The 112,961-nt window shown below is 42.0% G+C and overlaps 2 protein-coding genes and 1 pseudogene across 7 annotated transcripts; 1 reads left to right on the top strand and 2 right to left on the bottom strand.

Moving 5' to 3' along the window:
• Window positions 1-43,324: 43,324 nt before the first annotated feature.
• On the bottom strand, window positions 43,325-68,784 carry LOC131501973 (carbonic anhydrase 5B, mitochondrial-like). Of its 5 annotated transcripts, none has more exons than XM_058712549.1 (8): window positions 68,561-68,784; window positions 62,744-62,938; window positions 54,403-54,600; window positions 50,310-50,406; window positions 49,324-49,448; window positions 48,124-48,182; window positions 47,052-47,207; window positions 43,325-44,642 (listed from the first exon to the last, which is right to left on the bottom strand). In XM_058712549.1, the coding sequence occupies exons 1-4, from the start codon at window positions 68,625-68,627 to the stop codon at window positions 50,363-50,365; spliced, it is 504 nt and encodes a 167-aa protein (XP_058568532.1). In that variant the 5' UTR covers window positions 68,628-68,784; the 3' UTR covers window positions 43,325-44,642; window positions 47,052-47,207; window positions 48,124-48,182; window positions 49,324-49,448; window positions 50,310-50,362. The 5 variants fall into 5 exon arrangements, with proteins under 5 accessions (XP_058568532.1, XP_058568533.1, XP_058568535.1 ...); XM_058712550.1 differs by having other exon boundaries at window positions 43,325-44,271; XM_058712552.1 differs by having other exon boundaries at window positions 43,325-47,207; window positions 49,270-49,448.
• Window positions 68,785-77,433: 8,649 nt separating this feature from the next.
• On the top strand, window positions 77,434-111,920 carry CLTRN (collectrin, amino acid transport regulator). 2 transcript variants are annotated; one of them, XM_058713108.1, is made up of 6 exons: window positions 77,434-77,896; window positions 80,503-80,561; window positions 84,350-84,435; window positions 96,875-96,988; window positions 101,272-101,466; window positions 111,093-111,920. In XM_058713108.1, the coding sequence occupies exons 1-6, from the start codon at window positions 77,839-77,841 to the stop codon at window positions 111,247-111,249; spliced, it is 669 nt and encodes a 222-aa protein (XP_058569091.1). In that variant the 5' UTR covers window positions 77,434-77,838; the 3' UTR covers window positions 111,250-111,920. The 2 variants fall into 2 exon arrangements, with proteins under 2 accessions (XP_058569091.1, XP_058569090.1); XM_058713107.1 differs by lacking the exon at window positions 77,434-77,896 and adding an exon at window positions 79,897-80,201.
• LOC131503370 (U4 spliceosomal RNA) lies at window positions 83,289-83,372 on the bottom strand (annotated as a pseudogene).
• Window positions 111,921-112,961: the final 1,041 nt, after the last annotated feature.

The raw sequence follows: 112,961 nt of genomic DNA, 5'->3' as shown, positions 1-112,961 counted from the left end.
AACTCACAGAATATGGTCCAAATACAGCCTGTATAAATCACTGAGTTGATTTTTATAATGACTTCTGCCTTACCTTCTTCCATGGGCAATTTGAGGCGGCTTACTAAAATATTGACATTACTGGATAAAACAAATAGCTTAAGGAGCCAGGGAAAGGGGAACTTGATGTAAGAGATAAAGAGAATAAAGCAGCCAATGATAAGATTAGCATTTAAGTATGCAGGCCACCAGATCCAGAACAGTTGTTAACTTGGGACAAAGATTTGCCCCTAAGCTTTTGAACAGCAATAGAAAAGAGGAAATAGCAATCATTTTAAGGTTTTCCTGTTTTCTTAAGATAAAAATCAACCTTTTGGTGTTTTTTTTTTTTTTAGAAACACAGTTTTTCTTGCATTTTAGTCCTGAGAAAAATCCTGTTTCCTCATATAGATGATGTAGTAAGTGGGAAATGGGAGTCGTGAGGAGTTAAACACAGATTCCCTCAATGTAAGCTATTGGCACAATCACAAAGCACAGTGCATTAAATCAATTCTGTGAACCATCAAAATTTTCTGTTCATTCAAGTACACAGGCCCTCCAGGGTAGCATTTTCATAATCTTTCCTAGGATGGCAAATAGGTTTCAACTCATCTGTCAACTTAAAGCTGTTTGTAGTGGCTACCTGAATAACTATGCTGAGTTTTGTGTATTTGTCTAGGCTCAGAAGGAAAAAGTTCTGTGACTGATTAATGTCTGTCATGGGTCCAGGATGGGTGAATGGCTACATACAAAAAACCTATTTGGTAGCTCTGATTTGTAGAAATAGAGGTCTTTGCATGCAGAGTTTTTGTGTAGTCGCTCCAAATCAACAATTCTCATTATAGGGCTTTTTAAAAAAGTTTTCTTTATTTTGAGAGAGAGACAGACAGAGGGAGACAGAGAGAATCCCTACGCTGTCACCACAGAGCCTGATGCCAGGCTGGAACTCATGAACCATGAGATCATGACCTGAGCCAAAACCAAGAGCTGGACGCTTAACTGACTGAGCCACCTGGGTGCCCTTATAGGGCTTTTTCTAAATATCTAACAGCGGAGTTCAAGTTCCCTCTCTCATTCTGTCCCACCCACACTAGTCTTCCCCTCTTCATTCCTTTTTTTAAAAATGTTCATTTATTTATTTACTTAGAGACAGAGAGTGAGCAGGGAGGGGCAGAGAGCAAGACAGAGAATCTGAAGCAGGCTCTATGTTCTTAGCGCAGAGCTTGACACAGGGCTCGAACTCACAAACCGATCCGTGAGATCATGACCTGGGCCAAAGTCAGATACTTAACTGACTGAGCCACCCAGGCGCCTCTTCCCCTGTTCATTCCTATCTCAGAACATTTCCTTTGCTGTTCCTATTGTTTGGACCACTCTTTGCCGAGATTTACATGACTGGGTTTTTCTCATCATTTAGTTCTCAGTTTAAATGTTGTCTCTTTATTTATTTATTTACCTATCTATCTATTTATTTATTTTGATAGAGTGGGAGAGGAGTAGAGAGCAAGAGCGAGAGCGAGAGCGAGAGAGAGAGAGAGAGAGAGAGCATCCCAAGCAGGCTCCGCACTATCAGCACAGAGCCCAACTCAGGGCTTGAACTCACAAACCGCGAGATCATGCCCCGAGTTGAAATCAAGAATCACTGCTTAACGGACTTAGCCACCCAGCTGCCCCAAATGTTGTCTCTTTAGAGCTGTCTTTCCTGATGACCATATGTGAAGTTGCATCCAGAGTCTCTCCATCTACACTGGGCATAGGGATCACCTGGAGATCATGTTACAATGCATACTCTGACTTAGTGATTTTGGAGTGTGACCCAAGATCCTGCATTTCAAGCAAGGTCTCAGGAGATGCAAACCTGATGTTCCACAAAAGACACTTTGAGTAGCAGCCCTACTTCTCTATCTCTATCATATTATCTGTTTCATTTTCCTCATGCTGTGTCTTACAACTTGAAATTATTTACTCGTTTGTATTTTGGATTGTTGGTTGGTTGGTTGGTTACTAGAATGTGAATTCCATAAGAGCAGGGACTTTGACTACTTTGTTCAACTTTGTATTCCCAGCACTTATCATAGCACCTGACACACCGGCAGGTGCTTTATAAATATTAGTGAATAAGTCATGTTCAAGACTCATCGATTCCTTCATCTCTTCGGTTCCTGCTGACTGAATACCTCAGTAACTGCTCATTTATATACCAGGGAATAGGCTATAAATGAAAAATGGCAGTGCTACCCAAGTACTAGCTCAGGAATGGCTAGTTACTAGTCCAGGCTGAGATAAGAAGCTTGAACTGGAATGTAAATCTGATATGTCATGAAACACAGTATTTAGTTAGGATTACTTTTTTTCATAGCAAGGCTTTCTTGATGACAGAAGCAGTGAGGTGTTTTTCCTTCTGGGACAAGAAACTCTGGGGAGAATGAAAGATTTGGGGCAATAACAGAGAATTGTGGGAGAGGAGAGGAGTTTGGTGAGACAAGGTGTGATGGTTAATTTTATGCGTCAACTTGGTTGGGTCGTAATGTTTCGATACTCTGTCAACACTATTCTGGATGTTTCCATGAAGGTTTTTTTTTTAGGTCCTTTTGGATGAGATTAACATTTGAATTGGTGGACTTTGAGTAAAGCAGATTATTCTCTACAATGTGAGTGAGCCCCATCCAATCAACTGAAAGCCTTCATAGAACAAAGACTGACCTCCTCTAGAAGAATTCTGCCAGCCAACTGTTTGGACTCAACTTAACTCTATCCTGAGTCCCAGCCTGCAAGCCTACCCTGCAGATTTTGGACTTAACAACTCCATAATCATTTGGAGTATCATTGATACTTTAATCATAATCATTGATTCCTTAAAATCAATCTCTCTCTCTCTCAATATATATATGTATGTATATATATGTATGTATATATATGTATATATGTATGTATATGTATACATATATATGTATGTGTATGTATATATGTGTATGTATATATATACATATATATGTATACATATGTATGTATATATATATATATATTTTTTTTTTTTCCTCTGCAGAACCCTAATACACAAGGTATTATAGAAGAGACCAAAAATGGGTCCCTTCACCTTGGCCTTGGCACCTGAGCTCAGTCTTAGTCCTTGGAATATTCCCTTGGATGCTCCTATGCTCCTTCATGGCCATTCTCATCTTTCTTGAGTCATGCCCCTGTACTCTGGCTGACCGAGCTTTTCTTATCTGAGTCACTACCCATTCCTTCTCCTTGCCACACTCCTCCTTTTCCTAATCAACCCTTGTGCTCCACCTTGGCCACCACAGCCTGGGCAAGCTCCTAACATTCCATCAGGCCATGTCCTTTTCCTTCTTATTGCCACAAGCTAAGCCCTCTGATCAATGTGGTGACCACACAGCTACTGCCAGAGCCATGCCGCCTGCACATCTGAATAGAATGCCCACTACCAAGGCATCACCAAGAACCCTGGGAAACACACAATTAAAACAGAAAATACATAAAACAGAGACTTGTTGGTGAGAAGAGAAATATGTGAAAGTCAAGGAATTCTGGGAGAGAAAAGGAATGGTGGGAAAAACAAGGTCCTGTGGGAGATACTGAAAATTCACCCTTTGTGCTTGCCCTGCCTCTTCTGCTTTGTCAACTTCATGACCACCATGCCTCCCCACCCAGCTGCCAACCTGCCTTTCCCACTATGGCTATGGAGGAAAGAGAATTCATTCCTTGTTCTTCTATCCACCTTTCCTGCAGGGCCCATCCTTTCATCTTGTGGCCATGCCCTGTCATATCCCTCCCTCTGAGGTCACACTATTTCCTGCACCACAATACCTTTCTTGCTGGGGCCATATGCATTCGTTCTCCATAACCACACCCCTGTGCCATCTAGCTATGCCTCTTACCTGCCTGCTGCTAAGAATTGCAGGAGAGAACAACCAATGAATGAGTCAATGAAGAAATTTAAAAAGAAATAAAAAATACTTTAAGGCAAGTGAGAATAGAAATACAACATACCAAAATTTACGGGCTGCAGCAAAAGCAGTTCTAAGAGGGAAGTTCATAGTGATAAATGCCCACATCAGAAAATAAGATAAATAACCCAATAAACAACCCAACTTTATACCTCAAATAACTAGAAGAAGAAGAAAAAAAATTAAGCCCAAATTTAATAGAAGGAAGGAATACAAATATCAGAGCAGAAATAAATGAAGTAGACACTAACAAGACAACAGAAAAGATCAAAACTAAGAGCTGGTTCACTGAAATGATAAACAAATTGACAACTGAGGTAGACTCACCAAGAAAAGAAGAGAGAGGGCTCAAGTAAATAAAATCAGAAATGAGAGAGGAGATTACAACTGATACAACAGAAATCAAAGGATCATAAGAAACTACTATGAACAAATACATGCCAACAAATTGGGACAACTTAGAATAAATGGATGAATTCCCAGAAACATCCAATCTTCCAAGAGTGGTGAATAAATAGAAAATCTGAATAGATGGACTACTTACTAGTAAGAGATTAAATCAGTAAACAAAACCACCTAAAAGACAAAAGTCCACGACCAGATGGCTTCACTGATGGATACTACCAAATAATCAAAAAAGAATTAGTATCTGTCCTTCTTAAACTCTTCTAAAACACTGAAGAGGAGGGAACACTTCTGAACTCGTTTTACAAAGCCAGCATTACCCTGATACCAAAACCAAACAAGGACACCACAAGAAAAGAAAATTACAGGCCAATATTCCTGATGAACATAGATGTAAAAATTCTCAACAAACTTTATCAAACTAAATTCAATGATACATTTAAAAAATATACACCATGATCAAGTAGAATCTATTCCAGTGATGCAAAAATGATCCAACATCCACAAATCAACAATGTGTTATACCACATTAACAAAATGAAGAATTAAAATCACACAATCATCTCAATTAAGGCAGAAAAAGCATTTGACAAAATTCAGCATCCATTTATGATAAAACCTCTCAACAAAGTGTGTATAAAAGGAACATACCTCAACATAATAAGAACCATATTTGACAAGCCCATAGCTAACTTCATACTTAATGGTGAAAGCTGAAAGCTTTTCCTCTAATATCAGGAACAAGACAAGGATGCCCACTGCCACCACTTTTATTCAACATACTATTGGAGATCCTAGCCAGAACTGTTAGACAAGAAAAAGAAATAAAAGGCATCCAAATTGGAAAGGAAGAAGTAGAATTATCACTGTCTGCAGAAGACATGATATTATATATAGAAAGCCATAAAGACTCCACTAAGAAACTGTTAGAACTAATCAATGAATTCGGTAAAGTTGCAGGATACAAAATCAGTATACAAAAATCTGTTGTATTTTTATACACTAATAATGAGCTATCAGAAAGAGAAATTAAAAAACAATCCAATTTACAATTGTATCGAAAAGAATAAAATACCTAGGAATAAATTTAACCCAAGAAATGAAACACCTATACACAGAAAACTATAAGACATCGATGAAAGCAACTGAAGAAAAAACAAATAAATAGAAAGATATTCCAGGTTCATGAACTGGAAGAATTAATATTGTTAAAATGTCCACACTACCCAAAGCAATCTACAGATTTAATGCAATCCCTATCAAAATTCCAATGGCATTTTTTTTCTGGAAATGGAATAGTCCTAAAATTTGTATGAAATCACAAAAACAAACCCAAATAGCCAATGCAAACATGAGAAAGAAAAACAAAGCTGAAGGCATCACACTTGCTGATTTCAAACTATATTACAAAGCTATAATAATTAAAACAGTATGGTACTGGCATAAAAACAGACACATAGATCAATGGATCAAAATAGCCCAGAAATAAACACACATATATGGCCAAGTAATTTATGACAAAGGAGCCAAGAATATACAGTGGGGAAAGGACAGTCTCTTTAATAAGTGGTGCTGGGAAAACTTGACAGTTACATGCAAAAGAATGAAACGGGACTACTATCTTACACCATACTGAAACATTCAAAATGATTTAAAGACTTGAATGTAAGACCTGAAACCATAAAAGTTCTAGAAGAAAACATAGGTGGTAAGCTCCTTGACACTGGTCTTGGCAATGCCTTTTTGATCTGACTCCAAAAGCAAAGGCAACAAAAGCAAAAATAAACAAGTGGGACTATATTAAACTAAAAAGCTTCTGCACAGCAAAGGAAACCATCAATAAAATGAAAAGGCAACCAACTGAATAGGAGAAAATAGTTGCAAATCATATATCTGTTAAGCAGTTAATATCCAAAATATATGAAGAACTACTACAACTCAATAGAAAAAAAAAAAACGTGATTTAAAAATCAGAGACTCTGAATAGATATTTTCCCAAATAAGACATACAGATGGTCAACAGGTACATGAAAAGATGCTCAACATCACTAATCATCAGGTAAATGTAAATGATAACCACAATGAGTTATCACCTCATGCCTGTCAGAATGGCAATTCTCAAAAAGATATGAAATAACAAGTATTGGCTAGGATGTGGAGAAAAGGGAACCCTCATGCGCTGTTGGTAGGAATGTAAGTTGGTGTAACCACTATGGAAAACAGTATAGAATTCCCCCCGAAATTAGAAATAGAACCACCATACAATCCAGCAATTCCATTTCTGCGTGTTTATCCAACGGAAATAAAAATACTACCTTTTAAAAAGATAAATGTACCCCTATGTTCATTGTAGCATTATTTACAATAGCCAAGATATGGAAACAACCCATGTGTCTATTAATGGGATGAATGGATAAAGAAATTGTGGAATACATATATACATACATACATACATACATACATACAAACATACACAGTGGAATACTAGTCAGCCATTAAAAAAAATGAAATCCTGGGGCACCTGGGTGACTCAGTTGATTAAGCGTCCGACTTGAGCTCAGGTCATGGTCTCACAGTTTGTGAATTCGAGCCCCATGTCGGGTTCTGTGCTGACAGCCCAGAGCCTGGAGCCTGCTTTGGATTCTGTGCCTCCCTCTCTCTCTGCTCCTCCCCTGCTCATGCTCACTCTTTCTCTCGCTCTCTCTCAAAAAGAAATAAACATTAAGACAGTTTCTCTTTTTTTAAAACATTTTTTTTAACGTTTATTTATTTTTGAGACAGAGAGAGACAGAGCTTGAACGGGGGAGGGTCAGAGAGAGAGGGAGACACAGAATCTGAAACAGGCTCCGGGCTCTGAGCTGTCAGCACAGAGCCCGATGTGGAGCTCGAACTCATGGACCACAAGAGATCATGACCTGAGCCAAAGTCGGACGCTTAACCGACTGACCCACCCAGGCACCCCTAAGATGGTTTCTCTTAAAAAAAAAAGAAGAAAGAAATGAAATCCTGCCATTTGCACTTATGGACTTTGAGGGCATTATGCTAAGTCATATAGAGAAAGATAAATACTCTATGACCCCACTTATATGTGGAATCTAAAAAAAAGACAAATAAGCTCATAGATATAGAAAACAGATTGTTGTTTGAGGGGAGGGAATGTGGTCAAAGGGTACAGGCTTCTAATTATAAAACAAGTAAGTCATGGGGATGTAATGAACAGCATGACTATAGTTAATAATACTGTATTGCATACATGAAAGTTGCTGAGAGTAGATCTTAAAAGTCCTTATCCTAAGGGGAAAAAATGTATAACTATGTATGGGGACAAATGTTAACTACTTATTGTGATGATCATTTTGCAATATGTATAAATACTAAATCATTATGCTGTGCACCTGAAACTAATATGTTATATGTCAATTATGCCTCAATAAAAAAAAAGATGGTTAAAAAAAAGAATTGCAGGAGAGACATGGAATTAATTATGTGTGTAAACGGAAATGTGGGAGAAAAGTATTAAGAGGGAAAAAGAAGCAGCATGGCAAAGAACAAAGCATTGTAGGGGAGAAGATTGTGGGTTACAGTAGAGAACTGTGAGTGAGAACAAGGAATTCTGGGAGATGTAGAGACTTTGGGGACAGACAAGGAATTATGGGAAAGACAAGGTATTGTGAGATGTATAGATAAATGGTCTCCTGCGCTTCTCCTGACCTTTCTGCATGAGTAATAGCCCTCCCATTATGGCTACGTTCTTGTGGTCCATCTGGGCCACCCTTCATCATGCCCCCTTCATGTCTCTCTGGTCTCTGGCTGTTGCCCCAACACCCTTCTGTAATTCTTTACATCCATGCCCATCATTTCAAAGCCATGCCACTGGGCTCCACCTGGCCATGTACTTCCTGTTCAGGTCACACCCCTATCACTACCAACTGGCAGTTCCTTTCATTCACTCCTAGCCACTTCCTACCTCCCAATACACTTCTTTTGGCGAAGCTAAGTACTCCAAGTTCAGCTGTGAGCACACCTCTACCTGTAGGGCCTTGCTCCCTATTATCTGTCATAAATAAGCCCCCTCCCAATCTGCCAGACACCTTCACTAAAGGCCATGCTCTTGCGGTCCACCTGCCCCATGCCACTACTGGCTGGGCCATGGCAAATGAGCTCAGTCTTAACTATATTCCCTTCTGTATCCAACACTCCTCTCCCTCTGAGGCCATTCCCCTGGCTGGCCTGTGTGCTAGTCAATGTTCACTCCCCTCCCATCATAGCTATACCCCATTCACACCCAGTGGTCATGCCCCTCTTATTCAGCCATGCCCTTCCCAATTGGGCTATCTCTTTGTTCTCTGCCCATGCCACATCCTTGCAACCTTCTATGGCCTCGCCCATCCAGTACCAGGAAAGCTAGGTGCACTCTGTCTCAACCTCAATCTATTGTATGTGCCGCAACCTTTTTGTTTCCCCACTGGCCAGTCCTGGTCCCTGACACCTCAGGGAGTGCCTGTGGGGGTCGCTCAGGTTCTGAGAATCCTATTCAGGCCCCAGAGCTTGGTTCCAGTGGCATGTGTATAATGAAAGGAAGCTGTGGACCCATGGTCCATGTCTAAAATATGACTTTCCTAGGGCACCTGGGTGGCTCAGTCAGTTAAGCATGTGACTATTGATTTCGGCTCAGGTCATGATCTCACAGTTTGTGAGTTTGAGCCCAGAGCCAGGCTCTGCTCTGACAGTGAGGAGCCTGCTTGGGATACTCTCTCTCTCTGCCCCTCCCTTGTTTGTGCACACACATGCATATGCACGCTCTCTCTCAAAATAAATAAATAAACTTTTACATAAATTTAAACAAGAAAATCAATAAAATGTGACTTTCCTCAGATTCCTCCTGGCTCCAAACGCCACGACTTGATGAGAAGCAACATAGTCGTTTAGTGGGTAAACACAACTGGCAGATGGGTCACAGAACCATGTTCCTCCTGGCCAGTTTCCATGTCCATTAAACCTATGTTCCTTCTAGCCAAGTTTCATGCCCTATAACGTGACCTGGAAAACCTCGCTCCTTCCAGCTCCTCAGCTGACCTTACGTGCTAGACAGATGCTTTGGAGTAATCAGCAACCCCGTATTTCCTGATGTCTCCTCCCAAGGACCCTTCCTGGGTACCTACTGTGCTCTGGCTGTCTAGGGCCAGACCTGACATCACCCCCGCTTAGAATGAAACTCTGGCTGTAGCCCTGGACTCTGAGATTACTCCGCTATCCTTGCTTCCTCCATTTACAACTCTGAGTCCCGAAGGAAAACGATGAAGAGGTTATATATAACCAACTTTCTTTCCCATCCAAAAATCTCAGAATGAGCACTCCTGGGGCCAGGGCTCTCTGCAGTAGCCATTCAGTCTCACTCATTCATTCAAACCATATTTATTAAGTACCATAGTCCAGTGACAAATGAGCCTCAAGGATCTTACAGCCTGAAGTTGTCCCCACTTCAGTTCCGAAGAGCAAGAAATGACTGGAGAGTTAAGAAAGGTGCGTCAAGGGGGTTGACCGGTGGAAAAAGGACTTGGTAATGATAAAGTTAATTTGTATACTGGGGTCCACAAACTGGAGGCTGCTCCAGTGGCCCTGCCCACATCCCAGTTCTAAACCCAAGTCAGCCAGCACTTACGGCAAACGCTTGTCAGGAAAACCTAACGTACACCAGGTACACCAGGTACCTCCAGCTTTGCTTTAGCTGGCCTACCTTACCGTGGAAAATAGGACCTCCTAGCCTCGTAAGAAAGTTCTTGGCTTCCTACCCAATCATGCTCTGTTTCTGGGCTGCCTCTTCTAATGCTCTCTGAAACTCACTCTTGCCCCACATCCATCAGGAACAGTGCGGCCCTGCTTGTGAGGCACTGTCCCCCACAATCCATGCATTGTTTTCCCTTGAATAAAGGACATCAAATTTGTCACTAAACTGTATTATTTTTGTCATCTGATAATAACCACAGGCCTTCTTGATCTGATTAGTAGGAATATTGGGGGCAGAAAATATAGTACTTACTATGGCCCCTTACACAATAAATTCTCAATAAATCTTCATTGAATGTACATCCCTTTAACTCATGTAGAGAGAGCTATCTTTTTCCCTCCATAGTAGCTAGATTTGCTACATGTAACTCTTCATATGCCAGCAATAATGATTTTAGGATAACATATTAGTTACTTTTCCTTCCCATCCTCCTCCATTCCATTTCTGCCCTGAAGATGGTGGGAACATTCACAATGTTGAGCTAGAAGGTACACAGAGAAAAGAACAATTCTCAACGGAGCACTTTTATTCAGCTAACTCTGACCTTGAGAACTCTGCTTTATTTACATAAAATGTTTCAAGTGTCATTGATTTCTTGCCTTAAAAATAACAGGAAATGAGACCGAATACAGACTGAGTTACTGAGTTACCTTTTATGTAGTTAGCAATAGCTTACTTCTTCCCCAAATGATTTGAGGCAACTTAAGAAAATATAGACAATGCTGGATAAACGAAATAACTGAAAGAATCAAGGAAAGGAGAGCTTAAAAGAAAGAGAGTAATGTAGCCAATGATAAGATAGACAAGTAGACAAGCCATTAGATCCTGAACTTTCCCCTTGTGAGCACAGAGGAAAATGTCCTTGTGAAAGGCAGGCCAGAGATTTGACTGTAAACCTCTGGATGCCCATCAAAAGAGAGAATGATAATCATTTTAAGGTTTTCCAGTGTTCATAACACAAAAGCTGATTGATTTGGGGAAGTAAAGCTTTCTCGATTTTTAGTACTAAGAGAAATCCTGCTTTCTCACAAAGACGGTGTCGTGAGCTAAGTGGAATATAAATGTCATATAAATCATTGCCATAAGCACAAAGCACAGTGTGTTAAGCCATGTCCAAACGTTCCTGTCTAACTAAGTAAAGCATACAGGTCCTGAATGGTCTTACCTAACCCAGGGTAGCATTTAGATTATTGTTCCCCAGGATGGCAAGTAGGTTTCAACTAGCATTTCAACTCTGATCCATTCATAGTAGCTGACTGGGCAACCATACTGGGAAGTTTGGGGGCTGAAGGAAGGAAAATGGAAGGAAAAAGTTGTGTGATTGATCAACACTACAGAATGAGGGAGTGACTGCAAACAACAACCTGTCCAGTATGTCTGAGTTGTAGGAGTAGAGGTCCTTACAGTCTTTCAGAAACCACATTTCTCATTAAAGGGCTGCTGCTAACTCTCAGGCAGAAGAGAGTACAAGGCCATTGTCGCTGGCCAAAACTTAAGGGCAGAAGCTTTGAGGAATTAATTCATATGCTTTTATATCAGCTAGGAGGAGGACAGTTTAAGGTTCTGTTATGAAAATGAGAGCTTCTAACCCAAGTGGTACATGCCCTGATGCCCCTCCTACCTCTTTATAAAGGCTGGCAAAGGAAGTACATATGGGCAGGGTAAGTATCTCTGGTTAAACTCCACCAGGTGGCCTGATAGGCAATCAAAGACAGAAAATGCTATTCCATGTATGGTTGCAAGAATTTTCGCCTGGAAAAGCAGCAAGCATTGTATGCCAAGACCATGAAAAACTTTCAGCGTAACATCTAAGAAGCAGTGTAAATAATTAAACCTCTAGGAGAAAATATCAGAACACTCCGTAGTCATACTTTTACTACTTAAAACTCATGATTTATTGGTCTTCATTCACAGGATGGAACACACAGGCACATATGTTCTTTAAAAAAGAAAAGAAAAGAAAAGAAAAGAAAAGAAAAGAAAAGAAAAGAAAAGAAAAGAAAAGAAAAGAAAAGGAGAAACTGTTGTTTAAAGTCCCACTTTAGGAATACGATGTTGGCACAACTACAGTTAGTTTTTGTTTCCAAGCAGTAATGATTCACTTTCATTGAAGTAAGGCAATGTTAGCCTGTGCAAAATACATCAAAGATCATCATGATTATGGCTGTAAAATTAACCTACAAAACCTGATGAGCCTTTTCAATATCACAGTTTTGTAAGATTTTCTTGTCCTAAAATAGGGCATAAAATATCAGCATGGAGACAAAAATATTCCAAAGCCTTGTTTATGATAGATCCTGGAAATTGGTTGTTTGTTTTTTTTTTTTCTGTCTAGGAATGAGAAAAAAATGTATTGGGCTTCATAGAAATCAACTTTATGATTAGAATTAGTCAATTCAATTATATTCAACAAATATTCATGAGCCATAAAAAATGCAAAAATGAACCAAATACAGCAGGCCCCTGCCCTCCAGGAAGTTTCAATTTTGTAGAACACAAGAGCAAATCATGTTGGCAACACTTGCATGTACGAATGTGAAAAAAAAAATACTATGAGAACACAAGAAAAGGAGAGAATAAAAGTTAGGGGATTGAGGGGCGCCTGGGTGGCTCAGTCAGTTAAGTGTCCGACTCTTGGTTTCGGCTCAGGTCATGGTCTCACACTTTGTGAGTTCGAGCCCATGTCTGGCTCTGCGCTGGCAGCGTGGAGCCTGCTTGGGATTCATTCATTCTCTCTCTCTCTCTCTCTCTCTCTCTCTCTCTCTCTCTCTCTCTCTCTCCAGCCCACAGTGCTTGAGGCAACAAGGGGAGTGCCAGGGAGGCTCTGGAGGCAGGAAGGAAAGGGGAGAAGAGTTTGTAGAGTAAGTGAATGAAGCAGGAGAGGTGGAGTCTGGAAATAATAGGTGACGTAGACTTTATGCCACTTTTTCTGGGCCTCAGCTATTGTTTACACTTGGAAAGTGACACCTGCACTAAAGGATATATTAGATTGGATTCGGGTTTACTAATTCTGCACTGTTCCATTGTGTTTCAGATTGTGAACAGACGTGAGGAAAGAAGCAAGGGGGCTGAGGTGGGTGCTAGCTAATCTGAAAAGCAGGTCCCGACGTAACAGAGCTGGGAGAAAAAAATAAAACTTCACGGGTGTGGTGACTGCAGGAGCACCGAGAGGGAAAACTGTTGGGACAGCAGTGGTGGGGTGGGGGTAGGTGGTGGAGCTGCTGGGAGATCAGACCCATGGGGGTCAGCCAGGGGGACCCCGGAACAAGATTTGGCTTGGAGCAGATGAGGGGGTTCCAGCTGCCTCGAGCCTCGCTGTCCTGAGGGTCTCTCCAACGGACCTCATCACATTCCTTCCCCCCGTCCCTTGTTCTGTACCCCATGAACACAGTAGGAGTGTTTCTTCCACTCAGTTTTCCCAGCTAGAAATCTCTGTGGTCCTTGACTGCTTTGCCTTCCTCCCCTGCCATAATCAATGGCTGGGAAGTCCTGTCGATTCTGTCTCTTCTGTCTTGAGTCTGTCCCTTCTCCTCACCGACTGGCATTATCATCAAGGAAGCCCTACCATGTCCTCCCTGATTCATTAGAACTGGCTTATGGCTGGTGTCTTGGCACCTGTTTCTCGCACACCCGTGTGCTGTGCTGTTCCTACGAGCAAATCTGAGTGTGCCTCTATTAATTTAAAAACTCTAACTGGCCTTTCACTGGACATCAAACGAAGTCTACACTCCCTGGTAGTCTGTAAAACGCCTATCGCCTGGTCCTGATCTGCCTCTCCAGCTTCCTACACCCCTTCCACACCATCCCATGCTATGTCCATCTCCAACCCACATATAGGCCTCCTCTGTGTCTCGACACAAGCGGGGTTGTCTTTGTCCTCTCCCAGGGCTGGTCTGTTGTGCAAGACTCAGCCTGAACATCTCACCTCCCCCAGAAACTTTCACCAATGCTCCAAAAGTCCATTTAGTCACTGCATTTCTTAACGTTCCTTTGTCAGTTGACAGATTTTTTAAAAAAATAAAAAATAATGGGGCGCCTGGGTGGCTCAGTCAGTTGAGCGGCCGACTTCGCTCAGGTCGTGATCTTGCGGTCCGTGAGTTCGAGCCCCGCACCGGGCTCTGTGCTGACAGCTCAGGGCCTGGAGCCTGCTTCGGATTCTGTGTCTCCCTCTCTCTCTGCCCCTCCCCCGCTCATGCTCTGTCTCTCTCTGTCTCAAAAATAAGTAAACATTAAAAAAAATTTTTTGTTAACTAAAAAATAGTACCGTCCTTACTTGTCAGTGTCATACTTTTGCTTCTCAACAACATTCACCCTCCCTGAGTGCTCTGGTGCTGACAAATGCTCAAAGATTATTTGCTTAAGACCAAATTCAGGGAACTTTTGTAAAGTGCCCAGTAAGGGCCCGACACCACATCAGATAGCTAATAACAGAAGCTCACTGAGAACCTATTTGCTTTGTAGTGAATCCTAAAGTAGTAGACGCTTAAGGATATGCTAAGTCAAGCTTCATCAACATATTTGCTGTCCTTGGTTCATAACTCTGGACTTCGCTCTCCCCCCACATGTAGCAAAGTAGTTCTTGCATTATGAATCACTCCTGCCTTTACTGAAGAGACCGAAGTTGAAGTAGCTGGAAAGAAGGAGAAAGAAGACAACCCAAAACTTCCCCACATCTTGGTCCCAAGTTTACTATTTCAGAAAAGAAGGCTGCCCATTTCTTTGGGTTCTAGCAGCAACACATTACCTGTGGTGAAATAACAGGCGTCTGCTGTTTGGGGGTCATGCCCTGGGCTACTTTCCTTACATGTATGCAAATGGTTAGCCCAGATTACTCTGCCTTGACATTTTAGATATTGACTGGAAATTTTCACTCGACTGCTTTGCCTTTGATTTCTACTCCTCACCAACATTTTGCTCCATTTTTTCTCAATCTGTGAACATGTTATATCATTTATTATTAATAGCATTTAGCATTTATTGGATGAATACTACATGCCAGGAACTATTTAAGCATAAAGCATACAGATCTCATTTGATACTCACAAAATCTTATGTGGTAGCTACTGTTAAGCAACACTAAGTGAGATTTGCAAGAAGGGCTTGTCTTCAGCTTACTGGGATGAGGGCAAGATGAAGAGTCATGTGCTCAAAAGCGACTAACCCTTGAGATTATTTATCATGGTGACTCTTGCAGGGCAAGTCCATCCATTATATATATATTTTTAAATTTTTTTTAACGTTTATTTATTATTGAGAGACAGAGTGTGAACAGGGGAGGGGCAGAGAGAGAGGGAGACACAGAATTGGAAGCAGGCTCCAGGCTCCGAGCTGTCAGCACAGAGCCTGACACAGGGCTCGAACTCACGAACTGCAAGATCATGACCTGGAGCTGAAGTCGGACGCTTAACCGACTGAACCACCCAGGCGCCCCATCCATCCATTATATTTAGATCATATGTCACCTAGCCTTTAATACATTTAAGCAAATCTTGCTTAAGATAAAAAAGTGATTAAGAATATCCCAACTCTTATATTATTAGTGGTTTTTTAAGTCCCACACTCCATTATTCTTATTTTCCACCTAGATCTTTTGGAACCACGCAATACACCCAAAGCTACTTTTTCCCCCCTTCCCCTATGTTCATATGTTTTGTTTCTTAAACTCCACATTTGATTGAAATCATATGGTATTTGTCTTTCTCTGACTTATTTTGCTGAGCATAATACTCTCTAGCTCCATTCACATCATTGTAAATGGCAAGATTTCATTCCTTTTCATAAATAATATTCCATTGTGTGTGTGTGTGTGTGTGTGTGTGTGTACCACATCTTCTTTATCCATTCATCAGTCGATGGACATTTGAGGTTTGGGCTCTTTCCAATGTTTAGCTATTGTTGATAATGCTCCTATAAACATCAGGGTGTGTGTACCCTTTCCAATCAGATTTTTGTAGCCTTTGGGTGCAATTGCTGGGTCATAGGGTATTTCTATTTTTAACTTTTTGAGGAAACTCCACACTGTTTTCCAGAGTGGTTGCACCAGTTTGCATCCCCACCACCAGTGCAAGAGGGTTCCCCTTTCTCTGCATCCTCACCAACACCTGTTGTTTCCTGTGTTGTTAATTTTAGCCATTCTGACAGGTGTGAAGTGATATCTCCTCGTGGGTTTGATTCCTATTTCCCTGATAATGAGTGATGTGGAGCATCTTTTCATGTGTCCATTAGCCATCTGGATGTCTTCTTTGGAAAAATGTCTATTCATGTCTTCAGCCCATTTCTTCACTGGATTATTTGTTTTTTGTATCCCCATATGATGCAACCTATCATAACCTAATGATAGCTTAAAGAGGGTAGAATCATTTTGTTACCTCTCTAAGTACTCTGAAAATATTAGGGCAATTATTATAAACCTCTCGAAATTGTTTACTATATAGATATGTTAATTGCATTCCAATCAAACTATGAAGGATCACATTTTATTAAAAATCTATAACTTCAGGCGCCTGGCTGGCTCAGTTGGTAAAGTATACAACTCTTGATTTCAGGGTTGTAAGTTTGAGCCCTATTCTAGGTGTGGAGATTACTTAAAAATAAAATCTTAAAAAAACATCTACAACTTCTATTCAAGAAAATTAGTGAGTGCTGCTAATTGAGATGCTAGTTTTAAAAGTACAGGTTTTTATTTTATAAAAGGTCTATATTCAATGATTAAAGGTTTTATTTGATTTCTTTTAGTGTCAGATACATTTTCCAAAGCCAATAAAAATTTACAGGGTAATATCATATTTTAAACGGTTTCACAGTTTACTGTAGTAGATTTAGGTGCTACAGGTTTAGTAAATTTCTGTTTGTGATAATGAAATGGAATAATCAGGGTCAAAATTCAAAAGGGACATTGGCCTCTACCATCTCTTGTTTGACTGCAAGTAAATGGATATACATATGCCCACATGCTTTTACAACACTATGAACCTTATTTTTTTTAACATTTATTTATTTTTGAGAGAAAGACAGACAGAGTCTAGTGGGGGAGGGGCAGAGAGAGGGAGACACAGAAACCGAAGCAGGCTCCAGGCTCTGAGCCATCAGCACAGAGCCTGATGCAGGGCTTGAATTCACGAACTGTGAGATCATGACCTGAGCCGAAGTCAGACACTTAACCGACTGAGCCACCCAGGTGTCCCACAGTACTATGAACTTTAAGAGGCATCTTGCATGAATTAAAGGAATGACACATGTGTCTTCTTTCCATGTGATCTCATATTTAATTTATCCTCCAGGGCAGCAGATCAACAGTTATGTATGAGTAACTACTTTTCAATAGGGTTGTGGAGTATGAAAAAAACATGGAGAAATCCACTTCTCTTTCCTGTCTCAGGAGACTTGGTGCCTTTTGTATTGCACAGGGCAACAGTAATCTGAACTTTTTATCTTCATTCTCTAAACTCTGAAGCTTGGAAGTAAATAGTAACATATTCAGGATGAGTGAAACTGCTTTACTTGACATCGTTACCACTGTTACTGATTGGTTATTGGGCTCCTATATGTGGAAATGCTGAAATAAGCATTGTATGAAGCAAGTTACATACAGGTGAATCCTCTGCAAGTTCACTACTTAAAACTTGTACATACTAAATTTGTGCAAGATACTAAAAAGTATAAGAAAGTAAAGACAGTATATTGATAGATAAGAACCCTAGGATTCAGTTTACTTTTCCATCTATTTTATTGAGATCTCCATAAAGCTATTTAACAATTAATTTATATTTAGTGCTCTCTATGTAATATGTAACTTGTGGTGTCTTCGGGTTTGAAGTCAAATTATTAACAGTGTCTCATATTTGTCACTTGAGCTTCTGTCTTTCTAACCCCCTGGCAGGACATAAAAGTTGCTATTTTGAATGATGACATTCTGGGCTGCACATCTGACAATTTGTTTTGCTGTTGTCAAACAAATCCAAGCATATGAGTGCATCAACCCATAGTAAGGAATTTGCTTTATTCTGATATAAAGATCTTATTACCTTAGAAATTATATATATCATACCTCTTTAATATTCTGATAAATCTGCTTTAAAACAACATAAACAGTCACCTATAATGCTTTTATTGTAAAAAAGGAAATTTACTCTAACAGCACAGTATTCATTCATGATTCCTTTGAAAAGAATATTGTTAGATACTTACTTGAAGTTATGAATGAAATATCTTTGTATATTAGTGGGTAAATTGTACATACTTCTTATAAATTCTAAGATTAAAAATGCATTAGATTAATAAAAATGTATTTCAGATTAATATGAATGCTATTTAAAATAAGATATACACATATACAATAAAACCTTGGTTTGTGAGCATAATTCATTCCGGAAACATGCTTGTAATCCAAAGCACTTGTTTATCAAAGCGAATTTCAAGAACCATTGGCTCAGTTGTGATCATGGGACATGTGACATCACGAACACTACTTGTATTGCAAGACTGTTCATTTATCAAGTTAAAATTTATTAGAAATGTTTGCTAATCTTGCGGAACACTAGCAGAACAAGTTACTTGCAATCCAAGGTTTAACTGTGTATGTTTAGTTAAACTTGAAAGGGATTCAGAAATTTATAAAACACTTTTCTAAGTAATTACTGAGTTATAGAAAAAATTAAAACTGTGTATTTTGAAAATGAATGATAATGAGATCACTGTGCATCTACACCTCTTATGTCATGTGGCCAAAGCAGTAGTCAGAGGAAAATACATAGTCACAGATGTTTTCATTATCAACTATGACTAGAAATAAATGAGCTTATTAGTCAATTCAAGAGTTACAGGGACACCTGGGTGGCTCAGTTGATTAAGCATCCAAATTTGGCTCAGGTCATGATCTCACAGTCCATGGGTTTGAGCCCCGCAACGGGCTCTGTGCTGACAGCTCAGAGCCTGGAGCCTGCTTTGGATTCTGTCTTCCTCTTACACTGCCCCTCCCCTTCTCACACTCTATCTCTCTCAAAAATAAACATTAAAAAAGTTTTTTTGAAAGAAAGAAAGAAAGAGAGAGAGAGAAAGAAAGAAAGAAAGAAAGAAAGAAAGAAAGAAAGAAAGAAAGAAAGAAAGAAAGAAGGAAAGAAAGAGAAAGAAAGAAAAGAGTAGCTTGATTCGTTATAACATTTTTTGAGATTGAAACGTTGATTTTGAGGGCACCTGGGTGGCTCAGTCTGTTAAGCATCTGACTTCCGCTCAGGTCATGATCTCACAGTTTGGGAGTTCCAGCCCTGCGTCGGGCTCTGTGTTGACAGCTCAGAGCCTGGACCCTGCTTCAGATTCTGTGTCTCCCTTGTCTCTCTCTGCCCCTTCCCTACTCATGCTCTGACTCTCTCTGTCTCTCAAAAATAAATAAACATTAACAAATTTTCTAAAAAGTAAAAAAAATACTAAAATGACTCACAAGATCCTGTGGAAGAGCAGCATCCCCATTAAGGTGAGGAAGAAGACAAGGGTCCATGTCATTCCCACCATTACAACACCCAGTTCTGATAGTGCCACTGAAATGAGACAGAAGAGGAACAACATCATCATCAGATAGGTATTACTGTTGAAGAGTAAAAGAAAAAGTTTAAACCATGTGCAGATAACATGAAATATAGGACTGCTTTCCAGGAAAATGCAAGGGGATAATCTCGTATCAAATTGAAAGGGGAACTGATATCTGACAAAGAATGTGCAACACAGAAAATTTCAGAAAAATAAACACTCTGGCCCCCCAAAAGGACAAAGGATCAAATAAGCAATTTACAAAAAGGAAATACAAATGGTCATTCAACATGTAAGATGTTCAGCTTTAGGTGAAACAAAGCATTGCAAATCAAAGCAGTATTTATATACTGCTGTTCCATTTGTACTGCCAAAAGGGTTTTGAGGACAATGATGCAGGATACTGGAAAATGAACATGCCTATGCTGCAGAAAATATGTACATTGACTTAATACTTTTGAAAGGACATTAACATATATCAAAATCTTACATTTTTGCATAACTTTTGACCCCAAAATTTAAATGTTAAGAATTTATACCAAAGATATTATTACAAATGAGCAAAAAATTGTTAGCTTCCAGAATATTTATCACAGCATTTTTTATTATAGTAAAAAAGAAAGTAAATTAGATTTAAAAGCATATGATATAGGCAGAACAGCATGGAAGCTTTTTGTGTGTCTTGCGTCTATGAAATACAGCCAGACCAACACTAAACCATCCTACACACCTAGAAAACCGATTGGAAGATTAACACAACAATCTGCACAACCTGAACCACAGAATTCAGCAGGTACATGACACAAAGAGCTGAACTTAGGGAGCAAGAAGCCCCAAAAGGTAGGGAACCCCTTTTGCGGGCGGAGAGAGGATGGAGACTGGGGAGGAGGCGAGCATACGGGAAAAGCACCCCTCCCCAAAAGCAGCTGGAGAGAAAGTGGAAAATTGGAAACAGCCGCAGGGACTAAACTAAAAAGGGAGAAAGGAGAAAGGAGAGGCTTTAAATTCCATTAAGACTGTAAACAAGGGGAACGCAAAGGCTGCAACTCCGTAGCTCGATACATGGCGGTGCTCTGGTGGGAAAGGTGAATCCTCAGGAACAGAGTGGGGTCCGGGAGGTTCCCAGGCCACACGGGGAAAAGCGGTTCCACTGCTGGAAGGACATTTGGTAGAGACTGTTGAAGCCACCTGGTCCCAGCAGACCCTGGAAGGCAGCCACATTCGCTGGTGCTGGGGCAAAGTTGTTGAGGATGAAGCCTGGTGCCAGATGTATGTTGCGATTTTCCATGGTCCCTGAAACGCTGAGGCTATACTGTCTCACGATCTTTTTTGGGGGCGGGCTGGAACCTGACTGCGGTCTCGGGGCACCGGCAACAGCAGGGTTCAGCAGGCATACCTGGGTGCAGCCGATATTCAGACATTGCTCATTCGGCCATTGCTCAGTGAGACCCTCCCCCAGAGGGGCAGAACGGGTCAAAGCCGCAGTCCTTCAGAAGGGGCCAGGGAAAACAGCCGCATCTGAGACAAAACTTGGGAGAGAGGTACTGCCTGGGGCCTGGTCACAGAGAGTGGAAAAGCGGGGAGTGAACGAAAGCTGAAGACAGAGGACCGGTGCACGATTGCTGATCCAGGAGAACAGACTAGGTGGCTGGGTGACACCATTTTTCGCCGCTCCCGCGCATGCACACCGACAAGCACCACAACAATCCACCCCAGTAGGCTAGCAGCGCCATCTAGGGGAGAGCGGAGCTGTTACACCGAGCCCTGCCCAACTGGGCCAACTTCGCTCCTCAAGAACACAAACCTCATGACCGGCTTAATTTATGGACTATAAAGAGCTACATGGACTGACCTCTAGGGGCAAACAAAGCAATTTCAGTCCTACTTCAATCTGTTAGCAGGTTTATCTATTCAATTTTTTCTCTCTTTTTCCTTTTTCTCTTTTACAATTCTTTTTCTTGAATACAGAAAGAGAAAAAACTCATTTTTATTTTTAATTTTTATTAAAAATATCTGTCTTTAATTTTTATTACTATATTTTTTACTTTTGTGTAAATTTTTTCAAATTCTACTTTACTTCCATCATTTTATTTTAGTCTACTTCAGTGTACTCACATTTTCAAATTTTCAAACAATTTCCTTTTTTTCTTTTTTCTCTATTTCATTTATTTTCTTTTTTTTAAATGCAGAAAGAGGAAAACAATTTTTACTTTCAATTTCTTTTAAAAATATTTTTATTTAATTTTTATTACTATATTTTTTGCTTTTATGTAAATTTTTTTCAAATTCTATCTTACTGCCATCATTTTATTTCAGTCTACTACAGTGTATTCACTTTTTCCAATTTTCAAACGATTTTTTTCTTTTCTTTTTTCTTTTTTTATCTTTTTTCTCTTTCATTTCTTTTCTTTTTTCTTAAATACAGAAAATGAAAATATTCATATTTTTTTAACTTTTATTAAAAATATTTTTCTAGGGGCGCCTGGGTGGCGCAGTCGGTTAAGCGTCCGACTTCAGCCAGGTCACGATCTCGCGGTCCGTGAGTTCGAGCCCCGCGTCAGGCTCTGGGCTGATGGCTCGGAGCCTGGAGCCTGTTTCCGATTCTGTGTCTCCCTCTCTCTCTGCCCCTCCCCCGTTCATGCTCTGTCTCTCTCTGTCCCAAAAATAAATAAAAAATAAAAAAAAACGTTTTAAAAAAAATATTTTTCTATAACTTTTTTCTACTATATTCTCTACTTTTGTGTATTTTAGTTTACTTTAGTGTATTCATTTTTTCAAATTCTCAAACGATTTCCTTTTTTTTCTCTCCCCCCCCCTTTTTTTTTGTTTGTTTCTCTAATCTGTCAAACCACTTTCTACACCCAGACCAAAACACACCTAGGATCTAGCATCATCTATTTGATTTTTGTGTGTGTGTGTTTAATTTTTAATTTTAATTTTTTTTAATTTTAATTTTAATTTTTTCAATTTCAATCCTTCTACCTCATTAATTCCTTTTCTCCCTTCAAAATGACAAAATGAAGGAATTCACCCCAAAAGAAAGAGCACGAAGAAACGACAGCCAGGGATTTCACCAACACAGACACAAGCAAGATGTCTGAACCAGAATTTAGAATCACCATAATAAGAATACTATCTGGAGTTGAAAATAGATTAGAATCCCTTTATGCAGAGATAAAAGAAGTAAAAAATAGCCAGAATGAAATTAAAAATGCTATAACTGAGCTGTAATCACGGATGGATGCAGCAGCGGCAAGGATGGATGAGACAGAACAGAGAATCAGGGATATAGAGGACAAACTTATAGAGAATAACGAAGCAGAAAAAAAGAGGGAGATTAAAGCAAAAGAGCACGATTTAAGAATTAGAGAAATCAGTGACTCATTAAAAAGGAACAACATCAGAATCACAGGGGTCCCAGAAGAGGAAGAGAGAGAAATAGGGGTAGAATAGGGGTATGTGAGCAAATCATAACGGAAAACTTTCCTAATGTGGGGAAAGACACAGACATCAAAATCCAGGAAGCACAGAGGACCCCCATTAGATTCAACAACATCAACAAGGCATATCATAGTCAAATTCACAAAATACTCAGGCAAGGAGAGAATCATGAAAGCAGCAAGGGAAAAAAAGTCCCTAACCTACAAGGGAAGACAGATGAGGTTTGCAGCAGACCTATCCACAGAAACTTGGCAGGCCAGAAAGGAGTGGAAGGATATATTCCATGTGCTGAATCAGAAAAATATGCAGCCAAGAATTCTTTATCCAGCAAGGCTGTCATTCAAAATAGAAGGAGAGATAAAATGTTTCCCAAACAAAAATTAAAGGAGTTTGTGACCACTAAACCAGCCCTGCAAGAAATTTTAAGGGGGACTCTCTGAGGGGAGAAAAGATGAAAATATATATATATATATATGTGTGTGTGTGTGTGTGTGTGTGTATATGTATATATATATGTGTGTGTATATATATGTATATATGTATATATATATGTATATATGTATGTATATGTATATATATGTATATATGTATATATGTATATTTATATATATATATATAAACACCAAAGCAACGAAAGATTAGAAAGGACCAGAGAACACCACCAGAAACTCCAACTCTACAAGCATCATAATGGCAATAATTTCACATCTTTCAGTACTCACTCTAAACGTCAATGGACTCAATGCTCCAATCAAAAGACATAGGGTAACAGAATGGATAAGAAAACAAGACCCATCTATATGCTGTTTACAAGAGACCCACTTTAGACCTAAAGACACCTACATATTGAAAATAAGAGGATGGAGAACCATCTATCATGCTAATGGTCAACAAAAGAAAGCCGGAGTGGCCATACTTATATCAGACAATCTAGACTATAAAATAAAGACTGTATCAAGAGATGCAGAAGGGCATTATATCATAATCAAAGGGTCTACAGACCAAGAAGACCTAACAGTTGTAAACATTTATGTGCCAAATGTGAATGCACCCAAATATATAAATCAATTACTTACAAACACAAAGAAGCTCATCAATAGTAATACCATAATAGTAGGAGACTTCAACACCCCACTCACAGCAATGGACAAATGATCTAATCAAAAAATCAACAAGGAAACAATGGCTTTGAATGACACATTGGACCAGATGGACTTAACAGATATATTCAGAACATTTCATCCTAAAGCAGCAGAATATACATTCTTCTCCAGTGCACATGGAATATTCTCCAGAATAGACCATATACTGGGACACAAATCAGACCTAAGTAAGTACAAAAAATCGAGGTCATACCGTGCATATTTTCAGACTACAACCCTATGAAACTCGAAATCAACCACAAGGAAAAATGTGGAAAGGTAACAAATACTTGGAGACTGAAGAACATCCTACTAAAGAATGAATGGGCTAACCAAGCAGTTAAAGAAGAAATTAAAAAGTATATGGAAGTCAATGAAAATGATAGCACCACAATCCAAAACCTCTGTGACACAGCAAAGGCACTCATAAGAGGAAAGTATATAGGAATCCAGGCCTTCCTAAAGAAGGCAGAAAGATCTCAGATACACGACCTAACCTTATGCCTTAAGGAGCTGGAAAAAGAACAGCAAATAAAACCCCAAACCAACAGAAGACAGGAAATAATAAAGATAAGAGCAGAAATTAATGCTATTGGAACCAAAAAAAACAGTAGAACAGATCAATGAAACCAGAAGCTGGTTCTTTGAAAGAATTAACAAAGTTGATAAACCACTAGCCAGTTTGATCAAGAAGAAAAAGGAAAGGACCCAAATAAGTAAAATCAAGAATGAAAGAGGAGAAATCACAACCAACACAACAGAAATAAAAACAATAACAAGAGAATACTATGAGCAATTATATGCCAATAAAATGGGCAATCTGGAAGAAATGGACAAATTCCTAGAAACATATACACTACCAAAACTGAAACAGGAAGAAATAGAAAATTTGAACAGACCCATAACCAGTAAGGAAATCGAATTAGTAATAAAAAATCTGCCAAAACAGATGGCTTTCCAGGGCCAGATGGCTTTCCAGGGGAATTCTACCAAACATTTAAGGAAGAGTTAACACCTATTCTCTTGAAACTGTTCCAAAAAATAGAAATGGAAGGAAAACTTCCAAACTCTTTCTATGAAGCCAGCATTACCCTGATTCCAAAACCAGAGATCCCACTAAAAAGGAGAACTATAGACCAATTTCCCTGATGAACATGGATGCAAAAATCCTCAACAAGATATTAGCCAACCGGATCCAACAATACATTAAAAAAATTATTCACCACGACCAAGTGGGATTTATACCTGGGATGCAGGGCTGGTTCAATATCCGCAAAACAATCAATGTGATTAATCACATTAATAAAAGAAAGGACAAGAACCATACGATCCTCTCAATAGATGCAGAGAAAGCATTTGACAAAATACAGCATCATTTCTTGATAAAAACCCTCAAGAAAGTAGGGATAGAAGGCTCATACCTCGAGATGATAAAAGCCATATATAAGCGACCCAACGCTAATATCATCCTCAATGGGGAAAAACTGAGAGCTTTCCCCCTAAAGTCAGGAACAAGACAGGGATGTCCACTCTCACCGCTGTTATTCAACATAGTATTGGAAGTCTTAGCCTCTGCAATCAGACAACACAAAGAAATAAAAGGCATCCAAATCGGCCAGGAGGAGGTCAAACTTTCACTCTTCACAGATGACATGATACTCTATATGGAAAATCCAAAAGATTCCACCAAAAAACTGCTGGAACTGATTCATGAATTCAGCAAAGGTGCAGGATATAAAATCAATGCACAGAAATCGGTTGCATTCCTATACACCAACAATGAAGCGACAGAAAGAGAAATCAAGGAATTGATCCCATTTACAGTTGCACCAAAAACCTAGGAATAAATCTAACCAAAGACGTGAAAAATCTATACACTGAAAACTATAGAAAGCTTATGAAAGAAATTGAAGAAGACACAAATAAATGGAAAAAGATTCCATGCTCCTGGATAGGAAGAACAAATATTGTGAAAATGTCGATACTACCCAAAGCAATCTACATATTCAATGCGATCCCTATCACAGTAACACCAGCATTCTTCACAGAGCTAGAACAAATAATCCTAAAATTTGTATGGAACCAGGAAAGACCCCCGAATAGCCAAAACGATCTTAAAAAAGAAAACCAAAGCAGGAGGCATCACAATCCCAGACTTCAAGCTGTAATCATCAAGACAGTATGGTACTGGAACAAGAACAGACACTCAGATCAATGGAATGGAATAGAGAACCCAGAAATGGACCCACAAACATATGGCCAACTAATCTTTGACAAAGCAGGAAAGAATATCCAATGGAATAAAGACAGTCTCTTCAGCAAGTGGTGCTGGGAAAACTGGACAGCGACATGCAGAAGAATGAACCTGGACCACTTTCTTACACCATACACAAAAATAAACTCAAAATGGATGAAAGACCTAAACGTAAGACAGGAAGCCATCAAAATCCTCGAGGAGAAAGCAGGCAAAAACCTCTTTGATCTTGCCCACAGCAACTTCTTACTCAACATGTCTCCGGAGGCAAGGGAAACAAAAGCAAAAATGAACTACTGGGTCCTCATCAAAATAAAAGCTTCTGCACAGTGAAGGAAACAATCAGCAAAACTAAAAGGCAACCGACAGAATGGGAGAAAATATTTGCAAATGACATATCAGATAAAGGGTTAGTATCCAAAATCTACAAAGAACTTATCAAACTCAACACCCAAAAAACAAATAATCCAGTGAAGAAATGAGCAAAAGACATGAATAGACACTTCTCCAAAAAAGACATCCAGATGGCCAACCGACACATGAAAAAATGCTCAACATCACTCATCATCAGGGAAATACAAATGAAAACCACAATGAGATACCACCTTACACCTGTCAGAATGGCTAACATTAACAACTCAGGCAACAACAGATGTTGGCAAGGATGCAGAGAAAGAGAATCTCTTTTGCATTGTTGGTGGGAATGCAAGCTGGTGCAGCCACTCTGGAAAACAGTATGGAGGTTTCTCAAAAAACTAATAGAACTACCCTATGACCCAGCAATTGCACTGCTGGGCATTTATACAAGGGATACAGGTGTGCTGTTTCAAAGGGACACATGCACCCCCATGTTTATAGCAGCATTATCCACAATAGCCAAAGTATGGAAAGAGCCCAAATGGCCATCGATGGACGAATGGATAAAGAAGATGTGGTATATATATATATATACAATGGAGTATTACTCAGCAATCAAAAAGAATGAAATCTTTCCATTTGCAACTATGTGGATGGAACTGGAGGGTATTATGCTAAGTGAAATGAGTCAGTCAGAGAAAGACAAAAATCATATGACTTCACTCATATGAGGACTTTAAGAGACAAAACAGATGAACATAAGGGAAGGGAAACAAAAATAATATAAAAACAGGGAGGGGGACAAAACAAAACAGACTCATGAATATGGAGAACAAACTGAGGGTTGCTGGAGGGGTTGTGGGGGGGGGATGGGCTAAATGGGTAAGGGGTATTAAGGAATCTACTCCTGAAATCATCGCTTCACTATATACTAATTTGGATGTAAATTTTAAAAAATAAAAAATAAATTATAAAATATAAAAATAAAAAAATAAAAGCATGTGATACAGCCATAAAATGAATGCAACATTAGACAATCATTAAAAATTATATCATAGAGGAATATTTAATGATGTGGAAATACATTCAAAACACACTGTTAAGTTCAAGGGAGAAGGTGACAAAGTTTCATAATAATATAATCCCAGTGTTTTACTGAGAGTTAATCGACATATAACTGAGTGTAAATTTAAGGTGTAAAATGTGTTGATTTGATACACTGATGCATTGCAATATGGTTACCACTATAGCATTAGCTAAAACCTCTATCACATCACATAATTATCATTTCTTTTCTATGGTGAAAACAATTAAGATCTAGTCTCTTAGCAACTTTGAAGTTTACAATATAGTATTGTTGACTATAATCACTACACTGTGCATTAGATCTCCAGAACTTATTTATGTTCTACTTGTATGTTTGTACCATTAAACGATATCTCCCCATTCCCTCAATTATTCTATCCCCCAGCCCGTTAGCTGCCAATCTACTTCCAGTTATTTTTTAAGAAGAAATCTGTGTCTACATACATGCCTGTATTTACACACATATGTGCATGCACGCGTATGTGCGCACACACATACAGACCCAAGGCTAAGAAAAATATATTCCAAATATTTAGAAAACATAAATGATGGTCATTGATGTTGGTGGAATTACAGGTGATTTCTACCTTTCTCTTTTGGCTTCTCTGTTATTTTCTATAAAGAACTTGCATTGCTTTTTTTCACTACTTTTAAAAAATGATACAACAAACAATGGGAAATCATAATGCAAAGGGGAAGAGATTTTCTTCTTTTTAAATGAATGGTTTCCACTACAATACAGCATTTTACTGTCCTCAATTCTGGTCACATAAGTGATTAAGTACAGCGAAAGAAAGACATTTGCTACTTTTAGGAAGTTTAAGGCTGAAGCTGAATCATATCTGTCTCCAAAATGGCTTTGTTCCCTGATGCAAATAATTAGCTTTGTTAGAATCTCCACATACTGGCTTTTCTATTCTCCTGATGATTTTATCCAGTCTAACATTTCCCAAGATAACTTCATCTAGTCTGACTTTGTTTTCAGGGGTAAGTTACGTGAGCTCTTCCTTCTAGGAAATTTCCATTTCACTTAATAGTGAAATTGCTAGAATGGCTCTAATATTGGCTGTCTCTCCCTCTAATACAACTTTTCCTGGCCCTGTGCCCTTGCAACCAAGGTAAGGAGAGGCTCCTCCAGGTGGCGTCACCAAACAGAAATGGGTCATCTATGATACAATATCACCCTATCCAGGAGGGGGAAGTGGTAGGACTCTCAAAGTGTTGCAGAAGTGTGGCTGTTGATCTTTTTCTCATTGTTGCTTTGAAAGTCCACATTTTCATCAGGGTCACCCGATCCAATTTTCCCACTCATGCTTTTCAAGCAACGAGGTGGAACTTGGGGGCTGAATTCATGAAGAGGCAGCATGGTAGAGAGGAAAGCCCAGGGCACTTCTGTTGGCAGCATCTATAGAATGCCCACTAGGGGAGACTCTCTTCCACTCATTGTGGCAATCCTCAGAGCATCTCTGCGGCTTTGCTGCAATTTCAGTTTTGACCGATGATGACCAATGCAGACACAGTGCAGTTCAGTGTGGTGGAGATAGGGTTCCAGTGACACCCATTCCTCTTCCCCCATTGCCACCAGTGCCTTAAACACCAGCTCCTCAGTTCCCTCACGTGTGAGATGATTCGAACAACAGCAACTGTGAGGTGCTACTTTGAGGGTGACAGAAAGAATCCAGCACACCCAGTTCATGGCAGGGGGCTCCTAATGACAGTTCTACAGATGCACTGACCAATGTAGTTGCTAGTCACACGTTCTACATAAATTAAGAGAAAATTTGGTTTCTCAGCAGCAGTAGTTCCATTTCAAGTGGTCAACAGCCAGCTATGTCTGGTGGCTACCATATTGGATAGTACAGATACAGAACATTCCCATCATCACAGAATGTTCCATTGGACAGCGCCGCTCTCTATCATTAACTTGGAATTTACACAACCAGCAGAACTCAGGGCTGACCAAAATGGTTCCCTTTGAAGTGGAAGTTCTCTCGGGATGTTTATCTGTGGAGGTGAGAGTCAGGTGAGACCATTCTTGGAAGGGCGTCCTTTGTTCACCAGAGATAGAAAGGAGTGCTGTTTGTTTTCTAAATTAGGATAGCCTATCTATGAGCCAGCTACTTCAGCCCTGACAAGATAGAAAGTTGAGGCCAAGGAAAATGTCCACCGTGCACTTAGCCAGACAACGACAGAAAGGGCAGGGGAGGATTCTGACTTTGAGTCAGCAGAGGAAACCCAGAGTTCAGAAAAGACAGCTAATCTGTTTTCCAAACAGATTTTCGTAAATATCTGACAGGAGATGGGCTGCTTCTATCTAAGTATTAACCCAAATAATGCGGTTTAATCATTAAATCTTGTAGGTGGTGGCTTGATTGTTTCTCTAATATTCTAATCCGGGTCACAGAATGGCTAAGGCAGCTTTAAGTGGAGGGTGGATATTTATCCCTGCGTTTGCCTTGTGTTTTCCACTCTGAAAGAATGTTGTGCCTGCTCTTTTTTCTGGTGACTGCTATTCATGCTGAACTCTGTCAACCAGGTATGTAGCCCTGAAACTTAAAATTAGATTAAATTTTCAGTTGTCTGATTGGCAAGCCTTGGACTTGAAGAACGTGGTAACTTTCTAAATTTGCGGAAGTGTCATGGCTTCAAAGTTGGGCCCCTGACTGTTTCCTGAGTTTCAAAAAACCACTATTAAATCATCTATGATGATTGACATTAAACTTTCCAGAGTATTTGGGACTGAATATTTCTAGTTCTGTTTTCTGGTTACTGAAGTTGCATTAAGTATTAGCACCTAATCAGCACTGCCTGGCACATTTTATCATCACATGCTGCTCTCTCGGGTGCTCAATAGCCCCCTATGTCTAGTGTCTGCCATCCTAAACAGCACAGATATAGAAGGTTTCCATAATTGTAGAAAGTTCCATTAGATGGCACTGCTCTTTATTATTAACGTTGATTTTATAAAACTACCAGACATTAAGGCTGAGCAAAACCATTCGCTATGCAAGAAAATGCTTTTAAAGTGAGTGTGGTATCAGACCAGCTTAAGGAGCTGAAGTGTAGAAGGATTTCATGTCTATAAACTTACGTTACAAGACCACTGTTGATCAGGGATCAAACACAGACACTGTTTAGACGGGAAAGGCGGTTAACAGTGCAGATATGGGGAGGGGCCCGCTCGTGCAGATGAGAATCGCAAACTCAGCGCAGCAGATGAAAATGAAGATGGGAGCCAGCTCTCCTGGAGCGTGAATTTAAGTTGTTTTTCAGATGTTGGGGATAATTTGACCTGATATCCTGTCTTTTCATTGCTTCCTCTTAAATTCCAGAGTGTGAGCTGGCTGGTGATGAGTAGGAGCTGAATTTGGGTCACAGAACAAAGCCTCAAGCTATTTAGATCAGAACGGGATTGACATGGTTCTAGATTACATATACTGCTAATGGAACCACTTATCTTGGGTAAATGTTAACGGCTCGAAAGCTGGTGCCGTGCATAAAAGGAATCAAAATGTACAACATAAGAGAGGATAAGGAAGGAGTTACTAAGGCTAAACATACATATATGCTATGACCTGCAATTTCACTCCTGGGTAAACAGGCAAGAAAAAGAAAGCATATGTAAATACATGGACAAGAATGTTCGTAGCAGCTTAGATGCCTGCCGCGCAGATACTCGACACATTCTAGGTCCTCAATAAATGTGAAACTGGATTCAATCTTTACATCTCATGTGTGGCTTCACAGACGAGGAGACACATACTAGCTGTATACATTTATATTCATCAGTTTGGATTTCTCGCCCATACTATGGATTAAATACTTTAAGCAAAGGCCTTTTATTAACAATTTCCATTTGAATCCATTATTACTTTAATAAAATACCAGATTGAGGTCTTTGGAATAATTTTTTTTTCTTTTCCAAGTTTTTATTTAAATTCCAGTTAGTTAACATACAGTGTAATATTAGTTTCAAGTGCAGAATTTAGTGATTCATCACTTACATACAACACCTGGTGCTCATCACAAGAAATGTCCTCCTTAATACCCATCACGCATTTAACCCATCCACCCATCCACCTCTCCTCCAGCAACCCTCAGTTTGTTTTCTATAGTTAAGAGTCTGTTTTCTAGTTTGCCCCTCTTTTTTTTCCTCCACTGATTTTGTTTCTTAAATTCCATATGAGTGAAATCATATGGTATTTGTCTTTCTCTGACTGACTTATTTCGCTTAGCATAATACTCTCTAGCTCCATCCACATCACTGCAAATGGCAAGATTTCATTCCTTTTTATAATTAATATTCCATTGTATGTATCTCTGTGTGTTTGTGGGTATGTACATATATGTTCATGTATACACACACACATATATATACACCATATACCTACCATATCTTCTTTATCCATTCATCAGTCAATGGACATTTGGGCTCTTTACATAGTTTGGCTATTGTTGATAGTGCTACTATAAACATCACCGTGCACGTACCCCTTTGAATCCGTATTTTTGTATCCTTAGGGTAAATACCTAGTAGTGCAATTGCTGGATGGTAGGGTAGTTCTACTTTTAATGTGTATTTAATGTGTATTTGAGCATCTTTTCATGTGTCTGTCAGCCATCTGGATGTTTTTGGAAAAATGTCTGTTCACATCTTCTGCCCATTTCTTAACTGGATTATTTGTTGTTGTTGTTGTTTTTGGTGTTGAGTTTTATAAGCTCTTTATATATTTTGGATAGTAGCCCTTTATCAAATATGTCATTTGCAAATAAATTCTCCCATTCCAAAGGTTGCCTTTTAGTTTTATTGATTGTTTCCTTCACTGTGCAGAAGCTTTTTATATCGATGAGGTCCCAATACTTCATGTTTGCTTTTGTTTCCCTTGTCTCAGGAGACATATCTACTAAGAAGTTGCTATGGTTGACGTCAAAGAGGTTACTGCCTATATTCTCCTCCAGGATTTTGATGGTTTCCTGTCTCACATTTAGGTCTTTCATCCATTTTGAATGTGTTTTTGTGTATGGTGTTAAGAAAGTGGTCCAGTTTCATTCTTCTGCATGTTACTGTCTAGTTTTCCCAACACCATTTGTTGAAGGAACTGTCATTTTTCCATTGGATATTCTTTCCTGCTTTGTCAAAGATTAGTTGACCATATAGTTGTGGATCCATTTCTGGGTTTTCTCTTCTGTTCCACTGATCTGCGTGTCTGTTTTTGTCTTGACCACAACAGCTTTGTAATATAACTTGAAGTCTGGAATTGTGATGCCTCTTGCTTTGTTTTGCTTTTTCGAGATTCCTTTGGCTATCTGGGGTCTTTTGTGATTCCACACAAATTTTAGGATTGTTGGTTCTAGCTCTGTGAAAAATGCTGTTGTTATTATGATAGAGATTACATTAAATGTGTAGACTGCTTTGGGCAGTATAGACATTTTAACAATATTTGTTCTTCTAATGCGAATGGAATATTTTTTCCATTTCCTTCTGTCATCTTCAGTTTCTTCCGCAAGTGTTTTATAGTTCTGACTACAGATTTTTTACCTTTTTGGTTAGGTTTATTACTAGTTATCTTATGGTTTTTAGTGCAATTGTAAATAGGATCGATTCCTTGATTTCTTTTTTTTTTCTGCTTCATTATTGCTGTATAGAAATGCAACAGATTTCTGTACATTGCTTTTGTATCCACTGACTATTGAATTCATGTATCAGTTCTGGCAATTTTTTGGTGGAGTCTTTCAGGTTTTCCATGTAGAGTATCATATCTGAAAAGAGTGAAAGTTTGACTTCTTCCTTGCCAATTTGGATGCCTTTTATTTCTTTTTGTTGTCTGTTGAGGCTAGGACTTCTAATACAATGTTAAATGACAGTGGTTATGGTGGACATCCCTGTCTTGTTCCTGATTGTGAAGGAAAAGCTCTCAGTTTTTCCCCATTGAGGGTGATATTAGCTGTGGGTTTTTCATATATGGCCTTTATGATGTTGAGGTCTGTCCTTCTATCCCTACTTTGTTGAGGGTTTTTTATCACGAATCGATACTGTACTTTATCAAATGCTTTTTCTGCATCTATTGAGAGGATCAAGTAGATCTTATGCTTTTATTAATGTGGTGTATCATGTTGATTTGCAAATATTGAACCACCCTTGCAACCCAGGAATAAATACTACTTGATTCTGGTGGATGATTCTTTTAATGTACTGTTGGATTTGATTTGCTAGTATTTTGCTGAGAATTTTTGCATCCATATTCATCATGGATATTGGCCTGTACTTCTCCTTTTTAGTGGAATCTTTGGTTTTGGAATCAGGGTAATGCTGGCCTCAGGGAATGAGCTTAGAAATTTTTCTTCTATTTTTATTTTTTTGGAATCATGGGAGAAGGATAGGTATTAACTCTTCTTTAAATTTTTGGTATTTTTCCCCTGGGAAGCCATCTGGCCCTCAAATTTGTTTGTTGGGGGATTTTTAATTACTGATTGAATTTCGTTGCTGGTTATTGGTCTGTTCAAGTTTTTTCTTCCTGTTTTAGTTGTGGTAGTTTATATGTTTCTAGGAATTTATCCATTTCTTCCAGATTATCCAATTTGTTGGAATATAATTTTTCATAATATTCTCTTATAATTGTTTGCATTTCTGTGGTGTTGGTTGATATTTCTCCTCTCTCATTTGTGGTTTTATTTATTTTTATCATTTCTATTTTCTTTTTGAGAAGCCCGGCTAGGGGGTTATCAATTTTATTAATTGTTTCAAAGAACCAGCTACCTCCTGGTTTCATTCATGTGTTCTACTGATTTTCTGTTTCTGCATCTGTATCACTAACTTATGCTCTAATATGTATTATTTCCATTACCAAACAAAGCACAGTCATATTAGACAATTTTTTTTTTTAATGGACATGCAGATGTTGGAGCAAAATAGCCATTACTGGCATAGGAGACATTCCCTCTGGTTTTCAATGAGGATGTCTCAGTGTTGACTTCAGATTTTGTCTACAGATGGGTGGGGAGGCCATAAGGGACTTCTGTTGAAGTGACATTTTGACAGCAACCTCCCTTCTCATTCAGTTCACACAAGTGCATAGAGTGACAAAGGTGCTGATGGAAAGAGCCACAGGCCACACCCTCCCACCCTCAAATCATCCCAGGGGGTTACTACCGCCTACATAGTCACACCTATACTTATGTAAAGTGGCAAGAACAAGCAGCAATAAACTGTACATCACAACTGACAGAGAAGACACCAGTTGCAAGGCCTATCATGCAAATGGACGACATGGTTGACTATGGTGAATGTCCTTAGGAAATGCTATTCATGCTGTCTGCAGACCAATGGAGACATTGGTGGTAAACATATGTTAGAAGGAAAGGAACCCACTACCTTGAAAACTATATAGCCTGGGGTGGAGACTTCTTTATGTTGAGTAATCAAGGGAAGCCCTCTCTAAAGAAATGCCATTTAGTTGAAGCTGGATTAGCAAAAAGGAGCCTTCAAGGCAAAAATGTTCCAGGCAGGAGGAATCAGCTTTTGGCGGGATGCCTTCAGTAGAGGGAAGGGCCAATCTTGCTGCCAGGAGGTATGAATGCCAGCAATACTGTCAGGAGGCTGAGGGATGAGGGCTGCTTAATGAACCAGGAGGTGTTTAAGATGCAATTCAGTAGCTGAGCCCCATTCTACATGCACTGCCGTAAAGAAGGCTGCATCCTTACGTGAACGGGCTGCCGCTGTGGGAAAGGGCAGCACAAAATGCAAGACGGGATTGAAAACAACTTTGCAGAGAGGCTGCCTCTCGCGAGTGTGGTGGCTGGATGGAAGACACCAGTAGCCTGGCTACCGGGTCAGGTTTTAACTCTTCTGCCTTAGAGAGGCCTTTTGGTGCCAGCGAGGGACAAAATAAATTCTGCAGGGGAGCTGCTACGGGATGAATTGTGTCCCCCTCCCCCCCCTCCCAAAAAAAATTCATGCGTTCAAGTCCTAACCCCTCATAGCTCAGAATGTGATTGTTGTATTTGGAGATAGGGTCCTTAAAGAGGTAATTAACGTAAGATGAGGTCCTGTAGGTGGGCTTTAATCCACCACGAATGGTGTCCTTATAAGAAGAAGAGATTAGGACACAGGTGTGCACAGAGGAAAGCCCAGGTAAGACGGGAGAGGGCAGCCATCCACAAGCCAAAGAAAGAAGCCCCAGAAGAAATCAACCCTGACCACACCCTGATCTGAGACTTCTAGCGTCCAGAATTGTAAGAAAATACATTTCTGTGGCTTAAGCCACACAGTCTATAGTATTTGTTACAGCCGCCCTAGCAAACCCCTCCAGTGGCAAATACCCATTTCCGGGATGGCTTCAGGGATCCGGATCTGCGACATTCACTATTTCTTTACTTATTTTTCCTCGTTGCTTATTTTATGAATATTGCAGAAAACTTGAAGATACTGAGATGTACAGAATTGAAAATGTACAAAGTAGCTCACTAAAGATAATCAAATGATAATCAGAATAATGGATACCCTCATTTTCATTCCACCTGTTATCCGGTCCTGGCTACGATATCTCTTGTATCAAGCTTGACCGCCTCCTGTGACACAGAGCTCAGTATGTCCTGAGGATGCTTTTGCATATTTGGAAACCTACGATTGATATATCCTTGATCCAGTATGACCTTGACTGACTATGCAAGAGGAGGTTTTTCCTAGAGAGAGGTCCTGGCGGCGTTCACACAGGACTGGTAGGACACTGAACGGGTCCAGTCACCCTCACCCAACCCCAGCAGGCAGTGGGAGAGAAGGCTAGAGGGTCAGAGAGGCAGGGGGTGCGGGCCTGCAGAGAGGCTGTGACATTTCCACTCCCTCCCGCATAGGACAGGAACAGGCAGGAGTGAGTTCCAGCACGTACACACCATGCAGCCACGTGGGGTGCTGACAACTGGACCCATTCAGATGAGGTGGTGCCCATGCCACACTAGCGAGTATGTGCTTTGAGTGTCACCCTTGCTTGTGTCCCTGTCTGCCTCGAGTCAGGTAGAGAATTGCTCACCGAGAGTGGAGCTGTCTGGAGAGGAGAGACTGGCATATGATTTCCTGTCAGATGCTCCCCCACGTGCATGATGGTGAAGCCAGTCACTGAGGCCTGCCTTGTAGCTGGAGAAGTCTCAAGGTGGAAGGCGGGCTGGAGCTCCTGTCATTGGGTGGGGGAGGACGGCTCTGCAAGGGGTCTGCCCTTGAATGGATTCCCGGGAGCAAGCAGAGGCTGCGGGAGGGAGCTGGATGGAGTCCCTGGCTTTGGGGCTGAGAACCAACCTCAGGGCAGGAGGAGGCAGGGGGTCAAGGCTGGCAGTGCACCACTGGAGGCCGAGCAGAGGGGGGGATGGAGGAAGTTGATCAGAGTGCGTCGCCCGCGTCAGGGGAAGATGCGGTGCAAAGGTCTCCAGACAGGTCCCCGGACGGCTCCCCAGGGGCCCCACAAGGCGCTCTGAATGGAGAACGCGAGGAAGCCACCTCAACGGAGGACCCCGAACGGTGAACAGCCAGAGGGACCCATAGAGAGCCCTAAGGACAGAGAACTCTGCTGTTTCCGTCCCTCGTGCCCGCAGCCCTCTCCCGTCTCCCTTTCCATCCCTAAATGAGCGGGATGAAGCAGGTGGGGGGCGGAAGGGACACGTGCGGGGGGTGGGGTGGGGAGGTAAGTGTGCACAGAGACTACATCAGTGGTGCACTCCACTCAGGTCAGCACTGCTGGACGGAGAGAAGCTGTGTGTCAGGCAGGAAGACCGTTTTGGTCCGAGTTTTGATTCACCTCCCCCGATCTTTTTAATAAGGAGAAGTGACTGGAAAGCTACACCATTTGCTTCAGATGCTGTCAAGGAAGAAGGAGGCAGAGCTGACAGGGCAGGGAAAGGCAGAGGGGTGAGAAACAGAGACCTGTTTCTGCCCCGAGGTCTACTGAGGCCAGCCTGTGGACTGCATGGCTGTGCTGGAATCCGTAGAGTTGAGGAAGCTCTACTCAAGTCTACTGGGTGCTCGGCCCTGACATTAAGTTGATGGATAAAACCAGGTCCCACGCAGCATAGCGCCCACATTGAGGAAGCAGGGCGTGGGAGAAGTGGTAGGCAGGTGGACTGAATGTGACCAAAACAAGACAGTTCCTTCAAAGTCATTACTTAAATCTTGACATCTTGCTTTTCTTGCTACTTCCTGGATTTTCTTCAAGGCAGAATAGAAGATGTATGGAGAAATTTCAAAGATAGAAAGTTCTGGGTTCATTAGATCAGACTGTGTGAAGATTTCTTGTGAATTTGAAGAAGATGGCAGCTGGATGTTTTCAAGTGATTACAGTAAGGTTTAGGCCAGCTTTACTAAAATAGTTTCACAGAAAAACTTAAATGTTTGAAGGCATTTTCTGGAGAAATATAATCTAAGGTTAAACTCTAGTCTAATTCCCAAGTCAGCTGGGACATTTACCTGCCCAGTTTGCTTAAGTATTTATTGGCTTTTAGGATAATGTATCATTTTGAGCAACAGAGGGAGAAGTCTGCCTCAGGCATGCCGTTTTCTTTCCGATTTTCACGGTGGAGAGCATGGAATGAATTTCTCCCTCTGCCTAGTTATTCAAGGACAAGTCTTGTGATCTAAAAAGGAACAACGTGCTGTTGTGTCCACGGTAAGGGGATTAGTGGTCTTGTGCTTATAAAACAGCAGCCCAGCTCCTATTTAGGCCTTTGGTTTCCAGCAACAAGAGGCCTGATTCTTACCACCCCTTGGATGCAGGTGGCCCTGTCTGGCGCCCTTGAGGAGAAATGGCAGTGGAGCCAAACCGTAGAGGATTAGTATAAAACCAAGGCTTTCCACACTTGAGGAAAGGGAGTGCACATTTTTACCTTTTCAGGATTTGCTTGAGAAGCCATTAGGGTATATGTAAATGTTATTACTTCGTAAGAGAGTTGGGCAAAGTGATTATTGAGGCAAATTCCAATAATTCCGGCAAACCCATCTATATTTACAATTTCAAAAATGTAGCATTTCCCTTTAGTTGTGCTCCTGGCATTTGGGTTTAGTAATTCGTTTTTAAATTGAAGTATAACGGACCTACCACATTGGATTAGTTATTGGCAGACAACATAACGATGCAAATTTGTGTATGTCGCAAAACGATCGCCACAAGAAATCTAGTTAACATCCGGGGCGCCTGGGTGGCGCAGTCGGTTAAGCGTCCGACTTCAGCCAGGTCACGATCTCGCGGTCCGTGAGTTCGAGCCCCGCGTCGGGCTCTGGGCTGATGGCTCGGAGCCTGGAGCCTGTTTCCGATTCTGTGTCTCCCTCTCTCTCTGCCCCTCCCCCGTTCATGCTATGTCTCTCTCTGTCCCAAAAATAAATTTAAAAAAGTTGGAAAAAAAAAATTAGAAATCTAGTTAACATCCGTCATTATACATAGTTTCAGAATTTGTTTCTTGTGACGAGAACTCTTAAGACGTAGGCATTTCAGTTTACTTCATACATCAAAATAAACTTTACAAAGACGTGCTTAGCTCACTAGGTGCTTGTTGTTTGATTAGGGTTTCATTTTGTGTAAATCTTCGAGGACGTTCCATGTGGTCACATTTGGAGAAAGGCCAGGGAGAAGCCACACCAGTGGTACATAAGCCAGAATGGGAGGAATTTGTATCCTTTGGTCGCTAAGGACATTACTACTAAAGTCTGCAGGACCAGTCTTCAGTTACTTCCATTTTACTACCAGCTTCCCTCACAGTTACACTTCCTCTCCGCTACCCCTATCTACACCGTGTATCAGGAGTCTTCTTATGCGAGAGAGCTCGGCTACTATTGTGTTGTCTGAGTATCTGTGGTTGTGTAAACAAAGTTTTGGGGAAGTAACCTCCCTCCTTTCATTCCCCCCTTTCCATTTGGTCTTGGCCCAATTTACGTTCCCAGTTTGTCTCTCAGAATATCATAGAAACAATGGAGTTCATTTCTCCATTCCATTAATTCATCCACCCATTTCTCACTCACTCACTGAGTGCCTACTCGGGCCACACCGCAGGAACACAGGGGCTCGCAGCACAGCACAGACCTGGGCCTTGCCCTCCTGTCCCAGGGCCCAGAGAAGGTTTGTGCTGCAGACAAACTGAGTATTTTAGACAGTGTCCCAGGTGACCCCGCAGCTGATAAAATTAAAGAGGGTGTTCTTTGCCTGGACACAAGGAAGTTCATATCAGGACAGGGATTAGAGAACCTCCTGACACAGACTGTGGACAAACCACATGAAATCTAGAAGCCCTTTGCCCTCCCGGCCGTCCTGGGTCCATTCTTAGATGGGGTATGGAATCTTCGGAGTCAACTCAGACATCTCGGGAAGTATTGGCCTCTACTTTGGTTTTTAATCTTCTCACTGGTTCAAGACACCGTGACCTTGGTGTTCAAGGGTCTCGCCACTAAACTCCTGCACCTGGCACTTATGAGAAGGGTCATGGAATCTAAGAGCCCTTGCAGCAGGAACTCTTTTCCTCACCATCCCTGACCGTATTGGCTAATGTACGCCTGTTTTCGGTACACATTTGTGAGTGAGTGAAGCATGCTTACCATCCAGGCCTAAGCCACAGGCCTGTCTCTTAGGGTACAGTGGACACAGGAAACCAGTGCTCAGCCACCCATTTCTGCTCTTCGTCCATCCTCGTGGAGACTCCCCTGATGGCCATGGTGTCAATGGCCACAGTGGCAGTAGCTGTGCACTGCCTGGGTTTTCTCTTCTTGGGCCTCACTTTCTTACTCTTGGGGGAACCAAGACATCACAGTTCATTTCTGCAAGCATCATCCAAATAAGGAGGCCACCCCAGCCCACGGGTGTTTCTCTGCCTTCTTCTACAGCCTTCTCCAGAAGCAGGGCATGCTTTTCCCTGGCCTTTGCCCACAACCTTGCTAACTTAGGGCGTGCCCTTACTCGTTCCCGCTTCACTGCCTGGATCTGAACAAAAATATCAATACTTCTCAGCAATTATATTTCTGTGGTTGGTATCTGTTGAGCACAGGGTCACTTTTGCTTGCTAAAAACCCTAGACTTCTTTTACTGGAGGAACCACCATGTGGGTGGGATACTTAATGTTCTTTAGTTGAGGACCCTCAGTAGCCAAAATGATTCCCCTTTGCGCTCACACCCAAATTGGAGAAGTGATGGAAACGGTGCTTCTTAGGACTCCAGCACACTTGGAGGCCCCCCGATAAATCCTTGATACGTGTGAACACGTAACGGAACTCACGCCCAGACATTTTACATAATTAAGACCACCCTTATGCCGATGGATGCCAGTGTCTTGCATTTGAATGTGACTCTTTTCATTTTCAAAGTACATTTGCATCTATTAGCTCTTCATCAATGAAAATAGTAAAAACTATTATTGATCCACTGCCTTGTCTTATTCTTATAGATCATTTTACTGCGCCCTGGCAACTTTAAAATAACGGCTTTGTTCCTGTATTTGTGTACGTAAATAGAAAAAATATATGTATTTACAAAAGACTTGCAGAGAAAATCTAGACAGATCCTATGTATCAGTGGTCCTCAACCTGGGGGGATTTCATCCCTCCACTGTGCCCAAGGATATTTAGAAGTGCCTGGAGGTATTTTGCTTTTCACAACTGGATATGCTACTGGCCTCGAACATGTAGAGGCCAAGGATGTGCCATACGTCCTCCAGAAGAATCGACAGCCTCCCACAAGCAACACTGGCCTTGAACGTGTAGAGGCTGAGGATGTGCTATACATCCTCCAGAATACACAGCCTCCCATAAGCAAGACTCATCCAGCCTAAAATGTTAATAGTTCCGACTTTGAGAAACTCTGCTCTAGACTCTTCCCCCGTTTCCCTGATACTATCATGTTAAATAACTGTGATAGATATATCAAAATTAAGAAACTATCATTGGTTCAATGTCACTAAAGTATGGAACTTTTCAGACCCTCTTCCCTTTTCGACTAATGTCCTTCTTATGTTCCAGAATCTATGCCTCTGTAGTGACCACTGTAGTGATGAAGACAGTTTCTGTATCTTCCTTCCTTTGGTTTTCATGACCTTGGTCAGCCTTGCTTTTCAAGACCGTGACACTTTGGAGGATTTTTATAAGTGCTTCCTATGTGGGTAGGGTACTGACCCCATTTAGGTAGCACAGGAGAAGGGACTTTGCCTTGTTTGCAGCGCATTCTCTGACTCTCTGAAGGGGGAATGCCATGAAATTCATGTTTGAACAGTAATTAAAGAGGCTTTAGATGGAAAGAAAAATGTAGGCAAAGTGTCCAGGTGACCTCTTATCCGCTTTTTGGCCTCCCCTATGTTTCCAGCAATATTCCTTTGCATTTGTTTAAATTATATCAATGGCATGTGCTACACAGAATATCCCACTCCCCATCTTTTCATTCACCAGTGTATTTCTGCAATGCAACGTGTTGTAAGACATGTAGCTCTAGTTCAGTGATTTCCAGCTGGGGGTGATGTTTGTCCCTCGGGGGATATTTGGCAATGCCTGGAGGCGATTTTGATTGTCACCACCGGAGGCGGGCCTGTTGATCTGTGGGCGATCGGGGTTGGGTGTGCTGCTAAACACCCTGCCCTGCACAGAATTATGTGGCCTGGTAGTCCAGGAGTGGAGAATCCTTGGGTTGTTTCTTTCCTTGAGTTCGTGGAACAGTCTTCCCTTGGCAGAATGTAGTGCATTTACTTTATCATCCCCTACTGGTGGGCATTTAGGTTATCCAGTTGTCTGCTCTGACAAAGAGTGCTGGGGAGAACATCCTCGCCAATCTGTGTGTGTGTGTGTGTGTGTGGTTTGTGTGTGCAAGAGAGTTTCTGGGAGGCACACTATGCTCCAGGGCACACTCTCAAGTGCCACCGCAGAGTGGCTGGATGCGTTCACACCCACAGCACTGCCTCGGATGCCGATTCTCTGCGTCTTTACCGGCATTTCGTATTATTTAGCATTTTCATTTTTGCCAACCTGAGGCACTTAAATGAGTAGCTTATTTTTTTTAATTTGCATTTTTGATGATTCACGGGCCCAGTCTTTGAATCATTCACACCACAGCATGCTACGAAATTGGGGGACGTCTGTTCCAAGCATGTACCACTTCAGTCTGTTGTCTCTGTCTTTGCTGTTTTAAGCGATGAGACGCAAAAAAAACCTTCCATGCTCCTCCGCCATCTTGCTCTTTGCTGTGTTTTAAAATATCACATACTAGGAGACCAAACTTGGCTGTTTCTGCCAGAGTGGCCACTGTCCCTCAGATGTTCTCCACCAGTGGTTTTGTTTTTTTGCTTCTGAGTGATTCCCCCATCCCCTGCCCCGCCCTGGAATATTTGGCAAGGATTGGAGACAGTTTTTTATTTTCACAATGTGTGTATGAAACAAAGAACAAAGAATTATTTGGTCCCAGATGCTACAAGGCCAGGGTGAATTCACAGTGTAGACGCAATCCTAACATATGTACATCTGAAAGAAAGACAATGACATTCTCTGTGATCATAAAGCTGTCTATTATTTTTATCTAAAACAAGAACGCCATTTTCACTTCACAAAGTGGGGAAGTAGGGGAGAAGCATGCCTTCCCGATGAGTGTGGGAACAGGTGGGAGGACTGGGTGGGCACAAGGAAGGCAGAGGTTTGGGTAGCTGGAGAGCTTCTTCAGTGTGGGCTCTGCAGGGTCAAGGGAGTGGGTCTGGGGGCTTGGTGGAGCCGCCAGCTGCGGGGGAGAGGGCTGACCGGGGGTGTCAGGGGCCCATGTGGGGGTAGGGCAGAGTGAAACAACTGTGGGTTTGAGTCTCAGGAGGTGGAGGTGGCAGGGCTCTGACTCAGGATACGGGGGAGACATCAGGCCGCAGGAGGCCCAGGCCCTGGGGAGTACTGATCTGCTCGGCAGCCTAGGCCACGGCGCTGTGTCCTTGAGGCAGGTAGGCCCAGGTCACCAGGAGCAGAGGCCTCACCTCGGAGGCCCAGGCCCGGGCACAAAGGAAGGGACCATTCTGTCTCTCCATACAGGCCTGAAGGAGGATGGCCTGGCCCGGGCTCTGCCTCTTTCTCTTGGCCTGGGAGGTTTGAAGCAGACAGGTCTGAGGATTCTCTGTTTTCCTTTCTTGCATCTGCTAGGGGCCCTCAGCGAGGCCTCCTTGGCATAGGGCCCCGGGGGCTCGTGGATAGGCAGGCACCTGTAGCATTTCCCTCTGCGCTCTGCAGGAGTGAGTTCGATTGTCACCAGGCTCCAGGTGTGTGCAGGGTATTGAGCACTTCACAGCCACTTCATCAAATTCTTGTGATCACTGTAAAAATCCAACCCCATGAAGATTTGGAGGGGTGGCTTGCAGTGAAAGCTCTCCAGGCCTTGGGGACCATCACCCTCCAGACTCTGGCATGGTCCCAGCAGGGTGGCATGTTGGGGGTGGGCTGGCTGCGGACCCAGGAGAGGCTATGGCTCCCATCCGGGCCCGGGTGGCAGTGGGTGGGCCTGGGCCAGAGGGAACCTCGCTTCTGGGCCAGGCGTGGCAGCGTGGCCATGGGTGTGCCCAGGTAGCGGCCCATGATCGCAGTGCAGCGGGGTCGGGGCCTCTGAAGGGGAAATTCAGTTTCTGGAGGTTCCCGAAGACTGTTTTGTAGCTAAAGAATCCTCCAACAAACCAGTTCTCTGGGTGAGCTACAGGCAGTAATAAATGAATCATTCCTACGCCTTTACTGGTAAACCAATGCACTGATTAATTAAGCCTTTTTTTACACACTAAGCAATAAAGGATTTCACTTATTAGTTGTTATTAGAGGTTAGCACATACGAGTGGTGCTCAACCAGGGGTGAGTTTGCAACAGACACACAGAATGTATGGAGACATTTTTGGTTGTCACTCCTTGGGGAACTACTGGCATCCTGTGGGTAGAGGCCAGGGATACTGCTAAACATCTTAAAATACACAGGACAGCACCCCACAATGTAAATATTGATATCTTTCTTGGGACATCAAATGCATGGAGAATATTCATGGAAAATTGCAACTTAAGAATTGACATCAAGGGTGTCTTTATGAAATCTTTCTATTCAATAACATGGTATGAATTTTATTTGAAAGAGTTTTTTGTGTCCTTTAGGAACGCTTGAGTTTTCTTGGTAACATTTTAAGTTCATTCCAAGGTATTTTAGTTTTTGAGTTTCCATTTAAGTACAGACCTTTCTTCCATTGTATCTTCTGTGACTTACATATATCCAAGGAATTGATGTCTATAAATTAATATGGTACTCTGCTAATTGCTTTTCTCATTTCCTTTATCTTTTTTTGGTCTAACTACATTGGCTGCTACCAGAATTTAACCAATTTAAAATTTCATATGCTAATTATAGTGGAGTTAGTAGATATCCTTTCCATACTAGGCATACTATTTACTTCTGAGCTGACATTAATCTACTTTATCAACTTAGGGAATTCTCATTTCAATAAAAATTTTTACAAAAAATACATGATCAATTTTGTCAAATGAGCTTTAGGAATTTATGAAAATGAAATATGAGTCTTCCCTTTAGCTTTGCTGACAGGATGAAGTCTATTAATCATAATATATCATTCCTAATACTGACATTTCAGAAAAAAATCTTATGTGGACAAAGTGTATATTTCTTCTGATGTACTGGTAGATTCTGTTTCTAATAATTAAGCTTTCTTTTTTTCTAAATATTCTTGAGAGATACTGGCCTAGTATTTACTTTTTGGGAGGTATCCAATCTTTGGTGGGTTTTGGTTTCACTGTTATCTTGGCTTCACAAAAAAGAACTTGGAAGCTTTTGTCCTTGTAAAAAGTTTTTAATTAATTAAATTCCAAAACAAACAAATAAAAGCAATTATTATTACTGTTTCATTCACTTATAAATTAAACAACATTTTGCGTGTTCATGTAGTACCCACCACTTAAACTTAGATTCTAAACGAAAACAAATACCAAGTCAAAATTTTTGACTGAGTAAAATTTCTGTATAGACATTGTCGGGTTCTATCTTTACCTTGAAATTCCACAGGAAGCTTCTCTTAAGAAAATTAAGGGTTTTTGCACAAATACAGAGAACAAACTATGTATGAAGGTTGCCAGAGGGGAGGGGAGTATTGGGGGGAATGGGAAAAATGGGTCAAAGGGAGAGGGAGGTATAGGATTCTAGTAATGTCATGGGGAAAATTAGTAATTAAGGAAATTAGTTAAGCCATGGGGATTGAAAGGTAAAAAAAAAAAAAAACACACAGGGAAAACAGTCAATGGTAGTGTAATAGAGTTGTATGACAGATGGTGACTACACTTGTGGTGAGCACAGCATAACATATGGAGTTGTCAAATCACCATGCTGTACGCCTGAAACTAATGTAACATTGCGTGTCCACTACAATAATAAAGAAAAGAAAATCAAAGGGTTTTGAACACAGTCATTTCCAGCCTTCATTTTTCCATTCATTTAGTTTTTAAAATTTATTTCTTTAAATTCAAGTTAGTTAACATACAGTATAGTATTGGTTTCAGGAGTAGAACCAAGTGACTCAGCACTTACGTATGACACCCAGTGCTCATCCCAACGAGTGCCCTCCTTAATGCCCATCACCCATTCGGCCCATCCCTCCACCCACCATCCCTCCAGCAATCCTCAGTTTGTTCTCTGTCTTTAGAAGTCTCTTATGGTTTGCTCCCTCTCTCTTTTTATCTTTTTTCCTTCCCTTCCCCTATGTTCATCTGTTGTGTTTTGTAAATTTCACATAGGAGTGAAATCATATGGTATTTGCCTTCCATTTAAAAGTCTTAAGTTTTACAGAGATTCTACACAATGTATATATGGTAAAAGACAGGATATTGTCCAAAATGAAAGCAAAAAGCTTATGCTCTTCTATGTTTTAACTCCTCTCTCCAGTTAATTTGAAGTATCTCCAAATTCATGTCCAAACTGAGACAAGATGTTAGCAAATTTTAATAAAAATGTAGAAGCGTTACAAGATGTTCAAAACCGATGCCAAAGTTTGAGCCCAGCCTTGTGTTAAAGGGGCAGACTAGCATGTCCTCATACAGAAAGGTGGAAAGAACATACCTGATCGTGATCAATCTCTACGGGCTGCTTCTTAATGATCCAGGTGACAGACTCGGAGAGGGGCGGGGTAGTCAGGGACCCTGAGTAGGTCCAGTAATCTGGGCAGGCGGGCATCAGGCAGGAAGGATCAAATGACCCAAATTCCACAAGGGTGTCCTGGCAAAGAGAAGGGGACACCGAGTCATCATTTTGTGATGAAAACCACTCAGAAATCAGATGATGAGGCGATGATTCGAGGGGAATCTGGGGACCAGCAGTGGTCTAGAGTATCTCTGGGCACCTTCGGACAGAATCACACCCGCGCACTGCTCCTGTAATTAACTATGTATTTCTGATCATCCTCCATGGGAACACCGCCAAAAGCACTTTCCCCCTCCATTGTCGTGAGTTTGCTGCAGGTGCCAGTCTCCTCTGAACTCTTCGGGAGGCGGGAGGCGGGAGGCGTCAGGTGGTAGCTGGTGCATGAACAAGGAAGCTTGTCTTTCTCAAGAGAAACGAACAGAATTCTCCTTTCTAAAACACAACGCAAAGTAGAGGCAGCCAGGCTCCTGCATCAAAAGGGGAGAAAGAGACAGGCAAGGCAAAAGAGGGAGAGTGAGAGGGAGGGAGAGGGAAAGAGGCAGTGGGGAGGGACTGAGGTGGGGAGAAGAGGGGGAGACAGGGAAGAGGAGGACTTCCAGGGAACAGCCCCTTTGGGATCCTCAAGAGGCAACAGTTAATCCTGGGGCCTGGACAGAGGCGTCCATGCGGACGGGCCGGACGGAACGGGTAACTGTTCTTCACAGCTAGCCAAGCCAAGTGTCCGTCCCACTCTTCCCTGCTCCCCGCCTGCGGGATGGGAGGTCTAGCCAAGAGGGCTGGTCTAAGTGTTCCCACGGGGACTTCGAAGACGCAGGTGTGCAGGTGTCGGAGCAGAGGAGGGGACGGCACCGTGTTCCCGAGTGCCGAGCGCTCAGTGGCATGGCGGCAGAACCAAGGCAGTGGCGAGTTGTGCTCCAGGGCGCCTTGTCAGCGTCTCCACTCGGAGATTAAACATAAAATGTATTTCAAGTGATTTAGGGGGGGAAATTACCTTATGCTTGATTGATGGCAAAGTATCCACCAATTTCTGCAGCTCTTTGTGATGTGTAGCTGAAGAACAATAAATGAGAAAATATTTTTAAAAACTGACATCTCACTCTGGAATTGTTATAGAATGTGAATTTAAATAGGACTCTTGGTGATTATCGAAGAAGAATCTATAGTATCGAAATGAAACTGACAATCTAGGATGTTATAAATACCAGTGAATGAAAGCATACACAGAACACACGGATAGGCTCAAAACCACAGTCTGCAGGGAAAGGTGCCCCTGCTCCATTAGCCTCAGCCCCCGGGAGCCTCACTCATACTTGGCCTACAGGGGCGCTGGTGGCTGAAGCTCTCCAGCCAGGCAGAGTGTAGTAAGGCCCAGCTTTCAGCTCATGCCCACGTCCTCAAGCCTCAGTGTAATAACTATGTGTTCCAGTTTCTGTATTTGATGCTTTGATATGTGAGGACTTGCTGACGCTAAGGGGGCGGCCCCTCTCAGGGTTAGCTAATTCCTAGAGAGAACAAACACCCTGGGACAGTGCCTTTCATGAGGAAACAACCACCTCCTTTATAGGGCTCTTACATGCTTGGCCACTATTCCTGTGCCCTCACCACCCCAGGACGAGACACCAGACAACTAGGGACAGCCTCTATACAGTAGAGCCTACTGAAACTATTTGAAGAGGCCAATCTTTCTGTTTATACTACCTTATGCCTTCCTTCCCCCAGAAACCACAATAGGCTATCACCCAGGATTTCTCCTCCTTCCCTCTGCCTCCTGGCCATCCCTGTGTGCTTCCCTGTGTGGCCCTGCCTTCCTGTTTCAAGGACTGTAGGATAAAATTAGTTTTTCATCTCCTCAGCTCTCAAAATAAATACATCAACTTAAAAAAAAAAGGGAGGGGGGGCACCTGGGTAAACATCTGTCTGATTCTTGATTTTGGCTCAGGTCATGATTTCATGGTTGGTAAGATCGAGGCCAGCGTCGGGTCCTGCACTAACAGTGCAGGACCTGCTTGGGATTCTCTCTCCCCCACAACCTTTCTGGTCCTTCCCGGCTCTCTCTCTCTCTCTCTCTCTCTCTCTCTCAAAATAGATACATAACTTTTAAAAAAATTCTTCTTTCACGACAGTCATTTAACCACACCTGATTCAAACAAATCCTGGTACCCTGAAAACAGCCTCCAGGGAAGGTCTGCACCTGCTGAAGCTACAGGAGCTGACAGGCGCCACAGAGTGTGGTCCACAGCTTTGCCGTTGACTTCTCCAGCGGATAACTGCATGACGTGGCAGGAGAGCACTTAACTTCATCGAGCTTCACTTCATCTGAAAAATGGAGAGGACAGCGTTGCCATCAGAGACCTCTGGGGAAGATAAATGATGCACTTAGCTAACATACAGTCACAGAGCACTCATAAATATCAGTTCCTTTCCAGATCATTTCCCATAGCTGTTCGCCTTTATCTTTTTATGCCATTTAGAATATATTAACTCATTTCACATTTTAACCAGTATTTATTTAGCATTATTTACCTTCATCCTTTTACACCAATGCCTAAAAGTAGAAATGTAATACAAACCACAAAGGTAATTTTAAAGTTTCTAGGAGCCACATTTAAAAAGTTAAAGGTGAAATTGCTTTTGATAACATATTTTTGCCAAATACACTGAAAAGACTGTCATTTCAACATGTAATCAATATGAACAATTGAGTTTCCATTTTTTCCATACTAAGCTTTAAAAATCTGTTGTGTATTTTACACGTAGAGTACATATCAAATTAGATGCAAAATTTTCATCAGAAATACTTGATTCCGATTTTACTTGAAAATGTAGATACACATACCCACGTCGCTCCAAACATTCTTAAAAGTTTTCCAATAACTGAATTGAGTATCAGTTCTTATATTTAAATCAAACTTATTAAAATAAAATAAAAAATCCATTTCCTCAATTACACTAGCCTCATTTCAAGTGTTCAATAGCCACACATGGGCTTATGGATACCTTATTGGACAGCACAATTTTATACCATCTGGAATATATTTGTAACAGTCTTTTATTTTAAGCATTGCTTATCTTACCGATGAACTGATGCCAATACTCTTAAATAACAATACTGTAACATTTGATCTTTCCATTCTAGAATACAACACATCATTTAAAGTTGGTAAGAATTTTTTTTACCTTTAAAAATATTCCTATCGTAATGAAACCACCTTCCTCCAGTTGCTGCATCCTCAAAGCTTTGAAATATGACTGCATTCTGATGCTCCGAGTGCAGCTGAAACACCATTAAAAGGAGGATTAATGCCTGACCATACAGGATTGCTCCAAAATAAATCAACAGTCTTATTCAACCTACAATACTGAAACATGTTTCCTCACCCAAAATAAAGCTACTGGGAAAAGCATATGACAATCTGATGCAAGATGAGACAGAAATAAAGAGGAGGAAGAAATTTACGCAGGATCAGCAATTAACATTACTTTGAAATAAAAGGGTTTATTTGAGGAGAAAAAAAATTTGTACAGCAAAGTGGATAATCTTTCAGTGAGGGATCAACATTTGTTCATTCCCATCTTGATCCGCAGGAAACCCGAAAATCCACAATCCATTTGCATCAAAGGCAGCAAAGATGCTTATCTTGAGAGAAACAGATCCTCCCCATGGAAATTAAACAGGAGTTGAAGACATTTTTTTCTTTGATGGATAACCACTCAAAATGTGTTTCCTTCTATTTTTAATGTAACGTTTAAAATCAAATTAGGGGGAAAGTTGTTTATTTCCTTATGTGCTCCCTATACTTCCCTACACATTATTCCTCATCCATCATTCATAACCTTTCTGCCATCACCATCCCCCAGCCTCCCAAGCAGGACAACTGAACGATGTGGTTAACTCTGCTTTTTCCTCACTTGAAGAGGAGTCCATCTCCAAGTCCTATTGCCTTTTGTAGAGAGCAAGATGGAATCACTCCTGTCCAGCAGGGGCCTGCGTCGAGCAATGATATAAGCGGCTGAGGGTACTAACAACGATGAGCTCTCCCCGAGACTGGCACCGGCTGACGACACCCCAGAACCGATCAGCAGCAGAAGCAGGGGAGGGGTGCAGGTGCCCAGGACTGACCAAATCCCTTTAAAAGGGGGAGGGCTTTTGCAGTGGTCGGGCCCCACAGACGTGACCCTCTGCGTCTGAGAGCCTGAAAAGGCAGCTGCCGCCGAAGGCTCCGGGCCGAAGAGAACGGAGAGCCTTCACTGCTTGAACAGAAGGAGCGGGAGGGCCGAGCGCGGACCGGGCCCGGGGCCTCCTCTCAGCTGCGCGCCCACACACGGACTTGGTGGCGGCCTCGTTCACTTCCTACCGCCTGTGTTATCTCGATCGTCGTGTGCCTCCTCTTAGGTCCTGCGCCGTGTGCGGGGAAGAGGCCAAGTTAATCACAGCTCCAATGTCACTGGGTTTGGAATCCCGAACCCGCTTTCTCATTACGTTCACCTTGCTTTAGGACTGAGCACAGCTGGCGCTGCATAAAGACCCAACTCGTGTGTGTGCCTTCATAGTCTCCTTGTGACAATTTTTAGAAGTGCTTTTTCAAAACTTGCTCTTTCTCTCTACTTCAACTGCTACAGCCTTCATTTAAGTTCCCACCATCTCATACTTGGATTAATCTGACTTTGTGGACCTGCACTACTAACTGGGTTAGTCTCAAAAAATAAAGCAATTGACTAATTAATTAAATGAAACCATGCTGTGCCATTCTGTTGTGTAAAAATAACCAGTATCTGGGGGCGCCTGGGTGGCTCAGTCAGTTAAGCATCAGACTCATGATTTTGGCTCAGATCATCATCTCATGGCTTGTGGGTTTGAGCCCCGCATTGGGCTCCATGCTGACCGCGTGGGGCCTGCTTGGCATGCTCTCTCTCCCTCTTTCTCTGTCCCTCCCCTGCTCTCTCTCTCTCTCAAAATAAATAAGCTTTAAAAATAAAATAATAATAAAAAAATAACTCGTATCTGATGAACCGGTCTTCCACCTACCCTCCTAAGCTTCAATGATCATCATTCTCTTGCCTCCCCTCAAAATGCACATTCGGCATTCTGCCCACTTTGTTTTTGGCCATTTTCTGAACATCTGCTTTTGCACATGATTTTCCCTCAGTCTCCAATGCCCTTCTAATACTCTTGACAAACTCCAATTCATCCTTCAATACCCAAGATAAATGTCCCCCAATAAAGGAAATTTTCAACTTTTAGTATTTGTGGGCCCTGCTCCTGGGCTCCCAGGAAAGCTATACTGTAACATTTACCAAGGTCAAAATGACTCAGCAAAACCTCAAAGCCTGGGCTCTGTTTCTGCCCCGAGTACACACTGTACAACGCCTTTTGTCAAAGAAAATAACCAAAGAGGTACATTCTGAACACAAAAGATAAGAAAAAGTAAGAAACCTCCCTGGGTCCCAGGAGATTAACGTCTTATAGCCCTGCGTATACTAGAAGTTAAGATAAGGCCTGAAACTTCCTGAAAAGTTCTTTGTCTAATAATCTCTAACTTTTAAAAAAAATTTATAACTTTTTATGAATATAAAATGTACAGAAGTCTACACCAAATGATCCCTTACTGGAAACGCTCCCTTCTTTTGAAGACTGTGTATCCCAGGCAGCTTTCCTCACTTGGACTCGAATAAAATTCTTTTTTTTTTAAAGAAATTCTAAAAGGTTTGTTCCTTTTGCACTGACACCCCTCCTTGGTGAAAGCATTGTAGCCTCCTCTGAGCAGTCTCCATCACACCCTCTTCTGTGGTCCCAAAGCACTTTTAAAAAACCCTTTCTCAAATCACACTTGCTTTGTAATTCTAATTTCATGTGTGCTTTTCTCACTAGACTTTGAACACTGCCAGGTCAAGAATCTAGTTAGTATTCCCAGCACTTGGTGCCATGGCTGGCACACGATTGGCACTCAGTAAATAAGGCACAAATAAATAAATCAGTGGGTGACAAAATACACACGTTATTAGGAGACTAAAAATATAAAATGTCTTTTCCCTGCCTATCCTTTTGCTCTGCACTACAATCTTATTTGAAACCTGGCTAAATACTATTACTATTTAATACAGAAGCTATCTGTAAAGTCAGCAAGCGGAGGTAGGTTGGCATATATTCAACACACACAAATTGCAAATTTCAAATAAAAAATGTACAATATATGTAATTTCAAATAAAAACAAATTCAAATATATAATTTTAATTTTTTTATGTTTATTTTTGAGAGAGAGAGAGAGAGAAAGAGAGAGAGAGAGAGTGAGTCAGAGTGTGAGCATGGTAAAGGCAGAGAGGGAGTCACAGATTCTGAAGCAGGCTGTAGGCTCTGAGCTGTCAGCACAGAACCCAACACGGGGCTTGAACCCATGAACCGGGAGATCATGACCTGAGCCAAAGTCAGACGCTTAACTGAGTGAGCCACCCAGGTGCCCCCCAAATATATCATTTTAAATAAAATTTCAAATATAAAATCTATCTATCTACCTATCATACCAGTAGAAGGAAACATGCATAAGAATGAAAATAGACACTGTTCATACACTCAAAAACCTCTAATGATGATCGAGCAATTCCACCTTTGGGTTTATACCCAAAAGAACTGAAAAGGACATCTCAAAAGGTATCTGCACACCCATGTTCATGGCAGCACTATTCACAACAGGCAAAAGGTGGCTACAAGTCAAGTGTCCACAGACAGGTGAATGGATACACAAAGTGTGGTCTATATGAACGATGGAATACTATTCAGTCTTAAAAAGAAGGAAATTCTGACACATGCTGCAATATGAGTGAACCTTGACATCACTACGCTAATTGAAATCAGCCAGTCATAAAAAAGACAAATAACTGCATGATTCCACTTATATGAGGTACCCAGTAGTCAAATGCATAGAGACAAAGTAAAATGGTCCTAGCCAGGAGCTGAAGGGGAAAATGGGGAGCTACTGTTTAAGTGGTGTAGTTTCAGTTTTGCAAAATGAAAAGTTAGAGATGAATGGTAGCACTGGCGACACAACACTATGAGTACACTTAACACTAGTGAGCTGTACACTTAAAAATGGTTAAGATGACAAATTTCACATTACATGTTTTTTACCACATTAAAAAAAAAAAGAAAAGTGCAAGGAGTCCCAGTCCACTGCTCATAGAGGTCCATGGTCCCAAGGAGGCAGTGTGGTGTGGCCTGTGCTCGCATCAAACTGTCCCTTTAACTCCAGACAAGACCACCAGTCTGACCCTCACCGGACTTATCTGTAGAATCTTCAAATTCCACGAGGAAGGAGTACCCGTTATTCCAGACGTGGAGGCAGGTGGTCAGGTCGTAAGAGATGGTGAGCGGTTTTAAGCCAGGATCATACACACTGTCCCTCCACCGGATGTTGATGGGCGACTGGCGCTCGCCCGCCGGGACCAGGTCCACGCTCTCCCAGAGCGGGTGCACTAGGAGAAAAAGCACAGCGGGGCCATCATCAAGACGTCTGCTATGTGGGATCACACACGAGGCAATTCTAGTTGTGGGGAGTGTGTCCAGGCCCATGGAGTCTACATCTTAGGAATTAGCCACCTGGGGGCTAAACGGACTGATTAAGGCAGAGGACAAAGGCAGCTCAGAGAGCACCTTGCACGGGCACAGACGTCTGCTGCTTTGTCAGACACAAGCGGCTCAGTCCACCCTCTGATTTCACCCGAACCAAGTGCCACCCACTCTTGTGGTAACAGTAAGACGCGTGCAGATTAGCACCGTGTGGAAGGAGGGTATCCTTAAATGAGCTTCTTTTCTTTAGTGATAATTTTCTGAGCCCCACTTGCCAAACCAGATATACCTACAAGTATAAATCAATGAAATTTTCAATAATGAGTTATTTCCAACAAAGGAAATGGGGGAAGAAGAGGAAGAATTTTTGCAAAGCAAATGTTGAACCAGGCATTCTAAGTGTTTAACCACTTGGCTGGTAGAAATAGACTTGTGTGGCATGCACCTGTAACTTAGCTTGCAGTTTTGAAGATCCCTGGATGATTTATTTACACAATGCAATATCACAGGCTTCCAACGGAGATGGGGGCAAGAGTCTAGGGTTTTGGTACTGATGAGTCTGATGACTACAGAAGGCATTGATGAAACTGGGGTGGAAAAGGAGTAATTTCTTCTTACTTTGAGATATGCTAACTTTAGGAATAACACTGCTGGTCATTTTACCAGCGAAAAAAATGGTGTGTGTTTTTTTTTTGTTGTTTTTTTTGTTTTTGAGAAGAGCAGAGACTTACAATCTGGGGCAAGCTATGACTAAAACCATAAACAAGTCCAGCAACAAAGGAGGGGGATCCTCTTTTATAGTGGAAAGTAAGTTGGGAAGGTTGTTATAAACAAGTCCACTGGAGTAGAATGGGAGCTAGAAGTCTAGTGGCTTCTCATTGGCTGAGTTATGAGTGTTTCTCAATGGCTGGGCTGTTGCTAGGGCAGAAGAGAAATCGTCCTTCCTCAGGCTGGGATAGCAAAATAGGAGTTAAAGTAGTATCCCTGTACAAGGTTTACCTCTTCCAGTTGGGTCTGCAACTGGTAAGGAGAGCTCCTCTTGCCAGTCTCCCGACCCCATTCTATATAAAGGTGTCCATACACAATCTGTCCCACACAGACACAACACGTCGCTGACAATTATTCTTCTACAAAGAGTCAAGTACCAGGTCTTTCTGGTAAAGTCTCTGATAAATCTCAGTGGACTTCCTGTCACACAGAGCTGCTGAGACATCCATGCATGATGGATAGAACTAAGCCTAATTTGGGGTGCTCCAGTTCTCTGCCCTTTAGAAGCACTATGGATGGGTGGAACCAAGACTAATAGGAAAATGAGAAGAAATATGAATCAAGATAAATCATTACCAAGGAACCTCTGAGCCTCACCCCACCACTAAGGACGAGCCTAAGGATCTCAGAAAGTGGTCAGGTAGCTGCTACTCAGTCAACCCACTGTATGTATAGCAGGTTCACAGACATATCTTTCTTCATTTAAAAAAACAAAACAAAACAAAACAAAACACAAACCAGAAACTTGCTCCTAGTTTACCTTTACAAAGAAGACATTTGTTTTGTGTGGATAGCTGTTAAAATCTATAAATTCAAAATCCTAGCCTTATGGGGTTTTGAGGGTTTTTTGGTGGTGGTAGGGGGCACAAAAAAGATATAGAGAGCTCTCCTGAGAGTAGACCAGTGGTTGTCCACAGAGGGAACGATGCTGTCTCTAGAAGACACTTGGCAATGTCTGGAGACAGTTTCGGTTGTCACAATTGGAAGAGTGCTACTGACATCTAGTGGATAAAGGCCAGGTATGCAGCGAAACAGCTTACAATGCACAGAATTATATGACCCCCAATGTCAATCAAGTTGAGAAACCGTGGTCTATGCAAACTCAGGGTATTCTTGTTTTTACTATTTCTTCCTATAAAACAGCACCATCTTATCTCTGGAGAGATCCAAACCCAATGTTCTCATTTACTTTCTGAGTATAAAAGAAATTGTTCCATTAGGAACAAGAATTTTGTTTCAAAAACCTAAAATGAAAAATGCATTTGCCTGGTAAAATATTTCATATAATAATCTAATTAGAATGCGAATTAGAAAGCAACTTGTAGGAGTGCTGACAATACTGACTCCATCTTTGGCCCTCCATCTTGCTCGCTGACCACTCCTGGGGATACGTGTTATGGGCCCCTTAGAGATTAATGTTCATACTTTAGACATGCCAGACTGTTAGAGATAACATAGTCTCTCCTCTCTTCCTGACTCACAGATGGTGCCACCAGGTCTGTTAGATGTCAGCTGCCAATTAGGTGCACGCAAACGCTTTGAAATGCATGTGAACCCTCCGACCTCTGACCACTACAGTGGCCCCCAAGAGTTCCCTCACTCTATAAAATCTGTGGACCAAGGTCCAGACTTTGCAGAGAATAGCTGCGCCTTGTCTGGACTGTCATCCACCTGATACCCTGCAGTAAGTTACTCTGAACAGAACTCTGTAAACTGTACAGAATGGCCTGCTTCATTTTCTGGTCTCAAAGTGCCTTCTCAGTTTGGGGGAAACTTTACTATCCCTCCCCCACCTGGTAACACCACTAAACAGCCCTGATTCAGTTATAGGATGCCTGGCACCAAGAGACTTTGCAGCACCTTCCCCTCTGAGATACTCAGACTGTGGCCCAGGAGTTGAGAATTCACTCTTCAAAACCAATTGGTGAGGGTCTCCTGTAAAGACCAGGCAAGAAGGGGACTAACAAGCAGATCCCCAAGACGATCCCTCCTTTCACCCTGACTCGTCCCCCACCCCATTCAGGAAATGACCAGAATCTATTCTCACCCATGCAAAAGCCAGCCCCCAAATCCCAGGCCTATTCCTTCATTGCTCTTTTATGACCTTGATGTTCCTATCATTTGATGCCCTTCAGGTCACAAGTTCAGCTTCTGGAAGGTTCTGTCCTCCACAACCTCCTCCTTTGGGAATCCAGACCATCCCCCCAATAGGGGCCCTTGGTTATTGTTGCTTTAGTGAAGCCAGCTTTTCCCAAGGGTTTGTTTTGCAAGATAAATGGTTGTGAAAGGTAAATTCACATTACTTCTTCCTGTGGGGGCCAAGGGCAGGTCACCCAAAATGTGCCACTTTAGCATATTATTTCAAATTAAAGTTACCTAAGAAATAGCCAGGGCAAGAACACTTGGAACCCCCACTGCCTCCAGAAAACTGGAAATAAATCTCCCATTGGAAAGGTACGCTTCCTGCACCAGGAGATAAAGAGACATCCTTATCACCAGAGACAGAAACTCAGTCATGAAGGCTGTATAAGCAACCCTGGTTACTTTTACTGATTTACTACTTCAGCCCAAATTCTCTGTAGAATTCCTAATTGAAGTTCCTGAATAAAACATTTTCTTGGTCCTGCCAATTCTCCACAGACTTATTCTTTGTCTAAATAGTATAAATGCTGCCCGCTTTGGTCATTTCTTTGGGTGACAACTGTATTGCCATCATGAAGGTGTCACGAATATATCGCTGACGAGCAACAAAGTCCCTTTAGATTCCATGGAGAAAATGTGCTCGGTTTTAGTTCTTATTAATAGGACTAGTCCCGGCTTTGATTTCTTTTGTGCCTGTACCACCCTATGTGTCCAGCCTCAGGAATGTCCCTCTTTCAACTCCTGAAACACAGGAAGCACGTTCCTGCCTTGGCCCCTCAGTTCCTGCTCCTCCCTCTCCTCAGAAAACACTTTGCCCTCATTCAGCTCAGGGCTAGCTCCTGCTATTGGCTTGTCACCTCTCCAAAAAAACCGTCACCGCCTCACCTCTCTATCCTATTATATGACCCCCCTTTTTTTTAAATCATAGCATTCTTATCTTTCCCTTCAAAACACTTATTACACACATGTAATAGTCATTATATGCATATGTGCTTAATTATCTGCCTCTTTCAGTGTTGTACAAACTCCAAGAAGAACTAAAGTCGCATTTAATCACTGCTTGTTCACTGAACACAGAAGATAAAGAGTACTGTTGGGAAGGTTCCAGTCTTCTTTTACCTTTATCCCTATTACTCTACTGATCACATTTTTTTTCCTTTAAGGATCTTTCAGGTGTATCTTTTCCTTGCCTTGCCCGTGACCAACAGCTGAGTTCAGGCCTCTACACCCTGCACTTCATACATGTCTCTTGGTCTCAACACCCTCTACCATGTTTTGCCATCTACTAGTTTCCCTAAATTTCCACCTTCAACATGTCATTCCTGTGTTAAAGACTGTATGTCAAGTCCTCATTTCTGTGTCCAGTGCCAAGGTTTTCGTATTAGGAACCCACCTCAGCCACCTAATTTCCTTTCTCTTCATTCTTCCCAAACTCTGCTCTTGCCATGCTATTCCAGAACCTTGCCAGGCTACTCCCCTTGGTCATTCAAAGGGAGACACACTATAAATGTAAAACACCCACTCAGCTTTGATGATTTAGTACAAAATAGAGAATGCAAACTATCTCAATGATTTTTATATCGATTACAGGTTAGAATGATAATATTTTGGATATAGTGGGTTAAATATTTTAGTAAAATCCATTTCGTCTGTATACTATATTTCATCTATTTCCTGTATAGAATTTCACAAATGAACAAATTTATTTTTCTTTCAGTTTTACTAAGATGTAATTGACATGCTATTTGTTCTCCTTTAAATGTGATTATTATAAAGCATAGAATTCCTTGGAATTACATGGCTCATGTTTGTGGCTCTTGTCATTTATCTACTGGAAGTCGTTATTCTACACCCTCGTTGGTTTTTTCTCATGTGCCTTGCCCTGTTACCGGCCTTTTTCTTGAGCTGTGTGATTTTCTCATGTGATTGAAGAGCATCCTAGTAAGCCGAGGGCATAACACAGTGACAGGATACACAGGGACAGCCCCCTCCCATATGATATTGTTATGGATGATCACAGAATCACAAATTGTCTACTCAAGCACAAGGGCTGTAAAAGGCACTTTGATGCTGAGCCCAGGTAACCACAGCAGACACATGCAATTATCACCACAGGAGACTAAAGCCCACAGTTCCTGGGGGTCAGTTCAAGGCTATTTGTTAGCTTCTTAGAGCTGCCGATACCTCTGAGGCCACTGAAATAATTTCAAGGGGCACCTCACCAGTCCACTGTTACTCAAGATTATTCAAAAGTTAATGGAAGACCACATAGTCTAGGTATCCCAGCTTGTATTATCTAGGGATGAATAGAATTCTTGGTGAAGACATTGCAAAAAAGGCTTTTTAATACTATTGTTGTCCAGGCTTTGTATTCATCAGAGTTAACAGGAGAAATAACAATTTACCAACACAGTTCAGTTATAATATAGACCAGTCCTATCAAACAGAACTTTCTCTGATGATGGAAATTTTCAATATGGTAAGTGCTAGCACTGGCCACAAAGTTACAATAAATTTATATTTACAGAAAAATACACAAATGGGTACAGTGGCTAGATTTTATACAGTGCCATTCTATTCCATGCTGTCCTAAAAAAATGTTTTCCTTCTAAAAGTAGGGAAATTAAGAATCATTGGAATAATAACAAATCTGTACCATTTCCATGCTAGAGGACAGTCTTTATATTTCATTAAATTTAAAATTAACATTATTAGATTTATTTTCCTATGGTCTAAGATCTCATGTCTACTATTTTTTTATGTGACAATTAGGCTAAATTTCACTACATGATACCCTGAGCAAAACTGACTTTATTTACATCTTGGGAAACAGAGCAGGCTTTTATCTTTATCAGAATACCAGTGGCAAAAGTTAGGACTGTCAACATTTACTGTCTGCTACTTGAGATAACAGCGAACAGTGATCTGAGTCGACAGCCAATGAGAAGCGCGAAGGTGAATCCCAGAGCACAAGGCCCTAGTGAAATGCTGCTTCCTGAATTTGCCATATCCTCCTACTTCATTTACTCCTCCTTCCGCTTACCCCAATCTTTTTTCTTTTTAATTTTTTTTTCTTAATGTTTTTATTTTATTTTTGAGACAGAGAGAGACAGAGCATGAGCAGGGAAGGGGCAGAGAGAGAGGGAGACACAGAATCAGAAGCAGGTTCCAGGCTCTGAGCCATCAGCACAGAGCCCGATGCGGGGCTCGAACTCAGACTGTGATATCATGACCTGAGCCGAAGTCGGACGGACGCTCAACCGACTGAGCCACCCAGGCGCCGCCCGCTTAACCCAATCTTAAAAATGGTCACAAAAACATCTGACGGGGGCACTGAGCCTATGACGATAAGGACGGTGATGACGATAATCGTAGTACCAGGAGTAGGAGTACTTGCCAACACAGTCTTCACTGTACAGCGGCCACTAGCTACGGACTTTGCAGGTTATCTTTTCTAGCCCTCAACGATCTTGGGTCATTCTTGGTCACACAAGTACACAACGGGGCCTTCTGCCGTCGTATTAAGCTGCCAGTGGCTCAGAGCAGCAGAAATTACAATATTCTCCCCAGTGAAAACAGGAGGGGCAGAGCAATATGCCAAAAGTAAAACCAAATCATGACTGTCGCCTGTTTCTCTTAGTAACTGAAAAACAAGAACACTTTAGGTGATGTGAGAAATTAATCAAGGGAACACCTCGGGAACACCTCACATCACCAAGCCACTACTTTTGGGGTTTGTCAATACTAAAAGAAATGAACTATCTTAAAAACATTAGTATATTAAATCTTATACCTTTAAATTTTATCTGTAAACAGAAACAAAAATCAAGGAAAACCCCCACACTCACACAAAACTTTACTAACTAGATAAATTATGACTATGTATTTTTTTCCAATTTAATCTTCAGACCACAAAATGTACATGTTGAGAACAACCCATTTGAGTAGGATGTGGGTCTACTGGTGGGAGGCCATACCCAGCAACCAGAAATTTATGATTCCAGCCAGTTTATTCTAATGAGAACAGTCAAGGCTGGAGGAAACAAAATAAACTGAAAATAAAAAATATACCCAAGAAGCAGTTTCAAGGCAATGCATTTAGCTAGATCAGCATTACTAATGAATTCCTTTTCTTGTGTGCAATATACGATCAAAGAGAGGAAGCCTGTGGAGGAAAAGTTAAGACACCTGAAATTTTGAGGCAAGCCAACATTTGAAACTCTGTGTTAATTCATGGAGAACAGTGGGAAATATATAAAAAAATACTTCATTAAACTCATTTCTCCACCAACACATACATTAGCCTCCTCCTATTATCTCAGTGGTTCTTTCCAGGGTCACTTTGTCCCTTAGGGGATATCTAGAAGGTCACTCAACACCTACTGTGCACGCTTCACATGCAACATCACAGAGTGGCCCATACCCCAGTCAGTAGTGCCTCGGTGGACAATCCCTGCACCACAGGGATGTGCCAGGTAGCTGGTGTCTCAGGAGAAGAACGGGATGCGGGAGGTGGCAGGAGAGACCATCTGCCGCCTCCCTTGATGCCGCACTGACAGCAGAGCACACGCTGGCAAGCTGCTCGGCTGGAATTAACTCTGCAGTTTGTGACTCGGGAAAGAACATTCCAGAGCGCGAAGCCACTGACCTGCTGGCAAACGTGAATACGCAACTTGCAGAACGTTAAGATTCACGGGGAGAATTCGCCGTCTGTGGATCCACGTTAGTAAGAAGACCACTGCTAACCACAACAGCACAGAACAGGTTCCAGAGTACCGGAAACTGGGACATCTCCCTTGTCCTATTTCGGCACGACATCCTTTGAACATGTTAGAATCGGTCAAGGAAAGGACTTTCTGAACCTTATGACGGTTTTGCAATACACGTGTATCAAATCATCACGCTGCACAACTTCGACTTACACAATGTTATGTGGCGACTACATCTCAAAGAACCTGGGGGAAAAGAATTTTCCACATTTATCTGAGAAGACAAGTAGAGAAACAAGTAGCTGTTCCCACGGTTCTTAGGGCACAGAATCCCACTCTGGAATGCCACTGACAGCACGTGGATAAACAGGACACACGTGATTGCTACGAAACCAGCCTTTCGCTCTCTCGAAGGCAGCGAGGTACTCACAGGCTCGGTTCCGGGTTTTGTACGTGCAGGTGTAGAGGCTGCAGGGCCTCGCCGGCACGGAGCTGGGGATCTGGAATCTTCTCCACGGTGACCTGCATGGAGAGGCTTGCAGAATGGCCCTGAGGATACTCATCACCACCATGTTTAGCTTGAAATGTTGATCAGGCCCGAAATAACGTGCAGGAACCTGATAACCTAGAGGGAGGAGGACAGAGAAGGCGAAGCTGTAAACAACCGACGGTGACCATCGAGCGGAAGCTCTGAGTAGGGCAACAACATTAGGACTCTGAGCACACATGGTGGGGCGGGGGTGGGGAGGGGTGGAGGGGGAATGAGTCAAGAGTTAATCCACTCCTCTTCCTGAAACTCACCTGCCACTCAGGGCTAGAGGAAAGAAGGCTACACCCAAAGGAAAGGAGAGGAAAACAATCACACCTGAGCTGTGTCCACTGAAAGCAGGAGGCAGAGTTCCTTCCTGTTACTTCCCTGAAAGGAACAAATGAGGACTCCAGGCAGAACCCTTTATAACCATAAACAAGCCATGTGCCAGGACAAGTATTGTAAAGTGAAGTGTGAAAAATAGCTAGTCTTGCAACCTGGTGCCACGCATTGTGTTACATGCATCACTTTGCCAATGAACACACTGAAGTCAGGAAGCGAAAATGCATAGTGTCTCAGCTTGGACTGCTATACCAAAATACCAGAGACTGAGTTGTTTACACAACAGACACTTATTTCCCATAGTTCTAGGCGCTGGAAATCCAAGATCATGGTTCTGGCTCATCAGTTCCTGGTGAGAACCTGCTTCTAGCTTGTAGACAGCTATCTTCTATGTCCTTACAGCAGAACAGAGAACAAGCTCTGGACTCTCTTTTCTGATAAGAACTCTAATCCTATCATGGAGGACCAACCCACGTAGCCTAATCCAACCCTAATCACTTCACAAAGGCTCCATCTCCTAATACCACTCCATTGGGTGTTAGGGCTTCAACATATGGAATGGGGGGGGGGGGGAGGCAGAAACATTCAGTCTGTAACACGGAGCCATCATGTTAAAGGGGAGAGATAGTAAGTTTATGAATTCCATATAGGTGCCTCATCTCCAGGTCTAACTCCCTATATGGGGTCTTAGGGCCAGTACATTAGTTTGTAACAAAGAACCACAGCCTGGGCGGCTTAAACAACAGAAATCATTTTCTCACAGTTCTAGAGGCTACAAATCTGAGATCAAGTTGTTGGTAGGGTTGGTTCCCTGTGACTGCCATGAGGGAGAATCTCTTCCAGGCCTCTCTACTTGGGATGATTAACTCTATGTGTCAATCTGGCCAACAGATGCCCAGGTGACGCAGCTGAAGGTGAAGCTGGATGGGACTGGAGATTAACTTGAAGAATATGAATTTCCAGGAGGCTGGAAGACCCTCAGGTATTATTCCACATATACAGGATGGTTTCTGAGGACTCTGTGCGCACAGCACAGGATGGATGGGAGTGGGCAGAACGGACGCGGGAAGGTCCGTGACAAGGAGATTCCTCCAACCATCCTTCCTTCAATCCATCACTCTTTCATCCTTGCATTCATCAGGACGTCAATCAAGCAGCTACCAAATGCCAGACACTGGTCTCGGATCACCGAGGAAATAAAACAAAGTCCCTATCCTGGTGGAAATTACATTCCAGTCGGGGAGACAGATGATAAACAGCAACGTAACACATAAGTCAGTTGCACGAACAATTAAAATAAATTCAGTGAAAAGTAGAGCAGGATGAGGTGACTCTGGAGTGCCACTGGGAAAGGAGTGTTGCTTTTGAAATAAATCGCTTGAAGGAGGCCTTACTGAGAAGGTGAAGTCTGAGCAAAAAGTTGAAGGAAATGAAGGAATTAGTTCCGGGGCTATCGGGGGAAGGGTTTTCCAGGAAGACGGAATTGCCTATGCAGAGATCCTGAGGCGGGAGCATGGCTGGCACATACAAGGGATAGTAAGGAGCCCAACACGGCAGGAGCAGAGTGTACTAGCAGGACGGTAGTAGGAGATAAGGTGGAGAGACCATGAATGCCAGATCAAGTAGATTTCTAGGCCACTGTAAAGGTTCTGTCTCTAATTCAGCATTTCTCACCCTTGACATTGTTGACATTTGACCAGATAACTCTGTTTTGGGGCTGTCCCATACATTGTACGATGGTTAGCAGCATCCCTGGCCTCTACCCGTTAGATGCCGCTGACACACTCCCTCCATTACGACCACCAAAAATGTGTCCTGACACCGCTGATGTTTCTTGGAGAAGGGGAATCACCCCTGAGTGGAAACCCCCGCTCTAAGTGAAATGGGGGACACAATGGAGTTTTGGGAGCAGAGAAAGGACACAACCTGATCTGCATCTTTAAAAGATCATTCAGGGTGCCTACTGGAAATCAACTGGGATGGGAGGCAGGAAAGAAGCAGGGAGATCACTCAGAATAATCCAGGGGCTGGAACGAAGGATGTCGTAGTGGAGGTGGTGAGAAGCAGTTGGATGTTGGCTGTATCCTGGAGAGACAGCCCGTAAGATGTGAAAGAAAGGACTCAAGGATGACTGAAAGATTCTCCGCCTAATCAGCCAGAAGGACGGAGTTGCCAGGAACCGAGATGAGCACCACAGTGTGCAGAACAGGTTTCGGGTGGGACAGGAGCAGCTCAGATTTGGGCACTTGAGTTTGAAATGAAATTCCAGGAATCCAAGTGACAGAATATGAAGCACTGACGGGACAGTGACAGTAGCGATGAACCAAGGTACTCTGTATGCAAGAGATTGCCACTTGGGTAAAAAAACCTAGGATCCGGCACTCAACTGGAAGAGAGAAGAGGGAAGAAGTTGAAGAAGGCCCCATGATTTTATGGAGGGACGACGCTGACGGTAGAAGGAGGATGAGTCCCTGAGGAGAGAAATAAGCCGGCTCAAGGAGCAGGTGGGAAGGGAAAGAGGTCATTCTTCCCGTGAATCTTACGGAGTTGAGGTCCAAGGGGACAGCGGGAGGAAAAGTCTAGGAGAGAGTCAGTGCAGCTCTGGTGCTCAGGAGAGGTCCTGAGGTCAGACAGAGAAGAAAATTCCCTTCCCTCCCCCAGGAGTAACAGGTGTATAGAGGGAGACTGACAAAGTGCAGTGAGGAAGCCAAGAGACAGAAGGAAGAGTAAAGGCGATCAAGGAAGGAACAGAGCATGGAAGGTCAGGGGTGAGGAGGGTTCCAGGGAAATCCAAATAAACAGAAACTCAACTTAGCTAATGCTGGGCTACAATACCTGTAGCAATACGTGAGGTTATTTATGTCCAGGTATGTGCTTCAGGAGGAAAGATACTTATCAGAATGTTTATGAATTTGCACCTACGCTACAAATTGTAAACATCAGCATTGAAAATACACTATTAGTCATTATTAAATAGGCTCCAGGTGAATCCTGGAATACAGAAATGTAGAGTGTATTTTTGCAACATGTTGTATTTTGTAGTACAAGCAGGAGAAAACTGGGTAATATGTAAAGAAACTGCAACTGTTTTATAAAGTGAGTTAAAAATAGTTCGCTAGATACAGTTTTAGAATAAATATACTTCTCTTTCTCAAAAACACATATTCAAAATAACGGGATTGCAAATAATAATATAATGCTCACCCAAACATTCAGTTATCATGAGTCAGCCATGGCTTCAAAGCTTTAAGAACAAAATTATACACCAAAATGTAAAAATAAAGACACTTTAGAGAATAGGTATGTACTATGTATGCTCAGCACTAAGCCAATCACGGTTCTTAATTTAAAAATAATTATTTCTGGAGAGGTGGTTATTTAAACTTACCTACCGATCTCATAAAATCCCACCTCGTGATGCCACAAATAATTAATCCCCACACACAGCATGTAACAATTAACTACTAAGATGTATTACTGGACTTCATGGACAATGTGTCTGTCCTTATGTCTGTCCATAAATATGGGACCATTGGCCAGATGAGTCCCAAGGAAGGTAAGCTTTGTGTGCTAACATGTCCTTTGCTATCACTGATTATTCATGTATGTCTTTGGATTTTATTTACACGTTTCTGATCTGTTCTTTTGGAGACTTAAAAATGTTTTAAAAATTAGAAAAGATTCTGGGCGGCCTGGCTGGTTCAGTCAGCAGAGCATGAGACTCTTGATCTTAGGGTTGTGAATTCAAGTCCCGCATCAGGTGTAGAGATGACTTAAAAATAACACAATCTTTAAAAAAAATTAGAAAAGATTCTAAAAGCCTTTAAAATCATTTATAAATCACGTATTTATTAAATACCTCGTTAAGCCATTTGTATGTATGCAAAAGACAGCAAAATATAATTACCCACTAAAGGTCGGACTGATAAAAAACATTCCTTGATTCTCATCAAATTGATCCTTCGTTTTCTCACCTCCTAATTTATAAAGCAAGCCAGACTGTTGCAATTCCCTGAAATGTGAATTAGAGGTTGTGTTTCCATGTCTTGCTTGACAAAGTGATTTCCTCCTCTTACCCACTTCTCTGAAAGCATAATTCCAGTATGGGGCTGCTGAAGGTTTCAAAATACATTTCTTAATCTGGTTTGTATGATGCAACTAACTGCCCCAGTGTAGCCAACGAGATAAAATGTATTTCCCTTTTCCCATCAGATTTCCCAAACACTCATATTCTGTCAAAATTCATCCAATTTTTATTGCGTTCCAACTATGAGTGGTGGCAATCTTTTGCTTGGCTGAACAGGGCAGGTGTGTACAGGCACAGGAATGCTGCCTGTGTTACTTTTCACCTGTAAGTGATTTTCAGTTCTGACATCGAGGTCACAACTTGTGAGTAAAGGAGAAGGCCCTAGAACCCTGAAAGGTTTTCGTTTCCAAAATATTCAAGAACTATGCAGCTCTTTACCAAGGCCCAGAAGGGAGGGTGGGTGTAATGAACTTTAAGTTCATTGTAGACTCCAAGGCAGGCTGAGAACAGTGACAGTTCTCAAGGACGTGCAGGGGCAGGTTACCGGTAGGGTTGGGTAGCTTCTCTCACCAGAGATCCCGGACTCTGCTCGTACTCCAGCAAGACTTTTAAATAGCAGAGTAGGGATGACCAGATTCACAGTAAAGGACGAAGGGGTAGCAGAATGTAAAAAGACTTTCGGTGGCTGAGAATGAATTAATTGTATCCAAATTAAAATGTACACATCTTCAATATCGCACATTTCCCAAGCTTGAGAAGAAATTACACTAACAACAAGTCTCCAGCAGCCTCAAACAGTAGCTTTCAACTCATATCACAAAGAATCAGAGACACCAACTAACGTTTGTATTTTGGGGCAGGGCACAAAAGAAAAAGGGGACAACGGAGTAGAGAAGACTCAGATATGCCCACGTGACATAGTTATCTTGCTGATCCCCTGCCCTGGGAGTGGTTGTGAATCTATCCATAGTGTCTGGCATGTCGGGGAAAAGAGCAACGATACAGGTGTGAGAGAGTCCCAACTTACTGTGCCTCGATTTGTGGAACTGCAACCCCCCATTTCTGAAAGTCTCTGAGACAACAGTTCTACCGTTAAATGGACAGGACTCTAACGGGATGTAGATGGTGACCCTCACAGTGGAGGAACAGAGAGAAGGAAAACAGCGATTCCCGCCTCCTCCTCTCCATTCTACAGAAAAGCCCCGCCGGCACTGCGGCCATCCTCGCGGAACCGACAGCTCGTCGCAGCTCCACGGCCCATCGCAGAGCGTGGTCCTGAGAGAAAGGGTCCCTGTCCTCTCTAGCATGTACCCCCTACCCACCATGCTCCATTCGCAGCCCGACCTTACCCGAATATTTCCCTGAGAGCGGACCCCCTCCACTCAGCGCCGGGGAGAGACTCATGCGCGCGGCCATCTTAGCCACGTCCCGTCGCGACTCGTCACGCCCCTCACGCCGTACACGTCATGGCGCGTAACACGTCACGTCCCCGTCGCCCCGCCTGTCTCCGACAAAGCCCTTTAAGTCCTGCCTTGGAGTCGCTCACTGCCTCAGGCCTTGAACCACCTCTCCCTCCACCCAGAGCCTTGGTCCGCACCTGTTCTCTGCCCTGGCTACACCTACGCTGCCATCGCTCTGGGTCTGCAGCCGCGGTCAGGTGCCTGCCCGCCAACGTGGCCCCGCCTCCGTCCTACGTCTGGGCCCACTCCTCCTTTGAGCGGGACCGTCTTTGTCACGCCCTCACAAACGTGTCACGCCCCCACGTTCAAGGTACGCCCTTGCGCTCCGCCTATATCACGGCCCTTCTTCCTGTTACGTAATTTGCGTCCCTTACGCTCCTCCGTGCCCCCCCCCCCCCCCCCCCCCGTCCACAGGTCTTTTCACATGCTTGTCCCCACGGTCACGCTCATTTCTCTGAGCCCCAGGTCCTTCTCTTATGCCTACGTCCCTGCTTTCCACTCTGGTAATTCCTCTGCTCTCTGCCTGAGCTCAGCCCTCCCGCAGTCTGGACCGACTTTGTAGTCCCCTTACGAACGGCCACGCCAAGCCCTTCACGCGCTAAATCCTACTTTTTCAGGTTATGCCCCTGGTCAACGCCTAGGCCACGCCCTTCCCGGCTGGGCCGTCGCAGACACTCCTTCCCACGGTGTCCAGGCCCGCCTCTCACTCCGGGTCACATCCTTTCCCTGCTTTACACACCCTCACGCATGGCCAATCCCAGCTCTCCGCCCACGCCACATGGCACCACCCCACGATCCATATTGGCCAGGCTGATGCCGCGCACGCGCATATTCTGGCGTTCCGTCATGGCCACTCCCTGAGTTCTCAGGCCTCCTCTTTTGGGTCCGCTCTGACCAGTCCACGCCCTCCTGCTCTCCCTCTGGTGGAGGGACTGGATCTTGGGAAGGCGCTCAGAGCGGGAGGAGCCCCCTTGTTTCCGGAGAAAACCGCCCACGCCTCAGAGCTAGACGTCACTGGCAATTATAGAATGAAACGAGTCTTTGGATCGCTGATTCTCATCTGAAAGTAGACTTTCTGCCAGCTCCAAACAGCACAGCTCCACGAGCAGACACTGGATAGGAAACATAACTGGGCACTGAGTGGATCTGTGTTCTTACCAGCCCTTCAGCCGACCTTAAATGCTAGGCAGATGGACGGAGTATTAAACACACTTCTCTACTTCTGACGTCTCCTTCAGATGACTTTTTCTAGGCCCCTAGTGCCCTCCTGCTGTCTAGGGCCTGTCCAGACAACACAACACTTAGGCCTCTGTTTGCAGACCCCCTGCTCTGAGATTAATCCTCTTTACTCCCTCCGTTTATAATTGTGGTTCCACAAGAAAAAAGTGAAGAGGTTATTACCTTTTTTTTCTGTCCACAAATCTGAATGGGGCACTTATGTGAGAAAGGCACTTAACCATTAGGCATTCAGCTATTCATTTAAATTGTATTTTGGAGTAGTAAATTCCAGTGACAAGACAAACCTCAAGGAATTTAGAGGCTGAAGTTTTCCTACTTGGGTTTGGATGAGACAAGAATTGATGAGAGAGAGTTAAGGTGTGGCCAGGGGGTCAGAATAGGTGGAAAAGGACTTGGTAAGTGCTGGCCTCTTTTTTTTTTTTTTTTAATTGATTGACGTATAACATTATATTAGTTTCAAGTATAAAACTTGATTCAATATTTGTGTATATTGTGAAATGATCACCACAATACCTCTAGTAAACATCCTTTGTCATACATAGTTACAATTTTTCTTATAAGAACTTTTTAAGATTTACTCTTAGGAAATTTCAAATATACAGTTACCATTTTGTGCACTACATCCCATAACTTATTTTGTAACTGGAAGTTTGTACCTTTTGACCATCTTCACCCATTTTGCCCTCCCCCCTACTCCCTGTCTTGGTCATCCAACAATCTATTATCTGTATGAGTTTAGTTTTTCACTTATTTGTTTTTTAGATTTCACATGTAAGTGAGATCTTATGGTATTTGTCTTTGTCTGTCTGACTTACTTCACTTAGCAAAATGCCCTCCAGATTCATCTGTTTGTTTGATTGGTTGGTTGTTTTTGGAAAGCAGGTTTTCTTGATTTTTAGTCCCAGTGGAAGCTCACTCACGGTGCTGTAACCCCCACCGGTGTCTGCTTCCAGAATGTTCTCACGCCCCGATGGAGCACCTCATAATGATGGTACTGGGAACTAAGTAGGAAACAAGTGCCAAAAGGAGTTTCATCCAGATCCCCTCAATGTAAACTGTTGCTACAATCACAAAGTATTGAATCCATTCTATGAATCGCCCAAACTTTTCTGTTCATTTGAGATCACAGGCCCCCAGTGGTATGGCTTTATTCAGGGCAGTGCGTAGATCATTATTGCCCATGGTGGCAAGTAAGTTTCAACTTGTCAACTGACTGAATAACTGTTGGGAAGTGTTGTGGCTGAGTCCACACTCAGAAGGAAAAAGTTCTGAAGTAGATTAACAGTTTCTGTTGTGGGTGTAGGATGGATGAGTGGCTACGACAATCTATCTGGCATCTCTGATTTGTAGTGATGGAGGTATTATTGCATGCACATCTTTTAGGCAGCCCTCATAAACATTACTTACTGTAGGCTACTGACAGTTTTCAGACAGAAGGGTCAAGATCATTGTTGCTGGTCAAAACTTAAGGGCAGAAACTTTGATATGTTGATGAATTCATATGCTTTATATATCAATTAAAATGAGGATAGTTTAAGATTCTCTATGAAAAAGAGAATATCTAACCTGAAAGGTACATGGCCCAGTGGCCGCTCCACCTTTTTATATAGGTTGGCAAGGGGAGTACCTAGAGGCAGAGCTGAATATGACTGGGTGACACTAACTGGCAGCCAAATAGAAGATTAAGGGCGGAAAATACTGTTCCATAGAGCATGGCTGCAATAATGTTGGAGAAAATTATAATTTGCCTAAACCATGAAAAAACTCTTTTTAAAAAAAATTTTTGTTAATGTTTATTTATTTTTTGAGAAAGAGAGAGACAGAGTGTGAGTGGGGGAGGGTCAGAGAGAGAGCGGGAGACACAGAATCCAAAGCACGCTCCAGGCTCCGAGCTCCAAGCTGTCAGCACAGAGCCCAATGCGGGGCTCGAACTCACAAGCTGTGAGATCATGACCCGAGCCGAAGTCAGACGCCCCAACCATGAAAAAACTCTTAACAGCCAAGCAACATTGGAAAGAGTTAGATCTAGGAAAGAGTTAGATCTAGTTAGATCTAGTCTAGATCTAGGAAGAAATATCAGTAAGGTCTTGCTTTTACTACCCGAGACTCTTTTTAATGCGTTGGTCTTCATGCACAAGAGGAGACACACAGGCACACGTGCATTCCATTTCAGAAACTGTCCTTTAAATTCTTAAGATTATAAAGTTGGCAGAATTGCACTCCCTCAGCTTGTCTAAATTAATCTTTATTTCTAAACAGTAGTGATTAACTTTTTGTGAACTAGAAAAATGTTACCCTGTGAATACAAAGATTAAGTTCATAAATGGTTATGGCTATTGATTAACCTACAAAATTTGATGAGCCTTCCAAATACCGTAGCTTCAAATTTCTTTTCATCTTAAAAGGGGCATAGGTATGGAAGTGGAGACAAAAATATTCCAAAGCCCAGTGTTCCTTGTTTATCTGATACTAGAAGTTATTTTTCTCTGACTAGGAATGAAAAAAAAAATGCAATGTACCTCATGAATCTTCATGTTTGCATTGTTGAGCTTCTTCAAACGTCAGTTTATGATTCAAATAAGTAAATTCAGTTCTATTAAGTTATCAAATAGTCATGGGCCATGAGAAATGCAAAACTGAACCAAATATAGTCCTTGTTCTCCAGAACTTTAAAATTTGTAGGGCACAAAAGTAAATCATATTGTCAATACATACATGTACGAATGTGAACAAAATGCCATGGGAACCTAGGAGAAGAAGAGAATAAAAAATGGATTGGACAAGTGTAAAACAAATAAGAACGAATAAAAAAAACCTGTAACAAAAACAAAACAAAGTTTTCTCCAAGGAAGTGCTCATCGAGATAGACCTGGAACAATGACTAAGATGTTTAAAGGTAAAAAATGAGCGCCTGGGTGGCTCAGTCAGTTAGGCGTCTGACTTCAGCTCAGGTCATGATCTCACAGTTTGTGGGTTCGAGCCCTGCGTCGGGCTCTGTGCTGACAGCTCAGAGCCTGGAGCCTGCTTCGGATTCTTTGTCTGCCTCTCTCTCTGCCCTCCCCTGCTCATGCTCTGTCTCTCACTCTCTCAAAATAAATAAACATTAAAAAAAATTTAAAGGTAAAAAGTGAAAGCTCAAAGTATTGAACTAAAGAAAACAGTGTGCAAAGAAGCACAAAGGACAGAGGTGGGATGAGACCCAGTGCAGGGATTGGCAGGTAGGATGGCTCAGTGGAGGATGGAGAAGGGACATCTGTGTAGATGCATCTGAAAAGCCAAGTCAGATTCAGATCTTAGAGGCCAAGAAGTTTCAATTCCCAGACTTAGGCCCTGGGGTGCTAGTGAAGATTTCAAGTGGGAGTGGCTTCAATTGAAATGACAAGGAGAAGAAAGACAATGGAAGGTAGAAACAGTATTCATTGACAATGAATTTTTTTAGTTTTTGTTTTTGGGTTTGTATTTTGTTTTGTTTTGTTTTGTTTTTATATTCTCAAGTTAGTTAACATACAGTGTGGTCTTGGCTTCAGGAGTAGAACCCAGTGATTCATCTCTTATGCATGACACCCAGCACTCATCCTGAAAAGTACCTTCCTTATTGCCAATCACCCATTTAGTCCATCTCCCACCCACCTCCCCTCCAGCAACCCTGAGTTTGTTCTCTGTATTTAAGTCTCTTATGGGGGCACCTGGGTGGCTCAGTCGGTTGAGCGACCTACTTTGGCTCAGGTCATGATCTCATGGTTTGTGGGTTCGAGCCCCACATCCGGATCTGTGCTGACAGCTCAGAGCCTGGAACCTGCTTCGGATCCTGTGTCTCCCTCGCTCTCTACCCCTCCCCCACTTGTGCTCTGTTACTCTCTTTCTCAAAAATAAAGAAACATAAACAAGTTTTTAAAAAAGAGTCTCTTCTGGTTTGCCTCCCTCTCTGTTTTTTATATTTTTCTTTCCCTTCCTCTATATTTATCTGTTAAGTTTCTCAGACTCCACATATGAGTAAAATCATGTCTTTCTCTGATTGACTTTTTGCTTAGCATAATACCCTCCAGTTCCATCCACGTTGTTGCAAATGGCAAGATTTCAATGACAATGAGTTTTAAATGTGCCTACACTTACTAACCTTGGGCTGTTGTACTGACAGCCAAAATGAGCCCAGTGCTCTAGCAGCCAGGCAGTTATTCTTTCTCATTAGCCATCTTAATAACAAGATAAATGAGTTTATTTTAATAGTAACTTCAGAATATGGTATGACGTTAATATCTTAAAAGTATGAAGTATGCTTGATTTTACACACACACACACACACACACACACACAGCGAGCGTACAGGTGCATACTTGATTCCTTTATATCTCTTGTTCTTCCTTTTGTGAGTAACTTCCATTAACCCAAATACAAGGAAAAGAAAGTTACCAAATGAAGGCCTAAGTGATATTTCTAAAGTTTGTAGGATGTTTAATAGCATCTCTGGCCTCTACTCACTAAGTGTCAGTAGCATTCCTCCCCAATTTGTGACAACCAAAAATGTATCCAGACATTGCCAAAATGTCTTCTGGAGGAAAAAAAAATCCACCACCACTCCCTGCTGAGAACCCCAGAGTTAAAATATAATATTTTTCACTATAGACAAAAATACTTTATTTCCCCATGCATCTTAATACTGACAATTTAAAATGAATAAACTCATTTTCTTACCTCCTAATTATACTGAAAATATTGGACTAATTACTACAAACATCTTGATATTGTTTATCATATGGTATATCATTTTTTTTTCAATTTAAATGGTAAAAGATCACATTTATTCAGAATTCTACAGGGCCACCTGGGTGGCTCAGTCAGTTTAGTGACCAACACCGTCTCAGGTCATGATCTCATGGTTCGTGGGTTCGAGCCCCGCATGGGGCTCTGTGCTGACAGCTCAGAGCCTGGAGCCTGTTTTGGATTCTGTTTCTCTCTCTCTCTCTGCCCCTCCCATGCTTGCCCTCTGTCTCTCTCTGTCTCAAAAATAAATAAACATTAAAAAAAATTTTTTAGGGGCGCCTGGGTGGCGCAGTCGGTTAAGCGTCCGACTTCAGCCAGGTCACGATCTCGCGGTCCGTGAGTTCGAGCCCCGCGTCAGGCTCTGGGCTGATGGCTCGGAGCCTGGAGCCTGTTTCCGATTCTGTGTCTCCCTCTCTCTCTGCCCCTCTCCCGTTCATGCTCTGTCTCTCTCTGTCCCAAAAATAAAAAATAAAAAATGTTGGGAAAAAAAAAATTTTTAAACTTCTACAACTTCTATTGTGGAAAATTGAGTGGAGCCACTAATTTAAAAAGTTCAAGCTTTTGTCTTATAAAAAATTTCTGTGTTCAGCTGTTAAAGGTTTTTTATATTTTTAATATGTCACAGCTAAATACATTTCCCAAAATCCAATAAAAACATGCAGAGTAACATCACATTTGAAATAATTTCACAGTTTACTAGTTTTAGGTGTTACAGGTTTACAAAATGCATGTTTGTGACCATGAAATGGAATAATCAGGGTCAACATTTCAAAGGGACATTGGTTCTACCTACATGTTGTTTAATTGCAGATAAATGGATGTATATATGCCCATGTGTTTACACCCCTGATGAACTTTAAAAGGTAACTTGTGTGAATCAAAAGAATGACACACGTGTTTCCTTTTTGTGTGATGTCATATTTAATTTACCCTCCAGAACAGTAGATCAATATTTATGTGCTGAGAAACTGCTTTCCAATAGTGTTGTGGAGTATGAAAAAACATGGAGAAATCAATTTCTTTATCCTGTCTCAGGAGACTTGGTGCCTTCTGTATTGCTCATGGCAACAGTAATCTCAACATTTTATCTTCATTCTCTAAACTCTGAACATTAGAAGTAAATAGTAACGTATTCAGAACGATTGAAACTGCTTTATTTGTCATCGTTACCACTGTTACTGATAAATTATTAAGCTCCTATATGTGAAATTGCAGAAATGTGCATTGTATGAAGCAAGTTTGGTATGAATTCTCTGGAGCTTTAATACTTAAAATTCTGTGTGAAAATAAAGAGCAAGTTTGTGCAAGATTTTTACAAGTGGAAGAGAAAAACCCAGTATGTTAAGAGGCAAGAACAATAGTATCTAGTTCTACATTCCACCTATTTTATTAAGCTATCAAGCTCTTTAGTAAGTCATTTTTAGCATGTTCTAAGTGACCTTGTAAGAGTTTTCATATTTTAAGTTGAATTATTGACAGTGTCTTATTTTATCATTATACTTTTTCTGTTCACCTGACAGGACTATAAAAAAATTGATATTTTTCATCATTTTATTTTTGGTTGCTGTTAATTTTGCTACAAATACTTTTCTAAGCAAACATTGGGATATAGAAAAATTGGAACTATAATTATAGACTTTTCAGAAAATAAGTATGAGATCACTGTACATCTATATATTTCTTGTCATCTGTCCAGAACAGTACTCCAGGGAAAATTCATGGCCACAAATATTTTCATTATTAAATGAGAAAGATTAAAAATACCTCAGCCTACTTATCAACTCAAGACTTATAAGAAGAACAAGCAGTATAATGAAGAAAAGCAGTATAATGACAACAGGAGTAAGGACGTAATGAAAATACATAAGATGGATGACTCAGAAAGCAGGAAGAAAAGACTTGAAAATTAAATCCAAGATCTTGTTCTTTGATTAAACAACAACAAAAGTAGACACACCTCTGGCGAGAAGAATATGCATGCTGGAAAATACAAGGGAAATAGGGCAATGAATGTAGATACCTTATGGGAAATACTGTATAAAGTCCGTGAGAATACTGGAAAATCTTGATGAAATAAAGGTTTTCTTGGAATTTGTAAACAGCCAGAATGAACTAGAATTATGAAACCTGCAGTGTGTGACAATATAAGAAATGAAAATCTTGAAAGAACTCTTCCCCCAAAATATGTATGGCCCAACTTCTCCAACTCTGCATTTCTTCTGCATTTTTTCCCCTGCGTTTTAAAGTATTTGTAAACCGGGGCGCCTGGGTGGCGCAGTCGGTTAAGCGTCCGACTTCAGCCAGGTCACGATCTCGCGGTCCGTGAGTTCGAGCCCCGCGTCAGGCTCTGGGCCGATGGCTCGGAGCCCGGAGCCTGTTTCCGATTCTGTGTCTCCCTCTCTCTCTGCCCCTCCCCCGTTCATGCTCTGTCTCTCTCTGTCCCAAAAATAAATAAAAAACGTTGAAAAAAAAATTTTTTTTAAGTATTTGTAAACCTAGACGATGTTAGAAATCTTTTTATACCATTTTCAAGATGGTAATGTAAGGGCCAGAAAAAAATAAACTTCAAGAATCAGCACTTGAAAAGAAACCTGAATGATATTCTTCTATGAAAATAGGTTTAAAAACCTAAGGAAAAACACAGCAATTAAGTCCAGGAGCATGTTAAAAAATCATCAAACTAAGCTCATCTAAGGGTTGGATCAATGTAAAGAAATTAATTTTTTTAAGTTTATTTATTTTGAGGTGGGGGGGAGGGGTGGAGAGAGAGGATCCCAAGCAGGCTCCAAGCTGTCAGCACAGATCCTGACGCAGGGCTCGATCCCATGAACTGTGAGATCACTTCCTGAGCCAAAATCAAGAGCTGGACACTTAACCAACTGAGCCACCGAAGCACCTCTAAAAAATTTATTAATAAAATGCATCAAATGGTAAAACCTCTAGGATCATAGTAATAGATGTTAAAAGAGCAGTTGATAAAATTCAACATCAGTTATTGATCAAAATAAATTTTAGTAAACTAGAGATAAAAGGAGACTTTTTACCTCACAACACATTGAATTTGAAGTGACCCACCAGATCCTGTGAAAAAGCAACACTCCATTAGAGTAAGGAAGAAAACAAGGGTCCATGTTATTCCACCATTACTGTTGTGATGTGCTGCTACAATGAGACAAAACAACAGCATCACACAGGAACACACAAGAAGATCCAAGGCTAAGGCAGGTATGTTTCAGCTCTTAAAATATATTAACATTGGTCATTCACACCAGTGGTATTATGGATAATTTTGTATTTTTCTCCTTCGGTTTCTCTGTATTTTCTATATGGAATTTCTATTGCTCCTTTTTCCCCTGTTATTTTTTAAATGAGACAACAAACATCTATAAAGTATAGAATAGTGAAAGTAAAGTATAGCATAGGGAACATAGTCAATATAATTGTAATAACTATGTGGGGACAGATGACAACCATACTTATGGTGAGCATTTTGTGATGGATATAAATGTTGAATCACTCTTTGATACACCTGAAATTGATATAATATTGTTTGTCAACTATTTTAGTAAGGGCAGTTTTTTACAAGTCTATTAAGCACTAATAGAGTGGCACAAAGAAATTGTTTAATAAATGGCTAACTTTATTTTCAAAAAAGAGAGAAATCATAATTCAAAAAGGAAGAGTTTTTTTTTTTTTTTGCTTTTCAAAGAATGGCTTAACTACAGATCAGTATTTTACTATCTTCAATCCTAATCACATAAGTGACTATGTAAGAGCAAAAGAGACATGTTTGATTCTTTCATGAAGTTAAAGGCTAAAGCAAAGCTGAATCATATCTGTCTCTAAAATGGCTTTGTTCCCTGATGCAAATAATTAGCTTTGTTAAAATCTCCACATACTGGCTTTTCTATTCTCCTGATGATTTTATCCAGTCTAACATTTCCCAAGATAACTTCATCTAGTCTGACTTTGTTTTCAGGGGTAAGTTACGTGAGCTCTTCCTTCTAGGAAATTTCCATTTCACTTAATAGTGAAATTGCTAGAATGGCTCTAATATTGGCTGTCTCTCCCTCTAATACAACTTTTCCTGGCCCTGTGCCCTTGCAACCAAGGTAAGGAGAGGCTCCTCCAGGTGGCGTCACCAAACAGAAATGGGTCATCTATGATACAATATCACCCTATCCAGGAGGGGGAAGTGGTAGGACTCTCAAAGTGTTGCAGAAGTGTGGCTGTTGATCTTTTTCTCATTGTTGCTTTGAAAGTCCACATTTTCATCAGGGTCACCCGATCCAATTTTCCCACTCATGCTTTTCAAGCAACGAGGTGGAACTTGGGGGCTGAATTCATGAAGAGGCAGCATGGTAGAGAGGAAAGCCCAGGGCACTTCTGTTGGCAGCATCTATAGAATGCCCACTAGGGGAGACTCTCTTCCACTCATTGTGGCAATCCTCAGAGCATCTCTGCGGCTTTGCTGCAATTTCAGTTTTGACCGATGATGACCAATGCAGACACAGTGCAGTTCAGTGTGGTGGAGATAGGGTTCCAGTGACACCCATTCCTCTTCCCCCATTGCCACCAGTGCCTTAAACACCAGCTCCTCAGTTCCCTCACGTGTGAGATGATTCGAACAACAGCAACTGTGAGGTGCTACTTTGAGGGTGACAGAAAGAATCCAGCACACCCAGTTCATGGCAGGGGGCTCCTAATGACAGTTCTACAGATGCACTGACCAATGTAGTTGCTAGTCACACGTTCTACATAAATTAAGAGAAAATTTGGTTTCTCAGCAGCAGTAGTTCCATTTCAAGTGGTCAACAGCCAGCTATGTCTGGTGGCTACCATATTGGATAGTACAGATACAGAACATTCCCATCATCACAGAATGTTCCATTGGACAGCGCCGCTCTCTATCATTAACTTGGAATTTACACAACCAGCAGAACTCAGGGCTGACCAAAATGGTTCCCTTTGAAGTGGAAGTTCTCTCGGGATGTTTATCTGTGGAGGTGAGAGTCAGGTGAGACCATTCTTGGAAGGGCGTCCTTTGTTCACCAGAGATAGAAAGGAGTGCTGTTTGTTTTCTAAATTAGGATAGCCTATCTATGAGCCAGCTACTTCAGCCCTGACAAGATAGAAAGTTGAGGCCAAGGAAAATGTCCACCGTGCACTTAGCCAGACAACGACAGAAAGGGCAGGGGAGGATTCTGACTTTGAGTCAGCAGAGGAAACCCAGAGTTCAGAAAAGACAGCTAATCTGTTTTCCAAACAGATTTTCGTAAATAACTGACAGGAGATGGGCTGCTTCTATCTAAGTATTAACCCAAATAATGCGGTTTAATCATTAAATCTTGTAGGTGGTGGCTTGATTGTTTCTCTAATATTCTAATCCGGGTCACAGAATGGCTAAGGCAGCTTTAAGTGGAGGGTGGATATTTATCCCTGCGTTTGCCTTGTGTTTTCCACTCTGAAAGAATGTTGTGCCTGCTCTTTTTTCTGGTGACTGCTATTCATGCTGAACTCTGTCAACCAGGTATGTAGCCTTGAAACTTAAAAATAGATTAACAGTTTTCTAAATGATTGACAATAAAGACCTCTTTATTTTTCTAAATCTGCAGACGTGTTGTGGCCTGAAAGTTGAGACTATGACGGTTTTATGAGTCTGAAAGAAAATTTTAAACCCTGTAAGGTGATTGTAGTTAAATTCTCAGGAGTATTTGGGGCAATTTCGCTGAAGTTCAGCATTGTGTTGATTTGAGTTGGTTAAACGTTTGGTCTTCTGTTTTGGCAGATTTTTATCATCAAATGCTGCTCTTTTTTTTTCTTTTTGGCAGATGGAGAAAATGCTTTTAAAGTAAGACTTAGTATCAGAACAGCTCTGGGAGATAACGCAGTAAGTGGACAAACTGTGTGTTCATTTTTCATTTTGTTTGCTAATAACACTACTTTCTCTTGTAATGAGCCTCTCTGTATAGTTATGTTAAACTTGTTATATAGATTAATTTGAAAGACCTCAAATCTGATACTGTGTTAAAGTAAAAAAAATAGTAAAATAGAAATTATTAAAAAATGATTTTGCCTAAGGTATTGAATCTGCAGTGCTAGAAATCTGCTAGAAAATCTGTGAGGTTTTGTATTACACAAAACAACTGTGCAAACTTGAACATTTTATTTTTATTTATTTATTTATTTATGTTTTGAACATTTTAATCAAGCTGTGGAGCAAAGGGGTCCCAGTCAGGCCCTCAGGTCTGGTTTGGGCTCTGCTCCTCACCATTATGGTCATGTGAATTTTCTGAGCCTCAGTTTTCTAGTCATTGGAAAGATGGCATGGTTCCACCCATATAAGACGTTTCATAGCCCAAAAATTTTCTAATTCTAACGTGCAGTTTCTTCAGTTCCTCTCAAATATCAAAGTAACACTATGAAATATGTGCTTATGAAATTGAAGTTAAAAAATACTCATTGGGCTCAGGTAGCTGTAAGTGCAATAAAGCCTGTCGAATTAATAAGATGATTCGTGTAATTCTAGTTTTAGTATCCCCGTGTGGTCTGTGAAAATTTTCCCCAATAGAAGGCGATATTAAGATGTGTCAGGGTAGAAGCAATCAAAGAATGCTACAGGTACTTAGAGGTACGTATTCTGTTTGCAGGCCAGTTCACCAATATATTATTTTATTCACCCAGTGAGAAATGGTCATTGTAACAGGCAGCATTTATTGAGGATTTAGTTTAGTTTCCAGCGGGGGCCCTTCTGAGCACTTGACTCACATCAGTTCACGTAGTGCTCACAACAACCCTCTGAGAAAGGTAGTACGGGCATTCCCATTGTCACTGGGTGAATGAGAAAGCCGAGGTGTAAAAAATGAAGCGACGTGCCCAAGATCTCAAGTCAGCAAGTGACAGAGGTGAGATTTGAACCCAGGCAGTCTGACTGTAAAATTGACTCTCTCTACCGCAGAGAGTAGATTGTCGGTTGCTTATCCCAGGGTCCTCTGAGGCAGGCGCCATGCTGAATGCTGGGGACACAATGGCAGATAAATCAGACCTGTCTCTGCCCTCGTGGCACTTACGCTGTTGGGAGGATTGGTTGTCCATCAAACATTCAGTAAATGAAATGGAAATGTGTAGGCTTGACAAGTATTGCAGGGAGGAGAAGCACATGGGGGCTTTGGCCTTGTCAGGGGCGTTAGTGCTCGGCACTTGCTGTGAGGTCTAAAGCATGAGTGCAGGTGAGCCAGAGAATAAAAGGAAAAAGGGCAGAAGGAACAGCACACGCAAAGGCTTATTACAGGAAGGAACTTGGTGAGAGTGGGGGATGGAAGGAAGGCTGGGGCATCGGCAGCTCTAGCAGTGGAGTAGAGCATGGCATGTGATGGGCTTGGGCAAGAAGGAGAGATCAGGCTGAAGAATGTGTGGACTGCATTAGGAAACTTCACTATTATCTTTAAAGCAAGTGAGGGTTTTATGGAAGAGATGTTTTGGTAGAATTAGTGTTTGGAAGACAGTGGCCACAGTGTGGAAGGCAGAGTGGAGGGGATGAGAGTAGAAAAGAGGAATGGAGAAGGAGTCAAGGATGAAGCTTTAGTCTCTAATTATGCAACTGAGCAGATGATGACCCACCTATGAGTCAGGAAACCAGGTGCAGACAAGAAAATCATAGCTTTAATTTTGAACTTGTTGAGTTTGAGGTATTATTGATGAATAGGCAAGGACAGAGTGGGCTTGAGATCTACATTCCTGGGCCATTTGCACTTCGGTGAGAGTGGAAGCCTGGACTAGATGACAGTCTGAGGGAGAAAGTACAGAATGACAAGAGGAGAAGGTCCAGCATAGAGCTTTGAGGTTCTCTAAAACTTGGAGCCTTTGTAGAAAACGGTGAACCCGCCAAAGGGGCAGAGGGGCAGGAGGAAAAGCAGAATGAGCATTGCAAAAGGGAAGAGAGTGCTTCAAGTTGAAGGAAGTGTTCAGGAGTGTCAGATGCTGTTGACAGGCTGAGCAAGCTGAGGCTGAAGGCCGCTCATCATGCTGCGTCATGTGGAGGCCACTGGTAGCTTTAGAGAGCCTTTTTGTGGAGTGGTGCAACTGGAAAGCAGCTGATGGAGGGAGTTGAGAATAAGTGGACGGTGAGCACGTAAAGACGTGAGTATGACGACTCCTTTGAGAGTGTTGGCTGTGAAGGGCAGGAGAGAGACACCAGTAGGTGAGGAAGAACGATTGAGTAAAGTAATTTGGTTCTGGTGTTGTAATGGGGAGGCTTGAGCATTGCTAAAAGTCAGAGTCCAGTGGACAGAGGAGAGGGGAAACGGTTATCTTTCAGATCCTGAGAAGGGCAGAGGGAAGTGTTCCTAGTAGAAGTGGATGCAATGGCCACTGATGGGAGGAGAAACACCGCATCCGGCCTTTCGGGGGAGGAGGTGGATAGCATGTATGTCTATAGCAGGAGTTTTTTATTTGGTGTCAGAAAAACGGGGGAGTTTAAATTGATGACTTGAGTATATATCTGTAAATTAGGAGATAAGAACATCTGTGTGAGTGTGAGGTGTGAGGGAAAGCACTGAGTTTGGTGCAAGGGGAGCCGAAAGAGGTCCAAGATAGTCACTGTGAACCACGAGAGAGAGAGAAACTGGGAAAAGTTTTCAGTCAGCAATAATCGTGCCTCGGATAAACCTCATTGGCTACAATACTGCCACTGCGCAAAGCTAGAGAGAAAACTGATGGAGAAACCTAAGGGATTCCCAGGCAATTTGGGAGTAGGACATCATGAACTTAGAGTTAAACCAACAAACCCTGTTTTGTGACTTTCTCCATTCGTACTTGATTACTCACCGCAAATATGTGGTTAGCCACATCAGTTCACTAGGGCTGCTCTAACAAAGTGCCATGAACTGGGTGGCTTAAGCAACAGAAAATTATTTTCTCTTCGTACTGGAGGCTAGAAGTCCAAGATCAGGGTCTCAGCAGGGTTGGTTCCTTCTGAGGGCTATGAGAGAAGGATCTGTTCTAGGCCTCTGCCTTTGGCTTATAGATTGCTGTCTTCCCTCTGTATGTGGCTGTGTCCAAATTTCCTGTTCTTGCCAGGACACCAGTCATACTAGATTAGGATCTACCCTAATGGCCTCATTTAAACTTAGTCATCTCTAAAGACACTGTCTCCAAACATGGTTACATTCTGAGGTACTGGGGGTTAGGACTTCAACATGTACATTTTGCGGGGGCACAGTTCAATCTGTTATATGCGCACACACTCAAGTTTCCAGCTAAGAAAATGGAAAGAAAAATTGTACCAATGTTAGTAAAGGAAAGGAAGCTAAGAGAAGTAGTCAGTTTATGAGGGAAGAGAGAAAGGGAGGAATGATGTATATGTCCTGTAAATGTCCAGGATGGGATGTCCAAATGGACTATTTGTTGACGGGTTACTAATACTGCAGATTGTGAAGAAGATGATGCAATGGAAAATACACCACACTTGGAATGATAGAATGTCCAAGAAAGCCTATACTGAACATTATTGTGATATGATTTATCTTGGGCTCCAGTCTTTAGTGTATGAGTAAGATGGGGGCGGGGGAGAGAGAGAGAGGCAGGCACTGATTAATACCACGGTGGCCACAATTAAATTGCAATGGACCATTTTTCATCCTATGCCTTTTTACATTTTCTGTTTTACTTCTCTCTTAGTATGCCTGGGATACAAATGAGGAATATCTCTTCAAAGCAATGGTGGCTTTCTCCATGAGGAAAGTTCCCAACAGAGAAATGACAGAGTAAGTACACAGTAAAAAATCTTAATTGGTTATTTGCAGTAGTATTTGAGGCATGCATTAATTCCAAATTCTATCTTGAAAGTAATTAGTTAACTTCATTTTTGAAAAGGATCTCTATTTTAACATTAAAAAAACTTTTGTAATCTAGCTCACCTTACAGTTTATATCATGTTGCAACGATGCTCTTTGTTCAATAGGTGCTATGATGATAAAAACTTCTAGAGGTAGTCATATGTCATAAGCTTTTTATACATTCCTATTGTATACATATAATTTCTCTTGTAGATGGATAGATAGATAGATAGCTAGAAAGGAAGGAAGGAAGAAAGAAAAAAAAACTCTACTCTCATCGTATTAGTTTGCCAGGGCTGCCATAACAAAATACCACACCCAGTGGTGGCTTAAATGCCAGACAGTTCTGGAGGCTGCAAGGCCAAGATCAAGGTGCTGGCAAGATAGATCTCATTCCAAGTCCTCTTCTCTTGCCTTACAGATGCCACTAGAACTTTGTTCTCATGTGACCTCTGTTGAGGGGGCATTGGAAGGGGGCGGAGAGTGAGTTCTCAGGTGTCTCTTCTAATGAGGACTCTACTTCTATCAAGGTTGCACCCTTATGACCATATTTAACTGTAATTATCTCCTCACTGGCCCCATCTCCAAATACAGTCACATGGGGGGGTGGGTTCAGGCTTCAACATAGGAATTTTGGGGAAGGGGAACAAATAAGTCCTTAGCACTCGTTTTGGAAATAAATATGTATAGGTTCATTCCACTGTTGATATCTGTCATAGCACCTTGGTTATTTTCTTAGAAGCTTTAGTACAAGTGTTAACAGTTTTACATTTTTTCTATTCTTCTGTATTTGTGATGTTTCCTTTCATGTCTATTTGTGATGCTGGTAACACTCCTGGTTTCTGTCTACTCCCTCTCTCCTTCTTCCCCTCAAGAGGAGAAAAGGCCGACCCAATCAATGAGCTGGAAGGAGAAGCTGTCTGTGGCTCCCTTCTCTTTAGGACCTGGCTTGCCCTTAGACAGCAGGTGGTTTTCTGTGCTACTCCCTACACTGAGTCCAGAATTAGGCCCTGCATGGGCAGGCCCATATACCTGTATGTTCTGTACAGCCTTACAGGTGTATGTGCTGTTTACAGATGAGGACTGTTGCTGTTGGTAGGTGCCATATCATATAGGGTGTTAAATATCTTGCATATTACTCCTGTATGTGCAATGGGTGTACATGGGACACTGTAGATGAATTTATCTCCATTCAGGATTTTTTTTAATTAGGAAGAAAATTTTCCTGCTGATTAAAGCTGTGTCCTCCAACCTGGCCTTTCATTTTGGTCTCCTAGCTGCTTTATTCTTTTGTCTAAATTCTGTAATGATTCAGAACCTGACAAACAAGATCACTATTAATTGGCATACCTGAAACCCACAATATATGATGCATGGACTGTGACTATGAAGAAGGAAACAGAAGAATAGAATTTGAGGGAGCAAAGTAAACATATGATATATGTATTTGTGTGTACACACGTACACATAAATATTTAAAAATAGGTAATATATTCACATGATTCAAAAAATTAGAAAAAGGAGGTGTAGGGGAAAAGAAAATTGTGTCCAAAGTGAACTCTACTCCTACTTTATAGAGTTGCAGAAAAACATATATTTTTGTGCTTATCATCTGCCTTTTAAGCTGCAGCACTCTTTCCACAGTTGTTTATCATAACCTTTTTCAAAAAAATGAGGTGATTGCTTTGCAGAAATTTGAAAAGGAAAAATATAAGAAACCCCCCCCTCACCCGATCATCTTACAATGCAACCTCCAACCCCTGCAAATAGTCTGTAACATTTTAGATGAATTTTGAGGAATTCACTTTTGAATTTTTCTTTATGAACTTAGGGCATTGTATACGTCTGTGAATATCTGATCTTGTTGACTTGCAAACATGTTTCACTTGGAATTGGGTGCACGAGATATACGGAAGCCTTTGTTGCCAGTGTCCTTTAAACAAGTGAAAAAGTGCAAAACTTTATCAGGGGTCAACAAATTTTTTCCTGTAGAAGCACAGGCAGTGTGAGAGCCAGCAGTACTGCTGTCGGGAGGCTGAGTGATGAGGGCTGCTTAATGAACCAGGAGGTGTTTAAGATGCAATTCAGTAGCTGAGCCCCATTCTACATGCACTGCCGTAAAGAAGGCTGCATCCTTACGTGAACGGGCTGCCGCTGTGGGAAAGGGCAGCACAAAATGCAAGACGGGATTGAAAACAACTTTGCAGAGAGGCTGCCTCTCGCGAGTGTGGTGGCTGGATAGAAGACACCAGTAGCCTGGCTACCGGGTCAGGTTTTAACTCTTCTGCCTTAGAGAGGCCTTTTGGTGCCAGCGAGGGACAAAATAAATTCTGCAGGGGAGCTGCTATGGGATGAATTGTGTCCCCCTCCCCCCCCCCAAAAAAAAATTCATGCGTTCAAGTCCTAACCCCTCATAGCTCAGAATGTGATTGTTGTATTTGGAGATAGGGTCCTTAAAGAGGTAATTAACGTAAGATGAGGTCCTGTAGGTGGGCTTTAATCCACCACGAATGGTGTCCTTATAAGAAGAAGAGTTTAGGACACAGGTGTGCACAGAGGAAAGCCCAGGTAAGACGGGAGAGGGCAGCCATCCACAAGCCAAAGAAAGAAGCCCCAGAAGAAATCAACCCTGACCACACCCTGATCTGAGACTTCTAGCGTCCAGAATTGTAAGAAAATACATTTCTGTGGCTTAAGCCACACAGTCTATAGTATTTGTTACAGCCGCCCTAGCAAACCCCTCCAGTGGCAAATACCCATTTCCGGGATGGCTTCAGGGATCCGGATCTGCGACATTCACTATTTCTTTACTTATTTTTCCTCGTTGCTTATTTTATGAATATTGCAGAAAACTTGAAGATACTGAGATGTACAGAATTGAAAATGTACAAAGTAGCTCACTAAAGATAATCAAATGATAATCAGAATAATGGATACCCTCATTTTCATTCCACCTGTTATCCGGTCCTGGCTACGATATCTCTTGTATCAAGCTTGACCGCCTCCTGTGACACAGAGCTCAGTATGTCCTGAGGATGCTTTTGCATATTTGGAAACCTACGATTGATATATCCTTGATCCAGTATGACCTTGACTGACTATGCAAGAGGAGGTTTTTCCTAGAGAGAGGTCCTGGCGGCGTTCACACAGGACTGGTAGGACACTGAACGGGTCCAGTCACCCTCACCCAACCCCAGCAGGCAGTGGGAGAGAAGGCTAGAGGGTCAGAGAGGCAGGGGGTGCGGGCCTGCAGAGAGGCTGTGACATTTCCACTCCCTCCCGCATAGGACAGGAACAGGCAGGAGTGAGTTCCAGCACGTACACACCATGTAGCCACGTGGGGTGCTGACAACTGGACCCATTCAGATGAGGTGGTGCCCATGCCACACTAGCGAGTATGTGCTTTGAGTGTCACCCTTGCTTGTGTCCCTGTCTGCCTCGAGTCAGGTAGAGAATTGCTCACCGAGAGTGGAGCTGTCTGGAGAGGAGAGACTGGCATATGATTTCCTGTCAGATGCTCCCCCACGTGCATGATGGTGAAGCCAGTCACTGAGGCCTGCCTTGTAGCTGGAGAAGTCTCAAGGTGGAAGGCGGGCTGGAGCTCCTGTCATTGGGTGGGGGAGGACGGCTCTGCAAGGGGTCTGCCCTTGAATGGATTCCCGGGAGCAAGCAGAGGCTGCGGGAGGGAGCTGGATGGAGTCCCTGGCTTTGGGGCTGAGAACCAACCTCAGGGCAGGAGGAGGCAGGGGGTCAAGGCTGGCAGTGCACCACTGGAGGCCGAGCAGAGGGGGGGATGGAGGAAGTTGATCAGAGTGCGTCGCCCGCGTCAGGGGAAGATGCGGTGCAAAGGTCTCCAGACAGGTCCCCGGACGGCTCCCCAGGGGCCCCACAAGGCGCTCTGAATGGAGAACGCGAGGAAGCCACCTCAACGGAGGACCCCGAACGGTGAACAGCCAGAGGGACCCATAGAGAGCCCTAAGGACAGAGAACTCTGCTGTTTCCGTCCCTCGTGCCCGCAGCCCTCTCCCGTCTCCCTTTCCATCCCTAAATGAGCGGGATGAAGCAGGTGGGGGGCGGAAGGGACACGTGCGGGGGGTGGGGTGGGGAGGTAAGTGTGCACAGAGACTACATCAGTGGTGCACTCCACTCAGGTCAGCACTGCTGGACGGAGAGAAGCTGTGTGTCAGGCAGGAAGACCGTTTTGGTCCGAGTTTTGATTCACCTCCCCCGATCTTTTTAATAAGGAGAAGTGACTGGAAAGCTACACCATTTGCTTCAGATGCTGTCAAGGAAGAAGGAGGCAGAGCTGACAGGGCAGGGAAAGGCAGAGGGGTGAGAAACAGAGACCTGTTTCTGCCCCGAGGTCTACTGAGGCCAGCCTGTGGACTGCATGGCTGTGCTGGAATCCGTAGAGTTGAGGAAGCTCTACTCAAGTCTACTGGGTGCTCGGCCCTGACATTAAGTTGATGGATAAAACCAGGTCCCACGCAGCATAGCGCCCACATTGAGGAAGCAGGGCGTGGGAGAAGTGGTAGGCAGGTGGACTGAATGTGACCAAAACAAGACAGTTCCTTCAAAGTCATTACTTAAATCTTGACATCTTGCTTTTCTTGCTACTTCCTGGATTTTCTTCAAGGCAGAATAGAAGATGTATGGAGAAATTTCAAAGATAGAAAGTTCTGGGTTCATTAGATCAGACTGTGTGAAGATTTCTTGTGAATTTGAAGAAGATGGCAGCTGGATGTTTTCAAGTGATTACAGTAAGGTTTAGGCCAGCTTTACTAAAATAGTTTCACAGAAAAACTTAAATGTTTGAAGGCATTTTCTGGAGAAATATAATCTAAGGTTAAACTCTAGTCTAATTCCCAAGTCAGCTGGGACATTTACCTGCCCAGTTTGCTTAAGTATTTATTGGCTTTTAGGATAATGTATCATTTTGAGCAACAGAGGGAGAAGTCTGCCTCAGGCATGCCGTTTTCTTTCCGATTTTCACGGTGGAGAGCATGGAATGAATTTCTCCCTCTGCCTAGTTATTCAAGGACAAGTCTTGTGATCTAAAAAGGAACAACGTGCTGTTGTGTCCACGGTAAGGGGATTAGTGGTCTTGTGCTTATAAAACAGCAGCCCAGCTCCTATTTAGGCCTTTGGTTTCCAGCAACAAGAGGCCTGATTCTTACCACCCCTTGGATGCAGGTGGCCCTGTCTGGCGCCCTTGAGGAGAAATGGCAGTGGAGCCAAACCGTAGAGGATTAGTATAAAACCAAGGCTTTCCACACTTGAGGAAAGGGAGTGCACATTTTTACCTTTTCAGGATTTGCTTGAGAAGCCATTAGGGTATATGTAAATGTTATTACTTCGTAAGAGAGTTGGGCAAAGTGATTATTGAGGCAAATTCCAATAATTCCGGCAAACCCATCTATATTTACAATTTCAAAAATGTAGCATTTCCCTTTAGTTGTGCTCCTGGCATTTGGGTTTAGTAATTCGTTTTTAAATTGAAGTATAACGGACCTACCACATTGGATTAGTTATTGGCAGACAACATAACGATGCAAATTTGTGTATGTCGCAAAACGATCGCCACAAGAAATCTAGTTAACATCCGGGGCGCCTGGGTGGCGCAGTCGGTTAAGCGTCCGACTTCAGCCAGGTCACGATCTCGCGGTCCGTGAGTTCGAGCCCCGCGTCGGGCTCTGGGCTGATGGCTCGGAGCCTGGAGCCTGTTTCCGATTCTGTGTCTCCCTCTCTCTCTGCCCCTCCCCCGTTCATGCTATGTCTCTCTCTGTCCCAAAAATAAATTTAAAAAAGTTGGAAAAAAAAAATTAGAAATCTAGTTAACATCCGTCATTATACATAGTTTCAGAATTTGTTTCTTGTGACGAGAACTCTTAAGACGTAGGCATTTCAGTTTACTTCATACATCAAAATAAACTTTACAAAGACGTGCTTAGCTCACTAGGTGCTTGTTGTTTGATTAGGGTTTCATTTTGTGTAAATCTTCGAGGACGTTCCATGTGGTCACATTTGGAGAAAGGCCAGGGAGAAGCCACACCAGTGGTACATAAGCCAGAATGGGAGGAATTTGTATCCTTTGGTCGCTAAGGACATTACTACTAAAGTCTGCAGGACCAGTCTTCAGTTACTTCCATTTTACTACCAGCTTCCCTCACAGTTACACTTCCTCTCCGCTACCCCTATCTACACCGTGTATCAGGAGTCTTCTTATGCGAGAGAGCTCGGCTACTATTGTGTTGTCTGAGTATCTGTGGTTGTGTAAACAAAGTTTTGGGGAAGTAACCTCCCTCCTTTCATTCCCCCCTTTCCATTTGGTCTTGGCCCAATTTACGTTCCCAGTTTGTCTCTCAGAATATCATAGAAACAATGGAGTTCATTTCTCCATTCCATTAATTCATCCACCCATTTCTCACTCACTCACTGAGTGCCTACTCGGGCCACACCGCAGGAACACAGGGGCTCGCAGCGCAGCACAGACCTGGGCCTTGCCCTCCTGTCCCAGGGCCCAGAGAAGGTTTGTGCTGCAGACAAACTGAGTATTTTAGACAGTGTCCCAGGTGACCCCGCAGCTGATAAAATTAAAGAGGGTGTTCTTTGCCTGGACACAAGGAAGTTCATATCAGGACAGGGATTAGAGAACCTCCTGACACAGACTGTGGACAAACCACATGAAATCTAGAAGCCCTTTGCCCTCCCGGCCGTCCTGGGTCCATTCTTAGATGGGGTATGGAATCTTCGGAGTCAACTCAGACATCTCGGGAAGTATTGGCCTCTACTTTGGTTTTTAATCTTCTCACTGGTTCAAGACACCGTGACCTTGGTGTTCAAGGGTCTCGCCACTAAACTCCTGCACCTGGCACTTATGAGAAGGGTCATGGAATCTAAGAGCCCTTGCAGCAGGAACTCTTTTCCTCACCATCCCTGACCGTATTGGCTAATGTACGCCTGTTTTCGGTACACATTTGTGAGTGAGTGAAGCATGCTTACCATCCAGGCCTAAGCCACAGGCCTGTCTCTTAGGGTACAGTGGACACAGGAAACCAGTGCTCAGCCACCCATTTCTGCTCTTCGTCCATCCTCGTGGAGACTCCCCTGATGGCCATGGTGTCAATGGCCACAGTGGCAGTAGCTGTGCACTGCCTGGGTTTTCTCTTCTTGGGCCTCACTTTCTTACTCTTGGGGGAACCAAGACATCACAGTTCATTTCTGCAAGCATCATCCAAATAAGGAGGCCACCCCAGCCCACGGGTGTTTCTCTGCCTTCTTCTACAGCCTTCTCCAGAAGCAGGGCATGCTTTTCCCTGGCCTTTGCCCACAACCTTGCTAACTTAGGGCGTGCCCTTACTCGTTCCCGCTTCACTGCCTGGATCTGAACAAAAATATCAATACTTCTCAGCAATTATATTTCTGTGGTTGGTATCTGTTGAGCACAGGGTCACTTTTGCTTGCTAAAAACCCTAGACTTCTTTTACTGGAGGAACCACCATGTGGGTGGGATACTTAATGTTCTTTAGTTGAGGACCCTCAGTAGCCAAAATGATTCCCCTTTGCGCTCACACCCAAATTGGAGAAGTGATGGAAACGGTGCTTCTTAGGACTCCAGCACACTTGGAGGCCCCCCGATAAATCCTTGATACGTGTGAACACGTAACGGAACTCACGCCCAGACATTTTACATAATTAAGACCACCCTTATGCCGATGGATGCCAGTGTCTTGCATTTGAATGTGACTCTTTTCATTTTCAAAGTACATTTGCATCTATTAGCTCTTCATCAATGAAAATAGTAAAAACTATTATTGATCCACTGCCTTGTCTTATTCTTATAGATCATTTTACTGCGCCCTGGCAACTTTAAAATAACGGCTTTGTTCCTGTATTTGTGTACGTAAATAGAAAAAATATATGTATTTACAAAAGACTTGCAGAGAAAATCTAGACAGATCCTATGTATCAGTGGTCCTCAACCTGGGGGGATTTCATCCCTCCACTGTGCCCAAGGATATTTAGAAGTGCCTGGAGGTATTTTGCTTTTCACAACTGGATATGCTACTGGCCTCGAACATGTAGAGGCCAAGGATGTGCCATACGTCCTCCAGAAGAATCGACAGCCTCCCACAAGCAACACTGGCCTTGAACGTGTAGAGGCTGAGGATGTGCTATACATCCTCCAGAATACACAGCCTCCCATAAGCAAGACTCATCCAGCCTAAAATGTTAATAGTTCCGACTTTGAGAAACTCTGCTCTAGACTCTTCCCCCGTTTCCCTGATACTATCATGTTAAATAACTGTGATAGATATATCAAAATTAAGAAACTATCATTGGTTCAATGTCACTAAAGTATGGAACTTTTCAGACCCTCTTCCCTTTTCGACTAATGTCCTTCTTATGTTCCAGAATCTATGCCTCTGTAGTGACCACTGTAGTGATGAAGACAGTTTCTGTATCTTCCTTCCTTTGGTTTTCATGACCTTGGTCAGCCTTGCTTTTCAAGACCGTGACACTTTGGAGGATTTTTATAAGTGCTTCCTATGTGGGTAGGGTACTGACCCCATTTAGGTAGCACAGGAGAAGGGACTTTGCCTTGTTTGCAGCGCATTCTCTGACTCTCTGAAGGGGGAATGCCATGAAATTCATGTTTGAACAGTAATTAAAGAGGCTTTAGATGGAAAGAAAAATGTAGGCAAAGTGTCCAGGTGACCTCTTATCCGCTTTTTGGCCTCCCCTATGTTTCCAGCAATATTCCTTTGCATTTGTTTAAATTATATCAATGGCATGTGCTACACAGAATATCCCACTCCCCATCTTTTCATTCACCAGTGTATTTCTGCAATGCAACGTGTTGTAAGACATGTAGCTCTAGTTCAGTGATTTCCAGCTGGGGGTGATGTTTGTCCCTCGGGGGATATTTGGCAATGCCTGGAGGCGATTTTGATTGTCACCACCGGAGGCGGGCCTGTTGATCTGTGGGCGATCGGGGTTGGGTGTGCTGCTAAACACCCTGCCCTGCACAGAATTATGTGGCCTGGTAGTCCAGGAGTGGAGAATCCTTGGGTTGTTTCTTTCCTTGAGTTCGTGGAACAGTCTTCCCTTGGCAGAATGTAGTGCATTTACTTTATCATCCCCTACTGGTGGGCATTTAGGTTATCCAGTTGTCTGCTCTGACAAAGAGTGCTGGGGAGAACATCCTCGCCAATCTGTGTGTGTGTGTGTGTGTGTGTGTGTGTGTGTGTGTGTGTGTGTGTGGTTTGTGTGTGCAAGAGAGTTTCTGGGAGGCACACTATGCTCCAGGGCACACTCTCAAGTGCCACCGCAGAGTGGCTGGATGTGTTCACACCCACAGCACTGCCTCGGATGCCGATTCTCTGCGTCTTTACCGGCATTTCGTATTATTTAGCATTTTCATTTTTGCCAACCTGAGGCACTTAAATGAGTAGCTTATTTTTTTTAATTTGCATTTTCTGATGATTCACGGGCCCAGTCTTTGAATCATTCACACCACAGCATGCTACGAAATTGGGGGACGTTTTTTCCAAGCATGTACCACTTCAGTCTGTTGTCTCTGTCTTTGCTGTGTTTTAACATAGCATATATTGGGAGACCAACCTGGCTGTTTCTGCCAGTAGAGGTCACTGTCCCTCAGAGATTCTCTGCCAGTGGTTTTGTCTTTGTTTTTGAGTGATTCCTCCCAGCGCCTGCCCCGCCCCGGAATATTTGGCAATGATTGGAGACAGTTTTTTATTTTCACAATGTGTGTATGCTGCTGGCCCCTCGGGGACAGAGGCCAGGGATTCTGCTCAAACCCTATAATGGAGAGGACAGCAGCACCCAACAAACCACAAAGAATTATCTGGTCCCAGATGTTACAGGGCCAAGGTGAATTCACAGTGTAGACGCAATCCTAACATATGTACATCTGAAAGAAAGACAGTGACATTCTCTGTGATCATAAAGTTGTCTATTATTTTTATCTAAAACAAGAACGCCATTTTCACTTCACAAAGTGGGGAAGTAGGGGAGAAGCATGCCTTCCCGATGAGTGTGGGAACAGGTGGGAGGACTGGGTGGGCACAAGGAAGGCAGAGGTTTGGGTAGCTGGAGAGCTTCTTCAGTGTGGGCTCTGCAGGGTCAAGGGAGTGGGTCTGGGGGCTTGGTGGAGCCGCCAGCTGCGGGGGAGAGGGCTGACCGGGGGTGTCAGGGGCCCATGTGGGGGTAGGGCAGAGTGAAACAACTGTGGGTTTGAGTCTCAGGAGGTGGAGGTGGCAGGGCTCTGACTCAGGATACGGGGGAGACATCAGGCCATGGGAGGCCCAGGCCCTGGGGAGTACTGATCTGTTCGGCAGCCCAGGCCACGGTGCTGTGTCCTTGAGGCAGGTAGGCCCGGGTCGGTGTCCTCTGGGGCCCAGCTGCACCAGGAGCAGAGGCCTCACAACGGAGGCCCAGGCCCGGGCACAAAGGAAGGGACCACTCTGTCTCTCCATACAGGCCTGAAGGAGGAATGCCTGGCCCCCGGTCTCTGCCTCTCTACCTTGGCCTGGAAGGTTCAAAGCAGAGAGGTGCTCCGATTCTTTTTTTTGCTTTCTTGCATTGGCTAGGAGCCCTCGGCGGGGCCTCCTTGACATAGGGCCCCAGGGGCTCCTGGATAGGTGGACATCTATAGAATCTCCCTCTGTGCTCCACAGGAGTGAGTTCGATGGTCACCAGGCTCCAACTGTGTGTGGGGTTCTGGGCATTCCCCAGCCATTTCATCAGACTCTTGTGATCACTAGAAAAATCCAACCCCATGAATATCTGGAGGGGTGGCTTGCGGTGAAAGCTTCTCCAGGCCTTGGGGACCATCATCCTCCAGATTCTGGCACGGTCCCAGCAGGGTGGCACAGTGGGGGTGGGCTGGCTGTAGACCCAGGAGAGGCTACGGCTCCCATCCGGGCCCCGGGCGGCAGCGGGTGGGCCTGGGCCAGGGGGAACCTCGCTTCTGGGCCAGGCGTGGCAGTGTGGCCATGGCTGTGCCCAGGCAGCTGCCCATGATCTCAGTGCAGCGGGGTCGGGACCTCTGAGGTGGAAATTCGACTTCTGTAGGTTCCCGAAGTCTGTAGTTGTGAAGCATGCAGAGCTAGGAGGATCATTGGCATCAGGCACAAGGACAGCACGTGGGGTCACTCGTGGGGGCCCTCTGGGCACGGGGTCGTGCCCGTGTGGGGCCAGCGCCCCATGGATGTGGCAACTGTGTGGGGCGTTCCCTGCTGCTGAGGGCGGGGTTGGGGGGAGAACCTCCCACTTCCCAGCACTGGTCCCAGGCGCTTGGCTCCAGCAGAGGGGCCAGGAGGGCTTGGCTTCTGTATGTGACATTGCAAGGGAGAAAATGGAGCAGTTTCTATCAGGTCCCGAAAATTATAGAAAATCGACACAATGGCCCTGTCTTTATTGTGAAAATGAACATAATACACCTTAAAGAACATTCGCTCTTTTAAGGAAAATGAAGTCAACTTATTAGTAAAGCGGATATGTCTTCATTATTCTAGAATAGTACCTGATGTCAGTCACCTCTGCAATCTGAAAATGGTGAAAGCCATTCAGGATTTATGTTTTAGCGTTTTAGCACTGACAGTGTTTATTTATGTGGACTCTCCTATGATTTTCAACCTTTATGCCCTTCATACATTCCTATATGGGTCGTCTCCATTCTGAACACTTAGGCCATTTCTTTCGTGTCGTTTCTATTGGTAATCTGTGTTTACAGAGTAGAATGAGGCACATTTCCAATGTACGGTTGGAAAGCAGGTAACTGCAGAAACAGTGTTCAAAGGCTGCTGGTAAATTGATTATAGCACTTCAGTTTGGAAGTCTTTTATTGAGTTGGCTCCAGTACTGGAGTAGGAGAGGGAGGGAAACATGGTCAACAGAGGAAGCAAGTATTGGATGAAGAGTGGCACCTGATTTGTCTGGACCCAAGCTGTAGACGGCTGAATGAGGAAGACACTAAAAAGAGCTTGATGAGGAAGTACAAAAGGCTCCTGTGGCTCAGAAAAGAGGCCAGTGTTGAAGCCCGCGTGCTGTCAGCTAGTGGGTGATGCGAGAATAAGATCCGTAATGCTCTACTGTGTAATTTTTCTTGTTTTTTCATTTTGGTAGATCCTTATTTAATGGATGATCCCTAAATATGTGCTTTTCAAACAAAGGAAATTTTCTATGCTAGTTTTTTCTTAATAAGACATTTCTTCATAATGGTAGAAATGACTTCATTCATAGCTAAGACACGTTTTCAGACAGTTATAACACCGGAGTGGATGTTCTAATGTAATTAGATATTATTTACTTACAATGTATTTTTTTCCCCCATCATCTGCAGAATTTCCCACGTCCTAGTTTGCAATGTAACCCAGCGAGTGTCATTCTGGTTTGTGGTTACAGATCCTTTGAAAAATCACACCCTTCCTGCTGTTGAGGTACAGACAGCCATAAGGTAATCACCGCTAAATATGTCTTCTACTGGTAAATCAACTTGTTGATGAGTTTGCTGTTTTCATAGATTTTGAAGAATTCTCTCTCTTCTTACAATGACTTATGTATTAATATGTCAAAGATTTAATTTCGTTAGTTTGTTTTAGTGATCAGTTTGGATGAGTGGTTCTCATCCAAGGACAATTTTGCTTCCAAGGAAACATTTGGAAATGTCTGGAGACATTTTTGTTGTCATGGTTGAGGCGGGGCATGTATGGGGGGGTTCTACCAGCATTGAGTAGACAGAAGTTGGGGTGCTGATAAACATTCTATTATACATAGGATAGCACCTCAAAACAGACTTATTCAACCCCAGATGTCAGTTGTGCTGTGGCTGAGAACCCCTGGTTTAAATATTAGCCACGAATGTTTACTACTGTCTTCTTTTGTCAAGAACACCTTGTATGGCACTATTGTATGATGGTTCATCACATGGATTCTGGAGCCCAAATCCTTTTGGTTTTGCCTCTTGCTAACTGTTTAAATACAGACAAATTACTTCCCCTTTGTTATTCTCTTGTAATCTGTAAAATGGGAATACTTATGGTACCTCTCAGAGTTGTTGAGATTAAATGTAAGGTGTTTTGAAGAACCAGTCATACCTTTGACTTTTATTTAAAAACCAAGACAAACATTCTCATTTCTTGGGTCTCTAAGGACTTACCTTCCTTAATTAATGTACAGCCTTTCCCTTTAAAAGATACTTTTTGAAAAAACAAGGTAAAGTCATGACTCTCATACAAATTAAAAATAAATGCCATTAAAGATTTTATTATCTCATTAATTAATGAGGGAACTAGTAGTAAAATGTTCAAAACAGTTCAAAGGAGACTTCAAGGAACCATGCATATATAGGAATCAAAATAGTAATCAGTCCATAGAAAATCAAGTGGACAAAAATAATTTACATTATGTCAGTTGTCTACTACTTACAGATTTGCAAAATAACTCAAAGACAGGGGCACCCGCGTGGCTCACTTGGTTAAACATCCAACTCAGTTTCAGCTCAGGTCACGATCTCACGGTTCTGCAAGTTCGAGCCCTGTATTGGGGTCCACAATGACGGTGTGGAGCCTGCTTGGGATTGTCTGTCTCCCTCTCTGTCTCTGCCTCTCTCTCAAAATAAATAAATAAAAACTTAAAAAAATAACTCAAGGACAAATAGAAGGTGTAAATTGTCCAGAAAGGTGTATCCACCAGACACTCAGTAGTATTTTTTTAACCCAATTTCAGACACTCAGTAGTATTTTTTTTAACCCAATTTCAAGTTTTACACATTTTTTTCCTGAGAATTTGTCTCCTCCTCTCCTTGTGATCATAACAAACTTTCAAAACTGAAATGTGTTCTTGACTTCAAAGAAGAGGAAGGATACAGTTTGTTTTTACTTCACCCACTGTGCATTTTATGCATGTCAAAACTTTCTATCCCTCAAATGATTAATGTTGGGCAAAAGTATATTAGAAGAATGAGTTCAGGAGATCAACTCTTTCTCGAACAAGAAAGAGTGAAACAAAGTAGCGCTCCTCAACAAAGGATTTACAAGTTACTGAAGTTCTGCTCTTCGCCAAGGAGAAATATCTAGTGAAAGAATTCATTTGCTCTCTGTAAAATATTAACATATAAGATAATGAGTATATAATCAAATGCCAAAGGTTTTCGTGTGAACAGTCATCCAGTTCCCTTACTGATCTGTACCAGTGCGAAATGATTTAATCTGCTTTAGCAGGAAGGTTTGACCTGTATTGTTTCTGCACTTCTGCCCCTAAGACTTACTGTTAATACCCAGCCCTTAGGGAATAAGAATTAGGAACAGTGTATTTCACAGGAAAACGAATTTTATTCAAGCTCTCCCTGTGATCTGCGGGGGCCACAAGGAAATTAAGCTACTGCAGTTAAAGCAGGCTTCTGTGAACCTGAGGGAGAAGAGTGAGTGTTTGGGATGAAAGTGTCTGTCAAAGGTCCTAGCAGGGGAAGCTATTTAGGGGGTGAGGATGGCCAATAGAATGAGAATTTGTGTTAGGGAATGCGTAGGTCTCACCAGGATTGTATGAAAATAAAGGGAACAATACCAAGAAAGAAAGATACCAGGAAGAGCAAGGAGATGGTAGCTAGAAGGCAGGTGATAGGAATTTTGGGGCCGAAGAATCTGTGGAGTTGAAAAAATAATGCTAGTTCCACTGAATATTTGCATAACACTTCCTGCTTCATAAAGCATGTTCCTACACATCTGTGGCATTTAATATCAACACCAGTTGTTTTTGAGTAATTATTATTATCCTCGGTTTATAAATGAGGGAATTGAGGCCCAGGGAGATTAATTTTAATTGATTTGCTGAGGCCACCACACTAGAAATATAAAAAGTGAGGATTTGAACCCAGGTGCGCTGCCATCACACCCAGTGATGTTTTTTCTCTCCACCAGAGTGTCCACACTTATGGAATTATGTGAGGGAATGAGCCACCAGTTCTATGATGTCTGTTTTAGCTCTGTCGTGAGGGCCTGGCCTTATCAGGCCAATCTTGGCTGGAAGATGTCCATGGTGACTGACACCTATTGGGGATTTCAGTGGTGGTTGGAGTTTTAGTCTGTATTGAACTTCTTCATTTTTTAAAAAATTTTTTAAAAAGCACTTTTAATGTTTATTTTTAAGAGAGAGAGACAGAGCACAAGTTGGGGAGAGGGAGGGGCAGAGAGAGAGGGAGACACAGAATCCAAAGCAGGCTCCAGGCTCTGAGCTGTCAGCACAGAGCCTGATGCAGGACTCGAACTCACTAACAGTGGGATCACGACTTGAGCCGAAGTCGGATGCTCAACTGACTCAGCCAACCCAGGTGCCCCTGATCTAGAACTTCTAATCAGCCTGAGAGGCAAAAGAACAACAGAGTGTTCACTAACCAGGTAGATAGAATGAGAAATACAGAGTAACTTCTCATTTTACTCTGAGTTATACCTTAGTTGTGGGATTCATTATTATGTGGAGAGGTTTGTGTTCCCAGATTACCAATAATATGTTATGGAAAAAGGGAACTTTCCATAGTTTGATAAAAGAAAATTACACTGGAATTATCGCCTGCTGTAGATTTTCTGGCTGGGATTCTTTTTCACATTCATGAATAATAATGCCTCAACATAGATTTTTATTTGCTAAAGGAGGTCTTTCCTGATAGCTTGGTGCCAGTCTGCAGAGATTCTCAAGCCATTACTGTCAGGTTCAAGACTTAAGCTGTACAGAATGGTAGTCACCCACCAAATGTGGCTATTGAGCACTTGAAACGTATAGCTAGTCCAAGATTAGATATTCCCTAAGTGTAAAGTATTGAGTACAAAATAAAACGTGAACCAACTCAATTTTGATTACAGGTTGAAATTATATTTTTCTAGATATATTGGCCAAAAAAAATGATTAAAATAATTTCAGGTGCCTGGCTGGCTTGGTCGATTGAGCATGTGACTCTTGATCTCAGGGTCATGAGTTCAAGCCCCATGTTGGTTGTGGAGCCTACTTAAAATTAAAAAGAAAAATTAAAATAATTTCACTGCTTTCTTTTTACTTTTTCTTAAATTGCACCTCCTAGAGAATTTGAAGTCACACATGAGGCTTACATATATTTGTATTTTCCATTGCTGCTCTAGAGGTAGATGAAGTCAGTTTGTCTAGTGTGAATTCAGTAGATGCCATACACTATCTCTAAGAAATCTCACCTAGTTTGCAAATTACAGTTAGAAATTCACTTATTTGGTTTCATTCAAATAAGTCTTTGCTACCAACCCATCCCTAACTGCTGCCACCACCAAAAATGCAGATTTTCCCCAGGAAGAGTAACTCATTTAATTTTCTAGCTTTTTGGACTCCTCAAGCACCAGTTACTTTAATCATATGGAACAACTTGGAATTTCCCGAACAAATCTACTATACCATGTCTCCATTCCTGTACTCACCACACATTTCAGGAAATTAAACATGGTGGGGAGAACTTAAGCTCGGGACTTCCCGTTACTTCTAGGACATTCACAACTGTGGAGGACAGTAGACAAGCCTTTCTGTAGCAGCCAGCACTGCTCTGAAAAGTACCACAGCACGATTGCCCTCTCATCAAACTGTCTAGTCAACCTCAAGTCTCATGCTACAGGGATGCTCTGTTTCTAGAGAGAATTATAATCATGGAGAGATGGGTCTGGACCTTCTGTTTCTAATTGTTTTCCTCTCTTGTTTTGTTTGTTTTTGATCATTGTTGTATCCTAGAATGAATAGGAACCGGATCAACGGTGCCTTCTTTTTGAATGACCAGACTCTTGAATTTTTAAAAATTCCTTCCACTCTTGCACCACCCACCGACCCATCTGTGCCCATCTGGATTATTATATTTGGTGTGATATTTTGCATTGTCATAGTTGCAGTCATGCTATTGATTTTATCAGGAATCCGGCAACGTAGAAGGTAAGATACTAAAAGGGAGAGATTTAAAGAGCATTTTCCTATTTCCTCATGACTTGGGAAAGTAAGGAGAGCATTTTCCCCACGCTGAAGGTAATGCCTTAAATCTGAAACTTTGAAAATATTGGTGATTGGCAAAATGTCACTTATGCTCTTGTGTTTAGAGACTTTTTACAGTCCAGTGTCCCTTACTATGACTCCTTCCATTACTGTCTTTTTCTTTGTTCTACACCGTACGAATATTTCATATGAAGAATTGATTTTAATATCTGTGTTAAGATTTTGTAAGGTGGATATACAAAGCTAAGCAGATTTCTTGGGTACGCAGGGGTAATCTTTAATAGTCCTCCAGCTCCAAATGCTAGCAGTTCCACAGTTCTTTCCATGCATCCCCAGCTTGGCTTGCCTTTTCTTGGCCTCGTGCCTGCAGCTGCCATCTTGTCCCAGATACTTTTGCGCTTTTATACTTCCCTCCCTTCAATAGTTGCTTGTCCCTCTAGTGCCTATGGTATTACATGGAACCATGGCCCTAGAAGTGACCTTTGAGTCAACACCTTGCATCAGAATCACCTGAAACATTTGTTAAAATGTAGGTTCCTTTGCACTACTGCAGACTTTCTAAATTATAATCAGTGAAGGGGATGTATTTTAATGAATATCCGGGTTATTCTAATTCACTTAGTTTGAGGGCTTCCAATTTAACTACTTTATAGAGATTCCTACTCCCTGAGTTCATTTATCTGGATTCTGGGGCACTGCAAACTTTGCTGTCTAAATGATTGCAATTACTTCAATCTGGTCGGAATTGCCGACCAATGGGAGAGTTACTAAGGCAGTGGGACAGGAGGAGAGGAGATAGGATTTCTCAGCATGATGAAAGGAGAAAATAAATTTGTTTACAAGAACCTCTGATCCAGAGAGTGTCCTTACTCTTCATTAGGCCATTTGATTCTTCTAAAACCTTCTCTTCCGATACCAAGGAAGAGGAATTCAGGTAAGTGGGAATCACGGGGACATGCGTTGGTTTTCAAAAGGGTCGATGCCCACACAGACATGTGGGATGAGTTTGGCCAAGTATGTGTTCAACTAAATGTTTCTCTGGGGGTCTACTCCTTTCCATATGTCTCACTCTAGTTGCTAGCAGAAAGGAATCATTTTAAATGTTGGCCTTTGTAAATTTCTTTTCACAAATGATAAGTGCTCTAGAATAAAGGAGATTTATGTCTAGTGCCCAAACTAAACTCAGAGATTAATATCAAGTTGTACTAGCTCAACTTTCTTCATGTTGGCATGGCATGTAATGCAGAGAGCCTTGGAATGAGTTGTTAATTTGTTTTGAGTTTTTTTCGAATTTTAAGAAATATTCCCTTGCAATGTTTGAATACTTATGCTTAATACTTTTAAGTTTCGTACCAATCCTAGAATGCTGTGATCCTGTCGTTTCTAAGGATCGTAACTTCTGTGAATGTGCTTCATCTCCTTGGTTCCCAGTTTTCTCACTAGCACAATATAGTATAGGAGTTAGAAGAATGGACTCTGAGACTGCTTAGATTCAAAGTATTTATCTCCTAGATTCTGCTCTTGTATGTAATCCATTAACTCTATGCGTATCAGGGAGCACAGGCAATGAGTCAGGGAAACCAGGCTCAGGGGAATATGGTTTGTGGTGCTAGAGTCGAATTGGTTAAATCTATCTTTGTTGCCTGTGCATAGATAACTCTTCTAGAGTGACAGTGCAGTGTACTGGAAATAATGAACGTGGTGGGGTCAAAAGAGTTAATGCAATGGTGTGCTTAGAGTGGTGCCTGGCCCGCGGCGAGCGCTCAATAAGTGTTAGTTCTATTATTTTATTATCCTGCCATTTGCTGGTCTTCCAGCTTTGCTATCTCTTTCCTGCTGAGCGGATTCTGCAGTAATATAATCACTGGGTGTGTAGCGTCATAATCTGTTGCCTGGGAGAAGTGAGACTGTTGTCACAACCCTGCCTTCGCAAATTCATTTCGTGTTCAGACTAGGAAAACAGATAGACAAATCTCTTGCGTAAACCTGGAGAGCATCACTAATTGGCAAATATAGTCAGGACAGTTATGACAGCCTTCTGAAGATAAATTGATTTGTTGTGTTTTGAGTCTGATATGCTCTGTGGTGGGCTTCTCTTGGGCAAAGTATTGCTTTGAAGGTGTGGAGAGGGTGCAGTTTGAAGTGGGAAGAGCCCCGATGATTGTCATGATAGCCCTTTCTAATCATGCAAGAAGCAGGAGTTGCCCCCAATGCCTTTAGTCCTGAGGAACACAAAGATTTGTCTGACAATCCAATCCATACATTGGATAGTAATGAACATGGTTTGCGTGATACAAACCTTAAACTTAGAAGGACAGACTGCAGAGTCATCTAAGTTACCATTTTGCTTCTGTGGAGAAGAGTGCCACTGTCATCTAAGACATATGCATACTTAACCTTACTGTTGAGGAAATTTCTCAAGTAAAGCTTTAGCAATTCTGCCTGGGTCAATAACAGCATTACATTCATTATTCATATACAGTCATTGGAAGCCAAACTAAGTGAACTCAAACACCAGCTATACCCTTTAGCCAAAAGGCCTCGGTCAAGTCATCTAATTTCCATGGGACTGTTTTGCCATCTGTAGTAGGAAGATAATATCTCACAGGGCTTCCATGAGGATTGGGTGAGATAAATGTATGTGAAGTACCTAGGATATAGTAAGCACTAAATAAACAGTAATTATTATTATCCAAGCAGAGCTTACCCCATTTCTGTGACTAAGAGATGCTGAAAAAGGATCTCTTTTCTGTCCAGAAATTGCCATGATACTGTAAAAAAAAAAATTTCTAGTTCAGTGGCTCATTGCTTGGGACTTTAGTAGTGAACACATATTTTAAAAGGCAAATGACACCACAACAATTGTTATTGTTACAGGCTAACAGCTAGTTAATAAAGCTAAAGTACTGACAAAAAAAAAAAAAGGCAAATGACCTTATTAGGGTTACTGTTTACTAGAATAGTGGTGAACTGGTTAACTAGCTTTCTAAAAAATACTCTGATTTGTAGCATTTGTTGATTTCCTATCAAGTATGAAATTTCTGAATGTTTAACAACCACCTCTGGCAAGCCCATGCCAGCCAGCTTCCACACACCAATGCCACCTCCTTGGGAAATAATTTGAGGAAGATGCTCCTTTCTCCATTACCGTCTAGTTGAGAATAGCAGTTTGTGGAAATGAGAGATTTGTTGGAGGAAAAAAAGTTGGAAAAAGATTTTTTTTTAATTTTATTTCAGGAGATACTTAGGCAGCTGGGTAGGTGGGCAAGTGCCCAAGATGGACTGCACATACTCCATGGTGACGTCTGTACTAGATCTGTGTCTAGCCCCAGCCCACAAGCAGATGTTTTAGATCTCTGGCCAGCTTTATGATGATGGCAATGCTGATGACAGTGATGGTTGTAATGGTGATGGGGATGTGATAATGATCATGGTGATGAAGTTGTGATGTGTGCTTTAGTAGAAAGAGCACTGGCTCAGTACTCTTGGTTTTGGGTTCTGATCTCAGGCCCCAGTGTTTACTAGCTGAGTGGTCTTGAGCAGGTGACATATGGAAAACGAGGATAATAATATTTTTCTTAAATAGCTATGATTATAAGGAGACAAAGTCAGAGAATACACACAAGTGCTTTATACCCTGGAAAGTGCTATAGTAATGCAAGTTACTAGCATCACCATCAAAAAGCAGTTAAAAGCCCTAACTTTATATAACCTGGGACTGTGCTATAAAAGGAGAGTCACAGACGCAGCATGATTTCAGACTTGCGTGTATATAGTAGGATTGGTTTATGAATCCTGTATATAAATAGACTGTAATAACGTTAGGGTCTTAGGAAAGGATCTTAACAATGATCTAAATTCATCTCTCCAGAAGCCAAGGCCCAAAGAAGTAAAAAATGTCTTATTCCTTTATCAACCATCCACTCTGTCATAGGAGCTCTAGTATGTATCATAGAAGATACATACATAGATAACATGGATGGGCCTTGCCTGCAAGGAGATTATAGTCTTGTACTTGGTAACAAAGCCACGTTAAGGACTCAGGACATAAAACCCTAACTAATGCTCACAGTTGAGCATAGTCATGAGTAAATTCACTTGGTTTATTTCTGGTTTTGTTTCTATTCCTATAAGGTCAATAGTAAACAGGAATACTTTTCAGTCTCTACAGATATTGCTTTTCACACAAGGGGATGGGGCTCAGTCTACACACTTTCATTATACTGAAACTTCACATGAAACTTCACATTCATGTAAAGTCTTAATTAAGTCAATAGTCTTAAAAATAGATATGTACATAAAATCAGGAATGTTATAGCTAATAATTGTTTCCCTTTGCTGTTCTTAAATGTACATACTCAATAGGAATCAAATACGTGTTTTGAGTGAATCCTGGGGAGATTAAATTAGAGTTCTAGTTTACTGGTGAGATCAATCTTGTTCCATTCTCAAAGACAAGCTGCTCTACATATTTGAGTCTTAGCTTCTTCATTTGAAAAACAGGGGTAATAATAAAATCCTTATAATATTGCACATAATAATCCTTATAATATTAATAACAGGAACTAAATGAGGTAATGTATATAAAGCACTTAGTTTGGTTTCTGTCACATAATAGATACTATTATTAGTATCCCTACTGCATGGCAGACATAAAGCAACCTGACTAGAGTCGCATGGTTAGAAAGTAGTAGTCACCGTATTTAAAACCAGGTGGGCTGGATCCCAAAGCCCATCGATCTCACTGAACTGTGGTGCCCACTGAAATCATTCCAGTAACACCGATATTTTCCCCAGGAATCACCGGTATTGATCATGAGGACACTCCCAATTCTCCAATAATTAATTCTGTTCTGTTTAAATCATATTTGTCTGTCCTTTGTTGTTTTCTGGCTATTCTTGGGCCTTGGCTCTTCAGCTCTATCTTGTTTGAAAGGAGACAGAAGTATTCTCTGTGCTTTTAGCCGCCACTACTTTATTTTGAACAAACCCTGCTTCTCAACACCCCCTAGCTCCGAGGGTCAGCTGATGGTTTTTTTGTCTCCTCTTTTGCCCCTTTTCTGTCTGGATTTATGAGAAATGTCTACTTTCAAGGCTCTTAGGAGCTAGTTTCAGGTATTTTAGTTACTTTCTAAAAAATCCTCCTGAACCACCTGACACTGCAGGAACAGCAGAAGTCATTAACACCCAATTTTATTTTTCAGGAAAAAGAATTCATGTTTTTAGCAGAACATCAATTCAGAATGATCCAGAAACATGGTTCAGTTTTCTTATTGTTAGTAAGAGCAATGCACAGGCAGTGAGTCAGTTTATTACAGGACCTACTATGAAATGTGACAAAGTACTATATTACTGTTACATAACCTTTGAGCCGCTTATCGTGTCCAGCCAGCAAGTTACTGACATTGCAGTTTGTGAAGCCCAGCAATGCTAAGACTCAGAACAATTGGATCTAAGGTCACAAGAGCACAACATGTACCTAATTTGCCACTGACACAGCTTCATTAGATATACTTCCATAGCCATTTCACTCAATCTTTTTGGTTGAGAAGTCCTTCCTCTAAAGGAGACAAACTTGTCCTCATCTACTTGCGTCTTTCTTTTTAGTTCCTCCCCATCCTCTGTGATGCCTCATGGATTAGTTTTATGGTTCAGAGGGGGAGGCAAGACTCCTTGCAGCCATCTACATGTGTCTAGCTCTCTGCAGTTTTTCATCTAATGTTTTATCATCGATAAAAACACTTTCTTAACTAAGGAAACTGACAGATGCTGGCAACCATTATTTCTAAGACTACCACCTACTTCAGAGTGCTGCATCCATTAAGATTTTGGCAAGATGAGGGGCACCTGGGTGGCTCAGTCAGTTCACCGTCTGACTTCAGCTCAGGTCATGATCTCATAGTCACGAGTTCGAGCCCTGCATTGGGCTCTGTGCTGACAGCTCAGAGCCGGGAGCCTGCTTCGGATTCTGTGTCTCCCTCTCTCTCTGTCCCTCCCTCCGCTCAAGCTCTGTTTCTCTCTCTCAAAAATAAATAAACATTGAAAAAAAAATTTTTTTAAGTTTTGGTAAGATGAATTTCATACTTATATATGCAAATTTTAGAGTAAGATTTGACTGTTGAAAATCTATTTACTGTTGTGGAGAATTATTATTCACTTCAAGCCCAATGAGGAATGAGTTTTGGGGAAATTGCATGAACTAGACAATTTTAATGATAATTTATAAATATGCATTTCTTTTTTTAATTAAAAAAAATTACATCCAAATTAGTTAGCATATAGTGCAACAATGATTTCAGGAGTAGATTCCTTAATACCCCTTACCTATTTAGCCCACACCGCCTCCAGTAACCATCTGTTTGTTCTCCATATTTATGAGTCTCTTATGCTTTGTCCCCCTTCCTGTTTTTATATTATTTTTGTTTCCCCTCCCTTATGTTCATCTGTTTTGTCACTTAAAGTCTTCATATGAGTGAAGTCATATGATATTTGTCTTTCCCTGGCTAATTTCACTTAGCATAATACCCTCCAGTTCCATCCATGTAGTTGCAAATGGCAAGATTTCATTCTTTTTGATTGCTGAGTAATACTCCATTGTATATATGTATACCACATCTTCTTTATCTGTTCATCCATCGATGGACATTGGGCTCTTTCCACACTTTGGCTATTGTTGATAGTGCTGCTATAAACATTGGAGTGCATATGTCCCTTTGAAACAGCACACCCGTATCCCTTGGATAAATACCTTGGATAGTAGTGCAATTGCTGGGTTGTAGGGTAGTTCTATTTTTAACTTTTTGAGGAACCTCCCTATTGTTTTCCAGAGCAGCTGCACCAGCTTGCATTCCTAATAAATATGCATTTCTTACTGGAGCTTCATCCCTATTGAAATATCACTCCTCTTTTTTATAATCCATAAAAAATGGGAAGGAAGATGAGTGAAATTTGGAGTTTTTCCCTTTTATTAACTCTTTTCTTTTCACTTTAGGATGAGGACTGCGTCTCTTTGAGCACACAGTAGTCACTCAAAACATAGTTATTCAATGAATGCTGGATACTGTGAATGGAAGTGATATGATTGATGGTTATAGAATGTCCATTGCTTTTGCTTTCTGGAGGACATGGAAAGTAACAATACTCCTGTCCACCGGAGGAGGGGCAAGAGTATTCTAGTCCTCTGTTAGGTGATTTCACTTGGCTGAAACATGAAACTCTGTGCTCATCCCAGCCTGCCCTGATAGCTGATGGCTGAAGCTTAGCATGGCCAGTACAGTGTCTTCACCCTGAGGATGGAAAAACACAGGAGCTTATCCTTTCCTGGGTCTCTGGAACTGTGACCTCCAGCTTCTAACCCAGCATTGGGCCTGTAGTGATAAATTGTGACACTTGATAGTGGCATATACAGTAGCGAAATATGTTCAAGTGATGACGATGGGATCTACTGCATTGGAATGATAGTTCACCTTTCTTTATGAACTTCAACTATTTGGAATTATCTAATAAACCATCAGCAAACCCTTGCAAAATCTATACTACTAATTTCTAAGGTAGGAAAACAAATGTTTTCCTCTGTTCATTTGGAAAAGCAACAATACAAGAGATACAAGAAATATTATGTGTGTATGTGTCCTTCCGTCCCTCTTCTTTTCTTTCTTCTTTCTTCTTTTCTTCTTTCTTTTTCTGTGGTGAATCCCATTCAAGATCTACCTTTGCCTACTGTCTAACTTGACCTACAGCATTAGTCCATCCACCCATCCGTTAATTTATCATCCAGCCAGCCAGTCATTGATCCATCTGTCTAACTAGCTAGCCAACTATCCATGTGTCTGTCCATCCAACTCTAAGCACATCACTTAAGTGCCTACTCTGTGCTGAGTCCAGATCAGCTGTTTTATAAAATATTTTAAAATTTGGATTTGTCTGATTACTTCCTCCTGGCAGATTCAGGTAAAAAAAATTTGGTGATGGGGTGGGGTAGGAACACAGAACACAGAATTTTATAAATAAACAATAAATAAAATCTCAGTGCATCAAATCTGGAGGCACTGTCAATTTGTCTCATTGTTGGTGATGTTCACCAGATTTCTTCCTTGACAAAATACAAATATCTCTTTGTAATTAGTACACTGCTTGTGAGTGTGATACACTGAGACCATGTGAATATCCTGTTCCCCAACCATCCCTTACTCAATTGTTGAATATCCATTGATGAGCCTCATCAGAATGAATTATTATTATAGTGGTGATTTTCTATTTCTGTTACTCTTTCTATCTTAGTTGTCATTCTTTTGTAAATAAGAGCTCTTTCTTTTTTCTCCCTTCCTCCACCATATTCTTTAAAACACATTAAAATGGACTCTCATGCAGGACAAATAGGAAGCTCTACCTCCGTCATCATTGGGGCATTTTCACCACTTCCTCATTCAACAGAGACTCACCAAGGTCCTAAGGGACTTCCATAGTGGTGGGAGTCCATCCTGGTCACCACAGCAATACCCACCATTCCAGCAGTGTGATCCATTTGGGTCTACCTCTTTGAAGTTTCCACAGATTCCTGGAACAAAAGCATCTCTGGCAAGTCTGGGAGCATCATGCCCAAAATCATGCTTCTGTGATGCCCCAACATCTAACTTGTGATTAACCTCAGGGAAACTACTCTTCTCTGTGGTTGCATAGAAGTACCCACCTCTTTTTTTTTTTTTCTTTTACCTTCCTTGATAACAAGCATAGTTGGCTCAGTGTCTTGGTCTTTCACAAAAGAAAGGAAAACCCTTTGAATTCAAGGCTACAGCTTTCCACACTCCAAGGAAATATTAAGGGTAGGGCTAGCAGAGTCTACAAAGGGTCTGAGAATGAGGAACTCAAAGATCTACAGTGTCATACAGAGTTTTTTCGGGGAATGACCTGGAATTTTAGCTCCGAGTTGTAATGTAATTAGTAAAATGTGTTCTGAGTTCCAAAAGCCCAATTTACAAATGAATGCAACTATTTTGTAATGAGTAGAGCCAAGCAATGATATCTGCAATTTATAATGGTTACTTCTTTTCTACAAAGGAATGTGAGTTTGGTTCTTGATGCCTCATTTCAATTTGATTTCCATCCACTATTTACAGACTATTTGTCAAATCCTGTGAGAGGAATTTGTTACTTTTTTAAAATTCAATTTTTGTTAAATTGTTCTCCTAGAGCTAAATTTTTTAACTTGGTATTTTACCACACATTTTCTCCGCGTTCCTTCATGCAATTTGTGTGTGTATACAAACACATTCATTCATATAAATATATATTCACTCATATACATACTCATGCATATTTATTTTAGTATTCTAAATAAGACGGCTTATTCTGATCAGTATGTATATATCATCCATGCAGACTTCTTATCTTAGTAGCAACTTTTCAGCTCATTAGTTCGTTACGATCTTTGAAATTTATTTGAAAATACAGAATGTCATCAACTATTTCATCATTCTAAGGTTCATCTTCCCTTTCCTACTCTCCATGTTTGTACAGAAGACCAGGATTTCTCCTCCTAGATCCCAATCATTCTTTCTGTGTGCATTTAGGATGAGCAAAGGACCAACTGAAGTGGATGACCCTGAAGATAAGTGTGAAAACACGATCACAATTGAGAATGGCATCCCCTGTGATCCCTTGGACACCAAGGGAGGGCACATTAACGATGCCTTCATGACAGAGGATGAGCGGCTCACCCCTCTCTGAAGGGCTGCTGTTTTGCTTCCCCAAGGAACTCAACACTTGTTTCTGCGCAACTGCTAAGCATTATAAATGATCAAAGGCAGATTGTATATTTTGTTTCACCATTCTTCTTTTGTAAGAAATTTTCAATGTGCATGAAAGTAAAAGGCAATCAGTTATATCCATGAAGACCTTTGGAATCATAAGCTGTTGACTACTCAGAATATTCCAAAATATTTCTCCAACAACACAATGTGTAATTGTAGTCATGTGGTGTCTTTAGTTATTGGTTTAAAAATGCATTCGTGTTAAGCATTTCCGGAAATAAGGTCAGGCCACTACATGTATTTTTTTTTCACACTTTGAAGACCTAAAGAGAAATATTTTTTCCAGTGGAAAATACCTATAATATGGTATGGAAATCCTTGAAAATGGATCCTTTTTGAATATTGTTTATATCACTCTGCACATGACTAAGAAATCAAGAATAGAAAATAATGATTATAACTGAGATGGATGAATATGGGAGTATCAATACATGAGGTGAAATTTAATCCTGTTATCATACCAATACTTGTTTATTCTCCATCAGTCTCTGATAGGGTAGCCCTATTTGTTGGCTATTTCTGCAATTTGTAAAAGTACAATCTATGTGAATTTAATAAAGTGCTAATCATCTCTTTTTAATTATGCAACTGACTGTGGTCTGAGAGTTATTTTCATGCTGTGGAAGTCAGGAAACCTATTTTTTATTAGTTATGCATAATCTATTCTACAACCCTAGAAATGAATTATTTTCGTTGTGTGTATCCTTACTTTGAAGACAACTTACAGTTAATACACTTCATTACACTTCCAGATAGGCCATGATTCTTCTAAATTCTAATAATAATTTATTATACATTTATGAATAGAATGAAAATTTGCTGCTCAGTCTGCTACTGCTGTCACCCATAGTTGATGTTACCACAACAGTTTCTAACTCTCTCCCCTGACCCAGTGTTATTTCCTGGATACAAACTCCAAGATGGGTCGTTGCAAGCAGAAGGCTTACTGGGGAATGCTCTCAGGAGATACACCTGTAAGAAGTGAGGAAGGCAGGTGTGGCAAATAGACTCAAAGATGTCTGCCATCTAATGTTCACACCTTCATGTAATCTCTCTCCTTGAGTGAGGACGGGACCGGTGAGTTGCTTCTAATGTATGGAACACAGCAAAGATGAGGAGACATTACTCCTGCAATTACTTTATATCATGTCTGAGTCTGTCTTGCCAGCAGACGTGTTTAGAGACTCTCCTTGTTGGCTTGACTAAGTGGCCATGTTGGGAAAGCCTACATGAAAGAAACTGTGAACAGCCTCTAGGAATTGTTGGTGGCCTCTCAGCGCTGAAGACGGCCTCTGACCAACAGCCAGCCAGAAGCTGAGGTCCTCAGTCCTTCAACCTCAAGGAAGTGAATTCTGTCAACAACTGGAGTGAGCTTGGAAGTGGATTTTTCCCCAGTCAAGTCTCCAGATGAGAATGCAGTCTGGTCAACACTTGGATTGCAGTCCGAGCAGAGGACCCAGTTAAGATGTGCCCAGACTCCCAACCCATGACACTGTGAGATGATAAATGTGTGTTTTTTCAAGCCACTAAGTTTGCAGTAATGTGTTATGCAGCAATAGGAAATTAATAGAGTGGGATTAGGCAGAGGGAGAAGTGACGAGCAACATGGTTACAATAGAGGCTTCAGCC

Source organism: Neofelis nebulosa, chromosome X, assembly GCF_028018385.1.
Source record: "Neofelis nebulosa isolate mNeoNeb1 chromosome X, mNeoNeb1.pri, whole genome shotgun sequence".
Lineage (NCBI taxonomy): Eukaryota > Metazoa > Chordata > Mammalia > Carnivora > Felidae > Neofelis > Neofelis nebulosa.
Note: the sequence above shows the minus strand (reverse complement) of the source record. Positions and strands in the feature narration are given on the sequence as shown.

What these genes read in the sequence shown, in the direction of transcription:
- CLTRN (XM_058713108.1), top strand. Translation starts at nt 77,839, where the DNA reads ATGAGACAAAACAACAGCATCACACAGGAACACACAAGAAGATCCAAG. An exon ending in CAGCTCTGGGAGATAACGCA is followed by an intron (nt 80,562 to 84,349) that starts GTAAGTGGACAA and finishes CTTCTCTCTTAG; the next exon opens with TATGCCTGGGATACAAATGA. An exon ending in GAGGTACAGACAGCCATAAG is followed by an intron (nt 96,989 to 101,271) that starts GTAATCACCGCT and finishes GTTGTATCCTAG; the next exon opens with AATGAATAGGAACCGGATCA.
- LOC131501973 (XM_058712552.1), bottom strand. Translation starts at nt 68,627, where the DNA reads ATGGCCGCGCGCATGAGTCTCTCCCCGGCGCTGAGTGGAGGGGGTCCG. An exon ending in CAAAACCCGGAACCGAGCCT is followed by an intron (nt 54,601 to 62,743) that starts GTGAGTACCTCG and finishes TTTTTCTCCTAG; the next exon opens with TGCACCCGCTCTGGGAGAGC. An exon ending in AGATTCTACAGATAAGTCCG is followed by an intron (nt 50,407 to 54,402) that starts GTGAGGGTCAGA and finishes ATGGTGTTTCAG; the next exon opens with CTGCACTCGGAGCATCAGAA.